A 144179-nucleotide genomic window follows, 5' to 3' on the forward strand; every position below is an offset into this window, starting at 1 on the left:
TCACGCGCTGCTGCCCAATTTCCCTCAACCTCTCCATGTACAGGTGTCCCAAACATTTAGCAGCATCAGTGTTGACACACTGGGGGGAGACGGAACAGATGAAGAAGCAGGGAGCAGCGTTAACAATGGCTGCAAAGAAGGGAGAAGAGAAGGGAAAACAACAGGTGTAGGAGCATCAAACCGAATAGGAGAACTAGCACCCCCCACAGCAGCAGCTGACAGACAAAGAGGAAGTAGGCGGGGCCGAGGCTGAAGCCACCGACCCAGAGACAGGAAGACCAGCAGCGGGAATTGCAGGGTCTGAGGGTTGGGATGCCGTAACATTCCAACCGTAAGGAGGTGAGGGATGGGTATCTAACAGTTCTTCCACAAAGGTATCAACTTCGTCTCGAGCTACATAACATTTATCACTCTGCAAACAAAACTTCCCATCAGCCCATTCTATACCCCTCTCTATTCTCTCTCTATCATAAGCCATGGCTTTCTGCGTCACTGTCTGCCCTTGCACCTCCGGGCCTCCTTCTCTGCCCTCATGCATTGCTACTTCACTTCTTTCTGCCACACTTGAATATTGTCAAACATCGATTCTCTACTTCTTTTGGAAAATAATTTGTACTGCAGGAAATTACATTTTTGTTCTCAAATGTACCTGTAAGTGGCAACTGCAAGTCGCCATTGCCCCTCATATATTTATGCCACAGCATGGTTAACATAATAGAGTCAATACCATACTTGACATATACGTCAAAATTGGGGGTACCTTCTGGAGGCACCGGCTGCCTCTTCTCTAATCGGGCTTCAGTAGAACAACACCGAAATCCAAAACACCCCATTTTATTCAAACAAGGCATCTTTATATGACACGCTCACTGTCCATACTGAACAAATATCATACCAAGCAACAGAAATCAAGACGGTCCGAAAACCATACCAGGCAGTCCGCAAACTGTACCAAGACAAGGCAGTTCGGAGACTGCCCCACACAGTCGGAAGACTGTACCAAGACAAGAGGATAGGCTCTCGCCCCAGGCCTTTTCAAGAGTAGACCGAATTTCCAGTTGGCCTGGCAGAGCATTCGCAAACACTCTGTACCTTGAGGATCCGCATAATTACCAAGATCAAACAAACTAGATTTCAAAATGGCGCCATATTCATTACAAGACAGAATAAACTCACCTAGTGCACACAGGCCAAGCAAAATTATTCTCCACTGCAGACTCTTCGGACCAAACGGTCAAATCCAAGGGTTTCGCCTTCTTAGGACCTAAGCCTGGGCAACCGCTAGATGAGCAGCCGCCCAATCAGACAGGCGGGCAGCTGCGAGTGCAAAACGCTATCATATAGGGTACCCTGATTCACCCATCCGCCAAGACACAACCCCATCCTCCTTACACCCGATTACAGGGGAGGATGGGACACCTGATGGAGGGGTCCCACGTTGGGTGCCATCTGAAGGAAGTGACCTGTTAAGGGCCACCCGGGTCACTTACGGCCACCTCTTAGCCTTCCTAACAAGTGAAGAGTCTGTCAGACAGTAGAGAATACAAAAAATCATTTATTGGTAATTTACACTAAATGGAGCCCAGTTCGATCAACACCCATAGATGTCTGTCGAGTGGACTGACTCCTCAACACTTTGTAACACATATTCACTCTTCTGCCAACCACCAACCACGCCCCCAATGGAAAGTTACTTGCCTGAGCTGTACATGAACAAAGAAGGCACAGGAGGATGGGCTGCCACCTGCACAACGGGTACACGTTATCTCTATCTCATGGTTGCCTTGCGGAGTCTGGCTCTTCCTAACGTGGGAGCAGGGCTACAAAGGAGGATAGGCATGCAGAGGCAGAATGGTCTATTAATTAGTTAGTCGAAATCCAGCCTTGAACACAAGAGAAAAAATAGCTGAACACAGTGTAGTAATCACACTTAAAATTCAGTAAAGTTGAAGAAGTTGTTTATTCAGATACAGCTCATCAGTGACCCTCAGCTTCAACTGCTTGCTTAATAATCTTCCGTGATGTCACTACTTACATCAGTAAGTTCTCTCTTAAAGAAGACATCACCACACACCCTCCCCTCTTAACAAAATAATAGATAAATAACACAACTTTCCTAACTAAGAATAGTAAAACATTACAATCAAATATCTGACAGTACATACACTTTTTATCAAAAACTACATTCAAATTAAATAAACAAATATAAGAAAATTAAACTATGTAATTGTTCAAGCTACAGCTTCAGGTAAATGAGGATTGATTTTACATATATTTCCCAAACTTCAGATTTTTCCATTATCTAACTTTACAACTGATCCCATGACCTTAATCACCCTCTGAGGCTTAGAATACTTGCTTTCTCCTTTTTTAACAAATCCAGAATTCCTCACAACAACCTAATCACCATTCTCTACACCCACAACTCTTACACCTTTTCTCTTATCATATCTTTCTTTGAGCAATGCACTCACGATCTACCCAAACGTGATCTTTATTTTTTAACTTAAATGGGTGATTCCTTAGTGGCAGGTTCTCTTCCTTTCAATGCAATGAAAGGAGAAATTCCCGTAACAGAATGGGAAGTTACTCAATGAGCCCACATCATCTTGTTTAATTCTTCTCTCCAAACTAGTCCATTTGCCAACGACAATTGGATATTGTCCATAATAATCCTATTGACCCTTTCAACAAGACCGTTCGCTTGTGGTCTGAACAATGCAACTTGAACATGTTCAGTTCCAAAATCTTCAAGAAATCTTTTCATTATACTAGACACTAATTGCACTCCATTGTCAGTAACCAATGTTCTAAGAATCCCTTCTTCCATAAATACCTCCTTCAAAAACTCAATTACCTTTGTCGCTGTGATATTCTCAACTGGTTTATAGTAAACCATTTACTATGATAGTCCACTAAAACAATCTAAAATCTACTCCTAGTACCCAACCTCTCCACAGGACCCAAAAAGTCTAATACTAACTTTTCCCAAGGATGGTCAGGAACTTTCACACATCCCAAAGGTGGTTCACGTATAACCTTGCCTTTGTCACTGTTACTACAAGCATAACAGTCCTTAATCACCATTTCTACCTCTTTGTCCATTTCTGGCTACCAGAAACTTTGCCTTAATCTCCTCTTACACATACTTCTCCCAGGATGACCCTCATGCACCAGTTTAATAAATCTTGGTCTCAACATCTTTGGTGGTACTACTAGATTGCACCTTAAAATCTTTCCAGAGTGAATACTTAACTGATCCTTTACCTTAACATACTGTTTCAATTCTTCATCCAGACTTGAAATATCACTCCATCCAATTGTTACAGCACTCCTCAAATTCTCATACATCTCATCGCCTTCCAAAGCCTCTCTCCAGTGCTCACTTCTCAAGGCTAATTCATCTCCAGAAAAATTTGATATAACATCTACTTCAACTAGAGAAGAAGCTTTGTCTTCCTCAACAATTGGCAAACGAGATAAACAGTCTGCCACAACATTTTTCTTGCCCCTTACAAAATCAATCGTGAAATTCATGTCCATGACCGACAAAAGCCATCTAGAAATTCGAGGAGTCACGTTACCTTCTAGACCTTTACCACCTTTACAAATATACAATAGTGGCTTATGATCTGTTCTGAGCATGAAGGGCAACCCCCAAAGATAAAACTTAAAATGGTGCATTGCCCAACAACAACCTAATGCTTCTTTTTCTATTGCTGAGTAAGATTTCTTAGCACCTTGTAGACGATGCGATGCATACCCTATTATCTTTTCCTCACCATCAACATACTGTGTCAAAATAGCACCCAGACCTACATTACTAGCATCCGTCGTCAATACAGTCTTTCTATGAATATCAAAATGGCTTAACACAGGAGCACAAATCAAGGAGTCTTTGATCTTGCTAAACGTCTATTCACAAGCTTGATTCCACTCAAATTCAATACCTTTTTTCAATAATGCCCTCATCTGCTCAACCAGATCAGAAAAATTTAGAGCAGTACTCTGCCAAACCAAGAAATGACCTTAATAAATCCTTGTCGACAGGCATCTGAGCTTCAACAATAGCTTTCACTATACTATTTTTCAGTTTGATGCCCTTACCAGATATTTCATGTCCTAAATAGTTTACTTGTTCCTTTCTCAACTGACACGTCTCTTTTTTTATAGTCATGCCATGTTCATCAATCCTTCTTAACACTTCATTTAGAAACTCATCATGCTTTTCAAAAGACTCGCTCACTACAAGAATATCATCATGGAAACACAAGATCTTATCCATCCCTTTAAAAATATTGTGCATCATCCTTTGGAAAACCGCAGAAGCTGAGGCCAATCTGAAAGGTATGCGGCAATATCTGAAAGCGCCCAGCGGAGTAACAAAGGATGTTAAAGCCCTCGACTCTGGATATAAATTTACTTGGAGGTAGGCAGCCGACAAATCTAAAACTGAAAAAACCTTACCACCACTCATTCCACTCAACATTTCCCCAATATTGGGAAGAGGCTGCCGATCCACCCAGATATTTTTGTTCAGATCTCTAAGATCGATGCACAAACGAATCTTGTTACCCTCTTTGGAGGCGACCACAATGGGGGCAAGCCATTCTGATGCTTCTATCGGTTCAATGATTTTATTTTCCAACAATGTATTCAGTTCTTGTTGAAGATGTTCCCTCATAAGTAAAGGAATAGGCCTAACTTTATGTACCACCGGCACTGCATTCTTCTTCAAAATTATGCGATGAGTGAAGCCCTTCAACATACCCAATTTGTCTGTAAAAACATTTGGAAATGCAGACATGAATTTCTCACTCCACTCTGTCCCAATCTCATCTACTCTTTCCACAACCGTAACAGGTTCTTGACTATTGGGATTTAGAATTATATTTAGATCTTTTTGGTGCCGCCAACCTAACAAGTTAGAACCATCTTCAGATATGTATACTCTTCCATGAAAAGCATTCCCTTTAAAAACAATATCACTCCACAACATACCAATGATATTGATAGTTTTTCCTCCATATCCAACTGCCTTCATATCAGATTGTAGTAAATAATTTATCTGCCCTTTTAGTTGTTTTATTAAAATGGTTTTACTGATAATAGTTAATAAACTTCCAGATAAACTAGGACTTTTACTATAGATTTTCCAAGCATGACATCACAATGTGGCCTTTCAAGTTTGGCAGTGATTTCCCTTTTTGCCACAGCATCATTGGTACAATCAGTGTTATGATACTCAACCACATTGTCACTACTAGTTTCATTAAAAATATCACATTCATCAATTGCAACAATTACATCTTCATGAATTTCACCAAGATGTTCTACTACTTTTACATTAGATTGCTGTACAGGTCACATTTTTGTCCTACACATTTTAGCTAAATGGCCCCTCCTTCCACAAGTCCTACAAATTGAATTCCTTGCTCCACAGGTTGGACTCGTGGCAATATGTCCTGGCCCACCACACCTATAGCAAATAATCGTTCTTCTCTCAGGTATCTTATTTGTACCTCCCTTGTTTCCTAATGTCTTAATTTCTTTCTTTACTTTCACCTCTTCTATATCAATAGCAACAACATCTTTTTCTGATAATTTGCTGCATGGTTTCCCCACATCAATTTCCTTCAACCAAACAGCAGTATTCTTGCAATCTGAATGGCTTCATCAAGAGTCGGATCCAAAGATAAAAGTCTCTCTCTGATCTTTTTGTTTTTCGTGCATCTAACAAATATAACATTTCTTTATTTAGATATATAAAACATATATTTAAAAAATTCTTCCAGCACATTAACACAATTTTATAGATTAAAAGAAATTGAGAAAAAAGCAAATGTAAAAACAGAGTAAAATTTGGCCTTCTTATCAATGATTACTGCAGCATATCAATTTAGAATTTAGCACTCCCGCACTATGCAGATGAGGTTAAAGCACAATTGTCCAGTTTTTCTAAGAGACTATACACTTGCTGAATGAATTTGGCCAATTTTATATAAAACAGTGTTCTCTAAGGACAGAGCAGCAATAGTGGCATGTCTACAAGTCCGAACTCCCAGCCTGATCCATTCTGGCCTGAGAAGGCGTCTACGTTGGAGAATAAAAAAAGGGCATGTACAAAGCACGTGCAAAAAAGTTTCATTTGCTGACCTACACCCTCTGCACGTTTGATCATCCCTTTTTCGACGCCATACAGGAAGATTTTGAAGGAAGCGCCAGTCTCCCAGTCTTAGGGCGATCAGACATCGCTTTAACTGATAAGGAAAAGTAGTCGAAAGGTAGTTAGCCGGGGATAATCGTTTGTAGGAGTTGACTACTGCCCAAGCATGGCTACGTTTCGCAAGGAGAGCTTTGTCCGTAATCAGGGATTTAAGTCTTATAGCTTTTTTAATTGTGATTTTAAAAGCGGTCTGGCTTGGATTAAGGGCCCAAAGGTCCACAGCAGACATTTGTTGGGTGTAGTAATTTAGGAGGCAGCCAAATGACCCCCCCGGATTGCTCACACTGATTTCAATCCAAACCAAGAGTTCCAGGGTGCCATCTTCTGCCTGTCTTAGTTTGTGAATCAGGTTAAGATATGAGCCAGCATTAGAGAATTCGTAGTTAATTAAGCCCAACTCTAGTGACCTGAGCTGGTGAGGAGGAACTCGGCAGATGGAGCAGTTTCTTGTAGAGTTTGATTGTCAGTTTGTTTAAGGAATTGTTCATTTTACCCTTAAAGATCTCAATGCCATACGAAAGTGTGGGCCCGATCTTTGCTCTAAGCACATCCAGTAAAGGCAAGAGCGTGGGGCCTGAGAGTCTCTTCGATAGCTAGCCAGGGATACCCTTAGCACAGTGGCCTTGGCTGCAATCACAGTGCTCTGCTTGGTGAAACTGCCCCTGGAGTCCAAATGGACCCTAAGTACTTGTACGACTGGCCAATTGAGATACTTTCTTTGTTGATTGTCCATCCTCCACCGCTGTATCGTTTTTTGCCAAACGGAACAACCATCGTTTTTTTCATGTTAATTTCTAACTGGTTGTTGACCGTGTAATGCATTAGGGCATCAAGGAGTCTCTGAAGCCCCACTCTGGTGAGACTGAACAGTGCCAGGTCATCGGCATATAAGAGACTGCTTAATGCTGTGCCTCCTACTTTTGGTGAATGGCTGATTTCTTTCTCCAACGTGCTTGATAGGTCAGCAATAAATAGATTAAAGAGGAGGGGGGCCAGCACGCATCCCTGTTTGACACCGCGATAGGTCCTGATTTTCCGGGAGAGATGTGCGCCAGACCCTAACTTCACTCGAACCCATGTGTTGGAGTACAGCATGATGATGGGATTCAGGATATTGTCTGGGATTCCCCACTCCCTCAGTTTTTGCCACAGAGCAGCCCTAGGCACCCTGTCGAATGCTGCTTTGAAGTCGACAAAGCAGCAGAAAATCAACTTTGAGTTTGTAAGGGCTTTGTCAATGATGGTAGAAATTGCCAATAAGTTTGTCATTGTTCCTGATTTGGCGGTGAACCCTGTCTGATTCAAGGGAATCAGATTTTTGTCCTTTGCCCATTTCCTGAGATCCTCCAAAATGAGGCCTGCAAAGTGCTTTGCCTCTATGTCCAGCAAGGCAATTAATCTGTAGTTGTTCGGGTTGCCTCGTGATCCAGCTTTATAGATGGGATGGATGATGGCACCTCTCCAGGAGTCCGGAATGGTTTGATGGCGCAGGGTGTAATTAAAGAGATTCGATAGCACCTTGGACCAAAAGGGGACGTCGGACTTGAATAGCCTTTGCGGCAGGCCGTTCGGGCCTGGGGCTCCGTCTTGTCTCCCTTTCGTCAGTGTTTTGACAACTCTATCTTCAGACATTTCCTCGGATGAGGTAAGCCCCTGCGTATAATCGGGTGAGAGGTTCGATGTTTTACCCGCACCAGTGTCAGAAGCCCATATTGGTTCAAGGCAGTCGTGGTAATCTTGTGCCTGGAAATGCTCTGTCAGATACGTGATCCAGTCTGCTTCCTGGATGTTCGCAGATCCAGATGATGTTGTGTTTCTGTCGGTGTTGTTGACAAGAGACCAAAATATCTTGGAATTCTGTTGTTTGCTTTCCCATACCAGTTTGACCCAGAGTTGGGTTTCCTGGGCCTTTTTCTCTTGGGTAACTGCCCTCCTGAATGTCTTTTGGGCATGACGGTATGTAACGAGGAAACTGCTGTTCTCTGGAAATTTTAAAAGCAGCCTCAATGCGTTATTTCTCGTTCTTTTTAGTGTTTTTATCATAGGGAGGGCTGTTGCTCCTACTGGTGGTATCCGATTTGGGCCCTGCCTTGTTGCTGGATAAGTTCTGATCAAATGTGCGCATAGCTGCGTCCATATTGCTGTTAGGGAAACCGTTTGGTCTAAGACACCCCTGATGAAATCCTTGCTTGTATTTAAGATGCACTGACAGACTCACTCCATTTCAGGCGTTTTAATTTGTCGGAATGTATTCCTTTGTATGTAGATGGAGCCTTTTTGTGGAGGGCTAAATTTGTGGCAAAGGAAATGACCAGTGGCCTGTGGTCGCTTTCGGGCCTTGGCAGGACGGAGAAGTTAGCCAGATTGAACAGAAGTTCCGAGTTGCATATGGTGAAGTCCAGGTAGGATTTTGCTCTTCCGTTTGACCAGGTCCAGTTTGGAGGGGAGTCAGTTGCTGATCTTCCATTCACAACTAGGTACCCTGCGTTGTAAAGTCTTGTCACGGTGACCTCGCCTAATGTGTTGAAGGCTTGCACAGGGGGTTTAGATTGGGGGACCGCCTCAATGATGCTAGTCATGTTAGGTCCTTCTAGGTCTGCTGTATTCCCCTGGAAAAGGTTGGTGTTAAAGTCCCCTGTGATAATGCGGTCCGAGTTGGGATATACTGTGGCTATATCTTCCATTATATCGCAGAATCTGGCCAGGTGGTCTTTCTTTGTGCGGGTGTTAGGATTAATGTACACGTTTATAAGTAAAATCGGTCGTTGTCTGCTCCGTAGATTAATTTTAACCCCCAGTAGCCAGTCTTCTTTCAAGTGAAGTTGACTGAATTCGCCTCTTAGGTTGTTGGATATGTATGTGGACAGCCCGCCTTTAGGGTGGCCGAAGCGGCTGTCCCTCCGTGCCGGTTTCCGATATTCAATGAATCCTTCAATGGGGCGGTCCTCTAATTCCCAAGTTTCCTGGAGGGCAATTGCCACATGTTCCCCCAGGAAAGACATAGCGTCTTCATTTGAGGTTTTTTGATGTAGGCCGCAGATATTCCATGAGCATAGTAAAAAGGGTGGCACCCTCTTACTGCTGACCACACTGTGCTGTTGTGCCCCTGGCGGCGGGAGTGGTTTTAATAGATTGTGTGTTTTTGCTGGTGAACCTGGCACAGATGTTCAATTTCTGCTTTTTGTGGCCAATACTGCTGGCAGCCACCTCCAGGCATGGTCTGGTTCTTTGTTACCGCTATTTCAGGGGATTTAGGTTCTATATCCGACCCTGAGGCATTTTTTAGAACAGAGAATGGCCTCCCATGCTCTTTGTTTTTGATGGAGGCCGGCTTGCTGGGTGTGGTTGCTCCGGATAGCAGCGTGATTGGATATCCAGGTGTTAAATAAGGGTACACTCTAATCCCCCAGTTCCGCAGTTTAGCCTTGTGTTCAAGGAAGGCTCCTACCCAGCCTGCCTGTGTGAAAGTTACAACGGTGACCTCGGAGGGTTGGGTTCCTCGTGGGGGAAGGAATTCAATGGTTTTGATGTTATTCGTGACCAGACCCTCTAGCCCCGGTATGCCTTCCGCTAATTTCAGCAGATTTGATCTGTTGAGAATATCGTGCCACCCCTTAGCTTTATACTCGGGGGCTAATAAAATCTGATGACACGATTGGTTGTCACTTCGCGGCTCTGGAGCAGTAGTGGGTTTGAGGATCGGTTTTTCGATTGTTACATCAGATCTATTTTTAAGTGGCTTTTGTGGTGCCCGTTTTGGTTGTGGGGTGTGACTGATCATGGCAGCTATGTCGTTGCAAATGGTTTTAGTGAAACTCAGTTTTGTTGTTAAGTTTTCATTCCCGAAAAGGGGGAGATCCATTAGAAGCCGGGATTTTCCTGCCGCTGTCTCTTGCCCAGTGTAGCTTGCCCTAGCTGGGCTCACCCTTGTGCTTGTTGCAGGATTGCTTCCCTCTGCTTTAGTTGCCGAGGCAATTGTTGATAATCTTAGACTCTGAGGGCTCCTCTCCAGTTCTTGAGTGTGCAAGTCCACAGTTGGACCGTTCAAGGTTATTGTTGGGTTTGTCTTTGGGTCCACTGTGCTAGGTTCTGTAGAGGATTTTTTGTTTTCGGCTCTCGAGAAGATCGGGAAGAGATTCTGGTGGGCCATGTTGGAATTAGCCCTGAGTTTGTTTCTTGCTTTGCGTTGACGTTTACGTTCTCTTTTGGTGCAAGGAGGAATAGGCCCAAGAGAGGTCGAGGCTGATGGAGCGGGTGAAGAAGCAGAGCTGTTAGTTCGACCGTCCACAGATTTGGCATGCTGGTCTGTGGGCCCGGTTGAAGATGAAAGAGTGCAGTTTTCAGACGTTGGGGTCGGTTTTATAGGCGCACTGTGAGGGTGACCATTCATCGATTGAAGGGGGTTAAGTGATCCTGTAATTCCCGCTTCTTCTTCCTTTGTCGCTGTACTTTTGTTTCCACAGTCCTCCTGTGGTTTATCCTGTTCTTGGTGTTTGGTGAGTTGCAGTTTAACTGGCACGTGTCCCCCTCTCAGCTGCTTTACTTCCCTGATGACAGTGGAAAGGCAATCTGGTAGCAGGGAGAGGGAGTCAATGATTGGAGAGCAGCAACACGTTGGTTGAACAAAATTCGCAGATGCTTGTGCCCTTAGAATTAACGAGTTCAGTTGGTCTAATTTGCCGTCGATCCCTGACGTGAAGAGCGCCAGGGTGTTTAGTAAATCAACTTGCACCTCTAGTTTTACTGAATGGTAATTAAGTGCAGTCACGATTTGTTGAAGGGTCTGCAATAGTTGAGGCCAAACACTGGTCTTAGTGTCCTCTTCTATGTTGAATTTGCCTTCCAGGGTGATACTCGGGCTTGGGGATTCTGAGGAAATCTTAAGGAAAAGGGGCAAATCCGACATGGGCTGATCATTTGCTGCCGTCTGCACTGATTGACTTTGACATGCAGTCCTTGTGAGGCCAGAGGCCGGAAATAGCTTGAATGAAGGGCTTGAATCTGTTGGTGCTATTAATATTTTTGTTGTTGGCGAGGTAAGCGAGTTTAGAGATGAATAACTGCCATTGAATTGTGCTGGGCCAACTTGTCCGTGGATTTCCGCCGTCGTTGTTTGCTGTGGGTGGCCCTTGAATGGCTTAAGTGGGGGGTGTAGGAGTTGTGGCAGCAAGGGGGAGGCCTCAATTGAACCCATAATGTCTTCCAGCTGCGATTGCGGTGGGGGGACAGCCTCATTGTCGTCTGCCAGAGGGGTGAGAGGCTTCTCTGGTTGTAGAGGAACGTTTTGGGAATTTTCCATGTTGTAGTTGGCACAGGTAGACCCAAAAGTGTAAACCCCTGGCGGCTCTTTTGTTGGGATTGTGTTGAATACCCAAGTTTGCGGTGATGCTTTAAGGTCAAACCCTGAGTGGTCAGAGGCTGGAAAAGTTGTTGCTTCCGAGGTTTGCGGGTGTTGCTCTAATAGTTGTGTTAATTCTGTTAGTTCTGTAGTTTTTGATGGAGTCTTTCTAAAGTAGTCCCGTAAAGTTAGGCTCTTAGGTTTTTGGGGTTTTGATGTGTGCTTAACGAAGCCCTGAACCCCGGCTGCGTCTGGTTGCTTGGGCTTCCTTCGTTTAGGTGCAGTGTACTTTTTTCTTTGCCAGATCTCATTGCTCCAATATGGACTTGGTGAGTGGAGATATGGGGACCAGGTTTTCAGTTGTGCTTTGTGCTTAGTGGCACCAAACAGCAAGGGTCAGAAGACAACCGGCAGGTTCAGCAGGCAGGTGAAAGCTTGCCCTTTCCCTTTCCTTTCCTTGACGCTTTCCCTTGTCCGTGTAGGGACACACTGTTGCACAATTCCTTTGTCCCTGACCCCCCCAGGTTCGGTGGTTGAATCTAATGGGGTCTGGCAGGGTCCAATTGAGACTGACGAGTCCGGCCGGGTGTGGTGAAACTGAGCAGGTAAGGCTGAGAGTGCGTGTATATGATGAGTAAGGGAGCGTGTATATCTTGTACAAGAGGAAAGGCTAGCTGGGCAAACTGGGGGCTGGTTGAGAGTGTCTCGGGCTCGTCTGCCTCTTCTGGCACCTCCGCCGCCTCTGCCTCTACTGCCATGTCTCTTGGTGCTCCTGATTACTCCTGCCTGTTCCTGCCCTGCCCTGCTTATGCTCGACTTGGTGCTCAGGGGTCAGAGCTCGGGATGCTGGAATTGAGGCCGGAGCTAGATGCTGGTGCTAGATGCTGGAACGGGGATGAAGGGGGGGGGCTGCATGCAGCGAGTTACTGCCTGTGGAACGCAGGGGTCCGCTGAAACTAATGCCGATATAACACAGTGCCCGAGTAGCTTTCCCTGCTCACCCCCGCTCACCATCTAATTCAGGCTGTGGTCCCTCGCGGCTCGGCTCTTCCTCGCCTTCCCTCACTCGTGGGTGGGGAGCCGTATGCTGCTTGCCAATTGTCGTGGGTTGTGAGTCATGTGCAAGGAGGCTACCTGGAAGCTGCCTGGAGGCTGTCTGCAAGGGGGCAGGATGTAGGAGGCGAGAGGCAGAACGTTTTCAGGGCGCCAATTCAATACCAATACAGTGCGCTTCACAGCGCCTCACCTCTCCTTACTGCTCCTCTATTCGTCTCGCCTTGTCTCTCCGGTGCAGTCCCGACCGCAATCACGGCTCAGTCTACAGGGCTGCTCACAGTATCACGATGTTAGGATTCGCTGCAAGCTGCTAAGTTTGGCGATGGCGTTTTTCGACGTTCTCGGCGTTTGACTGCTCGCCCGCTCGCTTGCTTGCCTCAGCTGAATCTGCTATGATTACTCTCCACTCGTTGACAGTTCTCTGCTGCGCTCTGCTGGAATTAGAGGCAGATGTGTGACCATAGTTGACACAGCATGGTAGCGTATTAGTCCAGTTTTGGTGAATTAAAGTATACTGGTCCAGGGGGCATATTCACTCTCCTTGTAAGCGGCATAGAAGGGACGATAGTATTGGGGAGAGGAAAAGGAACTCCCTACAAAGTAGTGCAATAGGCTCTTGCACAGTGGTGAATAAAACTATGGGAAATGTCACTGCTCACACTGCACGTTTGCCAAGACAAAGGCTCCACACCAGGGGATTTGTTTAAAGAAAGGCTGAACCAAGCGCCGGCAACTCCTGTTGGCGCTAGTTCCGTAATATAAAGTCAAACAAAAGAAATGCCACGGTTGAACTCGCGTTGGAGGCGACGCTGCCGGCTCCTGCCGTGGGCCTCTAGGGGATTCCAACTGAAGACCCGCATGCGCGGTGTAAGTGACACAGACTGAGGCTACCGGCTCCGGCTGTGCACCTCAATGGAAGTTGAAGGGTTAAGCGACTGCACTAGCGGTCGGCTCCAAGAAATCACTCATGGCTACAGCTGCATCAGGGAAACAATCTAACAATTTGATCACAAATTAAAGACTCCATTAAACCCTGAAACTCACAAGTTACTGCCAGCCCTTGTAAAGCAGCTACATAGTTTATAATATCCTCATCTTGAGATTGAGAGCGACAAAAAAATCTATGTCTTTCAAAAACTACATTTAGTTTGGCAGTAAAAATGTTTCTCTAATATCATGAGACATGTCATACACATTAATTGGTTGTCCATTCCCAATTCCCAGAGAGATTTCAGGAAGGTCATCATAGATTCTTCTACCTTCAGTCCCCAAGTGATGTCATAGTATTGCTTGTCTTTTTAAAGGACCATATTTATTGCCCCCAATTGCTAATAAATAAGTAAAAAATATCTTTTCCCACCTTTTCCAGGGCACAGCAGGTTCACCAGGAACAGGTAAAAAATTAGGTGGTGTTGACATTCCCTGGTCAGACATACCTGCAAAGTAAATCTAAAACAACAAACTACCAAAAATAATTAAGACAACAATCTACCACAATAAATTAAAATAAAGAGTTAAAATAACAATCTAAAATAATTATCTAAAACAATAATTTATTGTGATCCAGTGTATCAAGAAATGTCCACTGTATATTTCTCCTTTTTATGCAGGCAAAAGTCTTATTTCTATGTCCATGTAAGTATTGTGTACAGATAGACTTTAGTCCTGCTTTTATTTTTAGTTTCTCAGCAAGACATTAGACAGGAAATGAAATGGAACAGGAAAGGACTTGACTCCTTCCCAAAACGATGACAAATCAAATGATGTACAGCTGTAGGTAATTGTGCCAAACGTTTTAAAGAGCTGAAGCTAAATACTGTCAGACGATTTTTACTCTGGACGATAAACAGTGTCAGCCGGTTTTATTTCTTTATTTTCCTTCACACGCTGGCTGCGCGTTACTATGGACGATAAACAGTGTCAGACGGTTCTATTCCTATACGATGTTTCACACGCGCTGCCAAATACTGGGTTGTGCGATACCAGCACGAGCTCCGTTCACGCTCGGGGATGTTTACTTTTAATTACAGACTCAGCAGGCGCTTAGTTGCACGCGCTCCTTCACGCTCGAGAGGCCACAATGGTGTTTACATTTAATTAGTGGCACAGCAGGCACGCACTAACAGACACGAAGTCTTTCACGCTCGAACTCGATGTTTATTTTTTATTAGTGGCACAATAGGTGCTTGGATGCACACGATGAAAAATACAGTTTTTAGGCGTGCACAACTATGTATTGTTAAATACAATGTTGATTCCAACAAGGCTAATTAAATCGGATTTTCACACATTTAAGTATGCGCTTTCAATTATAAGCGTTAGTAGGATTGAATAATGTCTCAAAAATAGAAATTGCCATAAATCCAATTATGTCAATTTGAACAAAACGCTTAAATGAATGTAATACGCTGAATAATCCTCAAAGAAGACACAGTTGAGTCAGCAGAGATTTAAAGGCCAATATAAATCAAAGGTCAAAGTCATTTAAATTATTTAGATTCTTTTCTCCTTTGCCTTTAATTAGATTAGTCCTTGAATTATCCAATATAAAGCACCACAGATTAACTTCAACTCACGATTTTCAATGTAATTCTTCTGAATTCTCTCAGTTTACCGCTTAAATACAAGGGTGAAGGTCACTGTATACACGGCCCCCTGCGCAGTGGTCCAGTTGTCCTCGTCTCCATGAAAAGTGTAGTAATCACACTTAAAATTCATTAAAGTTGAAGTTGTTTATTCATATACTGCTTATCAGTGACCCTCAGCTTCAACTGCTTAAGAATCTTCCGTGATGTCACTACTTACATTAGTAAGTTCTCTCTTAAAGAAGACATCACCACACAGTCTTTTGTCGAAGCCAGGAATACAGAAATAAGGAGCTCAAATCAGCTCCCACCTAACATGGTCCACAGAATACAAAATGACAACACAAATGTCAACCTAAATATGACTTCTTAGGGCACATTTTAGGCCTAGCGGTTACTGCTAATCATAGCCTTCTAAATGCTAACAAATGATAACGTAAAATCAGTCCATGTGAGTACATAAATGGCCAAATTATAACAGAGGCATTGGGTAGGGACCTCTTTTTCACCCTAATAAAAGAATTCCGTTGTCGTTATGGGCAAGCGGAAGGCTATAGAGGGACTTGCTAAAGGGAAATCATCAAAGATAAGAAAAATAGACGTGGAATCAATGCTAAGCAACAAATGCAAACTCGTTAACAAGAGCAAAACAAAAATCCTCTCTTTCTATAGCAAATTTGTACCCAGGTTCCCAAGTACAGATTTCCATACCACTGTGTAAAATAAAAGCAACAATCGAGCGCCCGCCTTTTGTAACAGACACCCACCATCCCCAACTATGTCTTTCATACAACACGGATATGATGCCCCTCAGGAGACGCAGACTTGGGCCCCAACTGAGCTAACTAATATTGAGAGGCAGAGAGGTCCCACCACCTATTGTGTGCTCAAAAAGGTTCTCCCCTTAGCCTCTGTATCTGTGCCAGATGATGACGCCATGGTTCCCCTTATACAGAATTCCAACCCAAATATGCATATACAACAGCATGGGAATACACAAGTAAAAGTCAGCGTAACACAGCCCACCTAAAGTGCCAGAAATGCAGGCACACAGTGTTTTTTAATAATCTAATAACAATGCTCAACTGATAATTGAGCTTGAGCAGAGATTAGACAGTCTAACAGAAGAGGTGGCTAATCGAAAGGCAGTAATAGGGAATTTAACTAGGTATGCCGATTTAGACAGGGACGCAGTTTCGGTCCCGGAGGAACCTTGTGGTCGCTGTAGGAGGAGCCAGGCTGACTCTCACGCAGCTGAACCACCAATCTAAGATTACAACACCCTAGTAACGGAGGTAAACAACCAGAGGGCCCAAGTACTGATTTACAAAGAGAAAATCACGAGGATAGGTGCAGCTGGGATAAGAGAATGACCAGTAGCTATAGAAGAGCAAGAGGGAATGAGTACAAGGAAAGAACAGAGGGCGCCCTAAGGTACACCGCTAATAAGAACACTCAACATAACAAAAATCAGGGGAGATATGCCAACAAGTATGGAATAGGAAGATATAGTCCAACATGAAAGCAGGACCATTATATGACACAGCCAAAGCAATATCCATTTACTATTGGTCTAGAGTGTAGGCAGACCACCACCACATATAGAAAAATTAGTAGTCCCAGACCAGAGGGTTGGAAAGTTTATATGACAAACGTCCCCAAGCTTAACCTCTCTGTATACAGGTAGGACAAACAGTCACTCAAAAAACAAGGTAATACACTGGATCCGTCATTAGTGTAACTGCCTATCAGTAATACACTCAGACCTAGTGGAGGCAGAGGGCTTAACAAGTAAAAACATAGCCCACGAGACACTAATCCGTACATTAAAAACAAGGAGCATAGCTGATGGATTAATAGCACCATCTAGCACTTTGGTGAGATTCAAACTATACAATCCTTGCAGCATAACAGAAGGGACCCAATCAAGAGCTTGCTAATCCCAGACTACTACCACACCCTGGTCTTTCGCAAAATAATCTGGAGACAGTCGATTGACAGGCAATGCTTGCCCCTACACTTGATCGGAATACCCGGCTTTTAAGCCTGCTCAAAAAAACAACTCTACTCTAATTGACTTCGCTGTCATGCACCATGTTAATCATGAAGACAGAGGAGATACCGGGGTAGATTCCTTCCCAGCCAGTCACCAACACCGGAGTGAAGAATCACAGTTATTAGAAAAGCGCCTAATATCATGGAATACAGCTGGGCTGAAACATAAATTAACAGATTATGAATGGCAGAGTATATATATCAAAGTGACTTCTGCCTGTTACAAGAAACTTGTCAATGGAAGCCCCTTACAAGCTTGCCCATAAAACATTCAGTTTCAGTGCCATCCTCTCAATGAGAGGCAGACCATCAGGTGGTCTAGTATTATGGGTAAAAATCACTCTAAAAGTTTAAACTTCCCGGCTGGAAATTCAATCACAGGATATTTGGGGTATAAAGGTAAATACACACAAAGCTGAAATCCACCTACTAAATATTTACAACAGACCAGGACCAGCTACTAAGGAATCTCCAGTGATAGAGTTACTCGATACATTTTTAAGTACAATTGATTCTAGGGTAATAGTTATTGTAGGGGAGATTTCAATTGTAAATTTGAACCAGTTGCGGGGTTGGAGGCCATTCCCACTATCCCATACTCAGTTGCACAACTGATTTGATTAGTCTCAGGGCAGGGACTTGGGGCCTGCAATGGCAGGCTGCCTACAGATAGACCAAGCGCTCATACATTTAATAGAGGACCAACTAAGAGCAGAATCGACTATATAATGGCCACTGTTAACCTGTGATTAAATATATTCGATCTGAAAGTTGATACCAGAGATGATAGTGATCTCTACCCATTGTGCCTAATAATAGCGGGATCCCTCTTTGAAACTAGCAACAGGGGAAACAATAATAGTACTAAAAACCCAATTCAACCAATGGTTATCAACAACCATGGAGCCCTGAAATGGCCATGGATCATAGCCAACGGTAAAGCTATGCTAAGGATTTATAACACTTTTTCAGACATCATAGCCCCTATATCGAATTACCTATTCCAGAGATCCCTATAGTGCAGATACATTACACTTACACTGTGCTAGATAAACTGAAACTGTTCCTGAGTAATCTCCCCAGAGACAATGAAGTGGCCAGTGCAGCTACCTACCCCTCAACTAACCACTGGTACAATAGTGAGTGCCACAAAGAGTGAGTTTCTAGTGGCTGCAAATTCTAATGATATTGAGGCAATAAGGGACTAAAGTGCCAAGTATAAAAAAATTACTGATACAAACAAAAAGAGACTGGAATGATGGTGTCTGGGATGACCTGATCACTGCAGCCAAGACTAAGGACCATACGGGTTTCTGGAGATTATTAGCTAAGGGCAACAAAACAGGCAGAATAAGCATGGATCTCTTTTTAGATTCAGGTACATAGTATAGTCATTTTTCAAATTATACTCAGACTATAACCGAACATACAAGTATACATTTAAGAGACACAATAATGCCCCCAGCAACCGCCCAAAACAGATAAATGTATGCCCCTTATTTTAGCATAGAAGAAACCCTGGCAGCCGTAGAAGCTGTTAAACCAGGGAAAGCCCATGGTCCCGATAATATTTCGGGCAACCTGTTGAGACACGACAAAACAGTAAACCTTCTCTGCAATGCGATGGCGGCCAGAGACCCATTACTAGAGCCGTGGAAAGGGGCAGGAATTATCCCAATTTTTTTTTTTAAAAAGGAAACCAACAAGATCCTGCCAACTATAGGCCCATAAGCCTAATCAACACTTTACAAAAGATCTATGCTAAACAGAATTTATTAAAACGTAATGCCTGGATAGAGAGAAATAACATTATTTTGCAGTATCAAGCTGTGTTTAGAGTAAGAACCAGCACAATTGAACAGGTCTTCAGACTTCTCTGCATAGGATGGAAATATACTATTCTAACGAAAGGACACCTGTATATAGCTTTTATATATTTAAAGGATGTCTTTGATCTAATCCCCAGAGATTCACTTTGGAGTTCCCTTAAAAATCAAGGTGTGCCCGAAAACCTTCTCATACAGATAGTCAGATTGCATGAAGAAAACTATACTAAAGTCAGATGAGGACCCAGTGGTGGACTTATTGAGTCAATATCTATAAGGAGAATAGTAAGACAGGGTTGTGTGCAGTGCACCCACCCTCTTCTCATTATATGTAAATGATGTTGCTAATCATCTTCTAGGGAGCGAACATGATTTGCCGAAGTTCGGGGGGCTGCCAGTACCGACTCTTTTATTTGACGATGATACCATTTTACTATCACAAACCCCGAAGGGTCTTCAGAACTTATTAGATTCATTTAGCGAATATTACAATTCAAAGGGTCTTGAAATAAAATCCAGCAAAACTAACTATATGGCAGTTAAACCCCATAAATCCTTCAAGAAAAACATCATAGTACAAAAACAGAAGCTAGAATATGCGCCCAATTTTAGCTACCTAGGTATTACGCTAGATACTAACTAACTTGATATTCGCGCCTGCAAAAAAGCAAGGCTATTTTGCGTCAAAACACCATGCCAATACTGGAAAAACATCAGAATAGTGTATCCAAGGCTGTGTCCCCAGCACCTGAAGTTTATAAATATGGCGCAAAATCTGCAACCCATTATGGTGTAGAACTTTGGGGAGTAACTAGCAGGGGATGAAAATGAGTTCTTTAGGAGGCTATTATGTCTTCCCTTACGTACACATATGATCCCTATAACCGTAGATCTGAACATAAAGCATAGGGATAATCAGACCAAATTGAGACCGTTGCTATTCTGGGTCAGTTTGTGGACCACAGAAGAACTCTTAAATTACAAAGAGGGGTTAAATGAGATCATAAGACTTGATCACTTTTCATAAATCCAGATCACTTAGGGACGGAAAACATCCTTTACAACGCAACTTTTACCACGCAATGCTTTTACATCGCAACTTTTACAACGCAATAATTATTTTGAATGACTGCAATGAATTGTAACAAACATCGTGTGAAGATGGCCGCTGTGAAAAGTGCAATGATGGATAGGTTCTGATACCGTCATCTATGTTGATGCACAAGATGAAGTTAATACGTTTAAAATGCTTCCTCGCAGTGGTTGTGGTAAACACCGACCAAGGATTATTCCGAAACGCGCTTGTTTGGCTGTGTTGTTTGCTGAATAAAACAGCGGATTCTACACTCTCCCGAGTGCTCTACTTTGAGTTAAAAGGACCACGGAGTTTTGATTTGAACGTGGAGCACCTCCACGCAAGAGCATCCACCTGCGAGTGCCCCGGATTGAAGATATTACAGGTAGCGCTATATAACTACACTCACTAAAATTAAGTAAGCTAATGTAGAGATGTGTCTGTTCCAGTGGTCAAATAACTAGCACATAACCCAACATGCATTTATAAGGCGCACGTTCACCAAAGGGCCTCTCAGTGCTGAATAACAGATGTTTATTGTTACCCAACTCAATGCTACTCATTTTATCGACCTCAGACAGGTAAAAGACTGAAAGGACTAACCGGGATTTGAACCTGGGATCATGAGGCCCAACAAAGGCCCCTACAGTGAAGGCATAAGTCCACTTAGCCTCCAGACCTGGCACCAAAGTAATATCCCCACAAGACAGGAAAAAGAAATAATAACTGAAAAATATGTTTTAATTGTCAAGACACATACAAAAGCACTGCAATTTGAAACATAGTGTTGGCTATTATAACAACAAAACTATTTTCTCTATGTTAATTTGCGAATATTGGACCACACTGGTACAAAAATCAGGTGTGACTGATGGTTAACAATTGTTTACACAGTTCTAAATTAGACTAGCTGAATCACTTGCTGAATTATTAACATGTACAGAATACACATCTGGTGACATGTAAACAGTCCCTTATTCACTGCGCAACAAAACATGTTTTTGTTAAGAAACTTTAAATTCGCATAAGTCCTTTAAAATTGGTAACCTTATTGGAATGCTTGTAAAAGCAATTTTACTTTGGCATCGTCTACAACACCTCTAACTGAAAGGCTACTCGTACTCCCCCTCCCCCCCCCCCTCTAAGTTTGCTTTGCAAAATGTTGGGGGTTCCAGTCAACTAATATACATTTTACAGCGCAATCCCTAGGATGCCAGTAAAATTTGAACGTTAGCACTATTAGTAGTTAGCCTTTTAGTTTGCAGTAAACCAAAATTGAATAACAAATATTTAGTTGTAACAAAACATATTTAACGTCTTCATATTTTCTGTAGCTATTAAAAAAATACACAGAGCATTACACAGACAATGCTCACAAAATAATTAAATTTATTAATAAGGCAACCTAAAATGTAAGCATTCTTAAGATGCTCTGTGGTAGGGTAGCACATTTTTATCACTGCAGATCTTATGCAGGTCGCAGATCAGCGAGTGCCTCTGCTTTTTGTGCGATATTGAGAACAAATGTCTTAAAAATTATGCTCACTTTTTAAGTTAAACGATCTACTAAAACAAACATTTGTTCAATTGGCCACTGGCAGAGCAACAGCAATCTGATATATTTAGAAAGGCAATACTTAACTACATAGTCATGTGATCTCAAATCACAAGGTGACTGGCTTAGTAAGGTTCACTGGTTCTCTTGTACAATAAAGAGATCTATCCACATGAAAACAGCTGTCTTAGCAAAATAGAATCTAGATTTGTGTCAATGTGTGTGTGACGTGCAGCTCATTCTAAATCTACAACTTACAGAATATCTGCCCAACATATTAAGGATTTCTTTCATGCAATGGTTTTGAAGACTGGTATGGACTTGAGGCCCCGACTACAGAATTACTGACGAAACAGAGAATCCTGGGAAAGATTTGACAAGGAAGGTATCTTCAAAAAGAACAAAAGATGAGGCCACAACATGAGCAGTGTAACTCTAGACTTCGTGTGTGCACTACTCCAAGTTCTCAATTTCCATTTAGAGGCATGCTACTCTAGTGTGCGCTACATGTGGGGACATCAAGATGTGAAAAACAAACAGCCAATTCCTACTGGTGGGATTATGTACCAGCAGGCAAAACAAAGAGTCAAGTTTATTCAGGCAAGAAATGCAACAAGACAGGTACTCCAGGAATAAACTGGAAACAGGAAAGTTCCAACTTAAAAAGTAAGCACCGATGAAAACGCACCGAAACAGTGCAAATCATTGAGGGACACTCGCCTTATAGTGTGGAGATACAGCAAAGGCCACAATGATTTGCCGAAAAAAAATGAACGTAACTAGTTTGATTACAACCGTGTAGGTGTGCAAAACAAAAGGAATTTAAAGAATCATGAGCAGGGGGATCCGGTGACAATACTGAAATAATCGGTGAACATGAAGAATTTCGAATGTTGTTCTGCTGTTGGAGGGTGGCCCTGTAAAAATGTATTGAACACTCAAACTCAAGTTTATAGACATTCACAAAACTTTTGCAGGTTGACTAACATAGCTAAAGACAACAGGATGAAAATAAAAAGTTGTAGTGGATAGGGTTTCCACAAAGAAATGAGCTGCACTCCTAAAATACATCAGCAATCTTCAGAAAGGTATGAATCAACCTCAGACATAGGAATTTACCTAAAGGAGTACCTTTCTCATTTTTGCCAGACTTTTGTAAAATCCGAGCCATTATAACTGGATACAAGTGGGAGTATTAATAAAAGGAAAATGCATTTTGTATAGTGCAAGTGCTGGTAAAGTGCACAGTTGCACACATGTATTCAGGTGAGGAATTCCTTTTGGTACATAAAGCAGAAGACCTGTGCAGTTGCTTTGGGAAGACAAAGGGAGGTGGATGTGTCTATTAACAACGGCAAAGCATGCATTTCCATTCCACCACTTTCTATTGGCATTTAACAAGTGGGACAGAAAACTCCCATTGCAAACATAACTGTGCTGCAGATTATGCTAAGGCCTTCCTTGATGCTACCAAAGAATCAAGAAGACCAGGATGGATGTGGAAGGGACAGATGTGTGTGTAGAGAAAACTTCAATAGCTTACAGCTCGGGATGCATACAGGAGGGTGGGAGCAGGAATATTATCCAACTTTTTTCTCTTTAACATGTCATTGATACAAATCCAAACGAACTCAACAGGTAGAACCACATTTTTTGGCCATTAATTCTTTCCGACAAAAAAATACACAAGGCCTTCGAAAATCAACGTGGCAATTGCAGACTATAAGTTCCACCAATGATAACTTTCATGATATTTGGTTGAATTATATATCATGTCAGTTTAATAGGGTATATTATGGTAATTTGACATTGATGGACATTTAGTATAAAAACCTGTTTTAAGGATATTTAGGATGGCGTGATCTGACATCATCCATATTATGTGGTTCGTAGACATTAAGATGCCATTGGCAAACAGCAACAGAGAAAACGACTTTACCTTATTTTGTTTCTTTAAAGCCCTGTACTGCCAACTCTAGTTACAAATCACTGCTGCAATTGGTTATTTTGTATGCTATTTTCTTTTGGCTTACTTAGAAAAATGCATTTTGCTCAATACATTTCCACATAATCTGTCAATCATTCTGGTTTAAAATGACTGCACCATTGGAGAAATGGTGTCCGACAAAGGACCCAAGCACAGGATACTCTCTCCTGGAGCAAAGCAAGTTTTACACACAAAGACGTTTTGAAATGTCATTAACTTGCAGAGAGGGCTGCGAAAGAAGTCGGAAAGGATAGAGAGGGGAGCACAAAAAATGGGATGTGTGGTGAAGGAAGAGAAATCAAGACGGAGAGCAAGATATAAAATCGGGGAGGAGAGAAAAGGATGGATAAAAGGAGAGGATTCAGGTTGGTTGGGTAGGACAAGAGGGAGAAAGAGGTTTCTCAGCGATTCTTTTACTACTGAGAAATGTTCTCCCACACAGCCTTGCCTAGACTTAATTGAAATAATCTATTAGCCACAAAGGAAGGAAGTTCACATACTGAAAGGTGGTCATTGGATCTAACAAACGTGGCACACTGCAGGGATGAATCTGCCTTATATGGTATGCATGTAAAGCAAAATACACACCAGGGTACCGAAGCAGCACAGTGAAATCGGCGGTTGGAAACTGGAAGTAGGACGTGTAGCAAATACTGATCTTCATGTTTTATTTTCTATTCCTATGCACAGAGTCTGCCACACTGAAAGTTCAGGTAGCCATCTACAGCCAAATAGCTAAAGGCTGACAAAATCAGAGCATAAGAGATTCTACCTACAGGTCTGCTCAAGAAAAACATGTCACTAGCCAAAAGTTACTTTATTTACACAAATGTCGGATACCAGTTAGGGAATGCAAGCTATAACCTTTCATACCTACGTCCTAGTGCATATAGCTATTTGAGTTTACCTATAAAGCCAAAACTGTTAAAAAACCTAAAACTATCTCACTTAATTGATGTTGAGTGCCCACCAACACATTATGAAGCTCTGGGTGTTGAAACCTTGCTGGGCTTTTAATATTTTATTTAATCGACAACTCTACATATATAACCTGTGAAAATTACAGCATAAAAAATGCCCTTCTAGAAATAAAAATGATACGGTTACATTTACCATAAGAAGATATGTTATCCTCCTAAAAGAACTACAATTGGAGCTGAAACAGTATCTGAATTTGGCTGGCAGCAAGATGAGCATTTTGCATTTTTATTCCAGACCACTGGAAAACAGAACATGCACCATTATATTGTTGAGAACCGTGAAAAAATATTTTTTTTAACAAAAAGGACAGCCTAGGGACCAGCTCTACAAAGAAAAACACTTGGTATAACTGGTCATATAAGGTTAGAAAAATAATATGCAAGAACAGTCGTTTCCTTGAAAACACATGGTTTCTTGGCTGCCTAGGGCGAATACCTAGACAAAAAGGATGATGGTGTGACAAAGCCATCTTTCCTTTAGATTTCCACTCTGAAGTGGGAAATTAACATGGGTACACACTTCTTCGGTACTCAGTGAATTTGGCAATTGGAGGAAAAACACTGCACTGTTTCTTGGAAATGTAAAGTGTTCAAATGTGAAAGAAACTTTTTACATTCTCAGAACAAGTCTTGCCTACCTAGTTTACCACCTGCAGCTAATGCCTGCACTAATACTAAATTCATGATCTAATAAATACTGCTCATAATGTCCATGCACATACTGAATGAATTATTGCTACACTACACAAAGTATTAGAAGATGTCTCACTGGATGCAGAATAACATTACAATGAAAAATATGGTTCACAATATACCCTTCAATTACATAGGTATTTAACACCAATCGCTTCATTTTGATTCTACATCCACTATGAGCCGACTACAAATGGTATTCTGAATAGTCTTAGTGTTAATAGATTTCCAAACGGTTACATGGGGCACAAAAATTGATACGGTAGGTACGTTCACAAATATTAAAGCTAATGATATACCAGCAGAGTTATTGATTATGTCCTTCTCTTTGAATTCGCAGACGTTCTTTTTCAACTTGCAAACGCTCCCTGTCAATCTGAAGCTTCTCAGATTCAAATTTTAAGAACTGTAGCCTCTCTTTTTCCAGCTGCAATCTTTCCTTTTCAAGTTTTAGTTTTTCTGTTACAATATCCAAGGGCTGCACCACTTTTTCAGCTTGCACATGTTCATTCTCCACTGTAGATTTTTCTGCATGTACTACATTCAATCGGAGCTTCTCACGTTCCATTTGAAGCCTCTCCTTCTCTAGTTGAAGCCTTTCATACTCCATGTCAAGATGCCGTAATCTTTCTTTTTCGATTTGCAGCCGGTCTTTTTCTAATTGAAGACGTTCAGCTTCAATGTTCAATCGCTGTCTTTCAAGCTCTATTTTCTGCTTCTCTATTGCTACGTGCACATGTGAATCCCTGTATCCAAGCCTTGTTTGGGTAGAGCTCAGGGTAGCAAATTCTTCAGTGTGGGCAAAAACTTCTGTCATTTCATTTTCCCTTTTTGAATCAGGCAATACTGAAATAACCTCTTCTTGATCGTCAAACTGGTACTATAAGACAAAGAGAAACAGATGCTAATTAATTCATCGACATTACAACTGTATACAGCAGCATAGGACCATGCAAAAGGATCAGTAATACAGGACTGACATACTGTTATTCATTGCTGGCTCATATTTTGCACAATGGGATTTTTTTTGTAGTATTAGCAGTTTAAAAATAAGGTTTGTTATATTTGATAACATTCTTGCAACAACCACAGCACCGAAACCGCCCTCATCACCGCCACTGACGACATCAGGGCCCTGCTGGAAAACTGCAAAACCGCAGCCCTCATCCTTCTGGACCTCTCTGTCGCCTTCGACACCGTCTGCCACCACACGATTCTACAACCCAGGGATCCACAACAAAGCCCTGGAGTGGCTCACCTCCTTTCTCACCGACAGAACCCAGAGTCCGCCTCCCTCCATTCTGTTCCTTAGTCACCAAGATCACCTGCGGCATACCTCAAGGATCGTCCCTCAGCCCGACCCTCTTCAACGTCTACATGATACCGCACACCTACATCGTCCGATCACACAACCTCAACATAGTCTCATACGCCGACGACACCCAGCTGATCCTCTCCCTCACCAAAGACCCTGCCACTGCCAAAACCAACTTCCACGCAGTGATGAAAGCAGTCGCCGAATGGATGATGAGCAGTCACCTGAAACTGAACTCGGACAAGACCTCATCCTCGGCTGCACCCCCTCCGCCTTGGACGGCTCCTGGTGGCCAGCCTCGCTGGGAACTGCGCCGACACCCACCAACCACGCACGCAACCTGGGGTTCATCCTAGACTCTTCTCTGTCAATGACCAAACAAGTCAACGCCGTCTCCTCCTCCTGCTTCAACAGCCTCCACATGTTTCGCAAGATCTACAGTTGGATCCCCACCGAAACCAGAAGGACGGTCACGCAGGCCCTCGGCACCAGCAGGCTGGACTACGGCAACACCCTTTACGCTGGAACCACAGGCAAACTTCAGAATAGAGACTCCAACGCATACAAAATGCCTCCGCACGTCTCAACCGTGACATCCCAGTCACAACCACATCACTGCCCACCTGAAGGACCTGCACTAGCTTCCAGTCAACAAGAGGATCACCTTCAAGCTCCTCACCTACACTTACAAAACACTCCACAACGCAGGACCAGCATACCTCAACAAGCGACTCACCTACACCCCCAACCACCAGCTCCACTCCGCTGACCTCACCCTCGCCACCGTTCCACGCATCCACTGCACGACCACCAGCGGCAGATCCTTCTTCCACCTCACCGCCAAGACATGGAACACCCTCCCACCTACGACAGACTCAGGACCTGCTGACCTTCTGGAGACTCAGGACCTGGCTGTTTGATCAGTAGCTGCTCCCCCCAGCACCTTAAGACCCTCGCGGGCGAGTAGCGCGCTTTACAAATGTTTGATTGATTGATGGTTATGTTTTATCCTAGCTAGTTACTTTTCCTTGAATCAACCCTTCCCATGTGCCATTTTCTCCATCCAATTTTTCCACACCCCCACAGAGGCGAAGAGTGGAGAGATTGAGTAAAATAAAATAATGAGAAATAATAAAAGGCAATTCATTTATCTTTAACAGAGGAGACGGTAAGGTTGTAAGGAATATGCGGGGCTATCCTGTTCTCAGAAAGAACACACCAAGTGGGTAATCAAGTAAAACCTACCTAATTTCAAGCGTAGCTATTGGGATCAAACACCAAAAGGGCCTGGTATTCGCCAACATATCAGACTGAAGATCTGGCCACTAGAAATGCAGCCAGATAAGCAAGGTCCTTCAAAGGGTTTTCTATTTGAGCACAGGCTTAAAGTGGGGTCAAATAAGATGTTTCATGACCTGTAGGAAGTGCTTCTTTTTGTTACCCCCACTTTTTGCCTGACATCTAATGAAACCGGACTTTATGTCCTCTGCGTCCTTGTCAATCAAGTTCCCAGGGCCTGTATTTTTTCCCAAGACTGCATCTTTGAACCCACAGTTGGCACATCTCTGGCCACAGGTAAGCCTCTTGTAAACGGTGCCATGGGTACCAAGGGCACTGTGGATTGCAGTACCTGTTGTGCCACCCCAAGACGCTCTATACCCTAACACCAACACACTGCCATTGCAGCCTGCATGTTTTGGTGAAGAGAAAAGTGAAGAGTCGGCATGGCACACTGCCTGCATCCTACAGCTCAAGGCCTAGTTAAGTCACACCTCTAGCAGGGGTGCACTAGCCCTCATATGAGGGTACATGAGCCCTGTACCCCTACTGTGTCTAAATCCATTCTTAGACATTGTAAGTGGGCGACAGTAAAAATACTCACTCCCATGGCGTCGGTGGTCATTAGCTTTTACTTTTCCAGAAATAACTCCTGGTTTGGGAGTTTCTTTTTGGAATAGTAAAAACTTAAAGGTTTGGAGGGAGGGCCTGTCACCACTGACGGATGCACACCAAACGTTTAAATGGATTTGCATGAGCAGTTGTGCCCGAGGGTCACACAAACCCATAGAACTCAATGTCATGCCACTGGAGAACTTTGAATTTGTCGAGCAGAGTCAAGGCAGGGTACGTGAAGTCCTTTGCCACCCTGAAAGTACCATTTGAGAGAACTACAAGGTTTTCCGTCAAAGAAAGTTCCAGATGGTTGCACTGGGGTTCTGATAGAAAGGTAAGGGATGCACTTTCCAGAAATCCTTCTATAGTTGGTTGGAAATTAAAACTTTAGAAACGAAATGGCAGTGTGTTGCTTCCCACCTGCCAAGGATTAGACATAACCTGGTGCTGTGCAATTAACTCAAAAAGAAAAGTATCATTAATACAGACATGTGGTCATTGGTCTTACGCTTTTTGAATGAGGAGCTGAAACTCTGTCCATTTCATTATCAATGCTAGAACAAAACTAAAGGCTTCGCTGACCCTTTGCTTCGCTTTTCTGTGGCCAACCTTTCAGGATGGAAATCCACAGCTAGTCCCATGGGTTCAGAAACAGACCCAATGCCCTCACAGACCCTTCCTGCACCAGAGGAAGCCGGCACCAAACACCAACCTCAAGGACCACAGGTGGGACTCTACCCAACAAGCTCACTTTATTTCTGTTCCAACTTGTTTTGATATCACGTTCTTAAAGAGGTCCAGCACCCAGCTGTTTGTAGGCTAGTCAAATTGGAATGGCCAGAGTGGTCACAATGTGTGGTGGCAGTATGCCCTTTAGCTCTCACATTTATCATTGTAGTGCAGACGAAATCACATCTTTCCCTCTCATCGTTCAGCAGCTGGGTTGATCCTCTAGGAGTATGGCGCCATTGACATGAAGTTGCAATGACCGCCTGGGCAGCAAATAGCTGCAAAAGGATCAAGAAACACTAATCCTCAACTGGGAAGATAAAAGATCTTTCTGGTGCTCTTGTTACAGACAATGAACACCAAAACACTATTTCAACTATACAGAGCAATTTTTTATTCCTCTGGGTTGCCAATGTTTTTCTCTTTTTTCTCCCAATTTCTTGTGTTGGTGAGAAGAGTTCATCTAGCTCAAACACTTGATAATGAAAGTGAACCATGCTGCTTTCTGCATAAGGGGCTGCGGATCTGTACAACCCTAAAGATAAAAAATGACATTGTACGATATATACTGAGAATATTAAAAAGGGACCCAAGACAAATTAAAGGCATTCATTTAAGTGAGTCTATAAAAGATCCAATGCTGGAGAACTGTTAGTGTATGTTAATTATTTCTAAAAAAAATAGACATTGTGTTGTACCACTTAGTTTAAAACGGCAGCTACTTTTGAGATCTATTTTTTTCAGGTTAATCCTGCAGTATGAATTGAGTTTTGGTTAAGATGAGTATATACCATGTACAACCCAGGTAGCCATATTTCATACTGTATTTTTGCTGTGGTGCATTTCCGAATATGTTTGAAACTTAGTACTATTTTCCATTTGTTTTATAGAAGTACAGATATATCATTGAGGTATTATTAAAAGGAGTTGGGGTTTCTTTATTAGGGACATTTATAAAGCGCTGCGTTACGCACACCGGCGTGTCCACGCGCTAAAAAGTGGGAGAGGCATCGTGCAGGGGAATATTTCTTATGAAACTATTACTCCAGCTGGACAGTATTATCATTGCTGCAACAACCATGTTCCACAGTACACAAACTCAACTTCACACCACCACCTTTGAGCTAAGTTTGCACTGCTAGACAACAGCTACTAGGAGAGCCACGAAGATTGACAGCCAACTTTCCATCAGAGAGTACCTTGTGTCCTTTTACTATTGCTCTGCTAAGAGGGTCCTGCAAATTCAAGTGTTCAGGGAAAAAGAGGACAAATACTTCATGCTTTTGGTACTCACAAAAACGTCTAGCAACAAGAATATCTTAAAATAACCTCCTGAGAAACATTGTTCTCAGATGTACAATAATAAATTAAAAGGGACGAACTGTCCACAAACTGAAGAGCTAGAGAGATTTGAAAAATTAGGATTGCATGCCTACTGTCAAATGAAAAGCTTCCCCATTAAACCTACTGTTACCAGAGAGCCAAAAAAATCCCAGTGCCTAAAGTGAATTTCCCTATTCCCTTTAAAAGTACCTGCCAAAAGCCCACCCTGCGATGGGAGGGGATCTATTACTCTCCACCTCATCAATGAAACAGAAACCACATAACTAATGCTAAGTATATGCCAGCACTAAGAAGATTGACTAGTGTATTTTCTTCCCACAGGTGTAGAGAGAGAAAAGCAACAACGGAGTCCTTGGTTCTCCACACAAAGGTTTGCCTAGGGAATAACAGAACGAGTAAAGGAGAACTGCATATACCACCTATTATTAGAATACTCAAAAGAAAGCTGTATTTACATATTTTAAAAAGTTTGAGGCACTGTGAAGCTTCTATAATGATCCCTCAGAAGCTAGTGTTTATACAGTTGTGTACAATGGATAGAAAAAGGGATAAAGCGGAGACATCCCATTTGCTAAAATTATATCAATCAGCTCCTAATAAAAGGACTATTGGAAGCAATGTGAGGGATGGAGGTGGAGGCTGGCACATTTCTGGTGATCTCAAAGGCTACTAATTTTACAAAAAGAATAGGCCAACCATAGATAAACAGTGTGAGTGGGTAATGTAGTAGGATATCAATTCCAGTGATGTCACTGTAGACCTTACTTTTCCGGCAATCTGTGCACTCAAAGCGGTATCAACACTTCCTTTAGGGTGATGTAGTCTGTTCTTGATTATTTTAAAGGAAGCTTATGTAACTTTGTGAATAACAACTTCCATGGTAACTCCCTTTCATATCTTCCTCAGAACTTTCGGCCCTCATGTATCCCATTATCCTACTGACGCCACTTTTATACAATTGCTGTTGTGTATTTAGTTTTTGCGCCTTATATAACCCCAGTATGTGCTGCTATTTTGTGCCATATCTCATTGTGTACCTTTTGATTTTTTTTTTTTTACCATGTACCTTCACTACCTCCGGCGAATGTATCAATCAACTCTCCCTTCCATGGCAACTTTCTTTCATATCTACAACATGACTTTCAGCGGTAATGTATCCTACTGTCCCCTGGACTCTTCTTTTATACAGTTGTTGATGTGTATCTTGTTTTGGCGCCTTATGTAACCCCGGTATGTGCTGCTATTGTGTTCCATATCCCGTTGTATACAATTTGCTTTTTGTAGCATTACTATATTTATTTGTATGCATCCTTTATGTACCTCAAGAAATTATTGTTGTGCTTACTCTTACAATTAGTGTATATATATATATGTATCTCCAAGCACCCGGTCCGTACAGTAGGATATTAATGTTTGTGCTTACTCTGTAAAGCGCTCTGAAAACTTTGGGTCTAGTTTGCGCTATTTAAAACTCCTAAATAAAGAAATAAAGAACTATTGTTGCTAACTTTTCTACCTCCACTGAAGACTAGGTTCTTAAAATGGATATAAACATAAAAGTGGTACGTTTTGTTACTTAATCATATTATCTTCCTACAAAAACGTTTACATCAGGCTTGCGATTTACACATTTGCAGACTTGAAAACTTGCCAATAAAAAGTTTAAAACTAACCTGCTCTTGATATTTCACTGGTCCCCCCAGATGGTTGTTCCAGGGCTGTAAAAAGAAAAGTGAACAGGGATCCGTTACACTGACTTTTGGATATCAACCTTGAATATTTTCAAAGTCACAGAAGCTCGCTATTAGAAAATGTATTCAAATCAAATTTTGACTGTAAAATGTTGCTTTTTCTTGTACTTGTTTTGGTATATGTGTTCTTCAAGGAGTATTTGGCTCAATCTGTAGGTGTCAATAAGCTGGTTTCAAATCAACACTATGACGGAACATGCACAGTTTGTGGCAAGGCGTATTGTGACTTACCAAGGACATAGACTGGCTTGAAGCCTACCCATTTGTTAGACCTGGCCTTTTTGACAGGTTTCCCCCCCCCCCCCCAAGTTTTTGCCTTTTGCCCACTATTTTTCTGACCCTGTTTTTGTGGCTATGGGATTCTGGGCGCTTTACCATTCTGGGCGCTTTACCACTGCTGATCAGTGCTAAAGTGCATATGCTCTCTGTATAAATTGTGACAATGAATGGTTATGCACAATTGGTATATTTGATTTACTGGCAAGTCCCTAGTAAAGTGCACGATGTGTGCCTGGGCCTGTACATCAAACACGACTAGTGGGCTTGCAGCACTGATTGTGCCACCCACATAAGTAGCACTGTAAATGTATCTCAGACACGCCACTGCAGTGTTTGCATGCGTAGTTGTAAACTGCCATGTTGTCCTGGCAAGTGCACCCACTTGCCAGGCCCAAACCTTCCCTTTCCTTGCGTGCAAGGCACTCCTACGGTAGGTCCAAGGTAACCCCATGGGCAGGATGCAGTGTATGTGACAGGTAAGACATGTACTGGTGTGTAGGACATGTCCCGATAGCAAAATACTGTGTAATTTCACTATTGAAAGGCTGTCCGTCCTGTCTCCCCTTCTTTTTAATTTGTACCTTCAACCCATCCTTCACTCTTTAGGTAAGTGGGACATCACCGTGTTCAACTTTGCGGATGATCTACAGATTATTTTTCCCCTCACTACTCCCGACGCCGCCAAAAACTTTCAGACAGTCTTGTTACACATCCAGCATTGGATGAACCAAAACCAACTCAAGCTCAATCCGAGCAAGACTGAGCTTCTCCTTCCTGGGAGAAGTGCCCCTTTTTGGGGCCCTCAGTACTGGCCGGTTGAGCTCGGAACACCTCCCTCTCCTGCTGGATGTGTAAAAAGCCTCGGGGTCCTGATTGATTCCGGACTTTCTCTCAAGGCTCAAGTGAGCGCAGTAACATCTTCCTGTATGTTCCAGCTCTACAGGATACGGAAAGTCGCCCACCTTTTGTCGCCTGAAGCCTTGTTGCAAGTGCTAATTGCCCTGGTGATGTCCCGGTTGGACTTTTCCAACTCAATTTATTACGGTCTTCCCAAATCTCAGCTGGCCAGGTTACAGATCGTGCAAAACCAGGCAGCTCGGCTCGCTTTCAGGATCCCCAAATGGCAGTCGGCTCAACCTCTGCTACGCCGCCTTCACTGGTTACCAGTCAGTGACAGAATCACTTTTAAGGTTCATTGCCTGGTCTTCAAAGCCCTCGTTGGTCCCTCCCCTGCCTTCCTTAAGTCCTTAATCACTCCCTACTGTCCTTCTCGCACTCTTAGGTCTACTCATCTCCAACTTCTTGTTGTTCCTCGTTTCAATCGCTCTAGATCGGGCGGTCGCAGCTTTTCTTGCTTAGCACCTAAGCTGTGGAACTCCCTCCCACTTTCACTCAAGTCTTCTTGCTCCCTTCTCTCCTTCAGGAAATCATTAAAAACACTACTCTTCCCTCCCCCCCACTAATTTCTCTCATCTTTTCTGTTTCCTCCCTTCCTTTTCCAAGTCCGTCAGCGCCAGGAAACTCACGGTGACAGTGCGCTCAATAAATTCATCATAACATAACATAACATAACATAACTCTGCGGTTTATACCCTCAGTGGTGGGGTGGAGGGAATGAGTGCTGATGGTAGCTCCCGGGTCTCCCCAGCACGGAGTGATCCTGTAACATAGGCTGCAGGAAGCATTGCCGATATCGTCCATCAGCCAGGTCTCCCATTCAAAAGCACCCCACCCTTTTTCGAAAGAGGGACTGCAAAGTCCAGCAGCCAGGGAACCAGCTGGAGCCGCTTTCCTCTAGGGGTAATTTATAGGCCGTCGGAAATCTCCTGCTCCTTCAGTCACTGGGCTCCCCGTGTGACACCACCGAAAGGAAGCTCGCAGAGGAATGGTGTCATCCGTGGCCGCCCTGCAAGTTGTCACTGCCGAGGGAGAAGCGGACGAGCCCCACTGTTGTCCCGCTGAGCGGGAAGGGGAAAGGTGGCCCGCCGGCAGAAAAGTGAAGCCGGGTGCCCAGAGTCTATGGAGAAGCTCCGCTGGCATCTGACTGGGAGCCGGAAATCGGTTCGCCTGCAGCAAGGTGAGACCAGGGCCCTGCGAGGGCTCAGGTCTGGCGAATGCTCAAGGTCAGGCCGCTGGTCCTCATTCCCACTGCGCCCTAGTCTCACGGGCAGCCAAGTAGAGGCAGAGTCAGGAGAGGAGTGCCCAGGAGGCTTCCCCAGTTGCCTACTTGTAGTAGGGGACTTGAGCCCCGGACCACCCTCGCAGCTGTGCCGCCCGGATCGCAGGCAGCTGCTTCTTCAACACCTACCTTTGGGGGCTCTGCTCTGTTCCTGCGGCATTTGCGCGGCGAGCCCAGGAGGGGCCACTGCCGCATTTGTTCCTGGTGACGGTGCTACAAGCATGTGGGCAGCTGCACCTTCGTGTTGAGTGCATCTTGGACAGATGACCTCATTGTGTTTCAGAGGCCTACAATTTCTACATTGTTTTAATCCTGAGATCAGGACTTATGTCATATGTAATGTCCTAATGCTATGATGCAATTCCCTGTTGAGGAGTCTTGATGTAACAATGTATATTGATTTGGCATGAGCGGCAAAATGAGGGTGCTGTTTTTGTGAAATACATGTGCCACTCATAACGGATTACTTCAGTGCACTAAACATTTTACTTATGACATGGGCAGTATATATATTTATATGCAGCCCCTGAGCAACACTACATTCAAACAAAAGTTTAAAAAATATAGGTTTGTGTTCTTCATTTATAACCCTTTATCTTTTTATTCTTCCATCATCACAGTAAGTTTGTAGCCAACACGTGTTTCGTCATAGGTACATAAACCATACTGACTTCATCAGGGCTACAAAAGGAATACACCAAATTGTTCTCTAGCATATATTGCATAAAAAACATTATACTTCAAATACTAACAATTAAAAGATGCCACAACATGTCAAGCTCTATGTTGTTTAGACTAAAAGACTAGACCTGTGGAGAGTTAAGAGTCTAGAAATATAGTTGCTTAGTCACAGTTGCCACCAATAAATTGTGGTCTCTCAAAAATAAAGACAAGGGGGGCGTGGCCAAGATGGCGGAGTGAGAGGACGTGTTCCCTGAGAGCTCCTCCGACCCCGGCCGGCCCGGTGCTTGTATTCGGCGTGCTCTCCCCCCCCCCGCTCCTAGTGGGGGCTTGAGACGCTGAAGTGCCGCGGTGCAGTCTGCGGGACGAAGAGCGGCTGAATCGCCTACCGGAGGGGCCCGGATAGTTGGCTGGTTGCCCCGGAGGCGTGAGAGGGCCTGGTGCTGGCCGGAACAGGGCGGAGTCCTGACGGAGCAGGAGAGGAAGCGAGGACGGGGACGGGGACTGCGGCCTTCCCCCGGCCGGACCACGAGGAGACTGTTTGGACCCTCCATCGGAGCCGACTGAAGGAGCCGCGAGCGGCGCGGCTGGCGGTGGTGCGGTGGTGGCTGGCCCGGCTTGGGCGCCACTCTTGACCGGGCCGCGGCCCGTAGCTGCATCGGACTTGTGTGCGGGCCTGGAGCCGGGCAGCGCTATCGGACGACCCTGTGGGTGCTGGAGGGACCGGGGGCCGAGCATCGGCCCCCGCTTGGTGGACATTGGGTGCGAATGACGGAGCGCTGCCCCAGACACGACTGAGGCGGTGCGGCCTGTTCCCTGGAGGCCTGGGGTGGAGCTGTGGCCGGCCCAGCGGGGCGCCTAATCTAGGCCGGTGCTGAGGCCTGTACTTGCGGTGGGACAGAGGTCGGCACTCCGCGCCGGGCAGGTCCCGCGGCGGACCCGGAGCAAGCGGGGGTGAGCCTCGGTGGCGACAGAGACCCCCCCCCCAGGACTTGAGAGCACGGGGGGGGTGGGTGGGGGGGGAGGTCGGAGCGAACTGGGGGCGACGCCCAGGTCCACGAGGCAGACCCGGCTCCTGGCTAGGTTCAGGGCATCGACGTCCAAGGGGCTCTGCTGTGGGACAGCGACTTGGAGGGGGGTGAGGTGTGGCTGCTAAGAAACGGGAGGCCATCGGGCTTGCCCCCCGCCGGTGGAGTCTGCGTGCCCCGTGACTGGGCCCCCGCAGGAGGTGTCGACAGGGGCCTGTGGGTGGCGCTGAGAGCCCGGACATGCACCGGGCCCCAGGACAAGAGCACATCAGGGTTCGGCACAGGGGGCTGCAGAGACACTTTCGACTTCCCGCGGACCCCGCCTTGTGAATAGGCCCTCAGTGAGGAGGCCGGCCCGAGGGGTGGTGTGAGACTCGACGGAACGACGGAGGAACCCCTGGCTGAGGGGTTAGGGGAATCAAGAGCCCGGTGGACTGTGCCGCAACCGTCCGGGGGCGGGGAGTGACGCCCCGTGGCAGACCCGCAGTCGCGGATATCTAAGGCCCGGCGACCGGGTGCCAGCGGCTGTGCAGGTGAGCGGCCTCCGCAGTGCGGCAGGGTGCGGTGCTGCGGCAGTGAGGTGCAGCGATATGGCAGGGCATCGTGGAAAGAAAGGGGACCGAACCCTGCCGGAGATGCTGGGCAGGGGACAACAGAAAGGAGAGAAGGGGTCCACCTCCCCGGGTACATCCAGAGCCGCGCAGGGAGCTGGGGAAGGAGAGGTCCCCATCACCAGGTCTTTCTTAGAGACCCTCTTCAACTCCCTGCGTGAGGACTTCCACACGTTGAAACAGGAGGTAGCGGGGGAGGTCCGCGAGGTGAGGCGAGAAGTGGACAGTCTTGGTGAACGGGTGGCTACCATGGAGACTGCCGGACACTCTAGGGATGAAGAAATTGCACATCTGCAGCAGGAGGTCCTGCGGCTGCAGGACCAACAACTGGACCTTCAGGCACATAATGAAGACCTTGAGAACAGATCCCGGCGGAACAACATACGGGCTCGGGGAGTGCCATCCAAGGAAGAGGGCGCGGATGTGGCGGGCTTTCTCCAGGTGTTGTTCAGAGAGATCCTGGGGGAACAAGTGGACTTTCCGATTCGGATCGACAGGGCCCACAGGGTGGGCCAGGCCCAGGGTCCCCCGGCCCCGCCACCGGACATTCTTGCTTACTTACCTGACTACGCGCTTAAGGAACGTATCCTCCGGGAAGCGAGGAGACGCGAACCTTTGCAGCTGCGGGATTATCCAGTGGCCCTATTCCAGGACCTCTCGGCGATTACGCTCAGGAAACGATGGGCGTTCAAGGTGGCCACGGATTTCCTATGGATTTCCTATGGGAAAAAGAAACACTGTACTCAAGGGGACACCCATTCCGCATCATTTTTCATTGGAACGGGACGTTGCATCAGCTTCGCTCTCTCAGAGATACGTGCGCTGTACTAGGCATTGATGTGGCGGAGGAGAGGGCGCAGTTGCCTCGAAGGCGGAGAATGACCAGGGATGGTTGGCAGAAGGCTCCGCGGCAGCGGGGCTCAGGGCGGGGCTCCAGACCAGACTCGCCTACGGTGAGAGCAGGAATGGAAGAGGCTGTACGAGAAGTGGACCTCACAGCCTGATTTGCGGCCTAAGTTGACTCCGGGGGGAGATCACCACATTGTTTCTATTGCTGCACCGGGGGTTGGGGGGAGGAGGGGGCGGCGGGGAGGACGTGGTGGCTGTGATGGAGCGAGATAGAAAACAGAAATCTGTTTAAACTCGTGAAGTCACACTTCCATAAATAAATTAATAATGCTAACAATTTGTGCTGTATGTGTGCTAATTCAATCTAGTTTAAAGTTGCATCTTCACAGAACACGCGGGAAACTAACATGTGTGCTCATAAATGTGCATTATGTTGCATTTTCATGTATGTGGAAAATAATAAATTAATTTGTCTATTGTCATGTCATAACTAATAGCAGCTGTTTTTATATAATGGCATGTGCTTATTTTGCTTCCCTTGTCTATGTGGTGTCATTATATTCTCTATAGGTGCATAAAGAACCCTGCTGGATTCAATGAAGAATGGTAGATATAAAATGCTGCTTTATTTGTGCTTTACAGCTAGGTAATTTAGACTAACGGGTTAATTATTAGCAATGATGGGAGGCAACAGAACAAACTGTATTTCTTTCATTAATTATTCTTTGTGTTTGTTTATATAATAGTTTTACAAATGAAGCTTAGAGATGGCTGCAGAAAAATAGTACACTTTTAAAAGTGGCGCAGGAGAAGTGGCGCAGAAAATTGACGCTCTTTGAAAAGAGGCCTATTGATGAAAATGGCTCAAGTGAAAATAATTCTGAGAAGGATGGAAAAGGCCTCTGAGCTTTTATTTTGAAAGGTTTTGGAATGAACTGCTAAAAAGATGACTCTTTGGAGAAATTTGCTAACGTTTGCTAACGTGCCACGGGAGTTCAGAGCGGACAGGCTCAAGGTTGAAAGGAAGAATCGTGCTTTTGCTACAAAATGTAGCAGCCTAAGGAAGAGCTGCCAAGACTTCTACATGAACAATGAACTAGTGAATCTGCCCGGGCATGTAAGAAGGAGGTGTCACAGTTTACTGTGGTACGAGGTGGCTCAGCCAATGGAGAACTAGAATTCGTCTGTTGGAATGTGAAAAATAGTTAGCTCAGCTTAATTTAGGGTATAAGAATGGGTTCAGAGAACAGATAGTTGGCTTACGCTCGAGAAATTCTGGAGGACGTGTTATGCTGATGGACTTTACACGTGAGGAAAAGAGTTTTTTATTAATTACTTTATTACTAAGTGATGAGGGTAGAGACAGAGAGATAGTTAGGATTTTGGAAATGCTTAATTTTACTTATTCCTGCTAATGAATAATAATTCTTGATTTATGCTCTTTTTATTAATACGGAATAAATCTTTCTTTATGACATTTTCTAATGCTTGTTTAATAAAATACCAAAACCTAAGTTTTTCTAGATGTGTTTAAATAAACTTTCTAAAATGACAAGCTGGTCGTGATTATTGTGGATAGTTTGAACAACATATTTAGATCTTATCGCCTCATGATTCAGTCGCTCTATTGTTGATATGGGCCTAGTGTTGTAATGTAAGTTTGGTGGTAGTAGATAGTGTCATTTGTGCAAAATTTTAGTGAGAGCGCTGGATCAATTCATGGTAGCATTCGTACGGTTATATATGTTGTTTTTGACATGCATGTTACATATATGTTGGTATATTCATAGGATTAATGTCTAACATATGTTGATTTTGATTTTGTCAGATTGTTATGTGTAGTATGTAATCTTTAAGGGTTTTTCCAGCTGTGAAAAACTCCTGGTTTGCCGGCAAAGGTAGAGTGACTAGAAGAGTTACACAGTGCATTTGTCTGTTTCAAAATTGTGGTATAGAATATATCACGTGTTGTGGACGTACAACACAAGTTTAGGGACCTTAGATTGATTGGTTGAATGTATAGTGAGGATTACCTATGAAATTGTAGCATTAAGCATAGGGACTTGTTGCCCGTTCTAAAACTTTCTGTGAAAAGAGTAGTAGGATTTATTCAAGCTTGAGAGAAGGGTGAGATAGCGTCGTCTATTCTTATCAACGTTTGGACGTTTTCTGTGGTTGGTTCAAGTCCTGCCAAGATTTCGTGAGTGTATGATTAGGGTTTTCTTGTTTGAAAGTGCGTGAATGATTTGTAATCTGTTAGAAGGGTAGGGTAAGAATTACTCTATTGGCAAATGAAACTATTCTGTGAGAATAGCGTCGTCTATTCCACGTATCCTTGAATGTATGCATAAAACTATCTCTTTGTTAGGGAAGCAGACAAATGGTTTCCTTTATGTAGTTATTAATTGCGTTTTTAATAAGTAATAGGAAAATGTTTAAAACCCTTCTGGGTAAAGTAAAGACACTGAAAAGTGTTTTGTGCTATTTAAATACCTTCAAAAAGCATTGCGCACTATTTAAATCCATTTAAAAGTGCCCCGATCGAAAATTGTAAGGGAGGGGCTGGTTTTGCGAGTGAGACCGTGTGAGGAGAGACTGAAGCTGTAGCAGCTGCATGCGTCAGAGCTGCCGCGCTCTGATTGGGTAAGGCGTCCGGAGCGTCATAGTAAAGCTAGACTCCGATTGGTTAAAAGCCTAAAGCCTCACAAACAAAGAAGTGAGAGCATTATATTAATCTAAGTGGTCTTGCAATGATTGGTTGTGCTAACACAATTATCCAAATTGCTTGTAAATTAAAGTGTCCCCGTTTTTAGAATTGTAAATTGAAAGCAATTACCCAAGTAAATAATGCCAGTATTATAGTTAAATAAATTATTCCAATTTTAAAAGTGTGCCTGATTTGTTCTTTCCTTCGTTTTGACAGTGTTAAAACAATTGAACACGAAGGAAAAAGATTAAACTAAAAACGGAGTTGAGAGCGAAGGAGCCGCCTTTCTATTGGCTCGGGCCCCGACTCGTCATAGAATAGCCGCGCACCTATTGGCTGGTGACGCGCAGCGTCATAAGGGAGCCGCGACCGGATTGGTTGTGGCTCGATGGTCGATTAAAATCACCACTGTCTGCCGAGAAAGTGTCCCACTACTCCCAATTTCCCTCGCTACAATAGCTCTGTTGTTTAGAACAGGGCTGATGTGTGTGGCAAGTAAATTTAATAACATTCTGAAGAGGAAGGGCTGTTTACTGTGTGAGGAGCGAAGGGGAGAGCTATCAGTATTCGGAGCGTCACAGCAAAGGTGTGCTCTGATTGGCTAAGACGCCCTACAAAGTAACGCTGTGATTGGATGACAGCGTTTTTATGTTTAAAGTGGTTGCTCGTGACATAGATATTCTATAAGTGCCCCAAAGTTTAATAAATAATAAAGAACAATTGATGAACTAGTACACTCCATTGTGGAAATAAGTCTTCGCTTTGTTTTCCTTCTTGACAGTGCTATTGTTTTAGAGGGGAAAGGCACGTTGTAAATGGTGTCTGTGGGGAGTATTGTGTATTTTTTGTATTCTCAAGGTGTTTGAGGCGCGAGGGAAGAGAGCTCGAAGCTGCAGCTGCCATGCACTTTGTTTCAGCTGATGTGTGCCACAAGCGTAACACGCTGTATTGCAATAACATTTTTACGAAGGAGGGGGGCTGCTAAGGAGCGAGTGAGAGAGAGAGCTGCCTGCAGCGGCTGTCTACGTCAGCCGCCGCGCTCCCATTGGTCCAGAGGCCGACGCGTCATAGACAGAGCCGCGCTCTGATTGGGCGAGGCTCCGTGAGCTGCGCTCTGATTGGGCAAGGCTCTGTAACTGTTTGTGTCTTAAAATTGAAGGTAGAAATAAAACACCGCTTTAGCATCTTTTTCCTTCGACGCTTTAATATCTTAAAGGGAGAAGCGTGTAATAACTGATATATTGAGCGAGTGCACACAAAAAAAAAATTAAAACTGTGTAAATAAAATAAAATAAAAACGATTGCACACTGTATTAAATTTGCATTTCCTAACGAGGGGCTGTGCTCAAGAGGAGAGTGTCTGCAATAACAGGATAGTCATTAACAAAAGCCGCGCTGAAAGTAGCTGAGTATCGCAAGAACAGTGTTCTGATTGGCTGGAGCGCTGTACTGAAATTGGTCGAGGCATTTGCAGTTGTGCTGTGATTGGGTGAATGCGCGTTACTGTCTACTGAATTGTTTACATTTGACCCTGTTTAGATTTCATTCCCTGCTATTGCTATATTTATCATAGTGGATGTCTTTAGTGATATGCTAATTGTGCACTGTGTTGTGGGCTTGTTTACAGAGGAGGGGCTGATTGGAGTGTGAGAGCTCGAGGGGAAACTGCAGCAGAAGTGACTGTGATTGGCTGGATGTTGCAAGGGAAGTGTTGTGATAGGCTAAGTGTTGTAGCAGCCGCACTGATTGGCTCAGGCATTTGTTGTGTTGATAATTATTGTTTATTTCTGCCGAGTGTTAGGTTTCTTGCGCTAGTAGTGCTCAGAGCTTCGTTTTGAAGTGAATTGTGTTGTGGGAGGGGTGCTTGATGAGTGTTTGGGGATTAAGGAAGTGATCTGTGTTGATCTTTACAGGTTCCTCTTTGATCCTGTCTGGCCGCTGGTTGTGACTCATCTTGTACTGCAGTTTATATAAAGATAAATTAAAATTCAAAGAGGAATGTTTTTAGAGTGAATTAATAGTAGGGAAAAAGGATTTTTATAGAGTAATTAAATTAAATAAATAAATATTTCCAAGCATTTTTGTTAGTTATTGTATTAATTCCTGGTGTAATTATAGTGTCCATTAAGCTGCATATAAATCATTAGCAGCAGTGTAGCAGCAATTCTGTTCAAAAGTGGTCGCGCGCGCAGAAATATAATATTAAAAAGTATACGCAGTCCTTGTTCTGTTTTAGGTGGTTCTGTCCGTTGTTTGATTTATTGATTAGATTATTACCAATAGTGTTTTTAATTAAATTACATTTTATTGTCAAAACTTAAAGGCAATCAGATTAGGTTTTCTTTTTCCACAGGTAATGATGCGGAAAGGTGTGTAAGTGCAAATAAATATATTTTAAAGTTAGCTAATGACATTTAGGTGTTTTATTGTTGTAAAATAAATATTTTACAGTGTTTTTGCAAATTCATATTTTCCTTCCAGGTTAATTATAATTAGTGATACAGGTAAATTAGGAGATCTATTAAATTGACCAAATTATAAGGTTTTCTACACCTGATAGTGTTAAATTAATTAATTAATTGATCAGCAAACGCTACAAAACAAATTTAAAGAGTACATTTACCAAATTAATTAAAGAAAATGTCTTCCTTGTATAAGAAAATGAAAAAGGTTGTTGCTAAATGTGAGAGTAAATTAATGATTCCCAAATTAGTGAAAATAAATAATAAGCATGACAGAGTAGAAAATATTAATCAGTCTAAAATTGATGTTGTAAATATGGATCAAAAGAGAAATTCAAGAAAACCCCCAGAACAGATTAAAATAACGCCAAAAGTCCCAGATCAGATGGATAGAGTGCCAGTTCAGACTTCTTCTAAAATTAATGCGACAGAAAAACATGATAAAATGCTTAGTACTTCTTGAATTAATATTCCTGATCATGTAAATTCATCAAATGATTTAAAGGAGTCCATGAGATATATGGAAGAAGTGACAGTCCCTGTGCTTAGAAAAGATGAAACTAGTCCCGCAGTTTTAAATGTCCCATTAACTGAAAAGGTTTATTCTATTGTACTTGAAATTGAACTAGTAGGGATCAAAACTCAGCGAGAAACAGAAATGACTTCAGTTCTAGCAGGTGAGAAGTCTGATACTGATCTAATTGAATTGACACAGTCAGACGAGTCAAAATTATGGTCAAATGAAAAGGAAACTGAGATAAATGAGCTGAATGAACAGCTACAAATAGATGTACTTCCAGAATGTTGGAATAAAATTGATGTTCTTTTGAGTGGAGACATCAAAGTGAAGGACGCAATTGATGAACAGATTGAAACATTGACTTCTGCAAGTTCACTTATCAGAAATGCTAATTTAATTAAAAGATTGATTGATGACATTCAATTGGCAGAAAGGTTTGCTGGCGTGATATGTGCAGCATACAAAATGAATGATGAACATGCTTTGGGTTCACTAATACTAAGATCTGTAGTTGAAACATGGCAGAGAGTCAAAGATTTACAAGATGATGCAACTCATGAGGAGAAAAACACATGGTTGAGAAACACATGGTTGAGTGCAGATTTTAGACAGCGAGATGAGGATGAGATTTGGATACACAAAGATGACAGAGTAGTTTTGCTAAATAGCATAATTACTGATATGGACAGGATGTACTATAGATTTGTAGAATTTCTTTACCAGAGGTGTCTGGCTTGCCAGCAAGTGAACACAATTAAGAGAACAGTTGTGAGATTGGAAACAGAATTACAGGAGAGTGGTTTATGGACTAGATTACAAATGGATTTCTGTGAGATGGCACTGTATGACAAACTGTGCTACATTTTTGTGATTTACTGTTTGATTTCAAATTGGGTTGAAACATTTCAGATGCGACATGATGATGAAATTACTGTTGCAAAGTTATCAGATAACAGGAAACATATTGAAAACAGATTGCTCCATTGTACAGATAGAATAGAAATTTCAGATGTTGAGGAGCATGAGAATATTACTATAAAAGACAGAGATGTAAAAATGTGCCTAGCTACAGGTACAAAGTGGATAGATGTCCTTCCACTTGTTTTGATGTTTCTGAGAAACACTACTGATAAAAAAGACAGATTTAAGTCCACGTGATATTATGATGGACAAGGTCATGAGACAGACATTCATACCGGAGAAAAGAAAGATGCCTATCAATGATAGCATCAATTTGGAGAACTGCAGGAATTTATCAGATGAAATGATTTCTGTGTTTGATGAAGATGAAACTGAAGTGCAAACAAGAGAAAAAGAGCAAGCACTTGATCTGTTACCAGTTAAAAGGATCAGGAAAAAGGTTCGTCTAAAAAGAAATTCTCTAGTGCCAATGTGGCAGAAAAGGAGGCCAGTCAGTCTTATCACAACAAATGCAGTGAAGTGCAAAAGACTGAAGAGGTGGATTGACACTGGCCATACTTTTCGTGTCTACACCTGAAAATCCTAATGAGGATAAAGTCATCATTACTGATTCAGATTCTGAAGAAGAGCCTGAAAAGAATCCAGATCTTGAAGATCGACAAGTTGGTCGACATCTGGAGAATTTGATTGAAAAACAAGCCTTGAATGAAGAAGACTTGAAAGTTGTGACTGAAGACTCAGAAAATGATGGAAATCTGCCAGGAAAAGAAGCAGAAGAAGAATGTGATCAGATTGTGATTCAAGACCAGGAGAGTATTGAAAAGCAAAAAAGTAGCTCTGAATGCAGGAACAGGAATTCTGAAACTGGGAAGTTGAAGGTAATTGAAGAAGAAAATGAATTGCCAAGTACCAGCTACAAAGATGATGTTCCAAACGGAGTGAAGCTGCTGAGTAAAGAAGTACCTGAGTCCAGAATGAAAATTTCTGACACTGAAACTGATGAAGATTCTCAGATAAGAAAATTCAGAAAAGGAGCTTGGAGAACAGAATGTAATGTGACCAAGCAAAAGAAGAAATTACTAAGAAAAAAGTGATAACTGGCCAGATGAAATTGAAGGCCTAAAATTCAAATTGAGATACAGATCAAAGAAACAGATTGATGAGATATCAAATCAAAAAGATTCTGAAAAGAAAAGTGAGGCAGGAAAGAAAATGGAAGTGATACTTGTAATGGAGGTAAAAAAGTTACAGTAAGGAAGAAATTGAAGACAAAAGTGACAATGATTGAAGTATTTACCTTTTAAACATTTTAGGTTTCTGTTTTTGGCATAAGGCTGAAGAAAATGTGTTAGGTGACACAAGGTCGAAGAAATTCTGTTAGCTGAAAAATTTAACTTGTGACATTAGGTCGAAGAATAACTGTTAGAAGGTTTAAGAGTATATATATATAAAAAAAAAAAATAATTTAAAAAGGGTGGTAGAAATTTTTAGAAAATTTAGGTAACATTTTAAAAATTTCAGTTTTATTTTTCTTTGCAAGCTTAATGAAAATACATTCAACAAGCTCAAGATGCTTAATTTTAAATAAATGTTGTAAGATGTCTCTGATATATATGCTCCTAATAATTCAGCTTTGGTTGATTTAGGTGGTTACTTTTCCTTTAGAAATTAACAAAGAGAAGTTTAAGGTCAATAGGACAAGCAAAGTTTCAGCTAGTCAAGACAAACATAGTATAATACTGGCATTTTATTAGTTATAGTTTTTGCAACACTTTTATTGAAGTTTAGTTGTATGTTACACAAGAGAAAGAAATAGAACTAGAGGGGTTTCTTAAAACTCAGTATGAGAATTGTAGATAAACTGATGAGATAAGTCTTTAGAAATACTAACACAGGTGAAATTGAATCATGTTCATCTTAAAAAAAAAATTTTTTGCTAAATTTTGGGTGGTGGTGTGGTGTGGTGTGGTGTGATTTGTTAATCACCAGATGAGGGAGTTGATGGAGCGAGATAGAAAACAGAAATCTGTTTAAACTCGTGAAGTCACACTTCCATAAATAAATTAATAATGCTAACAATTTGTGCTGTATGTGTGCTAATTCAATCTAGTTTAAAGTTGCATCTTCACAGAACACGCGGGAAACTAACATGTGTGCTCATAAATGTGCATTATGTTGCATTTTCATGTATGTGGAAAATAATAAATTAATTTGTCTATTGTCATGTCATAACTAATAGCAGCTGTTTTTATATAATGGCATGTGCTTATTTTGCTTCCCTTGTCTATGTGGTGTCATTATATTCTCTATAGGTGCATAAAGAACCCTGCTGGATTCAATGAAGAATGGTAGATATAAAATGCTGCTTTATTTGTGCTTTACAGCTAAGTAATTTAGACTAACGGGTTAATTATTAGCAATGATGGGAGGCAACAGAACAAACTGTATTTCTTTCATTAATTATTCTTTGTGTTTGTTTATATAATAGTTTTACAAATGAAGCTTAGAGATGGCTGCAGAAAAATAGTACACTTTTAAAAGTGGCGCAGGAGAAGTGGCGCAGAAAATTGACGCTCTTTGAAAAGAGGCCTATTGATGAAAATGGCTCAAGTGAAAATAATTCTGAGAAGGATGGAAAAGGCCTCTGAGCTTTTATTTTGAAAGGTTTTGGAATGAACTGCTAAAAAGATGACTCTTTGGAGAAATTTGCTAACGTTTGCTAACGTGCCACGGGAGTTCAGAGCGGACAGGCTCAAGGTTGAAAGGAAGAATCGTGCTTTTGCTACAAAATGTAGCAGCCTAAGGAAGAGCTGCCAAGACTTCTACATGAACAATGAACTAGTGAATCTGCCCGGGCATGTAAGAAGGAGGTGTCACAGTTTACTGTGGTACGAGGTGGCTCAGCCAATGGAGAACTAGAATTCGTCTGTTGGAATGTGAAAAATAGTTAGCTCAGCTTAATTTAGGGTATAAGAATGGGTTCAGAGAACAGATAGTTGGCTTACGCTCGAGAAATTCTGGAGGACGTGTTATGCTGATGGACTTTACACGTGAGGAAAAGAGTTTTTTATTAATTACTTTATTACTAAGTGATGAGGGTAGAGACAGAGATAGTTAGGATTTTGGAAATGCTTAATTTTACTTATTCCTGCTAATGAATAATAATTCTTGATTTATGCTCTTTTTATTAATACTGAATAAATCTTTCTTTATGACATTTTCTAATGCTTGTTTAATAAAATACCAAAACCTAAGTTTTTCTAGATGTGTTTAAATAAACTTTCTAAAATGACAAGCTGGTCTTGATTATTGTGGATAGTTTGAACAACATATTTAGATCTTATCGCCCCATGATTCAGTCGCTCTATTGTTGATTTGGGCCTAGTGTTGTAATGTAAGTTTGGTGGTAGTAGATAGTGTCATTTGTGCAAAATTTTAGTGAGAGCGCTGGATCAGCTGGACGTCCACTTCAGCGACTCACCACAGCCTTGTTCCACTCGGAACCGGACTGGGACTATGAGGTTTGAGGGGTTGTTGCAGGGGGTGGGGGCTGTCGGGGGAACTGCTGCAGCATTGAGATGGATGTTTTTTCAATTTCTGCTTGTTGGGTGATGGGGGTGGGTGTAGTGGAGGGGTTGAACATGGATGGGTTAGTTGTTCTAGTTGTAGGGGGCTGGTTGGGGGAGCCAGGGAAGGGAGGGGGTGGGGGGCGCAGGGGGGGTGGGGGTGGGAGAGAGGGATCGGCTGGGGGGGGGGGGGGTAGGGGGGATTGTCCAGTGCTCTTTCCGAGTCTCTCCGTCCTAGCTGGGCTCGCACGCACTACATGCTTCTGTTCCGCCCCGTCTAGGTGGGAATCTATTGCCTGTACACCCGCCTGTTCCTATACCCTTGGGCTCACATGTGCTGTTTATCACTGCTCTGCCCCACGTGGACGGAGGTCCATTGCTTGCGCCCCCACTTGTTCCGATGCCTTTAACGACCCTTAAGGTTGTGACCCTTAATGTTAAGGGGTTGAACAATCCGGTTAAGAGGAGAGCGGTCCTGTCCCAACTAGAAAGCACACAGGCAGATATCTGTCTATTGCAGGAGACCCATTTGCTGGCCCGCGATTGCCATAGACTGCGCTCCCACAAATTCCCGACACAATTTTTCTCTTCTAACACTACCAAGACAGCGGGGGTGGCAATACTGGTAGCGAGGCGATTCAAAGGGGAGGTCTTGCACAAACTTGCGGAACAGAAGGGGAGGCTGCTAGCGTACCGGTTTAAGCTTGGGGGCATCGTGTTTACCATCGGGTCTGTGTACAGCCCCAACGAGCACCAGGAGCGGTTCTTCAGCATGGCCTTGGTGGACATCACTGCCACTCCAGACAGACATATCATCATAGGAGGGACCTTAATATGGTCTTCGACTCGTCTCTGGATAGATCGGCGCAGCGGTTCCTGCAGACTGGGGAAACTCTCAGCCGCGTGCAGGTCCCAACTGGCAGACGTGGATCTCCACGATCTTTGGCGCCGCCTCCATCCCACCGATAGGGATTACTCCTTTTATTCACATGCACATAAAACATATGCGAGACTGGACCACCTCCTGGTTACGGGACCGGTCTGTGCGCTGGCCACGGCTTCCGAGATGGGGGTCCTCTCCCGGTCGGATCATGCTCCTGTCGCAGGCACTTTTAGCTTACCGCCAATGCCCTCAACGCGCGGGGTCTGGCGCCTCAGGGACACCTTGCTACACAAACAAACGATGGTGAAGCATATTACGGATACCATCCGTGACTATTTGGATCACAACGATAACGACACCTCTTTAGCGACACAGTGGGCAGCCTTGAAGGCGGTCCTCAGGGGGGAATTTATAGCCATTTCATCGGCGGAGAACAGGGAACGGCAGCACAAACGGGACGAACTCACACAACGGGCCGCGAACTCGAGCATGTACATCATCGTACGGGAGCTCCCAGAGTCTGGCGGCAACTCAAGGTAGCGAGGAAACTCCTGTCGGCCCTGGATATGGACCGGTCGGAGTATGCGGCATTGCGTCTACGACACTCGTATTATACAGGGGGGGACAGATGTGGTCGGCTTCTGGCGAACAAGCTCAGAGTTGCGCACCAACAACATCAGGTGAAGGAGATCTTGATCTCCGACGGGGCTGCGGTCACGGAGGATGCCCAGATTGCTGAGGCCTTCCGTCAGTTCTATGCGGTTTTATATGCGGGCGACCCCCCATCGGAGCACGCGGCAGAGGAGTACCTGGACTCGGTCACCCTCCCCTCCCTGGCTCCGTCTCAGGCGGAGTACCTGCAAAGGGACATCCGCATTGAGGAAGTGGTCACCGCTATCTCTAAACTGAAGCACGGCAAGGCCCCGGGACCAGATGGCTATACGTCGCTTTTTTATAAGATGTTCTGTACGACGCTAGCACCTATCCTCACCCGTCTTTTCAGCTCGTTCTCTGAACCGGGCGCCATCCCGTGACAGTCATCCCCAAGCCGGGGAAAGACCGGACCCAATGCGGCTCATATAGACCGATCTCCCTCCTAAATGTTGATCTCAAGCTGTACACTGGGATCCTCGCGGCCCGGTTGGCACTCCATTTGCCGGGTTTGGTGGACTCTGACCAGGCGGGATTCGTTCCCGGGAGGCAGACGGTGGACAATACTAAAAGGGTGATACATCTCCTAGAGAAGGCCTCTCGGATTCCCGGAGAGAGAATGATGCTGGCGGTGGATGCGGAGAAGGCGTTCGACCGGGTACACTGGCCTTACTTAGAACGGGTCCTGGCGAAGGTGGGAATTGGGGATAAATTCCGCTCCCTGGTATTTAACTGCTATAAGTTTCCTTCTGCAACGGTGCGGGTGAATGGCTGCAGTTCGCAGAGTTTTGCGATAGAGAGGGGCACCAGGCAGGGTTGTCCGCTGTCCCCGTTGCTCTTTGCTCTATATATGGAGCCATTTGCCCAGAGGATCCGCCAGAACCCGTATGCGACAGGGGTGAAGATGGGGGGTACACCCACACTGTCAGTCTATATGCGGACGACGTTATTCTGACCCTGGACGACCCGAAAAGGGCACTCCCGGCGTGCATTGCGGAGCTGGATGCCTTCGCGGGATTCAAAATGAACTTGGGGAAATCGGTGGCCTTGGATGTGTCGTTTACTGCGGCCACAAGAACCGAGCTGCAGAGCCTCTTCCCCATGCAGTGGTCATCGGAGCTCGTGCCTTATTTAGGCATTTTACTGGCACCTGTCCTGCCCGCTATGGTGACCGTCAACTACACTGCTTCGGGCAAGAAAATCAGAGAGGAACTGGGACGTTGGAATAGAGGCACGCTGTCCTGGCTCGGCAGGATAGCCGCGGTTAAGATGACGGTCCTGCCACAAATCCTTTATTTGTTACGGGCTCTGCCGCTCCAGCCCCCCTCGGGGTGGCTTCAGCAAATGCAGGCGGGTCTTGCGCGTTTCATCTGGCAAGGTCGCAAACCTAGACTGAAGAGGGCGCTTTCCACATTGGCCCCTGAAGCGGGGGGACTGGGGATACCAGAACTGCGCAAATATTTCCAGGCAGCACAATTGCGATACCTCGTGGAGTGGAGCAGATGGGAGTCAGATAAGCACTGGCTTTTCCAGGACCAGGCAGTGGCGGGTCGGCCGCTGCAGGAGGTGCCCTTCTTACGCAAGGCCCACCGCCCCCCCCTGTTAAAAATAGCAATGTGTATGTACATAAGCGGCGTTCATTTGTGTTCATAGCACCCCTGTTGTAAGCAGAACGGATATCGCGAAAACACTGAGTGTTATCCCGCCAGCATAGATCCATGCACACATGTACATGACAGCCATTTTAGGTACCATGGTCTCCCTGTTCACGATCGCTCATCAGCGCACTTCCCTGACCCTGCAAGCATTCCCCCATACACCCTGACTGCCCCCCTCTCCTACATGCGCGAGTCACGAGCCCGCCCCTCCCGCATGACTCTGTCCCTAAGAATCGCACCCCGTGCCTGACCAACACCTCCTGTCCCTCCGTGAATACCCCTCCTTTGATGACCTCTTCCTCCGAGCCTGAATGTTTGCACGGACCGCTGGTCATCCCTTAGCCCGAGGATACGGTTTATTGCCCACTACTTTATGCACTCGTCTCTCTTGGAAAAAGCTACTATTGATCATGGCCACCCCACCCCCTGAGACTCGATCAGGCACACACATTCCAATGGAATCAGCAGGACACTCAGCCGCATGATAGCCCCCTCCTATTTGCATGGAGAATAAGGGCCCTACTGTAGCCACGTGTTGGAATACCTCCATACCATACAATGTGTTGATTGTAATAAAGGATGTCTGTGTGCCATAAACCTGTGTATAAAAGACGAAGCCTCAGAGAAACTTGTTAGAGCACCTCCCGAAGACACCATGCGAGTGTCCCAAAGGACATGCTCTCCTCATGAGTAATAAACTCTGTTCTTGTTTTCCTACTTCCAGTGCCCGTCTCTTTATTTGGTAATTATTCAAGGTGAGAACGAAGAGTCGCCCTGCACCAGCAGCCTGGGCATCGGGTGCGATAGGGGCTGACTTTTTAACAATTGGCGCCCAAAACGTGGGGCCCATCAGCGACATAAGGTCCGGTAAGAGAGGTCCAGACGATGGGGTGAACATCTAAATGATTGGAGTATACCTGCCTTGAGAGGGCCCTCGTCCGGCTGCCGATTGAATGAGCTTCACCGATTCCGAACGGACCTCTCTCAAGTGACCTATTGTCCTGACTGGAATCCCACAGGAATGCTGCGGTCTAAACATGGAGAAAGAGAACGATCGGGCGCTGGAAAAAGGAAGGCGAAGAACTGTCCACATGGTCCGGTCCGGGTAAGGTCGTGACACACGACAAATTGCGAAATTGATTGATTGTTTGAAAATACTAGTATTGCCTATTGATTGCTTCTGGGAGATTCTCTATTTGCAAACAAACACAGAGTCGCCATACTCTGTTTAATCTTTGCAGATAGTGAAGGGTAGGCAACGCAAAACTTTAACACGTCGTGCCTATTTTTTCCTCCCCATTGATTGATTGATTGAATCGAGCATTAAATTGTTCGAAGTTGGTTCTCTTAAGGATCTTCTCTGCCTACAAACGGGGAAGAATAGGAATATTCTCTCTCCCTTTGCCGACAGTGAAGGGTAGGTAACGCAAACCTTTAACACGTCGTACCTATTTCGTTCCTCATTGATTGATTGTATGTCCAAACATTGACTGTTTGGAATTGGTTCTTTTTGGAGGTATTCTCTATTTTTGCAAACAAGCACAGGAGTCACCATACTCTAGTCTTTGCAAGTAGTGAAGGGTAGGTAATGCGGACCTTTGTCCCCCGTTGTAATCTGTCATACCTATCTACTCCCCACTGACTGATACGCCAGTCTCACCCGGACCATTTACTGGAGGTAGGTCACCTGGCCTGACCAGAGAACACCCCTAGTAAAAAGGACATATACAATAATAACGAAGTGATCACTGTAACCTGTTAACAGAAAAACTTTAGCATGAAACAACCTGGAAAGAAGGGAATAGGAAAACGAATTCAGTAGGCCACTGATGAAAAACGAACTTTTTATTAAATAACGAACAAGGAAAACGATAACAATACTTAATGGTAAAACCTATTTAGTAACCCGTAATAAGAAACCTGAAAACAATAAGAACGATAAACTGGGGAAAACGCAAGTCAGCAGAACATCCGCCCCCACTCTAGAAACTTCCAAAGTGGAGCAGGGTTGCGGCCACGCCCAGCCGGAAGCAACCCATATAAGGCGGGTCCTGCTGCCAACAGTCGGCCAGGAGATCGTAACGTAGGGTGTAGCCAGAGGAGAGGCCGAGGCCAGCGGGATCCGGTTAGGGGATTGCCTTGACAATGCCGGAGAGTTGAAGGGGGGGGAATGTCTATGTCCTCGACCCTCCCCTCTCTCTCCCAGTCCGGCCGCGGTGGCCCGTGAGAGTTGCAGGTAGTCCCGCCACATTCTCTCCCGGCCCGGCCACCAACGACCGGGGGCAGGGGCCGACGAGATCCGGCTGCAGCCGATGAGCCAAGGAGCCCGTTCATGGGGCCAGAGCAAGGGGCGTCCGGCCGACATCCACCGGAGGCCCGGCCCAAAGACGGACGGGACATTGTTTCTTTTCTCTTTCGTAATGGCAGCGACAACACGCCAGACATTTCTTCTTTCTTCAATAATTGCTGCGACAACTCTGGGGGGGGATGTCTTGCAAATGCCTCCGACCCCCCCCCCCGTCCTCATCGCCTGGTCCGGCCATAACAAATGTCAAACGAGACGCCGTGGGGTGCACTGGGAGGGAGAGACGGTGCGAACAGGCCTCTCCCGCCTCCCCAGGTGGAGGCTTCCCAACGGCACCCTCAGCGCTCCAGGCGCCCGGAAAAGGGTTCTTCCACTGTGGCAATGCTGCAACGCCTCGCCCGGCAGGTGGGAGCCCGTCCGCTCATTTGACCCCGCGATCGCCGGTAGCTGCCGAACTCTCAAAATGGCGATCGACCTGGCAAGAGCGGGCCCAGCATGAAGGAATGGCCCGGTCACTTGTTGACTCCACCGTCATAGTTCTCCACAACCTTGAAGATTCTAGAGGAGCCACGGGAGTCCCCGACTCCCGCAAAATACCCCCGATGGGGAGTGACTGCCATGATTGCCCACGGAACGATGGAAACGTAGCCGCAGGACGTCGGCGCTCCCATGCTGGCGCCAGTCTCAGTTTGAATGACTAGAGTCCTATAGACCACAGTTCGGATCAGTTCCGGTGGAAGCACAGTATGACCCGGTAGGAACATTGTTGCCTCCCTCCCCCCTCTTTTTGACTGATGGTTCAAACCACCGATCCCTTCTTTTTCCCTTTAACGGAACTTTGGACTGCCAAAGGAAGCTCTGGGCCAACCATGACTTAGTAGAGATTTAGACTATGCCTGAATCTGCCTGACTGCACTAAAAAATGGCGCCGATGCAAATGAAACTTTCAACTCCTTGTTGTACCCCGATTGTTCGGCCCTGGTGTCATGAGATATGTATGAAGGTTTTTTTTTAACCACATGAATTGATATAGGATGTGTACAGATTATATGTTCGGACAATTAATGGATTCAGGATGTATACTGTCAGTTCGGGAAATGAATTGATATGGGATGGGTACTGGTTATAGGTTCGGACAATGAAGTGATATTGGATGGGTACTGATTATGTGTTCAGACGGCGAATTGACATCAAATGGGTATTGATTGAACATTCGGACAATGAATTGTTGTTTAAAATTTTGCACATCATGATTATTGAAAGTTGGAAGCCCAACACTTATGACACTCGCTCACACTGAAGTCTCGACATGATTTTATTGCGCTTTTCGCACTTTTATTGTGAAATAAACGACCACCGACTCCGCTCCAGCCTGCTCCGTGGCCGGTCCACGGGGTTGTAGGCCCGTATTTATACATCGACATTCTTATTAAAGATTTTTTGAGAAAGCAACTATAGTTGTCCGTGTAAATTGATACAGTCTTGAAATGAATAATCCCTATTTTTCGATATAACTGAAATGTAGGTGGAATGACTAAGCTCGGTTAGATAAAGGGCTGAAAAAGGTATAACGCGTAGAAATATTACAAATATGAAGGGTCGAATTTTAGTTGTGTATTTTTCCTTTTTATACAGCCAAAGGCAACCGCTGGAGATCCAGGTATTTAGCCCACACTTTATATGCTACCTATATAAGAAAAATCACACTAACGGTCCACCTGGGCTTAAACGCCCCAGTTGGCAGTGACTGCATCCTGTGGAAATAGGCCGAGTACGCAGTAAGTAAAAACCTTTCTGGGTTTATGCGCGCGAGTGCGTATCAATATAGCTTGCTCTCCCTTCCCTCCTTTTCTCTCTCTCTCTCTGCAGGTCACCTCGGAATACCGACGAAAACGGCGATCCAACAGACGAAGAGACGGGAAAAGGGGTCTGATTATAGTACCTAACCACGACAAACCCCGAATAAAGTAAAGAAGAATAATGTACACACATGATTAAGCGTTCTTACGTTTGACTAAGTAGGGAAAGGTTTAGGGTATTTCGAGGTAGGGGTTACACAAGTATCCTACGCCGAGAGGACTAGGGATATTGCCAATATTTTAAAACCTACTACCTCCTTTTCCGCATCCTCATAGGCATATAACTAAAAGCTGCCCCATTGCTCTCCAATTGACACCAACTGTTGTCTCAGCCTGGAAACGCACTTGCTAAAAATGACTCGAATAAACCTCCGTGAGCATTAGCCCGACCAGGTTAGTCCATGACCAGTTGCCAAAGGCGTAAGTGTATACAATCAAAGTCACCAGCAAGAGGCAGCCAACGAATAAAAGATAAGAAAAAGGTAAAAAGAACTTAGGATGATAAAGATGCTCAGCTCACAGAAAAGGATAATTGTGGCCAATAACTGTTTTATGTTTTGTCTTGGATCTTTTTATGTAATACCTGTACTGTCTCCCCCGTCTGAGTTTGTGTGTACGTGATGTATGGATCTACGTCGTCCCTCCGCTTGTGTTTACGCATTACTTAACCCCTGCTGTTCTAAGTTGTGTGCACACTGAATGGACCATTATTGTACACGTCTCTCTCTCCTCACGGCATACGAGTACCGAATGGTTCGTTTAGAGTGAGTCAGAGTCAGTGTGTCTGTCTCTCTCTCTCTCTCTCTCTCTCTCTCTCTCTCTCCCTCCCTCCCTCCCTCCCTCTCCAGAAGCCCCCCCGTTTCCTCTTTTTCTTGTATGATGGCATTGTGTCCCTCCGACACAAACCTAATTGGGTTTCCTCGAACGCAAAGGTGTTCAGCAAAATTGACCAAACCCAAAACGATTGAGACTTACCATATTACTACCTCTCCCTTCTACAAACAATAGAACCCGAGTTGGTAATGAAGGAAAGGACGGGTAAGACGACGGATGTCCCCTAATCTGGCCTTTCATAGGGGAACTATAACGTCAATGGTCTTCTGTTTCTCAGTTCGTTAGAAAATGCGATCCCCAATGTCCCGATTGCCCCACCCCCTTGCACCTAAGTGCAGATGTCCAGAGTACCCCACTTCCCCCGATCGACCCTAGCTCTCTGTCCAAAAGCACCCACTCGCCCCCGATCAACCCTATGATAATGCCCCTGCTTGCAAGAATTAGCCGACCCCGAAAGGAGATGTGATATTGTCGATACTTGGGTTAAAGGGAAGAACGAGTCTCTCCATAAGGACTCGATTTTTTGTAACGTAATACATTGTGTACAAAAGTTCAATTTCTCTTATCATATATCGCGAATGTAAGCCAAACAAGTCTATGAATTCAATATGCAATGCCCTTCTACAGACTCCATAAATAACGACCTCTGACTGTGACCGATGAACCTATCCCCCACCTACTCAGGAATAGGGAAGGAATTGAGATGTATATCTGTTCTCCCGACCAGTTTGTCTAACAACTTGTTTTTCACCCATTCAAAGATACAATCGCCAAAGGAGAGGAGCTGGACGTGACGCACAGCCTGGCCACAGATCATGGAGCACGTGTGACGACCAAAGGTGGAGCCGCAGGGCAACGAGACGCGGGACGAGGCACAACTTTCAAGTTCAGCTGATGAAGGAATAAGGGGCTGCCTTGAAGCCCTCGACTTGCTGACCCACTCGTGCCTGAAGTCCCCGTCCCTTTTTCCGACTGATGGGCCTGCCTGCTCATTGTCCTTTGGTCCCTTGGTCCCTTGGTGTGTTCGAAGATCTGGCCCCACTCCGCCCTCTCCTCCCTCGATTGTTCAACAAACTCTTTCATATAAAATTTGACTATGGACTGGGATTTTGTCACGGAAAAGGAAAGACACGCAGGTGCCCAGCATAAGGCACCCCTAAGACAATAAGTTAGGAAACAGGACTGTGATCTAACAGCAGAGGACTGATCGCACCCTGCAACGTGCAAGGACGAATCCGAGCTGGACCTATAGCTCCACCGCCGGTGCTCAGCAGCGCCAACAAAAGAAGACGGACTATGTTAAAAGACATTGCGACAAAGACCCTCCCCCTTTCCAGAACTTTCTATTCGCCCCCGACTAAATTACTTGTATCAAATTGAATACCTCCCTCAACCATTTTGTATTGCCTTTTAAGAAATGTTTCGTCGGTCACTCATGTGGTTAGTTTTCCAAAATCCCCTATAGTACTGACAAGTCGGAAGGTATCAGAGCGTTCTTCCTGTATGTTGATGTCACTAGAGAGAAAATGTGAAGCTGATTTTTATGTATCTGAACATTTTTCTTGGTTCTACACCGACTAAACATTATGCCGATCTCTAGGCTTGTATGAAGAACCCGACAGGTGTAAATTAACATGTATTGCATTCCGCCAATCACATCGACTAGGTAGAAACTGAACTTGCTTATGTAAAAAGCGGCGACTGTTAAAAATAGCAATGTGTATGTACATAAGCGGCGTTCATTTGTGTTCATAGCACCCCTGTTGTAAGCAGAACGGATATCGCGAAAACACTGAGTGTGTTATCCCGCCAGCATAGATCCATGCACACATGTACATGACAGCCATTTTAGGTACCATGGTCTCCCTGTTCACGATCGCTCATCAGCGCACTTCCCTGACCCTGCAAGCATTCCCCCATGCACCCTGACTGCCCCCCTCTCCCACATGCGCGAGTCACGAGCCCGCCCCTCCCGCATGACTCTGTCCCTAAGAATCGCACCCCGCGCCTGACCAACACCTCCTGTCCCTCCGTGAATACCCCTCCTTTGATGACCTCTTCCTCCGAGCCTGAATGTTTGCACGGACCGCTGGTCATCCCTTAGCCCGAGGATACGGTTTATTGCCCACTACTTTATGCACTCGTCTCTCTTGGAAAAAGCTACTATTGATCATGGCCACCCCACCCCCTGAGACTCGATCAGGCACACACATTCCAATGGAATCAGCAGGACACTCAGCCGCATGATAGCCCCCTCCTATTTGCATGGAGAATAAGGGCCCTACTGTAGCCACGTGTTGGAATACCTCCATACTATACAATGTGTTGATTGTAATAAAGGATGCCTGTGTGCCATAAACCTGTGTATAAAAGACGAAGCCTCAGAGAAACTTGTTAGAGCACCTCCCGAAGACACCATGCGAGTGTCCCAAAGGACATGCTCTCCTCATGAGTAATAAACTCTGTTCTTGTTTTCCTACTTCCAGTGCCCGTCTCTTTATTTGGTAATTATTCAAGGTGAGAACGAAGAGTCGCCCTGCACCAGCAGCCTGGGCATCGGGTGCGATAGGGGCTGACTTTTTAACACCCCCAATCTGTACGCGTCCTTCGTTACGCGGGTCCCGTTGAGGGTGTGGGACGCCACAGGTGTCGCCCACAGACTTACCACGTTCCCCTCGACGCTTACACCTTTGGTTGAGAACCCGGACTTCACCCCGGGAATGGAACCGGGGGCCTTCACGCACTGGAGGGCTGCGGGGCGCAGGACTCTGTTTCACATGTATGACTCGGAAGGCGTTATTCCCTTTCCGAATTTCAGACAGGAATACAAGTTGCCTGAGACGGAGAGACTAAGATACCTACAGGTACGCCACTGGGCATTGCACCCGCGAGTACGGGAGACGGCAGACAGGAGTATTCTTCCTTATGAGAGATGGCTTTTGTCTCGTACCTCCGACGCGAAATTGATCTCCGACCTCTATAAGTTTCTGCAACCCCCTTCCTCTCACTTCTACAACCCGGGCAGGGAGCAGTGGGAGCGGGAGCTGGGGAGGACGTTGAGCCACAAAGAGTGGGACCAGATCTCATACCGGGCACGACACTCTGCATACCACACGGGACTCACCGAAACATTTACTAAAGTGACCACCTACTGGTATTACACTTCGGAAAGACTACACGAGATGGGCCGTAATATTGATGGTAACTGCTGGAGGGCATGTGGGCACACTTACGCATGTCCTGTGGGATTGTCCGCTGCTGCAGGCCTACTGGAAGGAGGTGATAGATGAGATTGATACACACTTTGATATTGAGCTGCCACCCTTCCCCGCGTATGTATTGCTGGGCCTCCCTAATCGGCTGAAGTATCCCCTGAAATCCCGTAGAGGCCGACAAATTGATATAGCACTGGGCTCAGCGGTCCAGAACATCCTCATACACTGGCGCACCACCACACTCCCCTCCATCACCGGTTGGTTGCATAGATTGTGGCATGTGTTGGGAATGGAGAAGTTGTCGCTCACAGTAGCTGGGGATGTGGAGCAGTTCAATGACCTCTGGCAACCGTTTCATTCTCTGTTGGTCACTGAATTTAGGGAACTTACTTGCCCGAGGTATCTTCGCCTCTTGAGATTGACATCACCTGCTGAATCGGCTTCCTGAAGGGTACTTGGACGGAATCTGCCTGCGGGGGGGGGGAAATGAGGGGGCAGGGTGGGACGGATCGGAGCACTGGACAGGTGAGGGGGAAAGGGGGTGGGGGCTTTGGGGGAGTTGAAGGGGGGGGTTGTTCTTTTCCTGCACTGCTGTCTTTTTCTCAGCATCAAGACGGGCTAGCCCTTATGGGCCTTTCATTGGGAGAGACTCGGCGCTTCAGGCGCGCTTTCAATTGCTGGGCTGTAGCACCTGTTTTTTGCAGCAGTGTTTTATGTTTTTGTATTGTCTCAATAACATGCAATAAAATGCTTTAAACCTAAAAATAAAGACAAGTGCCCGATGCTACCATTTGCATGCTGTTAAAAATTCAGTGTGAAATCCTTCATTATATTCCATATGATTTAGCAAGATGTAAGTGATTCATTGGACATAGTGCTCCCGTGCGAAACCACACTTAGTTACACCTTATCGAGAAACAGCAGGTAGTGTGGTGATGTATGCATACAAGCTCAACTATATAGAATTATTGAAACATTAGAAATTACATATCCAGTCTTATTCAATTAAACCGTCCACATTCATCTGTCTATTGAACTAAAAATGGGGTATAGTCCATAAATGCTAGTTGTTATATTAGTAAACTTCATAGAATTCCCTTTAAAGTCGCTCACCAAATGTGTCTAAAAGTGCTAGGTCTCCAAATCTGTCATAAAAATCCAAATTTCATTCGCGGTAAGAGTAACACCCTGTAAGTAGAAATTAGCAAGTTACATTGCCTAAGTGTACCTTGACCTGAATATTCTATGTTTGCTTCTAAGTAAAGAGATAGCTGAATCCGGAGTAGATTATATACATGTACCAAGAGAATTACACTAAATTTTATTTGCTATTTGTGAGACTTGGCCCTTTCCCCAAAATTTTTCGCCTTTTTATTTCCCTTTTAAATCAGAATGCCCTCATGGTAACAACAATGTATAGGCCTTGTGTAGTGAGGAAAGCCCTGTGTACTGTGAAACTGATGTTAAGATGCAGGTGTCTTATACCCCTAACATGGCTGCCACTGACCACTGCTGCTGCAGCGGGGTTTAGTGGGCGCATTCTAGTGGCTAGGGCCTGGCTGGAACCCTCCAAACAATGTATCAACTTAGCCTGCCAGCCTGCCCACAGGTAGAATGGTGGAACCTCCTAGAACCCCCTGGAACCTTCTGGAACAGGTGAGGTGACACCAACTGCCACTGTCAACTGGCACTGTATAAGGAAAGGAAGGTAAACTTTCCTGTCAGAGGGACTAAGGGGAGACCTGGGGAAGTACCTACGCAGGAGGATAGGCAGTGGGGGTCAGGGCAGGGTCTTATGATGCTGGAATGACAGGGCCTAGTGTGCTGCTTTACAAGTATTGAGGCATCCTGTACCCCCCCCACTGACCTAACCCCGCGGCAGGGAACCCCCAGGGACCACTTGAAGGGATTGGCTGAGAAGAACTTGGAACACCAGCCACCAAACTATTCCCCCCTTCAAGGAACAAGAAACCAAGCAACAAAACTAAGGGCGTAAGGAACATCACGCCAACAAGAAACTAAGTTTCTATTTACAAGGGCGCAAGAAACATCGCGCCAACAAGAAACTAAGCCTCTATTTACAAGGGCGCAAGAAACCTAAAGCGCTAAGAAGAAATTAAATCATCACAGGACTTTTGAAGAAGCAAACAGGTATTGGCGCGGTACTGACCCTGCGTTTCCTGATGTCACCTGGGGTCTCCCTTGCTAACCTGCTACTGGGGTGTCACCTGTCCTGTATATCTAGCGCTGCCCTTGCTGACCCTGTGAAGAGCGCTGAAGTAATGGAGGGGGTTGCTGCCTTCTGAAGCGCTAGATTTGCCTGAACTGCAGCACCCTGAACTGAATGTTATTAGACCTGCTGGTCTTGCCCCCACCTCGTGTGGGCCAAAGCGCTATAGCCCTGCACCCTGCTGTCTGTGAAGCGCTAGAATCCTGGGCGTGATTCCTGCCTGAAGCGCTATATTCTGTGGTGCCCTTCAGCAGCGCTACCTGGAATGAACTGTCTGCCGAGCGCTACCTCTGCTGTGAATTGCCTGCTATATCGTAGCGCTGTGAATCCTGAAAAGCGCTATCCCCCTGAAGCGCTGTGTCACCAAGAACTTCTGTGGCTCTAGAAGTTGCTGCCTTCTGAAGCGCTGACTCCCTGCTCCCCCAACGCTCCTTTGCTGTCCCTGTGAAGAGTGCTGAGGTACTGAAGGGGGTTGCTGCCTTGTGAAGTGCTGTACCTGCAGGGTGCTATGATCTAAACCTGATTGCCTGCTGAAGCGCTGTCCCCAGCATTGCCTGTGGCCAAGCGCTGTCATGTGAGGAACTGAGGTAGTGCCCAGGGAAGCGCTGTAATTTCACTCCAAGCGCTTTCTTGAATGTCCCATAGAAGCGCTGTAATTGTGCCTCCAAGCGCTCTCTTGTAGGCCCCAGAGAAACGCTGTATTTTTGACCTTAAGTGCTCACCTGTTGGCCCCTATGTGCCTCTAGTGACGTGGAGGCCATTAAGTTACTGTTTATGCCTGAGGACAGGCTTGCCATTCATTAACTGTTTGGGCCCTGGTTCCGGCGTAGGCCTAAAGACATACTGAGTTCACCTGCGATGGCTTAGCCCTGCATAGGGGAGTCCAAGGCATAGTAAAATGCTCATTGAGAATGCTTTACTGAATTGCTTATTGAAATGTTCACCTTAATTAACAGAAATGTTTTACTAGTCTAAAGCAAGGCCTGTGCTTGCTTAATGAGATGTTGCTCTCTAGCAATGAGTAATGTTCTATTTATAAGTTACTTAATGAAATGCCTATGCCTGATTCCTTCCCTGTAATGTTTACTCCTGATTAGGGGGATGTTACCTATGATTGGGGAAGAGTTTTGAAGTGGTTATTCCTGCTTGGAACCAGGATTATTCTGAACTATAGAAGTTTTATTACACCCCTGCCCCAGTGTTATAACCTCTACTTATTTACAGGATTACTCTGGGGTGCTGAAAGGTTTATGCCTGCTTAATGTAGGAATTAGAATGTTGATCCTGGCCTGGGGTGGAAACGCCAACAGCTGTATAATGAACTGTGTCTGCTGACTAATGAAACATTTATTCATGTTGGTTGAAAGGTGGAGCACATGCCCACAGTTATGGAGTGAGGTGCTCCTTGCTTTAAAAGAAATGTTTACATTTACTAAAAGGCTTTACATGCATAAACCAAGTCTTCTAAGCTCAGGCTTGCCTGTTAAAAATGGTTAACTCTGCCTTGAAGAGTTGTTAACTGTCGATTGCTGAGTAGGGAAACATTAATGCTATAAGGATATAGTTACACTGCCTAATGAGATGTTTTATCCGCAGTGGCGTGTTTTTATTCCTGCCATAGGAGTTTCATTCCTGCCTAAGGAAATGGTTAATTAAATGTTTTACCCTCAGTGAAGTGTTTTACTTCTGCTAAACTGATTATCTCTATTGCAGGAAATGTTTTACCTGTAAGCTCCTGATTAATAGGGGGAAGGCCCTGCCTGTTCAGGCATCAGGTAATAGGATGGTGTGTGATGCCTAAAGAAATACTTTATGCCTAATGAAAGGTGTTGACCTCATTTGAGGCAATGTTTACTCCTGCCCAGGGAAGGGTCTCATACCCCTGCTATAACAGAGATCTACTTACACCTGCTCAATGTAGGGATTTCTACTTCCCTGATGGAATGTTGGTGTAGCCCTGATACAGTTAAACCTGCACAAGGGGATGGTTACCTAGATTGCAATGTTTTCTCCTAGTTAGTGCTGGCTAATGCAATGGTTAGCTGGGCCCAATGAGAAGTTCTCCCAAAGGGATGCCCAACCTTGTTATATGGAATAATTATTCTTAATGAAATGTTTAATTCCTATTACAGGAGGAGAGTTACGTCCACATACTTTTGTGGCAAATGAAATGTTTCATATTTAAGGAAATGTTTGAACTACACTTAACGAATTGTTTATTCCTACAGCGGGGAGATGTTTCTGTTATGGAACTGTCCCTTTGTTTACCTGAGGAAATGGATATTGATGCTTAATGCAGTGTTGTTCTTATGACTTTGAGATGTATTCCTTTCAGGTACTGACCAAGAAGCAAGGCGTAGGTCGGGCCTGTGTCCCACTAAAAATTTATTTAACTATTTATTGATCCAATATCTAATATTTATTGCAGAACGGATATTTATTCATCCAATATTGATTGCAAGTCTTGAGACACATGTATTTTAAATGAATTTATGATTTCCCTGATCCTGCTCTATCTATCGGATTATTTATCTTAATACAAATCACTTGTTTTTATACAAGCTCTGGAGTGGAGTCATTTATTGCGTGCCCAGGTTTCTGTCTCAGTGTGAGTGTGTGCTGCATGATCGCTTAACACATGTGCTTTCGGATGCCTACCCGCTCGTGCCATGCTACCCTAGGGGACTGGTGACCCCAGTTCCAACACTATTGTTGTATCCAACACTCTCCCTTCCATCCTTCACATCATTCTAGTTACAACTCTGCACAGCATAATACAATACGAGGTACCAAACTCCACATATCATCTTATTTCACACATTGTAAGTTACTCGGTGCATCGTGCCAAACTCGCATTAAACAATGCTCCAACGTTAAAACGGTGTCACTATTGTATAATACCTTATTTTAAATCCTTTGGACGCTCCGAGAGTCCTCGCAGGATCCATGTTAGCCGGCGTGTCTGCTCGGGGCCATCTTGTGTTTGGTATGTATACTCCATTCTCTTTAGTGTTTTGCCATGTACAGACGGCAACAACAATTGCAAATAGCTCCACCTGTATATATGTCGTTAACCCTCATATCAACAGGTTATAATTAGGGGTCCCCGTTTTATGGTATTTATATTTTTGTCATTTACATCTGCATTTATCCATATTTATTTTTTGCTACTTTTACCTGTATTAATCCATATTTATTTTAGGTTTTGTGAAAAAATGCAGCTGAAATGTGTACATTTCTTCATTTATTTAACCGGCTAACGTACACTCGTGCCTGAACGCTTGACAGGTTTCAATATATATATATATATATATATACACACATACACACACACTACGATAAAATATGCACTTATAACAAAACATGCACATTTTAGTATCACGGTTGTGCAAATCTAGTGCTGTTTAAGGCTCTTTATTAAATTCCTTTATTTTTGTAATCCCCTTGTCAGTCAATCCGCACAGCTTCTGGCCTGGCAGTCATGCTTGAAAGCATTCAGAATCACTCAAAAACAACCCAATTTCCATTTTTATCCACATTCAAAAATAAATACAGACAGAAAAATAAATAGTGGTCTTTCCGTATCTGTAAAAAAACTAAAAACGGAAAACAGGTAGCCTTATTTATAATGTGTCCATGTCTGTGAAATATCTGTGTAACTATTGTTATGTTTACATTGAAAAAACAATACTGCACCCTTATGGCGGCCACATTGACCGTCCACAGGCGTTGGAGCGTCCAAAGGATTTAAAATAAGTTATTATACAATAGTGACACTGTGTATTTTTTACTGCACGTTTAGCACAATTCACGGAGTAACTTGCGATGTGTAAAATGAGATGGCATGTGGAGTTTGGCACCTCGTACTGTATTATGCGGTACGGAGTTGTGACTGTAATCTAAGTGAAGGTTGGAGGGGAGAGTGTTGGATACAACGATAACAAATTGGATTTAGTGCAATTATTTTGGTGCATGTATATAGTTTACTCAGGGTTTAGCTACTTCTTTACTTAGAAGCAAAAGTAAAATATTCAGGTCAAGGTACACCAAGGCAATGTAACTTGCAAATTTCTACTTACAGGGTGTTACTCTTAACGTAAATGGAATTTGGATCGGTAGGACAAATTTGAAGATCTAGCATTTTAGATGCATTTGGTGAGTGACTTTACAGGGAATTCCATGAAGTTTACTAATATAACAACTAGCATTTATTGACTATACTACTTTTTTTGCTTAACAGGAAACAAAAAGCGTGGTTTCTATTTATTCAATCTCTATTGCTATTTTTGAGCAATTGATGGCGGGTGATCCAGGACAAGGGTATGAGAGTAGCTGAAGTTGCCGTACAGAAGGGGAAGCAAGTGGCAGATTGAACAAAGAACATGGAAAGAGTAGCTTGAGGCAGAATCGAGAGATGCAGCAATATCTTGGTGGATATGGCCCTGGTAGTAGGAGGGAATCTCCCATGTAAGCCTTTTATTTAGAGTTTAGGACACATTTTACTGGTGACTCAGAGTGGATGAGGGACATTGGCAAATTAAAATTGAAGCTAAGCACTCCTGATGAATTCTCATCTACTGTGTTTATATACACTCACTCACTCCTTCCTTCTCCATACACATGAATTCCTCATTTAAGAATTGGCAAACTTTATAACACCTTCCCTCCACTAATCATAATGAGATGCACGATGAACCAACAACTGGAACAGCAATGGCAAACCCATTATGAGACGAGAAAACCTACCTTTCTGGTTCTTCGCACAATCTCTCCCATATCCTCATTGCATTATGGTAAGCGAGACACTAGGTGCAGCAGTGGGAGAAGCAAAGGCAATACATTGTAGCCAGAAAGCAGTGTGAGATAAAGGTCTTGAATAATGCAACCAATTCCATAGCCAATGCCTGATTATTGAAACTCCTACTTGGCTTCAAGCATGCATCTCTTACTCATATTGAAATTTTATACCAGGGCATGATGGAGCGATCCGCTTGCAGTGGTGTCTGTTAATGGAATCCCTGCATGCAATGAGGCCTAACGAAAAGAGCAATCTGTGAACAATGCGACCATACTGAGCTTACTCCTCGGACAGCTGTTATGTGGCAATTAAGATCTCTGGATGTGGAAAATGTATAGGAATAAATCTTGTCAAACATATAAATAGTGACAAAAGTATTGTGGCACTTACCTCAAAGACATGGTGATCTTGCTCATCATCATGCTCCACTTTAATTTCTCCTGAGGACCCAGAAGATTCTTTGTAGTCTACTGAAGACTGCCATTCGAATCCAGATTCTTTTGAAAAGGATGGCTTTTCATCTACATCTTCATTTAAGGAGTCATACAAATCTGATAAGGGCATGCTGCTAAAGCCACTGGTCAACAGTCTAAAATTTGTTGCATTTAACTGCTTCCTTTTCATAACTGATCTCCAGTCCAGGTACCTCCTTTTAACCTCTAGACCAGTTCTTTGCTCTCCTTCTCCTATTGCATTCACACACTCTGCTATCTCATCCCAGGCCCTCCGCTTCAGTTCATTAATTCTTGAATTAAGCTGCTTTGAGAAAAGAACTTCTTTTCTGTTTCTTATTTCTTTTAGTAAAGTTTGAGTTTCCTGAACACTAAAATTACTCTTTCGTTTTTTTCTTAACTGCTTCATTATTGAAAAAATGTTGATTATCCAAGTGCACGAAGGGAGGAGAAAATGTTGCCCTGTAGCTGAATTCTGTGTTGAACTGTCACTATCTAGCTAACTCTTGAGTTCCGGTCAGCCACTTCCTTAATCCCTATAGGGAAATAAGCAAAAACATGTGTTCAATTTCGTGTCATTTCATTATAAAAATATAAATACAACCCCAAAAAAAATTAAGTCATATAATCTTAAATTAGACACTCCTACCAGGCACAGAAAAGGGCACAATTACAAGTTAAAAGGTGTTCTCTGTCCATACATTAAAACTTCTAATTTAACAATGACACATTGCTCTACAGCTGTTTCACAAAATCCCCAAGCGTTACGAATACAGGTTCCTTGTTCAAAAGGTGCATATATTCCCATATGTTTCTCTTTGAATTCACTGCGGCCAAAGGTACTCACCCTTCATGTAGTCCTCCTTTCAACGGCCAAGTGGAACAATTTGTTGAGGCTTCTAGGGCAATTCATAATTTTAATTGCGCCTCTTTGTTTCAAATAGTTCATGCAGGAGTAGTGTTCAGGAATGGAGGGCTAGGGCAGCACTTAACAGTAACTGAAGTCAATGTTTGTGTGACTTTAAGACCCGTTTGGGGCTAGGGTCACAGGGCAGGCAGGGGCTACTGGGCCCCAATCATGGTGGTTGATGTTCTATGCCACTGGTGTCCTTGGGTCCATCCTACTGCAACTCTGCTAACTAGACCAAATACAACTCTTTCTGCACTGGACTCTCAGAGTTCCAAGGGTGAGCAGTCAAAGGCTGTTCAATAAGGGAGTGCAGGGACAAGAGCTCAGATTTCAACAAGCACAATAATTTAACATTCAAGCCAGTCTCATCTTTTATGTAAAAATATAGTACTTTTAATATCATTGCAGAACTTCGATGGAAATGTAATAAAGGGTTACAAATCAACTTGCTTTTAACAATAAGGTGGTACTCGTCACCTCAAACATCCACTGTTGGTGTCCTTTCTCCAAGCTAGGGTAGACTAGGGGGCTGTTTTAAATCTTAGCAGACGAACAGGGTACTTTACTTCTGCCATGGCAAAGGTACTTCACCCACCGTATTTGGAGATGTACACTGTCCCTGCAGATATTACTTGCATTTTGACAAACTGCTCTGTTGACATGGCAGAGTCCTAAATCACAATTTAAACTTTTCTTATTTTCAAAAAGAAAATCCAAAATTAAATTTTCTTTAACGTGAAAAAAAACAATGCCCTTCCCACCCCCACGAAAGCAGAGCATTCTTCCATGGTGTGGGGAGGAATGTAAACGTTTTCACTGCCACGTTTTTCATGGCAGAGACGGCAGGGAAAACGTTCAATGTGTCTACCCACTCTTAATAGGGCACGAAGATACATGGCTAAATAGCCGACGGCCCTTACTCAGTCGGGGTGCTCGAAGTCTAAGCAGGCAGTGAAGACTGAGTGGTCTCCACCATATACACTCTGAAGGTCCGCCGGACTCTTAAGGAGTCAGGCGGTCAGAAATTCAGGTTGGCAGAAAGAGTACTCCGCCGCTGTTGTGACAGAGTATCCTTTCAGCCAACATCTACATTAGGCCCTATGTTTACACTCCTCTACATACTTAGTTTAGGCATAGATCAGGTATAGTCACAGACAGCAACAAACACTCTCACAGGTCAAATGCAACTCAGTTCAATGTATTTTAACCTCCTGACAAAAGTCTCAAGTGTATGAGGCTGGATTGTCTGAGGACATTATGTCTCTTGTCCCAGGTACAGGCAAAGCCCCGCTTCTACCTGATGATCATCAGTGCAGCAATATGGACCAATTGTAGACAGGATTCGTGCTTCCACCCCAATGAAAAACACACTGGTCCAGTGGCGCCGCGGCCAGGGCGACTGACTCCGGAATCTGGGGATTACGGTTCGATCCCCGGCACCGGCGGCAGATTAGCCCAGCACCATGTGACTCTGGGCAATAGCTTGCTTAATCTTCCCGACGGCCCCCAGCGCCTAGAGACCCTAACGGGTGATTGTGCGCTTTACAAATGTGGATATTATTATTATACAAGCAACCAAATGGCAAATAACATTTATTTAAAGGAGTTCATGAAAAACTATTTCAAGATGCAGTGCAGTGGATATTGGTGCAAGATAAGCGTGCTCTGTATCAGGCTGAATTAGTATATGGAGTATACTCAAAGGAATGATGCACCTTGCACTAATCCTGGTAACCAGTATGGTGATTTTAGTGGTCTTTGATAACCATAGAAAGACCTCAAAGTGACAGTTGTGGAGAGCAGCCTTCAAGCTTATCTTGGAGTGTAAAGCAACGTGTTTTACCACATTTAAATCGACAGTGTAGATTAGATGAAAGAGAACCGCACATTGATTATAAAAATAAGTATTTATTACACAACAATCACTAACAAGATTGGTTTATCTCCAAGCCAGATACCAATAGTACACATGAAAATACTGTAAAGAAATCAGGTATGTAGCACAAATATACACTGGTCTCCAGGGGGGAGATCAAACCATATACTAGGAAAGTAGATGGCAAACCGCAAGGAAGAACGGGGCTTGGACCAGAGACTCAGAGGAGCTAGGAGAACAGGGAACCACTCAAGGAAAGTACCTAGGAACCCTATGGAGGCTGTGTGCAGAGTGGAAACACAGCTGTGTGCCCAATGGAAGTCTATAGAGAAGTCGTGGTTGCAAGTTTAAAGAACAAGCATTGGCATAGCCAGTAGGTCTCGCCTTTGGGACCTTACAAGTGTTTAGCCATGCAACACAACAGTTGATGCTGTTGCACCCAGGATATTGTGCTGGATAACTAAACACTTATAAGGCCCCAAAGGCGAGACCTATTGTCTATACCAATGCTTGTTTCCATTTGTCTCGGCTGGTCAGTTGCACACGGAACGTGCGTAAGGTGGGGCATTGATAAACTGTCACTATCACATGGGCTGTTATTTCTGGAGCCTGGTCGTGCGCAGACTTTAAACTACTGGTAAACAATCGGGTCAGCAAGTACATCTGTCAGCATTTCCTCTTCTTTTTTAGTAATGGTCAGAATCAACACAGTCATTCTTCGTGGCAGCGTTTCTCTATAGACTCTGGCTACGACAGCACACCATGGTTTACGTCCCACAGAGAGGTAGAGTAGGAATTAAGCCTTATTTTGGAAATGGGCTTGATGAGCATTGATAAGGCTGCCATAAAATAAATAGCACACAGCTTGTGAGGGAACATTCAGTCCTGGAAAGAATTAGCATAAGGTGAAATGCAAGGCAAACACGCGTAAAGCTGGGAATGCGGGGTACGGAAGCCCAGAGGAGCAGTGGATGACAGCAGGGAAGCCAGCAAGCAGCAGTGAAAGAAGTTATTTTAGGGGAGGAGGTGGCCTTTTCTGAGGACCTGAAACACTACGAACAAGCGCGCGAGCCTAGAGGGAGAGAGAGGCAGAGGGGTGCACCCGCGAGTGGTGCGCGTGCCCGCTTGGGAGAGCAGTTTGCACATTTTCAAGCACTGCATTCGTGGTTGCGGCGTGCCCCTGCTCGCTCCCACAAGGTGGATGCCGCCACAAGCACGAGTGTGTGCTTGAAAATGAGCAGAGCGACGGCTAAAGGCCCTCCAATGCAACGCAAGCGTGCGGCGTAGGCGAGACCTAAAAAGGACCCTCTTCAGAGGACCCCGAAGAAACCCTTTGGAGGGCAGATGGTTGGAGAGCCGCCCCACCCATGGATGCCAAAGAAACCAGGTTACCTGCACCAGGGAAGCCGGGTGCATAAGGGTGAAGTAAAGTCGAACATGCTGTAGACGACAATGGGAGACTTCGGAAAAAAGGCCTCTGGAAAAGTCTCTGAAGACATCTGGTGGAATTCAAAGATGGATTTTTGAAGAGGAGAACCTGCAAGCAGAGGGGACACACCCACGCCACTCGAAGATGATCAAGAGGCACGGAAGCGCAAAACCCACCCATGGTAGGTAGCTCCGGAGAGCTGACTAGGCCCTTGTAGCTGCATCTGCGGGAACTAAGTGATGTCGAGGAAGGCCAGGAGCCGAGAACGAATTGTCTCATATCGAAAGTTGGTGTCTAAGTGGTCGGTGTCCCGCGGAAGCACCAACCGTCTTGGTAGCCGCAACTGGCGTGGAGAACGAAAGGATGCAATCGTTGAGACCAGCAAGTTGCAAGGAACTCACCAAGTGCAGGAGATTCAGAGCAGGGACAGAGCAAGCAGGGGAGTTCACCCAAGTAGAAGACCCTCAAGAGAACCCAAAGGCCGAAGTCACAGGAGTCGCAAAAGGACCCAAGGCAGCTTAGCAAAGCTAAATTCCCACGGTGCAAGGGACACAGTGAGGACATTGATCTTCGAGTGTTGAGGTGCTGGAGCTTCTTGTAGCATGAAGATCTCTGGCATGCAGAGCCAACAAGCCTTGGCAACGGCAAGTCGACGCGGTGCAATGAGGTTTGGTCCCAGCAGCCGACCTAGGAATACTGTCTTTCAAATTGCAGGGTAAACAGGTCAGGCCTCTGGAGAGTCACAGAACCACCACTTGTGTTGCTGCGCCTCAGGACATCCGTAGGACAACTGGAGCAGCAGGCTGGTCAGCTTCTTTCTAGGGCGACTGACTCCGGAATCTGGGGATCACGGCTCGATCCCCGGCACCGGCGGCAGATTAGCCCAGCACCATGTGACTCTGGGCAGTAGCTTGCTTAATCTTCCCGACGGCCCCCAGCGCCTAGAGACCCTTACAGGTGATTGTGCGCTTTACAAATGTGGAGTATTATTATTATTTCTGGTGCCTGCAGATGCAGGGAATGGACTTCTTCACTACAAGGGCGATTTCCTCAGATGTCCTTGATGCCCACAGATCTTCTGGAAAAAGCGAGCGGAGCAGAGACGCAGACAAGGCAGAAGACTTGAACAGCGAAACCAGGAGCAGCAGGAGTCTTCCTTGGTGCAGTCTCAGTTCCAGTCCAAGTGTCCAGACGGCCGAAGAGTGTCTTGGGTTCCAGAGGAGAATCTTGTTCACGACAAATCTGAATATCCTTCCATGGCGGAGCCCATAAATACCCATGGACAGGGTTGGAGAGACTCTGGGATCCCTCCCAGAAGTGGGACTGGACAGAGTGGAAGATACTCCCCTGTTCTTTGTCCAGTTTCGCGCCAAAGTGGGAACCAAGGGTTTCTGAACTGGCTCAAACCAGAGTATGCAAGGAGGACACCTAATGCACCCTTCAGTGCAGTCTGGTGACGGTGGAAAGCGCCCCCACCCCAGCACAATACACTAAGCCCTGTCTGGAAGGTGGTCACACCTCCATGTGTCACGAAACGTATTGCTCTACCTTCCCCTGCTCAAGCTCAGCCCAGCAGCAGGAGGGCAGAACAGTGTCTGTGGTCGGCAGCAGCACTAGCTTGCCGACAGACCCTAAAAAGGCTCCTCTAAGTGGCCCTTCCAACAACGGAATATGTGCTGGGGTGCCATTCCAACATGTTTGATAACAAATATGACCAGGTTCGGCGCAATCATTATATAGGTAGACATCTCGTAATGACTGTATTCCACTATGTGTCTTAAAATGGCTGACCACACTTACAGCTTATGGGAGAACTCTGGAGTACCTAAGCCCTGGGTACCTTAGTATCATATACTAGGGACTTATAAGGGTACACCAGTTGCCAAATTGGAGGTACAAAAGTACTTACAAAGCCATTTTAGGAGAAAAAGCACATATGCTGGGGTCCCGATTAGCAGGATCTCAGCAACTACAGTCAAAACACACTAACAGAAGGCAAAAAGTGGGGTAGCAATGAAAGCAGATCCTACATGCTCTGTGGCATTTAGAGGCAATACAATCAAGCGACAAATCATGATAAAAAAAATAAAAAACAATAAACAGCACAGCCCATTACAACAAATTCAGAACGAACATATAGGGTTTGTTAGTGTTTTTAAAGTTGACGGTGTTTCGATCCCAATAAAAAAGGCGAGATCATCAGGACTCTGGGGGATACAGCAAGCCAGAGAAAGATTACTTTAGTGAAACAGTTCTGTTTGTTGAGGTTCACAATGTAAATAACACAACTTTTCTGCCTACAACCGGTGGCCGGCAGCGTACACAATAGAGGACCAGTAGTACACAGCTGTATGCCCACAACCCGGAGGACGGCAGCGATACATGGACCATTTATCAATAAAGAAAGCAAGAGAAGTCACTAGTGAAACGCAAGCCAATAAACCCCTACCTCCACCCCTCTGCACCAGAATCATGCAATGGCCGCACGCCGAGCAGATTTATACACCTTGTGGGCCCTGGTAGGTGTCCAATACTACACGGAAGGTTTATGCCACTTCAGCTTCTCGTGGGAGCAGCAAGCGCAAGATCTGCAGGTATTTGGGGCAAGTCACTTCCCTAAATTCTACGGAGATGATTCAGATAAAGAGGGCCCACAAATCAGGGTAGACGGCTGCTCTGTTCTCCACAGTGAGACACAGTCCCTCCATTGCTAAGGAAAATCAAAGCTTATGTAGCCAGAAAGTATGTTTGAGGTCCCTCTCAGATGCCCAGTGCACGAGGATAACTTGGCATGCGGTATTTAACACTAAGGCCACCTGCCGACCGTGCAACAAGCAAGTCAGGGGGTTTGGCATCCCAAGTAGAGTGTACGCGGGAAAGAGCAGTGCTGAGCGCCGCGTAGATGTCATTTAAGACCTGCTCCCAGAATCTGGACAGTGCCATAGGGGATGAAGAAAAACAGTCTGCCCACAGACTGCCCAAGCATTTCTCCGAGCGTCCCTTGTTTCATCTGTGAATACGTGCTGGTGTGAGATACCAGTTGGAGGCTATTTTGTAGGCCACCTCTGTACCCGCCATGTTGTGTGCAATGTGGTGATGCCATTCCGTTCTTCTGAGGAGAGGGAGCGCCCCAATTTCTCCTGCAAGCATAACTGGCCATTGGATTTACAAGTAGAGCTGCTGTAAGAAAGCAGAGCATGGAGTTCAGAGATCAGGCGCTGATCACCCTCCTTAAATTGGCAGGATGCCCCAGATTGTAACCCGGAGAGGTCACAGCTGCAGATAATGGAATGCATCCAATGCGGAGACATTAGTCCTGTTGAAGGTGATTAAAGGAATAACCCCCGAAGGATCAAAAAAGGGATCAAACACATTTCCACCATCGTTGGCTTCTGGGGCTGAACACTTCCAAGCTACATTCAAGAAGGAAGTACGAATTATCGACAATCAGCGTAATTGGGGAGAAGGTGGGGAGTGGGAACGTTGTCAGGCCCCACCTGAGGGCAACACAGTCCCATACTTTCATAGTCGTGGCCATAACCAGTGAAGAGTACAACCCCCAGACCCTGTGTTGGAGGCAGCCAAGCTTCCAGCCAAATATTCATGCCTGTGACCGCCTGGTCCATGAAGGACCAGTGCTTTTCGGAGAGAGACCTATTCCACTGTACGAGATATCAGAATTGCGTGGCTTGGAAATACGGAGTGATCAGGGGAGCCATAAGCTTCGCTCTCCCTTGAACTGTGAGAGTGGTTTATAATGGAGTCGAGGTCTCTTCCCGCACCAGAAGAATTATTTGCTGATAGCAAGTTGCAGACAGTGCAGCACTGAAGGTGGAGTCAACAGTGAGGTCTGAAAGATGTACAGAATATGCAGGAGTACAGTCATTTTGACTGCAGCAATGAGGCCCGGTCAGGCCAACCGCAGAAGACTGCATGAGGACAGCAACTTATTCGTCTGATCAAGGAGGGTCCCATAGTTTGCTGCCAGCGTATTTGCTATAGTGGAGCAAGCTGGATGCACAGATACAGTATGGCCTCTGTCATCCAAGACAATGGAACCCAAGCGCGAAGTGCAGCATCATGCTGGGTAGTGACCGACAGGTTCAAGATCTGTGGCTTTTTAAGGTTAACTTCAAACCCACAGACCTCTCCGAAAGAACCGCAACTCATCAAGTAGGGCCCGCAGGAAGTCATAGGGTCCGGCAGCGAAAGAATGACATCATTCATAAACAGGCTGATGGCATGAGTGTCAGCGTTAAATGAATGCCGGATAGCTGCGAGTTGCCTCTGATGTGCTGCACCCAACTACTCCATATAGATCGCAAAGAAAGGTGAAAAGTGAGCGCACCCCTGACGGGTGGCAAGCTCTATCGGGAACTTATCGAATGACGTCCCATTGACCAGGCGGAGGCTCTTGGGGTGCTATAAATACAGCAGATCCATTTGATGAGTGTCCCCAAAGTGGCAGTGAGTTAGAAAGTATGGCCAATAGACGCAGTCCATAGAATCCAGGGTCCTTCGATGGCTTAAATATAACGGATATGGACGCCTCCATCATAGAGTCCGTCAACGTGCCAGAGTTGAGGAATGAGTTGAGTGAGAAGGGGGGCTAACTCCGGATAGAAGGTTTTTACAAAACTGGGCTGTGAACCCGTCCGGACCCCGTCACCTTGAGATGTGCGACTGCCACGACCACCTCCTGGACACATGTTAGCTGATCCAGTTGGGATGGAAGCGCTGTCTGCAACTGAGTCAGGGGATCCCCGCAGATAGAGTCTCGGGTCAGCCCGTGGGCCGTCTGAATCGGAGTACAGGGCACTGTAGAACTCTTTGAAGGTTGCAGCGATTTCCTCATCTGTGTGTACCTTCTACACCACCCCCGTGCCACCCGAATCGAGCACACTGAACCAGACATCTGATTGCGGAGCCTATGCATCAGCATGCATCTCCCCGGCAGAGCCCCCCGCCTCACCCTTCCCGGGACACAGTAGCTACAATTCAGAGGTTGGTTGCTTGGGAGCAGCTGGTAACATTAGTAGACTCTCTGTGCAGCAGGGGACCCACAGGGCAGCCGCTGCAAAGCCAACAGAAAGAGTTCAGCAGTGTCCCGGTAGCGCAGCTCTTCTCTGCTTCCTTCTAGCTGGGGATCTTAATCTGCACTCCTGCCCCTACTCCAGGTCACCTGCACCCCCACCAGGGAGTTCAGGTGGTACCAGGGACCAGCCTAGTCACCAAATCGTCCCCCGGCTTGGCATCTCCGCCAGCTCTGCTCCGCTTGAGGGATGCGGGGCGGAGGCGTCACACCAACTCCTCCACCGCTCCTCATCGCGATCTGGTTCTGTAGCTCTGTGTGCCTGCGCCTTCAACTCCCAGAGCTGCTTGCTGCACCATTGCCATGGCCGCTCTTGGAGACGGCCTGGCGTCACCCCCCCAGTCGCCTCCGAGTTGGTCATCGGCAGGACTAAACACCAAATGCCAGTGTCCTTCCGGTCTTCAGTAGCCTCACCGCCCTCACTGCAGGCAGCCGCCGGCCTTCTTAAGCAAGGCCACCACATAGCCACGCTTCCAGCAGGCTCTAGCCCAAAGGCCCACCGCAGGGCTTCCTCAGCCACAGAACGGCCATCGCAGTAGAGGGTTGGTGACGATTCTCCCCACTCTCGGGTGGTGCTCCCTTGCGCTAGGGATATGGCAGAACGGTGCTATCAGCAGCTAATTCTTGGCAGAGTCTGAGAGACCAGAAGGTACATATCACCCAACCGCCATCTTGTCCACACCCCAAGAGATTACTTTTGGAAAGTGACAGTAGTGCTGTAATAAAATTTGAGCAGCCCTTGTGATGGTGGTTCATAATGTCCATTAAAAGTATAGCAGTCCTGCTCAGACATTCTGACACTTTCCCAAATAAAAACAGGAAACTTCTCTTCAAACTGTACTTTGGAAAGAGAATGGCGAATGGCACTGAAGAGACAAGAGCACTGCTGTGAAGTGACTACATTGTGCGCCCCTTCTGAGAAGTGGCAACCAAAAATACAACAGCCTCCTAAGAAGGGCCCCTTCCATACAAATTGAAATATGACAATCCTACACCAAGTGATCTGTACCTTGGCATCTCTACGGAGAAGGACAAGCCCCATTGGTTTTTAGGTATAGCAATCCTACAGGAAAGTTTCTGCCTGCCCAATCTAAGGTACAGTGGCAAAGATGATTAGTCTTGGCTCTGTGGGTTTGTAACTATCCCAGTGAAAGAATGCCAGTCATCAGGAGAAAGGATGTAGATTCTTGCCTTCTAAACGGACTACAATATATATACTCAACCAGGTGAAATCAAGTTCAATCTCCATTTTCACTCTATGTTGTGTCCTCATGATGAAACTAACATCAAGATGTATTTCCTCTTTAGATACTCACGGCCTCATTAATGAGGCCTCTTGCGCGGTTGGAATGTCACTTTTTTGTGCCGGTCCGTGACGCAGGAGACTGCTACATATTTACGAGGCAACACTAAGCCACTTTTTTGCTTAATGCTGCCGTGTAAATATTGTCCCCTTTAACACAGTTTTCTGAGTTAAAGGGGCGTGCAATGGATGTTTCTGGAGGGCGTTCCCAGCAACATCCATACTCTCCTTGTTCCGGTAGGTGTTCAAGGTCTGTCCTGTGTTGTGCCCGGTTTAATTGTGCCTGTATGTTGTCTTCTGTCTTAGTATTCTCTTGTACTCCTAGTATTCAGTTGTATTTGCCTGTTACTGTTATTACTTGGTACCTGTGTGGTGGTTCTGCCCATTATCGCCGCCCTTCCCGCCGCTGCGGCCCCTCCCCCTGTTGGTTCCCGCTCATGCCTTCCAGCTGCGATCCCCCCCCCCTTCCCGATTAGATGGCACCAAAGGCAAGCTTGTCTACGCCCATCTGCGACTAGCGCCAGGGACCCTGGATCTCCGACCTCCCAATGCTACGACTCCGCTGCCCTCCTCGCACTCAACCCAGGAAGGAACAACGACTGCCAGCAGTCTACGCCGAACACTATCCACGGGCAGTTCACATGCAGACAATCCTTCACCACCGACAGAACCCCCACGACCGCTACAACCACGCCAGAAACTCGCACCAGCAAAGCCCTGAAGTGCATCCTCCTTAATGTGAGCTCCCTACACAGACATGCCGCAGAGATCTGGGACCTCCTCGACACCCTCACGTCAGATGTCACCTTCTTCACAGAAACCTGGACCAACGCCTCCTCCGCCCCACCATCACCACCATATACAAGATACAGAGGAAGGACCACCCCCCGCCCAGGTGGAGTACTCGCCATAGCACACAAGAGCTCCCTCCAACTCTCCACCTCCAGCACGAGCAACTCCCTCTCCAACACCTAACACCTCCACTTGAAGATCCAGACCAGCCCCAGAACCAAGCTCTGTGGCACCCTCGTCTACAGACCCCCAGGGCCTCGCGCCTCCTTCACTTCTACCATTGCTGACCTCATCGCACCCCACGCCATCGCCTCCACAAACTACATACTCATCGGGGACCTGAAATTCAACCTCGACAACTGAAGCGAACCAGACTACCGCCCTCCTGGACAACCTCGGACTGAAGCAACTCGTCACCACCCCTACCCACAAGTCCAGACACACCCTTGACCCCATATTCGCTGGGGGGGGGGGGACTAAGATCCACTTCAGCCACACCTTGCAGCCCCTATCGACACACCACCACTGCGTACACTTCTCTTGTAACACCACCACCGCACACATACCCGCTCCGCGCCTGCCAAGAAGGAATTGGAGCAAGGTCACAGAGGAGCATCTGAACTCCACCCTCATCTACGACCCCCCCTTCTGCCAAGACCAATGCCAACTCTACAGCCAAGGAACTGCACCGCTGGATAGCCAGCTGCGCAGACAAGCTCGCACCACCCCAACAGACGCTTCCTGAAGGACGTCCGGTTCACCACCGACCTCGAAGAAGCCACACGCTCCTGCAGAGGTCTCGAAAAACGATGTAGAAACAGCAAAACCACTGAAGACCAAACCACCTACAAGAATGCCATGACAGGATACCACCAACACATAAGATCAACCAAGAGGACCTGCATTAGGAACAAAATCCTCACCAACACCAGAAATTCTAAGGACTCTTCATCATCCAGCAGTTCACCAAACCCCCCAGCAAAGCTACGGACGTCACACCTTCCCAGGACCTCTGCAACAAGCTTGGCTCCTACTTCCACCTGAAAACCAAGGCCCTCTACGACAATTTCAGCGAATGGATTCCAGAAACCACCCTCACCTCCAGCGACGACAGCCAGCCCACCATAACCAACTGGACTCCGGTCACCACCGAAGATACCTCCACGACCATTAAGAGCACCCACTCAGGAGCCCCCATGTACCCCTGCCCATCGCACATCTTCCACAGAGCCGCCGCCAACATAGTACCCGAGCTACGCCGCCTTTGACTCCGACATTTTCCCTGACGACTGGAAGCAGGCAGGGGTCAAGCCCTTCCTCAAAAAACCCTCGGCAGACCAGACGGACCTGAAAAACTACCAGCCCATCTCTCCTCTTGCCTACGCAGCAAAAGTCACAAAGAAAATTGTCAATGCCCTGCTGACTACATTCAATGAAGAGAACGCCATCCTCGACTCCTCAGTCCACAGCACCGAGACAGAACTCTTTACCACCAACTACGACATCCACGTACTCCTCAAACAGGTCCACACCGTGGCCCTCATCCTACTTGACCTCTCCACAGCCTTCCACACCATCTCCCACCGCAGTCTTGCAGTCAGGAACCATGATGCCGGCATATGGGGAACCACCCTTGACTGGATCCCTCCTTTCTCGTCAGCAGAACCCAATGGATCAGACTCCTTCCCTTCCTCTCCAAACCCACAGAGATCAACTGCAGAGTACCCAAAGGTTCATCGCTTAGCCCCATGCTCTTAAAAATCTACATGGCACCCCTCGCCGCCATCGTTAGACAGCCTGGGCTCAGAATAGAATCCTACGCCAACGACAGCCAGATCATTCTCTCCCTCACGAAGAACCCAGAGGACACCAGACTCTGCTTCCAGGAAGGAATGAGCAGCAGCCTGAATGAGCAGTAGCTGCCTAAAGCTCAAGTCGGAGAAGACAGAGGTGCTCGTCCTGGGACCCTCTCCCACCACTTGGGACAACACCTGGTGGCCCGCCGCCCTCGAGAACCCACCCACCCAGACGGACCATGGCTGGAACCTCAGCATCAATCTACACTCCTCCCTCACCATGACTCGTCAGATCAACGCTGTCGCCTCCACCTGCTTCAACTCCCTCCGCAATACCTTCAAGTGGGTCTCCCTCCCCCCCCAAATCCAGGAAGACTGCCACCCACGCTCTCATAACAATCAGGAAACACCCTCTACGCAGGAATCAAGAAATCCTTGCTACACAAACTCCAGACCATCCACAACACTGCAGCCAGACTTGTGCTTGGCACCCCACGACATAAGCACATGACCCAAGACCGGCGAGACGTCCACTGGCTCACCTGTCGAGAAGACTAATCTTCAAGCCACACATTCATGCCTACAAATCCCTCCACAACATCAGACCCAAATACCTTGACGAAAGAGTCTCTTTCCACGTACCCAAAAGAAACTTCTGCTCTGCCGACCTTGCCCAAGCAGAAACCCTGTGCATCAGCAGAACCAGAACAGGTGGAAGAGCCTTCTCCTATGTCGCAGCCAAGGCCTGGAATGAGTTCCCAGTCAACATCAGAAATTCTCCTACTCTGCAAACCTTCAGGAAGAGCCTCAAGACCTGGCTTTTTGGCTAACGCCCCCGCCCACCAAGCGCCTCGAAACCCTCACAGGTGAGTAGCCCGCTTTAAAACCCCTGATTGAATAATTGATTGATTGATTGAACCATTGGTATTTTGACACTGCCCCAGATTTACGAGAGATCGTAAATCTGAGGCAGCGCCAAAAACGTTAGCCTCCTCAGGGGAGGCGTAAGGGAGGCACAACGAGGAGAAATATCTTTATTTCTCCTCGTTTTTCCTTTTTCTATGAGTGCTGCATTCTGAGACTGAACCTTGATTTGCACAGAAACACAGCCTTATTGATAATGATTAAAATAAACAGTATAACATTAGTGGAAATCAAAAATACATGAAAACATTACTATCAATGAAAAACAAATAAATTAACCCTCAGAGGTTGGAGCCAGATGGGAGCGCCAGATAATAGCTTATTTTCCTGTAACATTAACATCACACTGTTATTTCTAACCTAGTTAAATAACAGATGTTACTATAACTAATTTATGTTAATACATTCTGTTGTAATAGAGAAATGGAATGCCAAGTCTGCTTTACCCAGATTCTAACCACTGACTTCCAGAACACTGCAGCTGTCAGCCACAATGGGTGTCCAGAGTTTAAAAGGAAGCTTTTCAATCAGTGTCTGTATTAATCAATTTTATATTAACGTGTGTATCATATATATATATATATATATATATATATATATATATAATATATAAAAGTATTTCTTCGGATGCAAAGCAACCATAGAAGATACAATACATTATGTAATAAATAAGCACACAATTCACCTAAAAAAAAAAAAGGAATACAGTAAAATTTTAAAAACAGTACGCATAAAAAACCCCACATCATTTAATTAATCCACTCTAGATAATCTGGATTTATAAGCAGCCCGCAAGAAACTTCTCACTGCACAGAGAGTCAAAGGATTAGTTAGCAGCTGTAAATGCAAAAGGGCCACTTTAGCATGCTTGAACTTCAAACAATTGAGATGGGGCTGGAGAAAACGTTTTCTGGGAAGTGAAAAATATTTACACAATAGGATAAAATGTAATGCGTCGGGAGGAGATCGAAGATCGCAGTCACAGGGACATCGGTCATCTGGTGAGGGGAAAAAAACCACTGGGGATGTAAAAATGTGGAGAAGTTGATTAAATCTAAAACGCGTAATTAAAAATCTGTTGTGCGCACTAGTGAAGGCCATGAGGTACGGTTCCATACCCGTTACCGATTTTAACATTACATATGCCCTGACAGAAGGTTTGCTGAGCTCCACATTTTCAAGGTTTAAGCTTAAAAATGGGTAGTGTAAATCTTTTATAATATAAACATCCCCCTTATTTAAAGTGTCACGTGCAAAGAAAATATCTGGCCTACCCATCGTCTGAAAGAACTCCCTTATATGATGTATAAAAGATATTTTATTACCATGCTCCAAATTCAAGCAGTCCAATAGTCATACGATTTAAATGCTTGTGCTTGTAGGTCCAAATCTTTATCCAGCACACTAGGGGTTTGTGTTGTCACTTGGTCTGCCAGAAAACCCTTACGAGTCTCAAGGCGCTAGGGTCCGTCGTGGAAATTAAGTGAGCTATTGCCCAGAGTCACATGGTGCTGAGCTGATCTGCCGCCGGAGCCGGGGATCGAACCATGAACCCTGTGCTCCGAAGTCAGCTGCCCTGGCCGCTGCACCACACCTCTCCACTCCGTCGCGGAAATGTATTTTCAACCACCTGTAGCATATATGTGGGCACGTACCCCCACATTTCACTCCCATATATTACTCTTGAGATGCCCTTGGATTTATAAAGTTTAAGTATCACCTCCGGGGCCCCTGAGCCTAATCTATTTGCAAAACTAGAAATAGCTCCCGAGGATTTATTCAGCTTCTCTTCTGCCCATTAGATTCCCCATGTTAGACTAATGTTCTGATGTGTTACCTTCGCCTCAAATTGTAAAGCGCTCTGATATCCTTCGGGATCAAGTTCGCTCTATATAAAACTTTATAAATAAATAAATAAAAGGGCTTCCCACTTTAGCTCATCATCGAACACCACTCCCAGATAGGGCAAGAATGGTACCCTACCAAGAGTATGGCTCCCAGCTTTAAAGCTTTTTGGCCGGATACCCTGTGGGCCCACCACCAGTACATACAACTTGGTAAAGTTCACTGGCAGTTCCAGCCCATCCATAAATGCCTCAAAACAGTCTATTAGGATCTGCAGGCCCCGGCCCATACAAGCCATGAGCACTGCATCGTCCGCATAAAGTAGGCATTGCAAAACTCTTGTGCATGCTCTAGTGCACAGCTTTCCAAACTTTTAATGTTGGTGACACACTTTTTAGACATGCATCGGTTTGCGACACAGTAATTCAGTTTCACTAACAAATAACTAAGTGTATGGGGACGCAACATCTCACGAAAGCCTTTCATTGGTATTTTTTTAAATATATGATTTGTAAGAACACACATACATTGGGGGTCTGCAGAAATTTGGCAAGCAAAGGGGTAAATACAGATCGGGATGCAATGAGTGTCTCATTGAAAGTATGTGTAAAAGATTTCCAACTATTGCGGATGTTTTTTTTTAATGTTTCTTTTTTATGTTTTAGTCAGGCCAGAGAGCTTATATTTGTATCTCCACTGTTCAGGGCCGCCCCATGCACAGCACTGAACAATCTGCAATTTTATAAAAGTCAGGCCGGCAGTTCGTTTTTATTTATTTATTTTGTATGCGTTTTTATATAGTGCAGACTTTACCGAAGGCGTCAGAGCGCTTCACAGTAGGAATAGAACTGATATATGAGGAGAAACATTACAAGTGAACAAATTACAAGAGCAAACGTTAAGTTAAATGAGGCAAAAATGACAATTGTGCGCAAACAAAATACATGAGGTGGAAAACGGTGCATTACAGGAGGAAAAAGTGACAGGTGCCCCACAGTGGTGCAGACATTAGGTAGAACAGTTTACAGGGCTCTCTTAGGGGGTCTCCTCCATAGCTCCCACTCTGTGGCTCACTCCTGCAGCCCAGGCCACGGATCTCTACAGCAGCAGTGCTCTTCCCTCTTCGATCACAGTGACGTGCCCTGTGGTATGGCAGGCAACGGCTGATCAGGCCCACACCTCCATCAGGCGCGCAGCGCCACTTGGACTCAAAAGGCTTCAACCCCCCCTCTCCCTCACCCTCCCCCCTCGTGTGTGGCACCCTGGACACCTTCCCGTGCACGCACCCGAGCACTTCACACGTCTTTAAAAGACCTTTTGCTAGTTAATGAGGCTTTGATGTCGCCACCCCTACTTAGAGCCCCTGAAGCTCCACTCTGCCTTTTGTTTGAACCTTGACTCTAGTTGCACCTCTGACCTCCACACACCATGTGGCGCAGTACCATCCTGCATGATTAGTCGCGTCGTCCTAATTTGAAATAATACAAAAGAATGGACACAAGCGCGACACACCCACACATGCCAAGCGACACAGTGGAGTGTCGCGACACATAGTTTGGAAAGCTCTGCTCTAGTGGAAATCTGACTTAAGACCCAGGAGTGCGGCCTCGAGGCCGTTAATATAAACCGAGAATAAAAAAGGGGCTACGATGCACCCTTGATGCACCACCCGTGTACAATTAAAATGTTTGGTGATGGCACCCTCATGTGAGACTCTCACTGCTGCTGATGTATTGGCATGGAGTGATATGAGAAGGTGTACAATACGGGGATCCACTCCCAAAGAGGTTAAAATGTCCCATAGCTTGGCCCGGTTAACCCGGTTGAATGCGGACGTAAGGTCCATAAAGGCCCAAAACATGGCACCCAGTTAGGCCACAGTATACTTTGAAATTAGAAGATACAGGCTAAGACATTGGTCTGAAGTTGATAGACCTTCCCGAAAGCCATATTGGACTTCCGATAAGATCTGAAATATTTATGGACCACGTAGCCAATCTAGAAAGAAGAACCCAGCCCAGAACCTTGACTGCAACGTCAATAAGGGAAATTGGACGGTAGGATTGTGGCTTGTCCTTATCCCCCTTCTTGTGATCTGGCGGAATACCATTGGTGCCAAGGGCCTTATTTTGGGCCAAAAGCTGAATACTAAGGGTTACCTCTTCTGGAGTGAAACTAATGGGGGGGGGGTGCAACACAAAGGGGGATGTCTACATTGCGCTCACTAATGCAGTCTTCACCGTAGACTCTTGGGTAAAGGGACACACATTGTTCTGCTGTGATATGGTGACATACTGACGGGCTAGATGCCTCTGCAAAACAGGGACTATTAATAATTTTCCAAAATAAGGACGAATTCCTCAGTTCGCTAGCTTTGGCTAGGTCCTCCCATGCCTGCTTTTGAAGATGAAGCCTGCGCTCTCGTCGCTTCTTTATACAAGCGACGGCACGAAGACACTCTAGCTTTCACCCGCAGCACCTGTTTCAGGGCTGCTTTTAACCTCCTAAAAGCATGCGAGCACTTGTGGTCAAACCATGAGGGGACAGCCAGAGCCAGCCCCCTACCTGTGTAGTTAGAAGGCCTGCAACTCTCTGGGCAATGGAGGAAAAAGAGCTTAAAATTAACTCGTTCAGGGTGCTTGGGTTCAGGCAAGCACCTATCTCAATCTGGCATGAGGAGAAAATGCTATGATTGAAAGCCTTAGCGTCTATGCTCGCCCATCTAAGGCACCTACCCTGATCAGTGGCGGTTAGGTATATTTGCAGCTGGCAAAGACCTGACGTGGGGTAGCTCAGTCCCGTCAGTACCAGTGTAAATGGATTGTGGTCACTGAAGGCACTGTCCTCTATATTGAATGATCCAGGGGCCACCCCCAAGGATGCAGTTACAAATATAAAATCTATGATGGTTGCTGCACCCCTACCTTTATAGGACGGGGTCAAGATGGAAATGGGCCCAAGGGGCCAAAGATCTAGAATATTTACCATATTCTGGGTCAATAACAGGTTATTGAGCCATCCCTTCCAGTGTGTGTTCCATATGAAATTGGGCATGGCTGTACTTTCCCCAGGTTCTTTACAAAAGATGAAAACAAATGGCAGTTGAAATCACCCACCAGAATAAAATTCATATGCCCGCACCCCTCCTACTTTAATTCATCAATCGCACAATTTAGAGTGTTAAAATTAGTGGGTCCTCACCCTTCTTGGCGTCGTAAAAGTTGATAATCACACAGGTGAATGCTCTCCCCAAGTGAACTTCTATGCCCTGGAATACTCGAGAGTTCCATTTCAATATCTCTAGATCTTTACACAATTCTGAAGGCCACAAATATAATAAGACCTCCGTCACGTTCCAGGATACAAGGCTAAAATCTCTGCCGGTAGAGTGGTTGGCACTAGCCGGTGGTAGGGATGTAAAAGGTGGTGACTCGGGCCTCACCTGGGACATGTGGCTAATCGGGCATGGGGGGGGTGACTCATGAGGTGATGGAATAGCCAAGGTCTCCTTCAGGCTACATATTAAAACGGGGCCAACTTTCGATACACTCTGTCTCAAGGAATAACTCTGCCGGGAGGAACGGGTGCACTGCTCATCAACCACCTGGAGTCAATCCTGCGTGTTCAAATCAGCAAGGGAGCGAAAGAATTAGCAAGGGGCAACACCCTTCCCAGGCCTCCCTTGCCCAGCCTGCCCCGGGCAGGCGATCCCCTCCCACCCCCCCAGCCTGCTCAAATGTGGTCTATAAAAAAGCCCAAATGGGAGCAACTTAATGCAGGAGGTTTGGGAGAAGGATTTAGAGGCACCAAACAGGATACCGTACCGAAATTATAACAGTGCCCCTCGAAGCATTTCCTAGATGGGCCTATCCACCCCACCCTCCGTGCCATCAAAATATCTGTGTGGCCCCTAGTGGAAAAACCAGAATGCGTGCCCAACAAGCACAATGCTTTATTAATTAGTTGGACCGTGGATTCCTCTTTATGGACAGGGAGGCCGGGTACCCCTGACAAGACCCCAGAGTAAGGAGCACATGCTGGGTGGATATCAATCACGGTAGGTTGGCAAACCCCAGATTGTTGCATCCCAATGGGGTAATGTCCCAGAATACTAGTACCACCAGGCCCTGACTTTGTGGATTGAAACGTGATTCGGCAATACAGGTGTCCAGGTGGGCTTCTAACATTATAGATAGATATTTCATACTAAGCAAATGATTAACGCATAGCTTACGTTTCAAACTTTGACTCGCTTAGGGCATGATGTAAAGTTTGGCGGACAGGGTTACGTGCGCTATATCCGACACATGTAATAAGGCGGGTGAGATATCCATTACGTTTGTGATGAAGTACCTGTCGGCCAAACTGTAAACCCAGGACCTTAGTGTACTTACTGCTTTGAATTGGTCAAGCTGATGTACATGTAAGTTTGGTTTTGATAGGAATATGCAAATTGTATAAATAGATTTATGTATAGCGAGAAAGCGCACATAAGACTGCTTATCAGCTTGGGCATTAAAATATGCCTGGGTCCTTTTTCATGAGGGATATCATTGGAAATGGCGTTGTTGCATATGCTAATTATTAACCCCTCACTTCTTTAGGACTTGTGCCCTAGTCTGTTCGGACCCGATGTGGCACTGATCATCGTTTCCCTGCCCTAGGCGGCGAAAGTGTCCGAGTACAGTAATCTGGCACATCACTGCAGCCGGTGTCTGCCTAAATGAAGATGTCACAGGGTGGTTGGGAAAAGAAGGATGTATTTACCCAGGATGTATTTACCCTTACGGGTTACGGGTCGCGGGCCGACTGGTCCCTCCCCAGCTAACGCCTCCCCGCATCACAAGAACGGATCGCATCTCGTACACGTATAGTACCTGCTAAGCTTCTCGGCGTCCGCTCGTAACTCTCGGGTGCGTCTCGGAGGCAGAGGAAAGACCACTGCTACCTACACCAACAAAAGGTACCCCTGTTGATTAGCAAAACGTCCGTCTCTCCCGCACCGGGCTTTGCAGTAACAGACTTCCGCCGGCGAAACCGCTCGTTCTAGCCCTGCGTCACAAACGCGTCACTTCCTGTTGCTCCTTCCAGTAATCCTTTCCTTTCACCACTGAATAGATTTTGTGCAGCCGAGAGCCACCCGGCCTGCCTGTCTCGCCTTCTGAGCGCGTCGGTTCTTGTGGCCGAATAATGGCTCATTCTACTATGTGCCTCCGCCATGGCGATCTCTGCTTATTGTGACGTGCTGTCCCCTCGGACTAACACTGGTAGGGGACTGCTTCGCCCACTGTTCCGCGAGTGAGCGTGGGTTGGCTGTCCCGTAACAACAACAACAACTGTTCCTGGGGTGAGCGGTGGGTTTGATGCTGCCCCAGTAGTATCAACTGCTCCGCACTGGCCAGGAGCAGTCGGCGTGTTGTTTGTCTGTCCCGAAGAGCTCATTGTCTCATTGTCTCTTACGATCTCCCAGGTTTCTTCAGCGCACAAACCCTAACTTCTCAGGGGCTCTTCGCCCCGGACCTCCTCTTCACCCCGTACTTTGCATATGACTTGCTCCCTGAACATATACGCAAAATTTGTGTGGCTTTATAATTTAAATACTAATATTAGACCGAGATGCTCAATGTTTTCTAAGACCCCCTCCCCCCCTTTTTATTTTTTTAAACATTTCGGACTGAGTATATTGTAGCCCTGTGCTTAAAACTGTTGCATATGTTATGATGGCTGACTCCGCAGTATTTTCCAAGAAGTGAAGTTTATGGCATACATTTATTTATGTATGCGTTTTTATATAGAGCGTTCTTTACCCAAAGGTGTCGGAGCGCTTTACAGTTGAACCAGTTAAATTACATAAGGACTTCAGAGTACATAAATTACCTAAAGGATACAATCAGATAAACTCTAAATTCACATAAGAATGGTAGTATGTACATAAGTCTACTACTTATATTAGTGGTTAAGAGTTGCATATGCAAAAGAAACAAATGATGGACGGAGTGCTGAACAATGATTTTTTTTATCCCGGAACCACGTCCGAGTTAGACGTTCGCCTCCACTCGGCCTCAATCTAATGATCTAAGGAATCCGGCAAGCTGCATTAACCGCAATAACACGGTTGAACTTCATCACGCCAGACCGCGTAGAATTAAAGAGCCGACAGCATAGGCTTGGTAACGCGTATGGCCATCAAGTGCATATCGAGTGTCAAACTGTGATTGATTTAACAACACATATGCCCTTTATTTGACGAATAGCCCGATAATGCTGGTATTCTAAGGCTCCAGAAGTTAATATAGAATAAATAAAGTGTAGAGGCGACGTATTCTAAAGCTCTATTACGGGCAGGTTACTTACCTTGATGACAAAGACTGAAATATCCAAATACCTGTTTTTAAACATAAGAACCGCAGATTCTTCAGAATAGAATCACTTTTAAATCAGAAACGTGAATTCCGGTTCTAAGAATTGTATGGAACCCCACTAGCGTCGAATTCCTTACCATTGTGTTAAGTCCATTTTTACTTTAGAAAGTTGTAAATTGTCTTGAGAAAGGCGCTGGTCGCCGAAACGCGTCGACACACAACTTACTTCTCTATGTCCAAGAATTTTTTATGTTACGGTTGATGTATACTCATTTTTCATGGAATGTATATTTTTAGCTATTGTTTTATGTGATTGTAATAAACTTGTGTAACTATTTGGAAACTGTTCACTCTTAGTGTTGGTCCTTTCAATACCGTGTTATTATTTTAGAATCACTGCCTATGTAGTTTTCTCCACTGATTTATTCCCTGACCTAGGGGTTGTTTTTCATTTGTTCTCACAGGGAACCCTTGTTGTTTACAAGTGCTGAACAATGCAAACATTCACCCCGTCACAAAGATCGGGGTTTAATCCATTGTTCTTTTGCTCACCACGCCACCCCAGTTTGGACCCAGCCATATGGAAATCAGTCTTGACCCTTTTCCTCATGGGGACAGTCCAGCCCAAACTGCCAGCCAGGTCTTCCCTGGACCGGAGAAAAACATCTTGAGACCAGTTTCGGGGCTTCACCCCATATAAGACAGCCTATTTTGAATCCAGTGGTACAAAAAGGGATAGTCACAGTGGAAATTATTCACAGTGCATCAACAACCGACACATGGTCTATGAAATAAGAATATATAAAACTTTATAAATAAATAAATGACAACACCAAATAGTACATACAATAAATGATTGTGATTTAATAAAATTCACAGGGATTGTCTATAGATCAATGGCTCATAGGGTAAACTATCACATTTGACATTTAATAAAATCAGGTGCATACAAAGTGAAGTGATGGGTGCACAGTTGGGATAAGTGCAGGTGGTGGTGGTAAAAGCAAAACGACAACCATGAACATTATCTGTGCCATTTTGTCTGGTGGAAGTTCCTACGTGCACATAAGCTGCAGTCATTCTGACCGACCGCAGCCATTTTGTATTCTGTTGGTCACCTTTGTTTCACCCTGCCCTTACTAGCATCTATCTGACCCTCTGACCAAACCTGATATGTGTGCTCGGGGCTATAATCTCTTAGACTCTTAGATCTAGCCGGTCTCACATGTTTTAGACCCTGAAGCAAGATAAAATTGTCTGTTTGACCTGGGTGGGAGGAGAATTACTGTTGGGCTTGTGTGACAACCTGCCCGGGGTGGAGACTCCAAGCTCGTGTAACCATGTTGATGAAACAATGTTGGGCATGTGTGACAACCTGCCTGGGGCGGAGACTCCAAGCTTGTGTAACCATGATACTAAAACAAATGCATTGTGTCAAACCTGTATAAAAGGAAGAGCCAAAGGAGTTGCCAGCAGAACACCTCCCTCAGACATCCTGGTGTCTGCAGTTGACGTGGTCTCACTTTGGGAAATAAACCTTTTCTTATCTTCCAGTTTCCACCTCTTGCTTCATTATTTTGGTAACTAACCCAATGGGAATTAGAGGTGGGACCCTGCCACCGGGCAGCATTGGGGGTCTTAGAAGACTCGCAGCCTTTCACAGTGTGCAAAGGGAAGGTGGTGCATGTATATACATCAACATTAAATGTTGTGGTAACAACCTATCCTACCAGGTTACTGGCAAACACAAAAATGCAAGATCATAAACGAAAGAAGCAGTTATTAATTCACTGTCATCTAGGTTTGATGTAAAAGAAAGGAAAACAGTCGACGTTTCGTCCCCTATGGGGACCAGCAGATTGAGCGTCTCGGAGGTGGGGGTCTTCATCAGGACCAAGAGGGAATGGGGAGCACCTATGGACAATGGTATGTGATTAGTAATGTGCGTATTTCAAGGAGTATATCTGACCAAATGGTAAAATAGGGTATGAGTTACCGGTGACAGCAAGAAATCTTCAGGCTGAGAGATGGTGATGTGGGCCTATGAGGCTTCTACCAGGGGGGAGAGAGAGAGGAGACAAGCAGAATCCGCTAGGGTCAGTGTTCTCACTAATGGATTCAGAGGAGTACAAATAGGGGCACAGAGGTCTGACACTTACTCACGGTTTGTGCAACGGTACGTGTATTGTGTGCCAAGGGCTCGCAGTAGCCTATGGTAGCGGATGTATCCATAATTGAAGGGCAAGGTTCAAACGTAACCTGCAGCTGAAGAAAGGGAGAGAATTTCATGTCAGTGAAACCACGCTTGTGAGGGGGGGCGTGGCTAGCCGTGCTGCGGAATGGCCGCTCTGTGAGCGACCTCCGCCGGCTGGGTTGTTATCCTTGAGAAATCCTGCACATTGAGGGCTGCTGCAGCGTCTCGTTGCTGCTCTGGCTGTGTAGAGGTTCAGGAACCAGACGCTGGTTTCCCCGAGGACTGGGAGTGCTGTTTGCCCGAGCGGTGCAGTGATCTGCTGAGACGCGGCTGGCCTGCCGGTCTGCTGCACGCGCCACGGCCGGGCCGCCCTGACCATCTAGTCCGAGGCTGCGGTGTGGCCTTGAATCCTGTGCGGGCCACGCTGCGGGGGAGCTTCAACCCGCAATCCAGTGGCGGATTCGGGCCTGACTGTGAGCCGGCGATGGTGTGGCGAGATGAGGAGAGCCAGAGTGCGATGAGGCCGTATTTGAGGGGAGCTGTGGCGAATCTCCCTGAGAGACGCGGCCACCATCTTGCAACAGTAGCATCGGCATCTGGAAGTGAGAGGGGGCTGACTGGCGTGTGTGACTGTGCTGCTCTGTCACCGCCGATATCGTAGAGGAAGCTGCGGAAAGTTTGGTGTGTACAACGCTGCGGGGAGCTGATCAGAGGGAGGAGCGCTCTACACGGTGTGATTCCTGTTGATGCGGGGGCTCTGGAACCTTGTTGCCTTCTACCTGGGGCCTAGCTCGCCATAAGTGTGTCGCAGCAGTGGGAACTAAAGCATGTGAGCACCTGACTGCTGTGGCCAGTGGGGTGCCATCCCTAGCAGTGCATGCCACGTGGTGGACAACGTGTTAACGCCTGGGAGGACACCAGTGAGCGGAGCAGGTGGGGTGGATGATGGTTCGCCGAGACGGCGCATTGGGATGCTCCTGATGTTCTGTGGTCCCGGGTAACTCATATCCTTACCCCAGGCGCTACATCAACAACATTGTGTTTTTGCGGACTGCAGTGTGACCAAGACCGGAGTAGTTGCGCATGGGAGGCCTCTGCTGCCCTGCTCTTGGTGGATTTGGTCGTTCACGGGGTGTGGTGGTGCTGGAGTGGTGATTGGTGGTGCCGGGCACCCGAGGTCCATATTGCCAAATAGCATTGGGCTGAGGGCCGCTGAGCGGATTGTGTTTGTTCTGAGCACTCCCCTGGCTGTTGCCAACATGGGCAAGCCGGATGCAAAGAAGCCCAAATTGACATTTGAAAATAAGCGCTCAACAAGGCAGACGGACCCTGACCCAGACACCCAGGGGGGTTGTCATCATGAGCCGACGGCGGACGACCACGGGGAAGACCTGCAGACCCTTACGCTAGAGATGCGCTCCAGTTTGCGCAACATAGACTCCAAATTGGACACTCTGACTGCGCAATTGGATTCCACAAAGACGCAAGTGGCTACACATGAGACTAGACTAGATGGCCTTGAGAATCGGCACACAGAGTTCCATGAATTTCAAGTGGAAACTAAAGAGCAACTGCTGCACATGGATAAGCTGTTTAACATCATCAGGGCCAAGAATGATGATTTAGAAGCGAGGTCAAGAAGGAATAATCTCCATATTACTGGCATTCCGGAGATCACCGCCATTTTAAAAATGGAGACCTTTGTGACGGATCTCTTTCATGAGCTTTTCGACCCTCATTTATCGTCAGTATTTGTGGTGGAGAGGGCTCATAGGTCTCTGGGGCCGAGACCTCCTGTGGGCGCGACACCTAGACCAATCCTGGCCAAATTGTTGAACTATCAGGACAGGGATCTTATTTTGCGCCTGGCTAGGGAAAAAGGTCAAATCTCACATAAAGGTAACACCATATCCTTTTATCCCGATTTCACTCCAGTGGTACAGGCGGTGAGACGAGAATTCTTTCCCGCCAAGCGTAGTCTTATGCAGGCGCAGATCCCCTACTCCCTCCTTTATCCAGCCAAGCTGAAAGTCTTGCATGATGGTACTGCTCACTACTTCACTGATGCGAAATCTGCTCTGAAATTCACCAAACTTGGGTGGTAAAAAGGCAAAGTCCGCAAGTACTTCTGAGGGAAATTTGACAGGCCATCTAAGTGACAATGACTAATCCATTTCCACGCCTATTGCTCGGTTTGATATTATGCAACGACGGGTTGAGTTGAAAATGATGGGTTGTTATTGTTTGGCACACTCCTCTTCGACATTGCTCCTTTGCTTCAAACAGTGGTGTCCTGGGACCCGCAAGCCGGAGAGTAATTATGCTAATTATCTCTTTAATACTACCATTAGCTGCCTGCCTCTCTACAGTACTCCCGGCCACCCTGTGCAAATGGGGAAGCTCACCGGTATTACCTTGCCCTCATGGGAAATCTCCCAATATTCTTATGTGTGTTTTCGTATGTAAGTTTTGGGGTGGGTATGCTGCAACCTGATTGGGGGATTGGAGTGGGTGGTGGGTAAGGATTGTTTCCTTGTTTGAAGCCAGCATGTTGGTGCGTTACAGGTCAAGACAGAGGACTGATATTGGGCATTGCCATGTTATCTCAGGCTGCACTGTTTATGTGAGACTTTTATGCCAGGCCACACGCTAATACACTAAACTTTCTTACATGGAACATTAGGGGGTTCAACGATAACAGGAACGCCAGATTGGTGCATGCCTATCTTGCCAGGCATAACATTGATATATGTCTTCTACAGGAAACCCACTTACATGTTAAACTATCGCAAAGATTACGGCACAGTAGGTGGGGTAATGTATATTCAGCTATCTACTCCAACTATGCCCGCGGCATGGCAGTGTTGATAAAGAGGGGTTGGACTGGCGAGAGGATCACACGTTTGTTGACCCAGTGGGAAGGTTCCTCCTAGTACATGGAAAATTGGGAGGTGTATCTTTGGTCTTAGTAGCAGCTTATGGGCCTAACATGGATTCACCAGAGTTCTTCCACGGTATTTGGTCTAAGAAAAATCGACTGGTTGTAACACAATATTGTGGGGGGGCGGGGGGTTTAATGCTGTATTGGATGATGTATTTGACAGACTGGGTGCGGCTCGCTCCTTGCACCCAAATGCGAGTGCCGCTCTGAATGCTATTATGGCCGATGGGGAACTACTAGATATCTGGCAATGTCATCACCCGTTACTTAAGGAGGGAGCGTGCATTTCTAGTCACCATAGTGCATGGTCCAGGCTGGACTTCTGGTTGGTTTTGAGAGACATAGCAACTTGGACCTCGGAGGTCCGGCATCTGGCATGCTCTTTGTCGGATAATTCCCTTTGTCTGCTCAGGCTAAAACTCCCTGACGCGCCACCCAGCGCATTCTCCTGGCGTCTGCCTCCATATGCCCTTCTAGTCGAGGCTTTCAAGGAAGAAATCCGCTCTGACATCACAGATTATTTTGCCCTCAATGCTGGCTCAGTTGCCACTGAGGCCTCCCCGTGGGAGGCATTTAAGGTTGTCATTAGATGACAGTGCATTGCTAGGCAAGCTGGAGTACTGAAGGCTATCAGGGGTACACTTGCTTCATTAGAAACCCAAATAAGAGACTTTGAAAATCAGTTCTGCTCCACGAATGAACCGGGTGATGCTGCCCTCCTGAAAACTATTGCTGGAATTTGCAGAGGAGTCCCAACGTGAGGTCAAATTCCTGGGTAAATACGCCGAAGCGCGAAGGTATGGCGAGGGTGATAGACTGGGCCGCACACTGGCTGGTATGATTCGTCCATCTCGGTCCGCCATGTTCGTACATGAACTATGTATAGCGGATGGCGGCGTTATTAGGGGACAGACAGAAATATTAGATGCTTTTTCGCCATTTTATTCCAATCTCTACACGGCTACTCAGGAGGCATGCCAGGAGGGGAATTTCTGGATTCCATAGCCTTAGCTTGGTTCAATAATGTTCATAGGGAATATATGGATCTCCCCATCACAGTGGAGGATGTAGCCCAGGTGATTAAAAGCTTAACACTAGACAAGGCCCCGGGTCCAGATGGCCTGACTACCGCGTTTTTTTTAGCATACGCGGAAGAGCTGGCGCCCAGGCTATTGGCAGTTTATGAGGAGGCTCTAGAGGTGGGTGTCTTACCCCAGTCCATAAGAGAAGCAATAATTATAACCCTGTTAAAACCTGATAAGTCGGAAACAGAGATGGATTCCTACAGGCCTCTGTCTTTGATAAACGTGGATATTAAAATACTCGCTAAGCTAATCGTTAATAAGTTACAGCCTTTGCTTCCCATGATTGCACTCCCAGATCAATTGGGGTTTATCCCTGGGAGGTCGACTTCCCACAATTTGCGTACAATTTTTTTGGTACTGCACTATTTCCACCCAGAGGTACACGCCGCCGCTATATTTTTTGGATGCCACAAAAGCGTTTGATACGTTTGAATGGCCCTACTTATTTACCATACTGACACATATGGGATTCAGCCAACTTTTCATAAACCGTATCAGGTTACTCTATACTTTGCCAATAGCCCGGATTAGGGTGAATGGCTTGATTTCCATTCCATTCCCTATATCGCGTGGCACCAGACAGGGGTGTCCTCTTTCGCCCCTGCTCTTTGCCATTGCAATGGAACCTCTGGCTGCCCGAATCCGACAGCATCACACGGCCCGGGCATTGGCTTTAGCACTCGGAGCCTACTTATTTCGCTGCACGCGGATGATGTGACTCTCTACATTATCAACCCGAGAAAAATCTGGACCCTGTACTCCATGAGTTTATTTGTTTTGGAGGTCTGGCAGGCATTGCAGTAAACTGGTCCAAATCTGTGGTGTATTCATTGACGGATGGCACGCCCCAGAGTTTCCTTTGCGTTGGGAAGCGGAGGCCATTAAATACTTAGGTGTGTGGCTTAGTCAGGACATGCAAGAAATATGGAACCTAAATTTTGGGAGGGCGGTCACTTGGTTAGAGGAGAAGGTCAGGCTCTGGTCCAAATTGCCCCTATCCGTGGCTGGGAAGATAGCCCTGGCTAAAATGGTCATCTTACCGATGTTTCTTTATCTTTTTGTAAATGTGCCAATCCCACTCACGAAACATTTTTTACCACCCTTAGGACACAGCTGATTTCCCTGGTTTGGGCTGGGGGGCAGGTCAGAGTTTCCTGGGATCTGTTGACTCTCCCGTTGCGGCAGGGGGGCCTGGGAGCTCCAGACATGCATTTATGTGCTTTAAGTGCTCAGGCCCAGTTCTTGCATTTGTGGGTCCACCAGACGCCATATCAGCCCCACTTGGCTGTTAAAATTGATGCGGTAGCCCCTGTCCCGCTCAAGGTGGCGCTTTATCAGACTTCATAGCGTCCCCGAGGAAACATGGACACGGCGGGGACTCTGTGGTGGGTGTGGGGCGAGTTGCGAAAAAGAGTTGTCATCCCGTTGCTTTACGCTCCTTCCATTCCACTGGCAAGGAATCCCATGCTTCCAGGTATTCGGGATGGGGTCGGTAGGAATCTAACTAACAGGATGACCCTGCACACGTTTGCAGATTTGTACCCCGATGACACGTTTAGGCCACCTCCTGAGGCAGATGCGGATCAGGTGGCGCCATTTGCTGAGCTCTTATTGTATCATAAACTGCGTGCGGCATGCCGTGCACTATGGGACAGTTTTCCTGCGGCCCCACCTGCACTGCCTGCCTTTGAGAACATATTGAAGTCTTCTTCTCCTCGTAAACTCGTCACACGATTATATACCCAAATGCAAAACACAAACCCGGTGGTGAAGCCTAAGTCCCTGCAGGGTTAAAATAGTGAGCTCTCCACTCCGCTTACAGAGGTCCAGTGGGACTTCTGCTGTAAACAGCTCACTGAACTTTCACCAAACTATAGGTTACGTTTGATTCATTTCAAATATTTGCACAGATATTACCGGACACCAGTAGGTTTGCACCGTATGGGGCTTAGGGAGGATGAGGGCTATTGGCGCTGCGGAAGCACTCCTGGTTTTTTTCTGCAGGTTGCTTGGGAATGCCCATGGATAGCTGAATTCTGGCTGAAGATCTTCGCAGCAGTAAACCAAATTGTCGGTAGGATAGATGCCCCCTCACTGACTCTGGGACTCCTGAGGTATGTTAAGGACACACCACCCAAGCATCGTAAGCTACAGGCACTCCTGTTACTGTATGCTAAAAGGAAGATCGCGCTTCGCTGGGGTAGGAAGAGGGTACCCTCACTTAAAGATTTGTTGAATGATGTCACGTATGGCCACACACTACTCAGCACATTTTGAGAACTCATGCCCCCGTCCTCGAGGCCACGTGACATATGGGAGCCATTCCTGGACTGAGCTCGGAACCAATCTGAGCCTCCTGAAATTGCGCATACCTAGGATGTTTAGTAGTGATATCCGCTCCTTTGTTACTGGTGCCTGCTTACGCTATTATATATTTTCTTGTGCTCATGATGTCAATATGGTAGGCCTGTTTATACCTCTTGTCTCTATACCCTCTAAAGCTTATACAGAAATAATGTATACAATGTTACAGATTGATGCCTGTAGTTCTGGAATCTCTGTGCTATCTGCAAGATTGTGTGTGTGGATCGCTCAGTGTCATTCACTAATTTTGCTGTCATCTACTGTTTTGGACTGATACTTTCTTTAAGCTGATGGACTATTATGCTGGCTATTTGTGTACCCACACTTGTGGGTAGAGAGAGCCATCTGAAAGTCTCTGACTGGTGATGGCAGCGCATATGTCAGTGAGAAACCCACGCTTGTGGGTAGAGAGAAAGTGATCTAAACAGTCTAAGAATGGTGATAGCAAAGCTGTGAAGCGTGCTAAAAGGCGCGTGAACAAATTCTTGAGACTAAGATGAAACTCAGCAGCGGGAAATAACGGTGCCGCATGTGGTTTCAGCAAACATCAGGAATAAGACCTGAATGGGTTGGACTACGCGGAACAGACAGCAGTTTATCTGAAATGCGGGGCACGTAGAGATGGAAACTCCGGGCCGTAAAGGTTTAATAAGCTCAGAGGGTGTTAGACCTGGCATCATTGACATGAGTCTTTCTTCCATTTTTACCGATTGCCTCCTCTGTTTTTGATATGGTTTAGCTGGTTATATGCTTTGGGCACTGTGCCACTGCTATTTAGTGCCACAGTGCAAGTGCTCCCTATGTTAAATTGATGTATTGATTAGTGACTCCATGATTGGGTTATTACATTTACTTGTCAGACTCTAGTACAGTGCACCAGCTTGTAAAGTGTGTCTCAGGCCTGCCATTGTAAGGCCTGTGTGCAGTCTGTGACTGCCATGTCTACTTTGCCAGTGCACCCATTTGCCAGATCCTAAACCTTTCATTTTCTTCATATCAGACACCCCTATGGTAGGCCCAAGGGCAGGGTGCATTGTAAGTATAAGGTAGGACACGCCGTGGTGTGTGTAGCATGTCCTAATAGTGAATTACCACCATTTTCCTTTTTCACTATTGCAAGGCTACCTGTTCTCCATAGGCCAGAATGGGCAGTTAGATAATTACATCTTATAATCCTAACTGACTCAGGGAACATGGTAGAAATTAGAATTTAGTATGCCTGAACTCAGAATGATAAAATACATATTTTAGTGAAGTTGGTTTTAACATTCTGTGTTTGAAAATACCAGTTTTAGAAAGTAGGTATTTTCTTGTCTAACTATCCAAAGCCTGCCTCTGCTAGGTTGTGTATTCCTTGTCTGGAGTTTGAGTGACAGGGCTGGCGGATTCCAGGAGACAGAATGAGTCAGCCCAGTGGTGAATAGGGAGATCTGCATCTAGATGGGAGAGTTGCACCTGGGACCAGAATAAGGCTGGGCCTTCCCTCCACAATGCAGGCTCCACCCCCTAGATTGCGGCTGATGTTTCTGCCCTGCATTGTCAAAGGAAAGAACCAGTCCTGTAAACAAAGTGCTCAAGAACTGGTTTGGACTCGGCAGAGGCCTCTCTGCCTTCAGAGAACAAACAGAAAAATAGTATAAATATTGGAACCCAGACCCAAGAACTTTAGATCACTTCTGGGAACAAGACAAACCTTTTGCGTAGGAGTAGAACCAAGGAAGCTGCATGAGTTTGGACTGCCCCTCTGCCATTGTGCTGTTTGCTGGGTTGGCCTGCAGTGGTCTTTTCATTGCCAAGGAAAGGAGAAGGAACTTTTTAAGGACTTTCATCATCTTAACCCCTTGCATGCTGATGACGGCCCCCAGCCGTCATGCACTACAGTGCTCGTGTGCTGATGACGGCTGGGGGCCGTCATGACCGCACCCGCGATCGGAATGTGCCGCACAGGTGCAGAATCGTGGCAGCATGCAAGAGGTTAAAGAATATTTCTCCAAGGGCTTGAACTTGTGCTTGCCTCCTGCTGAAGTCTCAGGGACAAAAGACTCTATCTCCAGCTCCCCTCTGAATTTCCTTTCTGGGAATTCTAACTGCAGAAGCCTGCATGTCGCTGAGATCTGGAAGCGGGACGCAACAAGAAGAAGCGTGACTCCGCTGCAGCTGAAATCGTCGCATCGCCGGTGAAGCGTGCCGCTACCACATCTCCCAGAAACGTGTCTTCATCAAAGCTGCCTGCTGTCGCATCACCGGAGAAGCGTGACGCCATCGAGAGGGTCGCCATCGCATCGTTGGAGAAGCGTGTCGCAGGGCCTGTCGCGGCTCCAAAGTACAGGGTCGTCGCAAGGCTGCCAGGGCATCTACGCATCATCGTTGCATCATTGCATCAAGGGCGCCATCTTCTCGCATCGCACCAGGATTGTCGCATCGCATTGAGGCGCCATCTCGCGTTTCTGGGACCGCAGAGATTAAACACCGCCATTTCCAAGAAACACGAACATTACTTCAACACATAATGAAGCTTTGCCTTGAAAAAGCCCATGGCCAATGGGCCACTCTGGCGAAACACGTGTCTGCTGTCTCTTACTAGCCTTTTTCTCATTTCACGTATGGAAATTTCAAATAAAAAATAAGCATGTGGAAAACAACATAAAACTATGCTCTTGGGTATAGCCATTCACGAGGAGTGTGCCAAATTTAAATTTGGGCCTTACCCATTGTAGCACCAGAAGTCCAGAAATTTCCACCCACACAGTTATCTATGCCATCTTGTGCACCGCAACCGGGCCGCAGGCCAAGAACCTACGCATCATCCCCGCATCGGTAAGGATCACGACACATCCCCTACTCTGCGCAAGCATTGAGGCGCGACGCATCATCTCCCCCGGAGCACGGAACCGACGCATCTCCCTTTGCAAGCCTTTTGTTTATTTTGTGTTACGCATCCAGGTACTTTTGTGAGTACTGTGTCGCATTTATCACTAACTTGTACTAAGCAACTTCTACCATCTTTAAGTCAATCTTAAGTACAGTATTTTGGATTTTTGTTGTTTGTGGTCTTGTGTTAAGTCTATATAAAGAATACTCATTTTTTATAAAACCTGTGTTGTGTCCATCTGTAGTGTTTTCACTGTATTGCTGGGTATATTTACAAATGCTTAACACACTGCCTCTGAGATAAGCCTGTCTGCTCGTGCCAAGCTACCAAGGGGGTGAGCAGGAGTTATCTAGGAGTGTAATCCCCTTATCCTGACTTAGAAGCAAGGGTCCCTATTTGGACAAAGGTGTATACCATTGCCAACTAGAGACCCCCAGTTCTAACAGAGGGCCTCTGCCGTAGACAAACAGATAGCACGTTTACAGTGTTTAATAACAACGCTTAAAAAACGATTAGGATAACGAGTGGCCTGTAGAAATGGAAACTCAGGGCCATAAAGGCTTGATAAGCTCTAAAGGCCGGCCTCTGCCGGAGAAAAGCAGAAAGCGCGTTTGCAGTGTTAAATAACAACGCTTTAGAAATCAAGATAACGTGTAGCTCGTGGCAGGCAGGAGGAGAACAAGGACGCATGGCACATACCTGCGGGCAGCGGAGAGACTTCTGATAGCTAGCACCGATTGGTGTCACGTGTCAGGTTAAATACCAAGTATCAGCGTGCACGTCAGGCACGCATTTCCAGTGCAGTAGCGGATCGTGGCTCTACCGATCAGCTTAATAAGGGCAAAATATAGATCTCAGAGTTGACATCATAACATTGTATATCAGGGGGTCAAGAAGGCGGTTCTAAAAAAGAGGCATGACGGGGCACCCATGGAGATATCAGTAATGAGGAAAGAGATAGTTAAAATTAACATAAAGCGATGAGGGCAACCGGCCCATTGTTAGATGTATGGGTGAATAAAGTTATATAGAGACAATCCCAATTAAAGATGTCCCTACATCCTAGATCACACTAAAAGGCAATATGTGTCTCACCGTTAACAATACACAGTAGATTAAAGTTATATATTATTATTATTATTATTATGCGTTCTTATATAGCGCTCGATTACCCGTAGGCATCTCAGCGCTTGCCTTGGGAACCTGTCCTGGCTTTTTTCCCTGTGAGATACCCGTACTGGGCATCCCCAAGGTGAAAGCCAGGCATCCCGCCGTGGGGGGCCGTAGTGGAGATTAAGCAAGCTGATGCCCAGAGCTGCAGAGTGTGAACCCGTGATTCGAGTAGGCACCGAAACGAGAATTATCGAGTCCGTGGATATTTGGGCTCAAGACCCTGCCGCGTCGGGATTGAACCCTGGTCCCGGGTCTGACCTCTGATTCAGGGTCGGCCTCCTCTAACCAGTGAGCCACACTTCTCCACATATAGGGACAATGGCAATTAAAAAGGGATGTCCATACATCTAAGATCTACTAGAAGGCAACATCTGTCTCACCTTTACCAATACACAGTAGATTTGACTGGAAGACATGGCTTGGCAGTTCGGGCTGGACTGTTCCCATGAGGCACAGGGTCAGACTGATTTGCATATAGCCATGTCTGAAATGGGGTGGCTGAGTGGGCTAAAGAATGGTGATGGATTAAACCCAGATCAGTTGACTGGGGGTGAGTGTTTGATTTGTTCAAAGGCTCCGTCCATCATCCCCTTTTGTATCGCTTTGTTCGCCCTAAGTGTGGCAGGGTATGCTCAGACGTGAGTCCCTTGCTCACTTGGCCACTGGATTCAAGATAGCCTGGCTGATGAGGATTATGAATCCGAAACCGGTCCCAGGATGCTTGTTTCCGGTCCATGGAAGACATGGCTTGGCAGTTCGGGCTGGACTGTTCCCATGAGGCACAGGGTCAGACTGATTTGCATATAGCCATGTCTGAAATGGGGTGGCTGAGTGGGCTAAAGAATGGTGATGGATTAAACCCAGATCAGTTGACTGGGGGTGAGTGTTTGATTTGTTCAAAGGCTCCGTCCATCATCCCCTTTTGTATCGCTTTGTTCGCCCTAAGTGTGGCAGGGTATGCTCAGACGTGAGTCCCTTGCTCACTTGGCCACTGGATTCAAGATAGCCTGGCTGATGAGGATTATGAATCCGAAACCAGTCCCAGGATGCTTGTTTCCGGTCCATGGAAGACATGGCTTGGCAGTTCGGGCTGGACTGTTCCCATGAGGCACAGGGTCAGACTCATTTGCATATAGCCATGTCTGAAATGGGGTGGCTGAGTGGGCTAAAGAATGGTGATGGATTAAACCCAGATCAGTTGACTGGGGGTGAGTGTTTGATTTGTTCAAAGGCTCCGTCCATCATCCCCTTTTGTATCGCTTTGTTCGCCCTAAGTGTGGCAGGGTATGCTCAGACGTGAGTCCCTTGCTCACTTGGCCACTGGATTCAAGATAGCCTGGCTGATCAGGATTATGAATCCGAAACCGGTCCCAGGATGCTTGTTTCCGGTCCATGGAAGACATGGCTTGGCAGTTCGGGCTGGACTGTTCCCATGAGGCACAGGGTCAGACTGATTTGCATATAGCCATGTCTGAAATGGGGTGGCTGAGTGGGCTAAAGAATGGTGATGGATTAAACCCAGATCAGTTGACTGGGGGTGAGTGTTTGATTTGTTCAAGGGCTCCGTCCATCATCCCCTTTTGTATCGCTTTGTTCGCCCTAAGTGTGGCAGGGTATGCTCAGATGTGAGTCCCTTGCTCACTTGGCCACTGGATTCAAGATAGCCTGGCTGATGAGGATTATGAATCCGAAACCGGTCCCAGGATGCTTGTTTCCGGTCCATGGAAGACATGGCTTGGCAGTTCGGGCTGGACTGTTCCCATGAGGCACAGGGTCAGACTGATTTGCATATAGCCATGTCTGAAATGGGGTGGCTGAGTGGGCTAAAGAATGGTGATAGATTAAACCCAGATCAGTTGACTGGGGGTGAGTGTTTGATTTGTTCAAAGGCTCCGTCCATCATCCCCTTTTGTATCGCTTTGTTCGCCCTAAGTGTGGCAGGGTATGCTCAGACGTGAGTCCCTTGCTCACTTGGCCACTCGATTCAAGATAGCCTGGCTGATGAGGATTATGAATCCGAAACCGGTCCCAGGATGCTTGTTTCCGGTCCATGGAAGACATGGCTTGGCAGTTCGGGCTGGACTGTTCCCATGAGGCACAGGGTCAGACTGATTTGCATATAGCATGTCTGAAATGGGGTGGCTGAGTGGGCTAAAGAATGGTGATGGATTAAACCCAGATCAGTTGACTGGGGGTGAGTGTTTGATTTGTTCAAAGGCTCCGTCCATCATCCCCTTTTGTATCGCTTTGTCCAACATAGTTAGCGCACATTCTAGCATCGATGCAGTTACTGACGTAGTTATGGTTCCCACATAGTGGCACTGTCCTGTAACATGGTTAGCGCACATTATAACATTAGAGCAGTTACTGAGGTGGGTGTTGGTCCCACATAGTGGCACTGTTAAAGTATGGTGGTGAAACTCACTACCCTGTATTAATATGTGTACATACAGTGCAGTGGAATTACACCTAGATGGTAGCATGAGGTTGTGGAAAAATCCATCACTGTCCATTTAATAAAGATAGTTGGGCATATGTTACATCCATCTCATTGAGGCCATTTTTTACAGAGTTGAAGCGATCCATCCACTTGCATTCCCTAGTGTTGAGAATCAGACCTAAATCACCTACTCTTATTCCCAGTGTGATTGCTTCGATGACCAACCATTTCATGGATTCAGGGGGATGGTTAAGTGTTTGGAAGTGTTGCACCATGGGTGCCCCCATGGTTCCGCATCTTATCCTACTGCAGTGCTGCAGTACTCGGCACTTAACCTTTTGGGTTGTCTGCCCTATAAAGAATTTGTCACACAGGCAGACAATTGCGTAAATGACGTTTTTCGTATTACAGTTTGTGTGGGTTTTAAGATCTGCCGTACAGTTATTGTGGTGGAACTGTTTAGTTTCAATTGTCAAGCTGCAAGCCTTGCACTTTCCACATTTAGAGTGTCCCACTACGTCTGGGAGTTGCCACATCGATTGAATGGTGAGTTTATGCGGTATGTCCAAGAATGATCTGACCACATGGTCACAGACATTCTTCCCTTTCTTAAATGAGTGCATGGGAGGTACTGGTAGCTGTAAGTCTTCCGCCACTAATGGCCAATGCTTGTTGATGATTTGCCGGATTTCATTACTCCGTGTGTTAAAGGTAGTAACACAGATCAACCTGTCCAGATTCTTGGGTCGTTATTTAGGGGTAAGTAGTGTTTCCCTCGGAATATGCCAGGCTCTTGTTCTGGCCCGTTTAACGAGCCGTTTGGGGTATCCTCGTTCAACCAGTCTGTGGATAAGATCATCAGATTCATTGAAAACGTCTTCTTTCTGAGTGCAGTTCCTCCTGATTGTCAGGAATTGCCCAAAATGCAAATTGTCGCGTAGTCCCTGAGGGTGCCCACATCGCTTTATGTTAATTTTAACTATATCTTTCCTCATTACTGATATCTCCATGGTTGCCCCGACATGCCTCTTTTTTAGAATGGCTTTCTGGACCCCCTGATATACAATGTTATGATGTCAACTCTGAGATTGATATTTTGCTTTTTTGAGCTGACCGGTAGAGCCACGATCCACTACTGCACTGGAAATAAGTGCCTGACGTGCACGCTGATACTTGGTATCTAACCTGACACGTGACACCAATCGGCGCTAGCTGTCAGAAGTCTCTATGCTGCCTGAAGGTATGTGCCACACGTCCTTGCTCTCCTCCTGCCTGCCACGCGCTACACATTATCTTAATCATGATTACTAAAGTGTTGTTTTTTAACACTGCAAACGCGCTTTCTGCTTTTCTCCGGCAGAGGCCGGCCCTTAGAGCTTATCAAGCCTTTACGGCCCTGAGTTTCCATCTCTACGTCCCACTCCTCATAGTTTTGTAAGAGTTGTTATTGAACACTGTAAACGCGCTATCTGTTTGTCTACGGCAGAGGCCCTCTGAGCTAATTAAGCATTTACAGCCCGGAGTTTCCATCTCTACGTGCCCCGCATTTCAGATTAACTGCTCTCTGTTCCGTGTAGTCCAACGCATTCAGGTCTAATTCCTGATGTTTGCTGATACCACATGTGGCACCATTAGTTCCCGCTGCTGAGTTTCATCTTAGTCTCATGAATTTGTTCATTCGCCTTTTGGCACACCTCACAGCTTTGCTATCACCATTCTTAGACTGTTTAGATCGCTTTCTCTCTACCCAGCGTGGGATTCTCACTGACATATGCACTGCCATCACCAGTCAGAGACTTTCAGATGTCTCTCTCTACCCACATGCGTAGGTTTCACTGACAGGAAATTCCCTCCCTTTCTTCAGCTGCAGGTTACGTTTGAACCTTGCCCTTCAATTATGGATACATCCGCTACAATAGGCTACGGCAAGCCCTTGGCACACAATACACATACAGTTGCACAAACCGTGAGTAAGTGTCAGACCTTCTTGTGCCCCTATTTGTACTCCTCTGAATCCATGAGTGAGAACACTGACCCTAGCGGATTCTGCTTGTCTCCTCTCTCTCTATCTCCCTTGTAGGAGCCTCATAGGCCCACATCACCATCTCTCAGCCTGAAGATTTCTTGCTGTCACCGGTAACTCATACCCTATTTTATCATTTGGTCAGATATACTCCTTGTAAGACACACCTCACTAATCACATACCATAGGTGCTCCTCTTGGTCCTGATGAAGACCCTGCCTCCAAGACGCTCAATCTGCTGGTCCCCATAGGGGTCAAAACGTCGACTGTTTTCCTTTCTTTTACACCAAACCTAGATGACAGTGAATTAATAACTGCTTCTTTCGTGTATGACATCGCATTTTTGTGTTTGCCAGAAACCTGGCACGATAGGTTGTCACCACTTAATGTTGATGTATATACATGCACCACCTTCCCTTTGCACACCACCTGCACTTATCCCAACTGTGCACCCATCACTTCACTTTGTATGCACCTGATTTTATTGAAATGTCAAATGTGATATACAGTTTACCCTATGAGCCATTGATCTATTGACAATCCCTGTGATATTTATTAAATTACAATCATTTATTGTATGTACTATTTGGTGTTGTCATATTCCTATTTCATAGACCATGTTGTTGTGTATAAATTTAGATTCCATATGCATTTCACGGTTCATGCCCTTATATAGGTACAATTCACATTGCCCTCATATAGGAATAGAAATCCAGTCCTTATTTAGGCATAGCCCATGCTACCCAAATACAGGCATGGCTACTTACATCCGTTCATCTACGTCACAACGAGTTCTTGGAAAACCAGACTCTTAAGCTGAAGGGACTTCCCCTTGCCTGGATATTGATTTCTCCAAGAACTCATTTATTATACATGAACATCTATTCCTTAGGGGTTCATTCATGACGTTCATATGCCCGACTTTTACGTCAATACTGGCATTCCTAAACACCTTCAAGGTATAAATATATATTCACTTGCTATTGCAAAGCACGGTGTGGTTCGGTGCAGTTCGACTACATTGCGGGGTGTTGGGAGATCGAGTCCAGGGAAAGAGATACCAACCTCTCTCATTCTAAGGTATGGAGCTGATTTAACCTAGAGAAACCTTTGACAATTCTTGGCAAAACTAAACCTTATGGTAAGGCAGCACCTACTTCTTCCCTGGTACTAGACCTATGTTAGGTACATTGGGGTAGGCATATTTTAGAAGCACCAGTTGAGTATTTTAGCCTGCGTTATTTATGTATGTATTTTAATGAATATGTGATCGCCACAAAACCATGCTATTATAATATTATTTTATCTTACTGCTAACGCTGTACATTTGATACTTTGCATTCTGTCTAACGATTGTAGCAGTACATATCTCTTGCATGAGAAATAAGACTGTTCAATAAATCCTTTTATTGAAAGGCCCGTCTCACTATTTCTGTGCAACACTGTAGAAACGAAGCATGCACGATTGACTGAGTGAAATAGTTATCTATTGTTTCCACAACTCTGAAGATATTGTTAAGGTTCTAGGCGAAACAAAGTTGTCATGTTTATGCGTTGTCAGAGACTAATCCCTTCTTGTTTATTCGAGAAAGTTTCTATTGACCTCTGAGTTAGCTGGCACACACACAATTAAGTTTAATGTACTCGATAGAGACATACTGACCTCCGTCCTATGTCAAATCTATGGTGTATATTATTCCAATGCGCAAAACTACACTACATGGCGCCCAACGGTTTGGTAAGGCACGAATTTAATGCTACATACTGAAGTAACTCAGTCGTGCTTTTCTCAGAGACCCCCTACTCATAATACTCCAATAGACATCTGGAGTGGGTATTGGAAAGAATCCGCCATAGCTGAGTAGGATGAAAAATCCTATGTATTAGTTTTTGGTTTGTTCAACGTTGAAGGATACAGTGTTCCAAAAAATTGTGCACCTTATCTTTGTTCCCTTGAAATTTGCTCTGCAAACTTTCAGTCAACAAAATGGCCGATGAAGATAATCCCCGGGCCAGTGGAGCTGTAGGCGAAAATGCCGTACCAGCTTTCAACCTAACAGGTTTCCAAGAAACCGATGAGAATGCTATAATCATTCTTCCAAATTTAAGGAAAGCCATCACTATAAAACTTCTAAAACATGGCCTGACATCGAGAGGTGGCAGGGCAGTTTTTGTGATAGAGGCACATGAATATCACCAGACAGAGGTATTCTATTCATGGATAGTCTTCCCAGAAGCAAATTCAGTAACACATATGTTTTACTTCTACAAAGAAGATGATCCACTAGAGGAATATATTCCTTTCGAGGATATTGAAATTCCACTCACATACCAGGAGTATGAACTCTGGTTTAAAGGTGTCCTAAAACATTTAAATCACATTACAAGGCCCGGTCCGCTAGGTAGACCAGGAGCAACATGGTCGGCCATAGCCGGCTACACACCTGACCCTGACATTGAAGCAATGTCGGATGATGAATTACTTAGTAATATACAAAGATTAGTAGAATTATACAGTGATACCACAACTGTCTGAAAGTCCGGGAAAGGTCTTTACTAAAAACACTCCTACATTTTCTAAGAAGAAGTAGGAAAATGATAAACAAACATTCAAAAGAGAAAGATTCTCAGTCCCGAGGTAGATCTCCTCAAAAGGACCCCTCTGAATGGAGGTATAACCTCAGGAATAGGGATAATATGAGAAAACCTGATAGATATCAAGATACTGATACACTTGCCTCTCGTAACTTTCAGACTTCGTCACAGAAATCCGAAAGAAGAGGACGGTCAGAAAACAAAGAAGAACGCGTGAAGTCCAAAGACGATCAACAAGTTCAGAAAAGTAAACCAAAAACTCAATTCACCAAAAAGAAGGTAGCAGGTCTAAAAATCTGACATGGCGAGGATCTTGAGGACACAACTCAAGAACGGAGAATGGGTTCAGACAATGTTGGACAGCGCAGCAGAAGTGACAATAGCTCGCCAGAACCTGAAGGGACTTCTGGAGACAGTGAACTTGAATGAAGACATTGCAGTTGAAACTGCAGATACCAGGGTTAGCTCTCCACATAGGTTATATGAAATAACACTCCGGATGGAGGGAGACATACCAAGAAAAGTGAAAGCACTCTTTTGGGAGCGACTTTTAAAGGGTTACAATATACTTCTGGCTGAACAAGACTAGCCACCAGAATTTGTCAGGGAGTGCCCACATGGCAAAGACATCATTATGTTATCAACCAACATGTGTGCTTTGTGTCTGTGTGGGAAACCATTAGGTTTTTTATAAAGGCTCTCACCCACCAACCTAGTTGGTGGCATGCTTCATCATCGGGCCCCACTGGAGGCACCGAGTGTGCCTCAGGTGTGCTGCGACACCAGATTACTGTGGAGCGGGTTTTATTGAGTTTGTGAGTGTGCTATGCATGTGCATTGCGTGAGGTTTTAAAATACTGTCCTTGGGTGGGCTCCAGGCAGTCACTAAAAACAAAGGCATTGGACGCGCATGGTAGACTTATGGTCTCCAACGTTCAGTGTGGTCGACTAGTTGCAGTCAGGCCTTTTCTTCTACTGGCTTTCTTCAGGACCTAATATGTGTAAGTGTGTGACAGGGATCTATATGGTTATCAGTGCCCTGTGTGTAAAGCACACACTAAGGTGCTTGTATATGTAAGAGGCGTTTCCTCTCAATTTGTACCTGTTAGGGATTTAAATAAAGGAAAGACCGACAAAAAAACCACATAATGTAAAAACTCATCATATTCGGTCATATACATAAGGTGAGTCTGCGCTGAGTGCCTAAGCGTGTCACTGGACAAGGCGGTAGTGTAGGCGACAGTGGCGGGACGTGACATGTAGCCGGTCGCGTATTATGCGATATCAGTGTAAAGGCCTGGATGCCGTCAAATAAATGAGGTGAGGCATTAATAAAGCATTGATAAAGTATTGCTTGCACCTAGTTTCAGTGAACAAGGCTTCATGGACCTCTGCCAGGGGTCGGGACTATTTGCACTCTAAGATTTCAGGGGGAAAAAGGAAATAGTATTGTGTTGCAGGAGGTAAAGGAATGCTCGCACAATCACGGCCAGTGGCAGTGTGACTGGCGGCTGTACCGCTAGCAGGGGTGCCCTCCATTACTTACTGCGCAAGTGATCATGTTGTCCGGTCGAGAGCTTCGAAGTAAAAGAGCCCCCGGAGAAGTTGCATTTAAGTACCTTCGCTGTGTCCCAGGTGTAGCTCATTGCATCATTATGCCAACCTTCTCTAATCATATACCTATACATTTAAAATATACTAATGCCAGGAAATGGGCAGTGGCCCCAGCCGCAGCATTATACAAAAATCATGTAGGATGGGATGAGGATTCACCTCACCATAAAATCCAACTAAATAATCAACCAATTGCACAAAGGCAGTACCCAGTTAAGCAAGAAGCTAAAAAACAGACCAGGGAGATCTTAGATCAACTTGAATCCCAAGGGGTGATTGAAACACGTACCTCCTCAATGAACAATCCGCTATTTCCTGTCTCCAAACCAGACAAAACATATAGTCTAGTATTGGATTATAGACATCTAAACTCTTGTTGCAAAACATTTGCAGTGCAGAATGCCCACAGTACGGCACTAATGAATAACATTGTGCGTAAAAAATATAAAACCACATTAGATATTTCTAACGGTTTCTTTTGTCAAAATATTGCACCTGAAAGCAGGTATTTGACCGCTTTCTTAATTATGGGGACATAGCGTCACTTCTGTCGACTCCCTCAAGGATTCAAGAATAGTCCGGGGTTATTCTCAGCAAGGGTAACAGAGTTACTACACACTTATGATGATGGAGCATTGTCATATGTGGATGACATCTATCTGAGAGATGATAACTTGGATAGGCACTTGAATAGGATGAACACCATTATACTTGGCTTTGCCTCTGAGGGGTATAAATTCAATTTTAAGAAATCGAGAATTGCCCATCTCAACGTCTTTTTTCTAGGATATGAACTTTCAAGTGAAGGCGAAATCCTGGCAGCAAACTTTCTAGAAAAGTGTGCGCTGCTCCAACCGCCAAAAATGCTGAAAAACTTACAGTCAATACTAGGTTTCCTGAATTTCGGAAGAACTTACATTCTGACCACGCAGAAAGGGTTAAACCTCTCTACGAATTAATCAAAACTGATTTTAAAACCGTAAATTGGACACAAAAACACACATAAATTTTGCTTTCACTCCTAAGAGACATGTTAGCAACAAAACATTTACAAACACGCGTAAACGTACGCAATTTAGTGATCCGAATAATTCCTGGTCAATGCGGATTCACCTCCTTAACTTTTAATGAAGGTGAAAAAGTTCCAATAGCTTACTAATCACATTTGTACACACAGGCAGAAATGAAATTCACTTCTACAGAAAAAATCTGACAGCAGTTCAGACCGCTGTAGCGAAAAAAAGAGCCCTGTCACAGGTGAAACGCATAATGGTCGTAACTCCTGTACCTGCCTTAGAGGCAGTGACAAAAACGAGCATTCCAAATGCTAAAGCTTTACATCCGAGATGGATACAATGGGTTAATTCTCTTACTGCAACAGATGTTGAATACGTTATTTATCCATATTTGAAAACACAAGCATTTCTTCAATACGAACAAGAATGTCCTCTGCCTACTGAAATTCTGTCTCTAGATCAGTATGAATGTATAATTTATACTGACGGATCAGCTCAACCCGCTACTGGGGGGTGAACAAGCCTATAGTGCAGCGTGCGCGATCGTTAAAGGTCGTATGCGCGATGGCAAATTTAGACCAATGGTCACAAAAACACAATCTCTAGGAGATTGTACAGCTCAGCGGGCTGAACTACAAGCATACAAAATGGCACTTGAAAACACAGATTGCGAATTCCCCACACTCAAAGTGTGCGATTCTTTCTATTGTGTCCAATCTTACAATTAATATTTACAGAACTGGCTTCAGATCGGTTTCAAAGATGCGAAAAGTGGCACAATTAAGCATAAAACGCTTTGGGAACAAGTAGTTCAGTTACGAGAAGGACTACAAAACACTCACGTGATACATACGCTGAGTCATCAATGTGATGGCATTCACGCTGAAGGGAGTTCATTGGTTGATAAAGCTGCAAAGGGGGCTGTGCAATCAGCTTCCGTAGCTGCAATCACTCGTTCAAAAACGAAAATAGACAGTGAAATAATGCTAGCTGTCAATGCGACATGCAAAGGCAGCGGTGCAGCGTTACCTCAAAACTATCCACTCAAATACTCATATATAATTGATACAAACAACGTTCCTTTTGCTCGAATTCCTGGAGTGGGGGTAGAGTAATTCCACATTTGGGAGAGGGTCTGATACATCAGGGGATCTCTAAAACAATATTAGAGATATGAGAGACATACTGGTGGCCAGGAATGAATGCACACATTCATATATTTGTAATTAACTGTATAGACTGCAATTGAGATCGCAGCACAGAACGCCACCAGATGCCTGACTATAGCATAGCCAGCCCAGTACAGACACCATTGTTAGACAGCATTAGATTATCTACACCCAGACGTCCTTATGGACGAATGCAGTCACACAGTCAAGGTTCATTTGGATGTGGCCTCAGCGCTCAGCTGACGCTCAAACTGTTATCAAAGATTTGGGAGTCTTTATCTGCACATACGCAATCGGCACACTACATCCTGACCAGGATCCCGCGTTTAACTTTCGAGCTTACAAAGAAGCCATGGCCAGTTGCATTGCGTATTCTAGTCCATTACATCCTGAGGGAATTTTGGTTGCGGAAAGAAAAAAACGGGACATAAAGCAGTCTATAACAGCTAGGGTATTAGGTTCGGGTGACGGGTGGGTTAAACATCTAAGTGTCCAACGTAGTCTTAACAACTTGCCAAGAAGTTCTCTAGGGGGTATCACTCCATATGAGGTCCTCTTTGGGACAAGAATGTTGGTCTCGGACCTTGATTGTCACACATCAGTAGTGGAACAAAAGAATTTTGATATCAAATATCGTTTGGCTGTTTTACAGGACTTAAATGAACTAAGAACGAAATAAAGCAACATGTTCCTGAAGCCAACCACCACTGGGGAAAACCAACCATCCCAGCAAGGCCTGTCTGGATCCCAAAGCTTGGGGATCTAGTCAGAGAGAAGATCGCGGACAAGAAGGAATTTGGACCTTCTTACAGTCAACCAGTACCTGTCCTAGCAATCCACGGATCAAGAACAGTTTGGCTGCCGCCCCTTGCTGGTAAAAAGGAGAACAGGTTTGTGTCCATCGACCTGATCAAAGCACACTATGTGGCCGATGCTAAGCTGTAGGCCAAGTGGACTCCGACCAAGTAGCAGACTCACTCCTCTAGCTACAATCCAAGAGGTTCAAACTGAGAGACCTATCACCTTTGAAGAATCTGCAGAGAGAAAAGAAGGACTATGCAACAAAGCCATGAAACGTTTACCTCTTGAGACCCAAATAACAGTTTGTCATGAAACACCAGTCTACAACGAAGTAACAAATGATCAAGTGGTTCCAGCGATTTCAACGAATCCTGATGCAATTCCAACCTTTGACAGAACTGCCTCTGGCTATTGCATTAACTTTGATACATTTTCTGAGGATCCCAGCGAACCTGAAACAACGCCAGCAAAAAGAACTTTCAAAGAACGAGCAACTGACTTTGTCCATCACCTGGAAAAGACTTATCTGGTTTCACCATGGATTGAACTTTGGATTGTGTTGGGAATATTTTTTCTTCTACTTTGGTTAGCTCTGGTAATAACTCTGGGATACATGGAAGATATGTCAAAATGGACACAGCAAGTAAGAACATCAACTTATTCCTCAAACCGCACAAATCAACTCATCGTGAACAAAGAGACTTGTCAGCAGTGATCATCACAGACTTTCCTGTACCTGATGGTATAGCTTGGGGCAGAACAGAATATGACATTTTTGGCCCGTCGGAGCTGTTGAAGATTCTACACCAGTTCAAGATTTCATTAAGTGACTTTGTTTCATCTAGTACTTTTTCTGATGATTGGGACTTCAAGACTGTTAATAATATGATGTCAGACCTAGAAATGTCTGCAGTGTTCACTAATCATGAATATTTAGAAGGTTCTTCAGACTATGAACAAATGTATTGTTATAATCACTAGGGTCATCATTTCTTGCACAAATTGACAATGCCTAGAAATGTATATATGTATAACCAATGGGAACATTGTCCTACGCCACCAAAGGGTAGCTCAAAAACTTTTGCCAATACATTTCCATACTTTTCAGGGTTCAATGTATCCAATCCAAAATCATTTTATTTTAGAAATGTAAACAAAACGGGACTGAAAACTATATTAACAAACACAAAACAGATTCATTCTGCAGCCTTTTTTGCCCAACTGTCTGGACTAGGTTTTGACTTTTGGAAAGACAACATTGAGACAAAAACTGTCTGGGGTACAAAAGATTGGCAAGTACAGGGGGTAGAAGCTTTATTTAGAGCCTGTATAATACCCGAGCAAATTATGTTTTTGAATGACACTGTCCAACCAATGTCTTGCCTTGGGTTAGCCAAGATTAAAGACATGAACAATCCGTCCATACCTAAACCTATACCTGATAGTAATAACACTTCAGAGGGGGAGGTTGACGTACATACTATTTTGCATCACAACAGAACAGATCCAGATTGGAATAAATGGTTGATATGGCCCACAGACACAAACAACTGTCAAGATAGATTTCTGAACCAAACACAGGGTTTCACATTGAATAGGCCAGACCCAAGATATGTTCAAAGACAGCATGCTGGAATAGTAACAACATACAGTGTAGGGAAGCTCTGCCTTGATTGGCTACAAAGATCTACACTTAAGGATGTAAAGCAACACTTACCTTTACTTAAAGATGGCGCAGATCTTAGGGAATTCTTGCTAGGAACAAGAAAACCTCGTCAAAAACATTTTATATATGCCGGTATATATGCTGCATACAACGAAGTATGGAAAATTACGCATGCAGAGACTGCAGAACGAATACGAGAAATTGATTGTATTCATTTAGAGAAATCTCTCTCTGTAGTTGACAATGGGTTAACAACTCTGTCATCCAGGATATATTCATTGGTCAGCATAGTATCCTCTGCCATAGACATCATGGAACAGGACTTGGTCATGCTGCAACATGGTCAGTCGCAACTACATTCTATCATTCTATTAGGCTGGACGTTACAAAACCTTCATTCAGGCTATGTCTATAATACGTCACTATTTTCAGAATTCAATCTTACTGATAAACAGATCATATTGGCACAAAGGGGAGCAGGCTATACAGTGCTGAGCATTGAAAAACTGGAAAGATTGCCATTTACAGTCGCAGAAAAAACAGCTACTGAATGGATAATACATGGAACAATCACTCTGCCTGTTACAATTTTTCATTTTCAGTATTGCCTAAAACACATACCAGCATGCACATATGAAAGGTTGGGTAAAGAATACATTAAGACATCCTGGGATTTACCATACACACACAGATGTTGGAGTGGGGGACGTGAAGTGTTTCTTAGCGGTACAAACTGTGAAAATGCAGTAGGCGGTTTTCTCCTTTGTCAGGGTATTAATTTACACAGGGCCTGCGATGGTTCCTCTAACAACTTATCCTGCCACCTGCAAGGTTCACCGGATGAAGTGATTGATCCAATATTTGGACAACTTTCAAATGGGAGTTACCTCATGTTGAACTATCACAGCTGCTGTGGCATGTTGCCAGGTATACCATATGTAGTAACTGTGTCATCCAGGGTCACTTTCTGTATGCAAGTACTGTTTCCAAAAACCAAGACAGCCAGGGAGTTGCCTTTATGGCCTTCACTGAACATCTCTTCTATACTAATTGATACTCTAAGCTGAATGAAAGCCATTCATTTGCAAAAAACTGTGCCACTGACCTCGGCCAAAAAAAAAACTATGATATACAAGTTGCAAGGACTTCTGCTGAGATACATGCCAGTTTTAATACAAACTGCCCTATACATTTCTCAGAAATGTTAAGTCGTATCTCAAACATGTCTGATACGAGCGGTATTGTACATTTATTTAAGAAAATATTGTCCGGACTGTTAGCACCTTTTCAAGCAGTCCTCGGAATATTTCCAAACTTCCTGCACTCTGTGTTTGGCGGACTGCCCCTCCTTTTGGGACTCGTTGCAGGGATATTATTTTTGCTCCTTCTGCTACGATATGGCAAGCCAAATCACCAGTGCCACTCCAAGCACCATAGAGAGAGCTCTATTGAAGATGAAGTGTCGTGAGCGCTTCGTCCAAATTTTGGAATTAACTCGTCAAGGAGAATTAAATACCACATGGTTTCTGTCATTCAGACCAATCTGGCAAGATTGCATCTTACCTGTTCTATGCTGCCTGCTATGGGGAGAAGAATGTATGCTAGACATCTGTCTAACACTCCCATCAGTCATGCCAATGGATGTTGATACTTTGCTTGAACCGGTAACAGCCCATGCTCTGTGTTGTCCCCAGCGGCTACCAATTCTGATGATGGCATTCATTGAGATCTCACAGAAACAAAATGCTGATGCTGAGGTACAAGAGGAAACTACAGGCGTGCAGGTATCATCCGATTCGAACATTGCTAATGCGACCAATGCTGAAAGTGATGCTTCACATCAATGTGCGGCTAAACGAGGTAATCCAACTGTCACCTACAATGATGGACACTTTTTTTTACAGACATAGAAGATTTCATGTTTTTTCCAAGTGCTAACACTGACTTTTGAATTTGGCACACAGTGTTCTGAGAGACTTTGAATATGACCTTCATTTTTGAAAACAAAGAACTTTTTCCTATCAATAATTTTTTTCTCCAAATTTGTATTTTTCATTTTTCGGCACAAGTAATCTGCTTATAGTAGAACTATTCATAGAGAACAAGAATTATTTGAATACTTCCAAGAGACAATATATGGCCATGCCCACATACAAACAGTTTATGTAATCTGACATGAAAGGTTTTAGCCATATTCTTCTGTATTTACGAGCCATTTCATAAATGTATATTTTCGTGCTTCATTCATTTAGCATTCAAATGTAAATATATGCTTAGAATGAGACATTGCTTTAATGTGTACATCATTTATGCTTACAACCAATTCTAATGCATTTTTTATGTATTTTGGAGAGGTTTTAGCACTTCATGTGTAGACATGTTTAGAAATGTTTAGTAACGTCGTACATACAAAAGTGGAGTGGGTGATGTGTATCGATTTAGATTCTGTATGCATTTCCCGATTCATGCCCTTATATAGGTACAATTCACACTGCCCTTTATAGGCATAGAAATCCAGTCCTTATTTAGGCATAGCCCATGTTACCCAAATACAGGCATGGCTATTACATCCGTTCATCTACGCCACAACGAGTTCTTGGAAAACCAGACTCTTAAGCTGAAGGGACTTCCCCTTGCCTGGATATTGATTTCTCCGAGAACTCATTTACTATGCATGAACATCTATTCCATAGGGGTTCATTCATGACGTTCACATGCCCAACTTTTACGTCAATACTGGCATTCCTAAACACCTTCAAGGTATAAATATACCTTCACTTGCTATGGCCAAGCACGGTGTGATTCGGTACCTAAGTAATCCAACTCTCCAGCTGACGCACTGACTAGAAGCTGTCATCCTCCTGCCGAGAATCCAGCTCCAGTGCTTCTGACTCCCCTTGCGGGGTGTTGGGAGATCGGGTCCAGGGAAAGAGATACCAACCTCTCTCATTCTAAGGTATGGAGCTGATTATAACCTAGAGAAATGTTTGGCAATTCTTGGCAAAACTAAACCTTATGCACCTACTTCTTTCCTGGTACTAGACCTAGGTTAGGTACATTGGGGTAGGCATATTTTAGAAGCACCAGTTGAGTATTTTAGCCTGTGTTCTTTATGTATGTATTTTAATGAATATGTGATAGCCACAAAACCATGCTATTACAATATTATTTTATCTTACTGCTAACGCTGTACATTTTATACTTCTCATTCTAACTATTGCAGCAGTACATATCTCTTGCATGAGAAATAAGACTGTTCAATAAATCCTTTTATTGAAACGCCTGTCTCACTATTTCTGTGCAACTCTGTAGAAACGAAGCATGCACGATTGACTGAGTGAAATAGTTATCTTTTGTTTCCACGACTCAGAAGATATTGTTCTACGGGAAATAAAGTTGTCATGTTTCTGCGATTGTCAGAGACTAATCCTTTCTTGATTATTTGAGAACGTTTCTAGTGACCTCTGAGTTAGTTGGCACACACACAATTAAGTTTAATGTACTCAATAGAGACATACTGACCTAAGTCCTATGTCAAATCTATAGTGTATATTATTCCAATGCGCAGAGCTTATTGGGAATATAGGAACTACACTACATTGTGTTGGTTGTTGATGCATTGTGAATAATTCCCACTGTGACTATCCCTTTTTGTACCATTAGTTACCCGAGCCCAGTGTTCTATCGGGTCACCCCATTGATACATAACTCTTTAAAGTGCAGGCTTGTCCTGCGAGGGTAATTGTTTTTAAAACTCCCTACGCACATCAGTATGACGGAAAGCGAGACAATTTCTTATACTGAGGAGTACATTGCTAATTCGATTCAAGATCCTTCCAATAACCTCTCCATTACCTCTAACACCCCTAACATTGCTGTGTCCCTTAACAAGAAGGTTAACAAACTTGAGAGGTTAGAGAAGAAGTTAATTAGAACCAGGTTGCATGGCCATCTCTTGACCAAAAACCTACAGGCCAACATCATACCTGTGGCTCTCCAGGTCAGGAACGAGCCAGCAATATTTGTTGACCAACCCAAATTCAAGGAAGGCTTTAGCTTTGTTGCTAATAATTGCTCGCACCATTGGATGGTGTTGGGTGCGGAAACCGCTTTAGAGCAAGTTGAAAAGCTTATGAAGGAAATTGCAGATCTGAAACGAGAAATTTCAACTGACAGTGCTTTGACCAATGTCAAGGAGGCCCTGGAATGTCTAGCGAAAACGGTCAAAGAATTAGACGTTAATACTCAAGCCAAGAAGTTGGACAAACTCTCCAAAGACGTTCACTTCTACAACAAAAAACAGACTTATCCATACTTGCAAGAGGACTACTACAAGCAGGATCAACAAGGACGCTTCACCAACAAGTGAAGAGGTGGCTTCAGAGATAATCGTAGATTCACAACGTTCTCTGAATCATCAGGCTCCACTGGTAGTGAAGGGAACCAGTCAGGTACAAGTTCTGGGTACCAATACCAGGACAGTTGGTATTACCCGCAACCAGTACTGTCATTTTTTTAGGACAACCAATGTTGACCTCCCAGGGGCAGGAACACAAACTGGAATTGGAGCAGGGGCCGCACCCGCGGCCCACCACAATAAGGCAAGGGAAGGGATAGAGACTGACAACAGGGCCAGAACCCAACCCAGAAGCAAGTGAGGTTCCCCCAAGAACAGCATGGTGAGATCCAAACGAAATGACGGGTATACCGCTGGTGACCACCCGCAAGGACCCAATCATCAATCTGTCAACTCACGAACTGACCAATGATGAATATACAATCCTTAGCAAAGGTTTATCTTTTGTCCCTACAACTTACCCGAACAAATTCAACATCCAGAGTGAGTTACATTGGTTCTTCCGGAAAATACGTTTGAGGCACTTCTTCAGGTCTACGTGTCCCATCCACTCTCACACCTACATCCCACCGGATCCTTACATATAAATGCATGGCCCTAAAGGAAGCACTAATGATCTGCTCAACTAAGAAGTATGTCAAACACAATGTCACTACTGCGGAACGGAAGGCATTGGAAGGCTTGAAGAACAACCACTCAATCGTGATCAAACCGGACGATAAGGGTGGTGCCATTGTGGTTCAGAACCTTGATGCCTACAAGAAGTACCTCTACTCACAACTGAATGATGGAATCAGCTACACCAGGCTCAACCACAACCCGACAAAGAAGATCAGTACCATGATACTACGGACGACCGAAAAAGGAAAGGAGGCTGGGTATCTTTTGGACTTGGAATTCCAGTATTTAAACCAGAAACAGCCCCAGTTACTGACCATCTACACCTTACAGAAGGTCCATAAGAACATGGAACAACCACCCAGCCGCCTAATTGTTTCCGGGTGTGGCTCGATACTGGAGCCCCTGTGCAAATACGTGGATTTTTTCCTGAAACCTCTAGCTGAAAAAAACAAGTCTTTCCTCCGTGATACCATGCAAGTAATAAATTTGGTCGATGGTATGCCCTTTAATCCCACCACCCAAATCCTAGTCACAATGGATATTGTCTCGCTGTATACGAGCATTCCACAGCAACATGCCCTTCAAGTCATGGAGAAACATCTGGACTTAAGGACCTTACCAGCGCTTGAACCAACCAAATTCATTATACGACTAATTGAGATAGCAATGACACAAAACGTCTTTTTCTTCCAGGGAGACTACTTCATACAGACAAAGGGTGTGGCGATGGGGGCGAGCTTCGCTCCAGACTAGGCCATTCTTTACATGGATGATTTTGAGCAAAACTGTATCTACAGTGCACTGAATCCATGAGACCATGTCTCATACTGGAAACGGTATATAGATGACGTCTTCATGGTTTGGACTGGTAGTGAGCCAGAACTCCTCACCTTCTTTGAGTGGCTCAATGGGAAGTCTATGGATATCCAGTTCACCATCCATAAGGACAAATCAACCATTGATTTCTTCGACATATCCATTAAAGCAACAAGTGATTGTCTGTACACCACCCTATATTGCAAGCCCATGGAAAGGAACACTCTGTTGAGATATGGGAGTCATCACCCTCGTGGACTATGCAACAATTTGCCTTTTGGGTAATTCCTGAGAATCAGGAGGAACTGCACTCAGAAAGAAGACTTTTTCAATTAATCGGACTGTCTTATCCACAGACTGGTTGAATGAGGATACCCCAAAGGCTCGTTAAACAGACCAGAAAAAGAGCCTGGCATAATCCGAGGGAAATGCCACTTACCCCTAAAGAACGACCCAAGAATATGGACAGGTTGATCTGTGTTACTATCTTTAACACACAGAGTAATGAAATCCGGCAAATCGTCAACAAGCATTGGCCGTTAGTGGCGGAAGACTTACAGCTACCAGTACCTCCCATGCACTCATTTAAGAAAGGGAAGAATGTTGGTGACCATGTGGTCAAATCATCCTTGGACATAGCACCTAAACCCACCATGTGGCACCTCCCAGAAGTAGTGGGACACTCTAAATGTGGGAAGTGCAAGGCTTGCAGCTTGAAGCTAAACAGTTCCACCACAATAACTGTATGGCAGATCTTAAAACCCACACAAACTGTAATACGAAAAATATCATTTACACAATTGTCTGCCCGTGTGACAAAATCTATATAGGGCAGACAACCCAAAAGGTTAAATGCCGAATACTGCAGCATTGCAGTAGGATAAGATGCAGAACCATGGGGGCCCCCATGGTGGAACACTTCCAAACCCTTAACCATCCCCCTGAATCCATGAAATGGTTGGTCATCGAAGCAATCACACTGGGAATCAGGGGATTTGATTTAGGTCTGATTCTAAACACAAGGGATTACAAGTGGATGGATCTGTACAAAATGGCCTCATTGAGATGGATTTAACATATGCCCAACTATCTTTATTAAATGGACAGTGATGGATTTTTCCGCAACCTCATGCTACCATCTAGGCGTAATTCCACTGCACTGTATGTACACATATTAATACACGGTAGTGAGTTTCACCACCAAACTTTAACAGTGCCACTATGTGGGAACAACACCCACCTCAGTAACTGCTCTAATGTTAGAATGTGTGCTAACCATGTTACAGGACAGTGTGTGAACCAAACCACACCTACGTCAGTAACTGCATTGATGTTAGAATGTGCGCTAACTATGTCGGACAGTCAAATCTACTGTGTATTGTAACGGTGAGACACATGTTGCCTTCTAGTAGATCTAGGATGTATGGACATCCCTTTTTAATTACGATTGTCTCTGTATAACTTTAATCTACTGTCTATTGTTAACGGTGCGACACATGTTGCCTTTTAGTGTGATCTAGGATGTAGGGACATCCCTCTTTAATTGCGATTGTCTCTATTTCACTTTATTCACCCATACATCTGGACAATCGGCCGGTTGCCCTCATCGCTTTATGTTAATTTTAACAATATCTTTCCTCATTACTGATATCTCCATGGTTGCCCCATCATGCCTCTTTTTTTTAATGGCCTTCTGGACCCCCTGATATACATTGTTATGATGTCAACTCTGAGATCGATATTTTGCCTTTTTGAGCTGATCGGTAGAGCCATGATCCGCTACAGCATTGGAAATACGTGTCTGACGTGCACGCTGATACTTGGTATTTAACCTGACACGTGACACCAATCTGTGCTAGCTGTCAGAAGTCTCTACGCTGCCCCTAGGTATGTGCCACACGTCCTTGCTCTCCTCCTGCCTGCCACGTGCTACACATTATCTTAATCATGATTTCTAAAGCGGTGTTATTTAACAATGCAAACGCGCTTTCTGCTTTTCTCCGGCAGAGGCCAGCCCTTAGAGCTTATCAAGCCTTTACGGCCCTGAGTTTCCATTTCTACGTGCCACTCGTTATCCTAATAGTTTTTTAAGCATTGTTATTGAACACTGTTTGCTTACGGCAGAGGCCCTCTGAGGCTAATGAAGCCTTTACGTCCCAGAGTTTTAATTTCTACGTGCCCCGCATTTCAGATTAACTGCTCTCTGTTCCGTGTAGTCCAACGCTTTCAGATCTCATTCCTGATGTTTGCTGAAACCACATACGGCACCGTTATTTCCCGCTGCTGAGTTTCATCTTAGTCTCATGACTTTGTTCACGCGCCTTTTGGCACGCCTTGCAGCTTTGCTATCACCATTCTTAGACTGTTTAGATCGCTTTCTCTCTACCCACAAGCGTGGGTTTCTCACTGACATATGTGCTGCCATCACCAGTCAGAGACTTTCAGATGGCTCTCTCTACCCACAAGTGTGGGTACACAAATAGCCAGCATAATAGTACATCAGCTTTTCAGACAGGAAATTCGCTCCCTTTCTTCAGCTGCAGGTTATGTTTGACCCTTGCCCTTCAATTACAGATACATCCGCTACCATAGGCTATTGCAAGCCCTTGGCACACAATACACATACAGTTGCACAACCCGTGAGTAAGTGTCAGACCTTCTGTGCCCCTATTTGTACTCCTCTGAATCCCTTAGTGAGAACACTGACCCTAGCGGATTCTGCTTGTCTCCTCTCTCTCTACCCCCTTGGAGGAGCCTCATAGGCCCACATCACCATCTCTCAGCCTGAAGATTTGTTGCTGTCACCGGTAACTCATACCCTATTTTACCATTTGGTCAGATATACTCCTTGTAAGACGCACCTTACTAATCACATACCATTGTCCATAGGTGCTCCCCTTTTCCTCTTGGTCCTGATGAAGACCCTACCCCTAAGACGCTCAATCTGCTGGCCCCTATAGGGGTCGAAATGTCGACTGTTTTCCTTTCTTTTACATCAAACCTAGATAACAGTGAATTAAAAACTGCTTCACGTATTTTTGTGTTTGCCAGAAACCTTGCAGGATAGGTTGTCACCACCTAATATTGATGTAAATACATGCACCACCTTCCCTTTGCACACCACCTGCACTTCTCCTAACTGTGCACCCATCACTTCACTTTGTATGCACCTAATTTTATTAAATGTCAAATGTGATATACAGTTTACCCTATGAGCCATTGATCTATTGACAATCCCTGTGATATTTATTAAATCACAATCATTTATTGTATGTACTATTTGGTGTTGTCATATTCTTATTTCATAGACCATGTGTTGGTTGTTGATGCATTGTGAATAATTTACACTGTGACTATCCTTTTTTGTACCATTAGTTATCTGAGTCCAGTGTTCTATCGGGTCACCCCATTGATACATAACTCTTATCTTTAATCCATTGAGCACGGGACCCACGTCTGGGCATACCCTTCCCCCTTAGTGCAGCAAATGATGGACTAAATGCTGAACAATGCAAAGATTCACCGCCAGTCACAAAGATCTGGGTTTAATACATCATTCTTTTGCTCACCACTCCAGCCCAGTTTGGACCCAGCCGTATGCAAATCAGTCTTGACCCTGTTCCACCTGGGAACAGCTCAGCCCGAACTGCCAAGCCAGGTCCTCCCTGGACCGGAAAAATACATCCTGGGACCGGTTTTCAAGCCATAAACCCTCATTAGTCAGGCTATCTTGAATTCAGTGGCGCAGTGGGGACAGGATCAAGACTGATATGCATGTGCCTGGGCCTACACTGGAATGGCATTGGGAGCAAAAAAAAACAATGGATTTAGGCCCAGATCTCTGTACTGTGATGAATGTATGACATTGTTCTGCATTCTGTCCATCAATTGTTCTTTTTGCATTTGCCACCCTGGGACGGACTGATATGCCCAGACATGGGTTCTGTGCTCTCCATGCCACTGGAGTCAAGCTAGCCTGGCAGAGGAGGAGTGAAACCCTGAAACCGGTCCTAGGATGCTTGTTTCTAGTCCAGGGAGGACCTGACATGGCAGTTTGGGCTGGACTGTTCCAATGGGGAACAGGGTCGCGACTGATTTGCGTATGGCTGGGTCTAAACTGGAATGGCATGGGGAGCAAAAAAACAATGGATTTAGGCCCAGGTCTCTGTACTGGGGTGAATGTATGACATTGTTCAGCATTCTATCCATAAATTGTTCTTTTTACTGAAGTTACATATGTACAAGTTTCAAATTCACTCAAGATTAAATTTTAAGAAGAGTTGAAGCAATTATGGTTGGACAAATATATACTAGATATTTACACAGCATGATCTCGCCGTTGCTGGGGTTCTTGCTGTGCTCATTCAGCCAGGCATTCATGGTGCTGTTTCACCCACGAGCGATGATCTTGGGCCTGGATGGATCCCCGAGCTGGTGATGGCCGCAAGGGTAGGAGGCCTGGTGGTGGTGGGCGAGGGAGGCGTGCTGGATACTGGGGCTGTTCTTGACCTTGTGCTGGGCTCCAGCTGTGGGAAGGAGGGTAGCTCAGCGCTATAGGGCATGAAGGCTTTATAGCCGGAGTATTGGAGTTCATGAAGGGAGGAATTCGTTTGGAACTATGGGAGAGAGACTGGGTTAGTGGGGGCAGGCTAGACTGCGGTGCATCGCTTGACAGCGTTGATGGGTCAGATGTCCTCCTCTCCTCTTGTCCGCTGCCGGCCTTCATGTTTGTTGGGGTTGATCCCCCATCTATCCAAACGGGAAGTGAGGTCGTCCGCATACATGAAAGGAGTCCATGTCCTCACATCCTGTCTCCATGAGTCCAGTCTGCAAGTGCCTGTGTTGTAGTTGGACACCCTGGAGAAGGAATTTAGAGCGTGAGACAAGTTGAAAAAAACCACATACAAAGGGAAACATGGTGCCAAACCACTTGTAAAGAAACGTATTACAAGAAATAAACAAAAGACAAGTGTCCATGCTCATCACTACATCAACTTCCCCTATATGAAACAAAACAAAATGAAAACATTAGTGCATACAAATGTACTTATACTTTGCAGGCATGGATACATTGCGACCAGAAGCTCTAACTATGTTAACATATCCTGTTATATTGGTGCATTCAGAAGGACTATGATCTAAACATACATCTGAAGTGCCTGTCAAACTCTCCCCAGTGATATCTCAATCTGTACCTAATTCCGAAGCGTTAGATACAGTGGGAACAGGAGATCCTTCCCCATGTGACAGACAAACTCCCTTGAGTGACAATTGGAACATTCCAGCGCAAACCAATTTTGAGAGTCTTCACTAGCCTTGTGTGTGATAATTCTACCAGCTTATTCATGTGTAACTCTCACCAGAGCTACTTTGTGCCCCCAAATTCTATCTTTGAGCAAAACTGAGCCACTGGAGACGTTGACATCCTGAACCTGCTCTGAGAATTTTGTCTCACCTTTTCTTACTTTGATGGGTCATCTGATCAGAACCCAATCACCAACCGTGAGATCCACATTTTTCACATCATGTATATTGTCATAGTAGGTTGTATACGCTGACTGAACAGCAGCAACTCTCTCTTTGACCATAATATTAATTTTGCATTGGCTACTTTCCAGTTTTGGAATACAGTCTTTGACCCAATCAGGACAAGGTAAGACCTCGGTTGTCTTTACTGTAATAGACAAAAAGGTTAAATACCAGTGGTAGAGTGTAGAGTGAGATGATATGCCCACACCTTTTTCCTGAAAAACTCTTCGACAGGAACTCTGCTTCCCAGTGCAGACAGTATTCCCTCCTTTAGGAACATCTTCACCATCTCAACCAGAGCATTTGAAGTTGGAGAGTACAAAGGCACTTTCAAATGTCTGACATTAAAAGTTTGAACAAACTCCTTCATTAGTAAAGAAGTAAAACGTGTCCCTTTGTCAGTAACTAATTACCTAGGAGAGCATTCTATATCAAACACCTTCCTCAAAAATGTTATGAACATAGCAGTCTTCTAAGTATTCCCCTTTAGGGTAATAGTCCATTAAGACTTGTAAACTTTTTTTTTTGGCGGGGGGCTAGGCTTAAGGCGTCAAGATGGCAGTCACACTCTAAGAGTGCTCTGGACCCCGCGTCATCGGCCTCAATCAGCAGCGATCTCCAGCGCCATCCAGGCCGACAAGGGGCCGTGGCGACGGTCTCTGCTAGCCTCCATCTGATCTGGACCATCAGTGGCGCAATTAATGCAGTAGCACCTGTTTGTGGGCTGAAAGAGGGCAGCTGATCTCAAGATGGCGACTTCGACCTGGCAGTGAAGGTTCGGATCGCCACAGACCAGCAGTGGATGAGCTGTAGAGGAAGTGGCAGAGGGGACAAAGCGTGGGTGAGGAGCAACCCTCACCCACAGAGGATGCCTGCTCTGCCGTGCTTTAGTGCTGCGGCCTGGCGAAGGAGAGCACGCACGCCCAGGGTCATGGTGAGGCCCGCGTCGCCCGGTGCCTCGCCCCTTGGACTACTGGCGTCTCCCATTCAACCCTCCTCCTGCCCCCTTCTCCAGTGAAGGACGGGCTATTGCTGCTCACCAAGGCACCCTCTATGATGCAGCACAATGATGCCGGATACCATGTGGGAAAGCGAAATGGATCCGGTTCGGCCCTTTGTTGGGACTCCTGTTACTTCAGCGCTGTGTTTCACACACAAACCTGGCCTTCAGCACACCCATATGCCCCACTGAGCATGGTACCTGAACTTAATTTCTGTTACTGAATGAGACAGTGAGGCACCCTCTGTTCCCTTTCCTCCTGGTAGGCACATACAACTGCTCCCTTTTCAGCTTGCAGACATACAGATGTAGTGCCCAATGCCATGGCACTGCTAAGGACAGTGGTGGGATTCACCTGCTGTACCCCTCACCCTGTAGAGCTATTTGGCTGGGCATAGTAAAGTTTTGTACTTACTGTGTCCTCTTTCTACACTACAGAGCGGGGCCTCATTCTCCCGAGCGGTTGCCGGGTGAGGTGAGGCTTTCACCCACATAAAGCTGGGTGAGTATCACTATGAGGAAATGCCTCCTTGTGATGAAGTTATTGTGCTTCTTGTAATTGCGGAATACAAATTATTCGCGCAGGTGTGTTTATCTATGCGTTTTCTGTGTGACTGTGTGGTTGCATGTGGTTACCTGGTACTGTTGTAAAAACCAAAATTTTTTTTTTCTTTTGACAGGAAGGAGATATGCCTCCTCCTCCAGTGGGCATTGGAATGCAGAGTCCCTGGTAGATATGTAACTTTTTTTCAGTACATTGTTTTTATTCCTCTTTCACTCACCATCTTCCAGTTACAGTAGCTATTACATACTATAGGTCCTGAAGAAAGCCGGGGTAATTCCCTTGTAGGCTGAAACATGTCGACCGCCCTGCGAAGCGCCACTGAGTAGTGCTAGCGGTAAACTACTCGGCGTATTTTTAATCTTTGACACATAGACTTTTTTCTGTACGTCCTTTGAGTCTTTGTAGTTATTTCTATTCATCACTATCACTTGAGCACTGCACTTCACTAACATTATTGTCTGAGGAACAACAAGGCTATGATTTTGACAACCATTCCTGGCACTATATGGTCGGGGTCTGAATGTTCAGCAATTCCCACATGACGAAATTCCACCAGAAGGGTGGGCGGATGGGACTTGCTCTAGCCGTTGCGATTCAACAGTATTCGTTCACACATGTGCCTAGCTGTTTCACGGTTATCTGTATAGTTTCACACCATCTGTAGACCTGGTCTGTTCCTGTTGTGTGCTATGCAGTGGTGGGATTCACCTGCTGTACCCCTCACCCTGCAGGGCCTCAAATCGTCTGCAGCATGGCTTTTCTTGAAGGTGGGCAAGTGGACTCCCTTCCTCCCCTCATTTACTAGTTTCAAGACCCTCAATAGAGCGAGCTGACCAGGGGTCGCTTAGAGTTGTTGCCCTGCTGATCTGCTACCTCCCTGGAGGTTTAGGCCCTCTTTCCTCTATTTTACTCTCGGAGGCCACCAGTTGGGGCTAGTCGCGCTTACACAATGATGCTATCTCCCTGCCTCAGGGTTATCTTGAGCTGACAGATCAAGGCTCCACTTACTTTACCTGGGGTTTGGTGAACTGGTGGCTGCGGGCCTTTCCAGCTCCAGAGAATCAGATTTGAGGGTCCCCCCTTGTTTGCCTGGAATAGATGGCTAGAGGCTGTTGAACCGGCAGTTCCACAGCGAAGCCCTGAGAATTCTGGACTCGCTCACAGCTACACTCCCTGTGTGAAATGGGGAAAGACAAACCGGTAAAACTGCCCCCTCCCAGCCACGCATTGACCAGTACACAACTCCAGCACCCACAGCTGGGGAGAAGCCGCAGACAAAGGCACTACAATTGTAGGGGGCTAGACAAGATCCTACATGCTATACACACCTCGCAGGCTGTTGTTGAGAATAAGTTTGCGGCAGTCCGAGGGGATGTGGTGTGCCTTCACCAAGATCTCTGCAAGGCCACTGGCTGCATTACTGAAGCAGAGGGGCGCATATCTACTGTGGAAGATGAGGTCATCGGCCTTAAAGCTAAAGTGGCCCTCCTCCTTACCCGCAAATGGGAGCTCCACCATCGGATACAATGAACCAATCTAGAAGCAACAATCTGCACTTCTTGGGATGCCCTGTAGACGCCAAGGGTCCTGACTCAGCTAAATTCCTGGAGAACAGGAAGCAGTCTCCCCCTGGTTTGTCGTAGAATGGGCACACAGATCGTTAGCACCTAAACCTCCACCGGGTGCACAGATAAGGCCCATAATCGCACGATTCCTCAACTTTAAGGACACAGAGAGTATCCTGTGGGAGGCTAGGGCCCACAAAGACCTCCATTACCTCAATTCTAAAATGTTGCTCTTTCCAGATTATACGCGGGAAGTCCAAGCAAAACATAGATAATATGAGGCCGTTAAACAGCAACTCAGAGAACTTGTCCTACATGCTCTTATTCCCATCACGCCGCACAATTCCATGATGGTAGATAGTACGTCTTCGAAACCCCTGTATCTGCCCGGGACTAACTCGCAGAAGAAAAACTGCTCAACCACCAGCTGTGATCCTCACACTTCTCCCCGCCACTCTTTGCCTGATGGGCAGCAGACGGCCTGCTGTTGAAAGTGAAATCTCTTCTGCACCAATGTGCAGATTGGACGAGATCACTTTTTCTGCATTTCGATGCCTTGGCGACTCAGCGCCCAAGTGGACTGAAGTCCTTTGTCAACGATGGGAAGGCCCAACAGTAGCTGTCCCATCCCGATGAACGCCTGATCCGAACTGCTTTGCTGCTCACTTGACATAGCTTGGGCCGGTGGCCAAAGGGCTAACACACAGAGGACTCTGTGTACTATTGCTGCGAGCTTAGAGCTGTCCTTATATGGTTATGAGGTTTCGCTGCATTGATCCTAATACCTGGAGGGGTCCACCATATCACACCTGATTAGTACGGTTCTCCTGTTTGGGTACCTGGATGAAGGATGTTTTTTAAGGGGAAGTATGGGGAAGGAGGAAGTTGGGGTACAAGGGTTTGCATACTGTAAGTGTGCTTGTAACTGTTTTGTAACTGGTTTATGTCTATTTTCATCTTTAGGTTGTCGCATTGACCTGATAATATGTAAATGGCAATGGGTCCCAAACACTTTTATGTCCTCACCTGTAACACTCACATGTTAGCTAAGCTCCCACCATGACCCTCTATAGTATTATGTCTTGGAATGTTAATGGCCTCCTGGACAAAATCAAGAGATCCGCTTTGTTACGCTACACCCAGCGCTTTCTTCCTTCCATCTGAATGCTTCAAGAGAACAATCTCCTGGGGACAAAGGGCCTGTTTCTTGCAGGGCAGGCATACAACAGGCTTTATCATGCTGGATTCACTAGGAGATCCCGAGATGTGGCCATCCTTCTAAGGTGCTCCCTTCCCATGATGGTGTCCCCGAATCCATTCTGACCCTCGATTCGAAGCCGCTATCTTGCTCTTACAGGCTCTACAGAGGGCCTTATACTGGATCGTTTATGCGTCTACTCTACGATCCGACGGTGGTGCAGAATTCCTTGCAAAACCATTCTCCTCAACCTGGTGGCTGGGCTCCCACCTTGCTTGGCTGTCGTAGGTGGGGACTTTAGCGCAGTCCGAGATCCTTCCTTGGATTCCACGGGTGCCATTTCAGAGCACCGAACTACCCGGGCCCGATCACTGCAAAAATGGGCGAATACTCTGGGTCTGTGAGATGTATGGAAGGTCTGGAACCACGACGGTGACACGGTATGCATACTTTAGCAGCACATCACAGGCATGCGCGTATTGATTACTTTTATGTCAGCTCCAGATACTCTCCTAATTAGACATTCAGATACTCCCTCGTGAGATATCCGACCATTAATTCTTGAAGTTGTTGACCCTGCTTCACACCGCCATCCAATGTGGCGACTTAATTCCTGGTATCTCAAGGATAAGACATATGCCCAAGAGGTGGGTAAAGAAATTAGACAATATTTTCAGCTCAACAATAGGCCAGTGCAATCATCAGGTATCCTTTGGGAGGCCTGCAAAGCCACTGTTTGGGGTCATACAAAGAATATCCCTAGACAAGCCAAGCAAAAGCGGCATCTTCAATTGACTCGAATGGAGACCAAGGTGCTTCACCTGGAGGAGCAGCTTGTCAGAGGTCCTGCAGAGGACACCAGTAGACAACTGGCGCTAATTCGTGAGGCGATTAGACTCCTATGCCTAGAAGTGGCAAAACAACTATGGGGGCATCCACTATGCGGGTCTATGGATTAGTGGGAAAAAACGGAAACTACTCTTCTCGTAAGCATCCTGACCTCTAGCAAACAGGGTTATCCTGGAAATTATTGATGGTTCGGGTTGCACCCATTGTGCCTCCTCCAGCATTGCACAAACCTTTGCAGACTATTATTCGTCCCTTTATGAGGCCTTCCCACGCCCGACAGCTGAAATGGAGTCACCTGCACTGTCTACTGCCCCATCACCCTTCTCAGCGGGGAAGTGAAAATCTTTGCCTCAATTCTTGCTGCGCACCTCAGGCAGGTTCTTTGGCCCCCCCATTCACCCTGATTATTGTGGCTTTATGCCCGGGAGAAGCATGAGGCATGATCTCCGGCGTCGACAGGTGGCACTTGCACACCAATGTATTAGGGGTTTTTCATCTGTAAACATGTCAAACCGCCTGCCCCAAAGGAAAGTCTCACATTACTCAATCGCCCATGAGCAGGCTAACACATCCCTCTCAGTGGTACTGTAGTGTGATTATGAGGATTTTAAAGAGTGGGAAACAAAAGCATCAGTGTGTTCTTTGTTGTCATAAAATTGCAAGAGATCAGCCCCAGTAGCAAATTTACTCGCATCTACAGTGATAATGCATTTATTTTCTGGTCTAAATGAAGATAAGGCCGGAGCATAAATTATAAGACTTTTGGGATCTAGTCTGAAACCTGCGAGACTGTTGAACTTTTTGGCGATTGAGCAAGCTCACAGGGTACCTGGTGGCAGGCCCAGACCCGGAGCACCCCCACGACCTATAGTGGCAAGGGTATTCAACTACCGAGATAGGGACATTATAGTGCAAACGGCTCGTACGTCACCTCCAATAGAGCTTGAAAATAGTAGTATGAATTTCTTCCCAGATTTCACGATCAGGGTCCAACGCCAAAGACGTAGCTTCCTTGATGTCAAAAGAGCCCTGCGCGAGAAGAATATCAAGTGCGCCATGCTCATACTGTGAGTGGAGGCGGAGGGTAGTGCATGGTTCTTCACTTCTCCTTATGAAGCATGGGATTGGCTCGACGGATGGCATGTCGCAGGAAAGAAGAATCACCAGCACTCCTGAGAAAGACAGGGGCAGAGTCGAATCGAACAACGTGCAAGATCTTCACCGGGTGAAGTCTGACGACCGACAGTGAAAGTAAATAATTGGTCTGCATCCTTTTTTGTGCTAATCCTTGACACTCTCCCTTTTTGGGAAACTATGGGCCTTAACCTCCATGAGGGTCGTAGGCCTCCTGTAAGGCGAGATTTGGTCACTCCCCACACTAGACACTTGCCACTGCAGCATGACTAAGCGAACTGGGCTTCTGACACTTCAACTAATGCTACAGTAACTCACGACAATTGTGAATGAATGGGTGCAGGGCTGGCACACGACCCACAAGTTTTTGGGGTAGACGATAGGCACTCTGCAATGTTGGGGTGGCAGGAGGTTCCTATACCGCCATGCAGGGAGGGGGGAATAGTTAAGGTTTGCTGGGCAGGAGGGAGTTTTGTCATTGAAGAAAAGTGTTAAATTAATTTACGATTCTATTGGGATACTGTTTATCCCATATAGCGACATCAAGGGGAGAGGTTTGTTTTAGTTCAGTTGGTGCAAAGTTCTTACAAGGTTGATTTAACAGGTTGTCATAATGTCGCAGCAATGTTTGTACTTACAGGTATCTCGTTAGCACTGTGCGCAGCGGCTGAAGTGGGAGCAACTTGTCTAAAACATGATATATCCGTGATGACTCCCCTGGGGTACCAAAACAACATATTATTCAACTATGGGGTTACCATTACCAATCAGATTTAAATTAATGTACTGGAATGACATTATTACGGATTACTTGCTCTTTCCCCTGAGGCGGAAGCCGGGGGCGTTCTCTCTTCCTTCTAAAGAATTGCCTGACATTTGTGAGCAGCGCGTTTTTAAAAAGTGTAATATATTTTAACCGATGCATTTTATCTGTGTTACTCACCTACCTGGTCTCCTATCTTGGACGAGATTTACATCGTTGCCAAGTCTACAAAGCTCCTGTCACTCAGCTATTCATCCCGGCGCAGCCGAGTCAAGCGCTGACGCCGGGGTCACAGGGCTCATCCGCCATCTTGGGGGGAGGCAGGGTAGCGCTCCAGCTCGTGGGCGCCTCCCGCCCTCCCTGATTATTTAAGGCGACCTTTTCTTCACTTTGTGCAGATTACTTGCTCTTTCCCCTGAGGCGGAAGCCGGGGGCGTTCTCTCTTCCTTCTAAAGAATTGCCTGACATTTGTGAGCAGCGCGTTTTTTAAAAAGTGTAATATATTTTAACCGGTGCATTTTATCTGTGTTACTCACCTACCTGGTCTCCTATCTTGGACGAGATTTACATCGTTGCCAAGTCTACGAAGCTCCTGTCACTCAGCTATTCATCCCGGCGCAGCCGAGTCAAGCGCTGACGCCGGGGTCACAGGGCTCATCCGCCATCTTGGGGGGAGGCAGGGTAGCGCTCCAGCTCGTGGGCGCCTCCCACCCTCCTCCATCATGGATATAAAGAAAGTGACTTCCCTAGCGCCGGTCCCCCTGCTACTTTTTCTAATAACATCTGCTGGTCGAGCTCTCAGCTCCATCAACTTAGGAAAGGCATTTGCTCCCCTGATTTTTGTTGCTGCCCATCTGACTTAGAGCTGCTACCTTTTAAGTGCAGTTGCTGCAAATTCAGTCTCGCTCCTCTATCTACCCTCCCCCCTCAATCTCTAAAATTATTTAAAACCCAGAGTAGCCCTCCGATACTTAAAGCTGCTCTACTCAACTGTCGCTCCTTACCTCGCCATTCTAGCGAGATATGGTTAGTACTTGATACCTATGCCTGGGATTTTTTATTCCTTACAGAAACCTGGATCAAAGACACATCAAAACCAGATATACATCTGGCCACTCCCTCCGGGTATCGATTAGTAGGCATCAACCGCGACAATGCAAAATGCGGTGGGGGATTAGCTATCATTTTAAAATCACACCTTAATGTAACTATTAAGAAACTTACTAATTTAGGACTGATTGAAGCCCTATATTTTACGATCTCGGACTCAGCCACCACTCTCTTGGCTGGTATTTTGGTATATAACCCCCCTAGTGCTTCCACCGCCTCTATGGCCGCACTGTTGCACATGATTGCTGATTTCTCCCTCAGACATGCTTCTTTCATTGTGCTAGGAGATTTCAATTTACATGTGGACAACCCTGCTTGTTCTCGAGCTTTGCATCTAATCGAGACCTTACAAGGATTAACCCTTACTTTGTTAACCCAGGGCCCGACCCATGTAGCAAGGCATACTCTTGATTTGATATTTTCTAATCATCCTGGGATTACTTCCCTCCCCTCTCTCCCCCTCACTTGGTCGGATCATTTCCTTCTCCCACTCAATCTTACCGTCCCTCTACTCCCCCTCTTTCCCTTTCAGAACGGAGTGACTGGTCGCAAATGGCACAAAATCACCTTTGACTCCGTGGCCCCTCATTTTACTTATTCATTTGATCCCTCTGCTGAAGATCTTAATGGAGAAGTGTCGAAATATAATTCCTCACTTCGACATGCGATTGACGCCATTTCTCCTCTAAACTCCATTACTTCCACTAGATCTAGACCTTCCGCCCCTTGGTTTTCCCCTGCACTGAAAGAGGAAAAGAGCCGCTGTAAACACCTTGAACGTAAATGGCGGCTGAATTACGACCTTGAAACAAAAAATATCTATAAGACTGCCTTGAATAAATGTCAAAAACTGAAACGCTCCACAATGAGAGACTTTTTTCTCAGCAAATTAAGAGAGCCGAGCACTCCTCCAAAACCCTTTTTAAGATAGTAAAGGACTTCGTTAACCCCCCCCGCCTTGTCATCGCAGATTCCCCCCAGCCAGGCCCTATGCAATGGCCTATCTGATTTTTTTCATGATAAAATTATCAAACTCGGCTCCTCATTTGAGCCTGCCCCTCCCTCCACCGTGATGATGGATTTTGTTTCCCATAAAGGTGTCCTGACCTCGTTTAAAGAGCTCTCCCCAGAAATTGCTACAAAGCTATTCACCCAGGGTAAATCTGGATCTCCACTTGACCCAGCTCCAGCCAAGGTGATGGGCAATCTGGCTCCTATTTTGCTTAGTCCCCTTCTATCTATTTGGAATTCTTCGCTCCGCTCGGGCCAATTTCCCATTGCCTGGAAACAGGCTATGTTGGTTCCTATTTTGAAAAAAACTGATGCTGACCCGTCACAATTTTGCAATTATCGTCCGATCTCCCTTTTACCTAAGCCGGCTAAAATTCTTGAGAAGGCGGCCCAGGCACAGCTGGCTGATTATCTAGAAACCAACCAGTTGCTATACGACTCCCAGTCTGGGTTTCGGACCGGTTATAGCACCGAGACGGCGCCCCTCTAGGTTTCTGAGACCATTCGTGAGTGTGTGGACAGGGGCGAGGAGGCCATGCTGGTCCTCCTCGACCTGTCCGCCGCTTTCGACATTGTGTCCCACGAAATTCTGCTGAGCCGGCTTGGACATCTGGGAATCGGGGGCTCTGTGCTTACCTGGATTCGATCCTTTCTCTCAGGACGCACTCAAAAGGTCTTTCTTCGGCCCTTTGAATCCGAGGGTAAGCCGCTTCTTTGCGGAGTGCCTCAGGGTTCGGCGCTTAGCCCTTTATTTTTTAATGCCTATTTGGGCCCATTGGCTTCAGTGGTTGAATCTTGCGGGGTCAGAGGGATATCTTAGGCTGACGATACTCAGCTGATGTTTTCTTTTAGAGATCATTCTGACCCCAACTTTACCAACTTTCGCCTTTGCCTCAGTAACATCAGTTCCTGGATGGCCTCGAACCATCTAGCTTTGAATGCAGATAAAACGGAGGTTTTATTCTTTAACCAAAAAGATCCACTGCCGGCTATTCAGTGGTGGCCTCCGGAATTCAATCCCCCTCCTATCCCTGCTCAAACAGCCCGCAACTTAGGCTTTCAATTCGACAACGCTCTGTCCTGCCAATCTCAGATTAATAAGGTTACTTCTGCCTGCTTTGGTAAAATGCGCATGATGAGGAAGATCTTCCCCTATCTCCCGCTTGACTTTCGTAAGGCTATTGTGCATGCTCTCATATCGTCTCATCTAGACTATGCCAATAGCCTCTATGCTGGCGCTCCCCTTTTTCAAATTGAGCGGTTGCAAATTGTGCAAAATGCTGCTGCGCGGCTAATCGGAAATATTCCTTTCCGTCAATCTGTTGCGCGTATCGTAAAAAACTTCACTGGCTTCCCATTGCCCGTCGCACTCAGTTCAAAGCTTTGACCTTGGCCTTTCGCGCACTCAATGGGTCAGGTCCAGGATATTTGCGTAAGAGACTTTTACTATCTCATTCCGCCAGATCGTTGCGATCTAACAGCTTACGCCTTATGGTGATTCCTAGATTCCGCCATGCCAGGAGTGGGGGCAGAGCTTTCGGAGTAGTTACAGCTAGACTCTGGAACAGCCTCCCACTAGATCTCCGGTTCATTGACTCAGAACCTTTGTTCCGACGTAAACTTAAAACCTGGTTATTCACCATCCTTTAGTTACCTTTTTCACATGCTTGCAATCTGTAGCGCCGGGACACCCCCGACGGGGGCAGCTGCGCGCTTTATAAGCTTCTTAATAATAATAATGTCAACGGGCTGGGGGGAAAGTTGAAACGTGGCATAGTGCTTCAGTATATTAAAAGACACTCGCCTGACGTGATTTTGCTCATCGAAACACACTTGCTGGGTAATGCATGTCAGGCTCTCACATGCTGGGGGTTCAAAATGGTGGCACACGCAGCGTTTTGCTCGGGATCTCTTGGGGTGGGCATACTGCTCCGGAAAAATTTCCCAATGATGACTGATCGTATAAAGACTAATAACCTGGGTAGATTCATGGCATCTCAGGATGTTGGGAGGGGTGGACGTTAAACTTAGTCTCAGTGTATATTCCACCTGGCCTTCAAAGATTTGGGCAACCTCTTACTCTCCCAGCCTGAGGGAAGACTTATGATAGGGGGAGACTTCAACTCCATTGTCTCAGATAGTTTGGATAGTTGGCCTCCGAGGGACCTGTCGTTGGCCCGCACACAGATTCATAATTTTCTGGAAGCAATGGATCTCATTGACACCTGGAGGGCGCTCCATCCCACAGAACAACAATACACATTTTATGCGGGGCCTACTGCAGTATGTCGAGAATAGACTTCATTTTAACACCGGCGGATCAACTGGGTTATGTCAGAAAGGTTAATCACCTTGCATGGGGGATATCAGATCACTCGCCCCTCTCGGCCTGGGTGGAGGTGGGAGAGCCACAAAGGGGGCTCTCCCTATAAATCTTTGGTACCATAAGATCCCTAAGATACACGACAAGATAGTAAGTGACACAGAACACCACTTTCTTGAGAACGAACACTCGGTAGACTTGGCACGAGTGCTGTGGGAGGCCTATAAGGCTGTAATAAGGGGGAAGGCTGTCTCCCAGATAGCCGACACTAAGAGAGAGAAACAGAGGGAACTGGTGCAACTAGAAACTGAAATATTGGAACTGGAAGGGAAACTTCACGAGGCTAACTCAGAAGAGGCAAGATATGAATTACGACTTAAAACAAAAGCTTATTTAACGGTAGCCACTGACGCTGCCAGGGCTCAACACAGGGCTACACTCACTAAAGTTTATGAAGTGGGTGACAAGGCAGGGAACCTGCTTGCGTGGCTTGATCTTAGAGAGCAGGCCAACAGAGTAGTGGTGGAACACACAACAGAGTCCAGTCAAATGATCTCTGACCCGCAAGAAATAGCGAATGCATTCAGAGATCACTACCACGGTGTATACACGTCACAAATGATATACACAGAAATAGAAGTACTCTCGTTGCTGCAAGATATCCCCTTGCCGAAGCTCTCCGACGACGAACGCTTAGACCTGGAAAGCTCGGAGATAGAGAAAGCTGTCCAGGACCTACGTGCGGGTAGGGCGTCAGGCCGGAATGGCCTGCCGGTCGAATTGTATAAGCTCACCCCAAGTAAAATCGCACCACATCTGACAAACATGTTCCATCAAAGTTGTGAGGCATAATCGCTCCCAGTAGTCCAGAGGTTGGCCACTATTGTGGTCATCCACAAGAGTGGGAAACCCAAACATCTCTGTTCCTCCGACAGACCGATTTCATTGTTAAATGCAGAAGCCAAGATACTGGCCAAATTACTCTCAACATATTTATAAACTGTAAGTACTAAGCTGGTACACCCCGATCACTCTGGCTTAATGCCAGCCAGGAATACCTCTCTTAATCTGCAGAGATGGCACGGGGTGCCCGATCAGACGACACAATACGGGAAGATGCGGTGGCAGTGTCGCTTGACACGGCCATGGCATTTGACACGATCGAATGGCCATATATGTTCGCAGTATTGAGGAAAATAGGGTTCGGCCCGGGCTTTCTGCGCTGGATACACCTCTTATATGCAAATCCGCTGGCTCAAATAGTGGTCAATAACCAAGTATCCTCAACTTTCGTGCTCGGAAGGGGCACTCGACAGGGTTGCCCCCTCTCCCCACTACTTTTTGCCCTCATGTTGGAACCCCAGGTGATGTGGATACGGAAAGATCCGATTATTAGAGGGCTAAGGTGGGCTGAGGAATGAAAGGACCGCATATTGCTGTGTGCCGATGATATCTTACTATACCTGGCATCGCCGGCGTCCTCCCTGAATAGAGTACTGCACATCTTAATAGTCTTTGGGAAGTTCTCCGGCGTCACTATTAACTGGTCTAAGTAGGTTCTCTATGTCCTCAGTGGTAAATCGCCAATCTTACCCAGCGAGTTCACTATTGCTGAAGTCACAACAGGATTCAAATACATGGGAATTCATGTGTCCAAAGACCTGATGTTTTTTCACGACCGGAATCTCCTCCCCCCATTGCAAAGACTCAGGAGCGATGTCTTGCATTGGAAGATGCTTCCACGGTCCCTGTTGGGGCGTGCAGACCTATTTAAAATGATGTCCCTTCCACGTTTCCTCTACGCCTTGCAGAACACGCCACATCCAGTGAAAACAGAATATTTTAAATCTATTGACTGCGCTCTGAGAGAAATCCTATGGGAGGGGAAGCCGCCTCGGATATCAATTACTAAGCTCACAAGAGGCTGGTATGATGGGGGTATAGCCCTCCTGAACATAAAAAGATAATACTGGGCGGCACAACTCACCGCCGTAAACCAATGCACGTATGGACTGCAGAGTGATCCGGGATTTAATATGGATAAGTGGCTACTCCCTTGCGGAGGTATTAATGGCGTGCTCTATGCTAACCCCTCCAAATTACAACTGACAGGACCCACTGGCCATGCCGTTCAGGTGTGGCGGACTGCCATGATGAGTTTGGGCTGGAAAGATAAGGTCACACTGGCCATCCCTCTCTGGGATGCTGCACAACTCGGCAATCTAAGTTTCACTAAAGGCTTTGCCTGGTGGGACTTGATAGGTATTTCTGCAGACGGGGACCTATGGAGGGCGGGGAGGGGGTATAAATTCTTTTGCCCAGCTGAAGGAAGAATACGAACTAGGTGATACAGAACGATTCAGATACCTACAGATTAGACATGCGTTACAAGCGACAATACCTGGGGTAGAGACCCCATCAGAAGCATCCCCACTAGAGGACAGGATACTAGATGGACACCTTCCGGTGAAGGCAATTTCACTAATCTACAGAAAACTTGTTAACAACATGCCTGACCCCCTTCTCCATCTCAGAACCAAATGGGATCATGATGTAACGGGATTGGATGACGGGGAATGGCTTGAGGCTCTTGCCTCTCCTAGAGAAGCAGCTATTTCTTCCAGGCTCAGGCTCATACAGCTTAAAATTCTTCATATACTATACCTTTCAGGGCCGACGCTTGTGAAGATGGGCTATAGGACTGACCCAGATTGCACAAAGAGATGTGGGCAAGACGATAGGTTCATACACATACTCTGGGAATGTCAAGCAATCCAGGAATTTTGGGCGGGGGTGACAAGTTGTATGACAGAAGTAATGGGCGTCATGACTGATTGCAATGTAAAGCTGTGTATTTTAAATATTTGGGGTCCCACTGACTTAAATACCAAGGATAAATTATGGGTGTCCTTGGGGATGATGATCGCCAAGCGGAATATTGCAAAGCTGTGGGGGGCACAGGAACTTCCGGCTTTGAGATTTTGGGAAAATTATATGGACCTTTGTATGTTTACTGAAAAGACAGTACGTGTATCAAGAGGCTTCCCCAACAAGTGGACACAAAGATGGAACAAATGGAACAGGTACAGGGGAGAGATCTGTGAACCGCTGTTGACTAGACAAAGGCATGAATCCGAGTAGTATGCTCACTATTAGTCATAAGATGCAATGTTTTACTTATGTTGGTGAACTGTGTACTTAGTGGGAACAGTGTAGATGGATGTACTGCGGACAAACATGCTTGTACATTGTTTTTACCTGTTTTTAATAAAAAGAAACGTAAAAATTTGTTTGGAATACTTTGATCTTTGCGAAAGCTGGATCAGCCACATCAACCCAAGTGAAATGTATGCCCTTAAGTAATAACTTGCGGGGTGGTTGAGCAACAAATGCATAACCTTGGATAAACCACTCATGCCAAGGAAATATCTCAAGGTGTCCTTGTCTTTGGGTGGGGCTACATCCTGAATTGCCTGAATCAACGAAATTTGGGTGTAATGCCTGAAAACACTCTAGCTGCAGATGCAAGGCCAAAAGGTAACCATAAAAACTTGTATGCCCAAAAGGGGTAACAAAAGTGGTGAGGTATTGCGAATCTGCAGCGAGCGTAATCTGATGACACGCAAGCCCTTGATCCATTTGTGAGAAAAATGTTGCCCCATTTATATTTGATAACATGTCATTAATCTTAGGCAAAGGGTGGCAATCCACTGCTAAACTTTTGTTTATGATGCGTAAACCAGCAAATAACCTAAGGTCCCCATCCGTTTTTTGTACAACAACAATGAGATTTACCCATTCAGAAGAATCTGTGCATGGAATAACACCTGCTGCAACCAGTTTATCAAGAAGAGTCTTGAGTTCTGATCTTAATGACACACGTACAGACCTAACCTTTTGAGGAATAGGTATGGCATTCTACTTGAATTTAATCCTTTGCTCAAATTTATGAATAGTGCCAATTTTGACATTAAAAACTTTGGGTAAACAGTTGACTAAGTTCCAATAATAAGCGGTCAGTACTATCAGTTACTTATGCCACCATCTGATTATTCAATCTGATGAGATTGAGGGAACCAGGCATCAGGATTAAATCCAACATCACTAAGTCTGCAATACATTTTCCTTTTTCAGCTACATATACCTCGGTGCATACTTCTCTGACCAAACATTTTATATTGTCCATAAAGTAACCACTCATCTGAATATCCTGATTACCATAAGCGTTGGGAGAAACATCAGGTGCACATAGAGTTGTGGTTTTACTTCATGTTTGATTGAACAAGGTATCCGAAATCATCGTTTTGGGTGCACCTGTGTCAGCCATCATGTTGAGCTTGACCGAGCCCACATACATGTCACAAAGGGGACCTTTAATGAGTTTCTCTTCCTCAGAATCTACAACAAGTGTAAGGATCACCCTCAATAAATCCTGCGAAAACACATGAGCAACGGAAGTAATGGCCACAGAACCCACTCAAGTAGTATCACTGGCGCTCCTGCAGACTCCTTTGAAGTGTCCTACCATGGGACACTTCTTGTACTTCTTCCCCAAAGCTGGGCATGAGGCATGATTGGCAAAATATGTTTTGGAAGAACATCTGAAGCAATATGTCCCACTCCTTTTTTTGCGAAAACTTGGTGTTTTTATCTTTATAAGGTAACTAGCAGCCCGACCCGACGTTGTCCGGGAGCAACAGGCTTCCCCGACCCCCGACCCCCGCCCGCCCCGACATTGTCCAGCAGCCCGGCTCCCGCCCGGCCCGTCCCCCACCTGGCCCGTCCCCCACCTGCCCCGACCCCAGCCTGCCCCGACCCCCGCCCGCCCCGACATTACCTCAGCCGCCGCCCCTCCCGCCTGTCCGCTGCTGATATACTGCTTTAAATATGTCTGTTCTTCTTTGCAGAGGTGTACAGCTGATCAATCCGTTCTACAGAGTGTACATTGGCTGGGAAAGCTTACATCATAGCTAATCTTTTTGGCCTAGAGGTGTGTTAATGATTGCTGTTTCACCATAAAAACACGGGATCATTCTCTTTTCTCCTGCACCCCGGGCCCCCGCCCAGCCCGTCCCCCGCCTGCCCCGACATGGGTCCCCTTACCTCAGCCGCCGCTCCTCCCGCCTGTCCGCTGCTCGCACCGCCGCTGGCCTGTCCGCTGCTCCTCACGTCAGCGCTCCTCCCCCGCGCCATGTCCGCCGCTCCCTTACCTCAGCCGCCGCTCCTCCAGCCTGTCCGCTGCTCGCACTGCCGCTGGCCTGTCCGCTGCTCCTCACGTCACCGCTCCTCCCCCGCGCCATGTCCGCCGCTCCTCATCGCGCTCCTGGACGCCGCTCCTCTCCGCGCTCCTAACGTAAGCATGCACGTCGCGGCCGGCGCTACTTCGGAGGGACTACTTTTTTTTACTGTACATTTTTTAAATAATGTTTTTTTTAAAATGTATATAGCCTATAACCATCTACACACCCTGACGATTCCAACGGTGTATCGGGTGTGTGAATTGGCGCTGTGGTTCCCGAGTTTACCCGCCTCAAAGGCTGAAAGTTCTTCCTTTATTATAGTAGTATAGATATATTCACAGAATCAGGAATTTGTACAGTAGTCAACGCTTGCGCACTCATATCAGCTGAAATGCATTTGCTTGAACTAACTTAACATGTAATAGCTTTAGCCATATGCACCACTTCCATTAACATGGGATCACGAAAGCACATCCACAACAGAAGCAAAGTCCACAGAACCCACTCGAGTAGTATCTCTGACGGTCCTGCACAGACCTTGGAAGTGTCCCATCTTATGACACTCCTTACACCTCTTCCCCAAAGCTGGACATGAGGCATCATTGCCAAGATACGTTTTTGTAACCACATCTGAAGCAATATGCCCAACTCCTTTTTTGGTGTTTTTATCTTTATACGGTAATATATTCACAGAATCAGGAATTTGTACAGTATTCAACG

At 45.5% G+C, this 144179-nt stretch overlaps 1 protein-coding gene across 2 annotated transcripts; it reads right to left on the reverse strand.

Moving 5' to 3' along the window:
• Positions 1-20884: 20884 nt before the first annotated feature.
• On the reverse strand, positions 20885-88230 carry LOC144772596 (myb/SANT-like DNA-binding domain-containing protein 4). 2 transcript variants are annotated; one of them, XM_078657027.1, is made up of 4 exons: positions 87941-88230; positions 67035-67632; positions 32331-32375; positions 20885-26256 (listed from the first exon to the last, which is right to left on the reverse strand). In XM_078657027.1, the coding sequence occupies exons 2-4, from the start codon at positions 67503-67505 to the stop codon at positions 25684-25686; spliced, it is 1089 nt and encodes a 362-aa protein (XP_078513153.1). In that variant the 5' UTR covers positions 67506-67632; positions 87941-88230; the 3' UTR covers positions 20885-25683. The 2 variants fall into 2 exon arrangements, with proteins under 2 accessions (XP_078513153.1, XP_078513154.1); XM_078657028.1 differs by lacking the exon at positions 87941-88230 and adding an exon at positions 67944-68181.
• Positions 88231-144179: the final 55949 nt, after the last annotated feature.

Source organism: Lissotriton helveticus, chromosome 8 (assembly GCF_964261635.1).
Source record: "Lissotriton helveticus chromosome 8, aLisHel1.1, whole genome shotgun sequence".
NCBI classification, from domain to species: Eukaryota; Metazoa; Chordata; class Amphibia; order Caudata; family Salamandridae; genus Lissotriton; species Lissotriton helveticus.

Bases quoted from the DNA above. Each gene is read 5' to 3' on its own strand.
- LOC144772596 (XM_078657027.1), bottom strand. From the start codon at position 67,505: ATGAAGCAGTTAAGAAAAAAACGAAAGAGTAATTTTAGTGTTCAGGAA. The intron at 32,376-67,034 runs GTAAGTGCCACA...TTCTTTTTACAG, and splicing joins AAGATCACCATGTCTTTGAG to CCCTGGAACAACCATCTGGG. The intron at 26,257-32,330 runs GTTAGTTTTAAA...TTTGTCTTATAG, and splicing joins CAGTGAAATATCAAGAGCAG to TACCAGTTTGACGATCAAGA.